The sequence below is a fragment of the Vanessa cardui genome, chromosome 16, assembly GCF_905220365.1.
Source record: "Vanessa cardui chromosome 16, ilVanCard2.1, whole genome shotgun sequence".
Classification (NCBI taxonomy): Eukaryota; Metazoa; Arthropoda; class Insecta; order Lepidoptera; family Nymphalidae; genus Vanessa; species Vanessa cardui.
This window is the reverse complement of record NC_061138.1, coordinates 5518371-5662549: the sequence shown is the minus strand read 5'-3', so window position 1 is coordinate 5662549 and position 144179 is coordinate 5518371. Positions and strand designations below refer to the sequence as shown.

Sequence of the window (144179 nt, the reverse complement as noted above, 5' to 3'; positions counted from 1 at the left end):
GAAAGTTCCGCATAAATAAGCCCGCGGCATAGCTCGCCTTTTAAGCGGTGGTCGTCAGGTGTTTGTTAAAAACGGTAGGATAGGTCCATCCTTGGGGTTCAACCTTGTTTCATACCAAATTTTTATATAAAAATAATATAGAAAGAAGAAAAGTCGCTCAACCTATGACAAATATATCTATCGCATTCTCTGCTTTAAATACATATGTGTTAAAAGTTTATCAATGAAATACAGAGTCTGCAGTGCATTTTAGAGTTCTATTTTTGATTTAATTATAAAGATTTATGTAGTTCAATTATTTTATTACGACGTATATTATAAATCAGTCTTTATTTTCATACATTTAAGATCAATTTAAATCCCGAACTGTACGTCGAATTTTATTTCGACCGTTAGCCATCACAGGTCCGTAAATATATACGCTTTTATTGAAAGTCGATTTAAATCAATGTAAATGAAGAAGCTACACGGCCAAATTAGAATGCAGGATAAACGTGATACAGAAACATGGCTACATAATGTGTCCTTGAACGACAAAGATTCATATTAATGTTATGTTAGTTACACGCGGACGTCATACTCGAAACAACCGCTTAGTACGATATTACGGAAAATTTTCCTATAGTCTATATGTTTGTAAACTTGAAACGATATCTTGGTTTCTTTTAGAGGTTATTTTTTCTAGTATCTTATTAAGTATTCTATTGCAGAGGTTAAAAAAACATTTTCAAATGTAGAATGTTTTATTTCGAAACTATAAATTGATTATTTTAAAACAACAAACCCTTTTTTTATCAGACGTACATAGTTGTGAGCTCATTTAAGATATTTTAGAGCTTAAATGAATGCCTAGTTTATGAAAAAATAATTCAAAATTCATTCGGTATTTTTTTTAAATCTATTGTAATGCTATGAAATCTTTTAACGAGTATCGTTTTAAAAGTATGTAGATTTGGTTGCAAAGCAAATATACGATTGGTACTACGGAACGCTTTTCAATGTTTTTAGAGGGTCCCGTTGGACGACATTGAGGCGAAGAGCCTTGACCCAATGTTTGCAACTATTCATTGATTTTTTAGCATTTTCTCCTGTTCGTGGCCCCATCCAAACCGCGTACCTGTCCGTATTTCCATTTTATAAATATTTTAAAAACAACATTGCACTCTTTAAAACAAAATATCTTATTGGAAGAATACTAGGATTTACTTAATATGTATATAATAAATTTGAATACAGATATTCAATATATTAGTTCTGTAGTGTAAAATAATATCATAAAGAATTAAAAAAAAATCTCAATATTTTCCCCCTAAAACGTAACGAGGAAACCATTATGTATATGTATAAGTATATATCGTCATTTCACTAGAGTGCCTTCACCCTCTGCATATAATTGCATGTTTTTGTCTAAAAATATTTCGCCTCAAGCTCTGATTTACGCATCCAAGGTGTGCAATAATAAAGCCGCCTTAGAAAATATTATCAGCATTTCCTGTGATACACAAATGTATGTCTTAACACCTTGAGATTAGATTCATGTTTGATCGGAAGTGTGAAGGGACACATCATATTTACAGAAAACCGTTGAGCAAAGAAACTGTTTGGGGAGTTTCACCACTCCAGACCCTCGTTTTTTTCGACAATTTTTCCTGCACCTCTTTAATTATATAGAAATGGTTTGCTTCACGATACCTTTGATCGCACCGGTGATCTAAGTGAAATTTAAAATGCAGCTAAAAGGAATTTACCGTCCTTTGTTGAGTTAAATTCTAATTAGGAAATGCAGACAGTTTTCTACTTTGAATAATTAATACGGCGTCTTATTAGATTTCGTTTCGTTCTCGACATTATATTTTATTACAATTTCCAATATGGTTCAGCGTGGTATTGGTATCACTAATTTAATATTTTTATAATATATATAGTTAAATAACTTAACTAATTTTAGGCTGAACCAATTTGTACATTTGCTCACTTGTTACTATCATTAAAAAGTTTAACAATATTTAATATTCGAACAAAACCTTGTCCATTTTTTTAAAGGCAACAATAATTCGAAGAATATTATTTTCAAAGAAAAAGCCCGAGGTTTGAAATAAATATCCATTTTCTACAATAATAATAAGATTTAGGCGCCTCATTCTTGCGGTGACTTTGTTTAGCACAATCGTTATTAAAACATACCATCTCCCCTCTAAGAAAGTTGACTCATAATAAAGGCCGGTATAATTTTTTCCTTTTAAAACTTTTTGATTAGATGAAACGGGGAGGTTGGGGGTGGATCGAAGGGCGCTCGCAGCGTTGTTCCAATATCGGCTATTCTAATTGTTGTATTCTTTTACAATTCAAAGAAGCGTCTTGTTTGTATTTTGCTTAAAAAAATCGTGCCTTTCGAAATGTGAAATCCTATCTAATTAATCCCGTTTGATGTACGAAAATCGATAACGACAACCCTCTTGCTAAAAAGCCCTTCTATCGATTAAAATTGAAAACATCGACAGTTGAATTTGACACGCTTTTATGTCCGACTTGTCGCTTGCAAAACCTATTTGTATCGATTGGGTTTAATTTATTTTATTTGCACAGCGGGGCTTACTTACACCTCACTTAAGTGACAGATTCTCTTTGATCACTACGAACAAATAGTATAAAAAATAGAATAAATACAAATCAAAACATATGTTACTTTATGAACAGTTATTTTTTTTTTAATCCAAAGATTCTAGTTAGAATGTTAATTATATATATACAAACTTATTCCTATTATTTTATACAAAAACTATAGGGAGCATAAGTTGGTCTAACTTTATATATTTACGTATGAAACAAAAAAACAACTACAAAACAACAAAGCGGTTCATGTAAACTTCGCAAATATATTTTATCAAAAATATAATAACTCCCCAAAATATAAAATGTCACGGACGTAACGTCATTTAGGGTTGTCCCCTGTTTTTTTTTTCAATTTAAACCATTTGACAAGGCAAGCGTCGATCGCAGTGGCCTTTCCGATGGCATACAATACAAGTTTTCAATAAGATTGGTTACACTACACTAAGCAGCACAATCAATCAAAATTGCGTCGGTCGATCGGCTCCGGCGCACAGCCCTACCCATAACCCACGCGTTTACATGCGCGGGAAAATTTTAACATTATTATATTTTATACAATAATAGATTATTAAAAACTTCAAAATCGTATAGCGTGCTGTGTTAGTCTCGAAGTTAGAAAGTATTATTCCATTATGCTATTAAAATAATTAAAATACATAACATGTTTGTTAGTAATTAAGAAGCTATGTCGGGTTAAACGGCGCATGTAATGTTAACAAAAAGCCGCAGACGTTTACACGGTAAATGCTATAATAGGCGTTTTTTAATAACTGTCTTCACATAATTAGTTCACCAATTAGAAGTTTCTTTACAATGCGCTGTCAGTATTCATTATTATAGCTGTCTTTCATTGTTTCTATAAAGGATTATTATTATAAAAGTATAATTATTTTTATCTTAAAATTTTAATGTAAATGTTATCACATTTTATTTTATTTACACATTAAATATGATTAGTTTTAATATAAAATCAATTGAAATGATTTGCTACAGCGTAATAAAGAATCATTCAAGCATGGCCTTCATAATAATTGTGTTGAAACGCGATCATAACAATTTATACTTATCAAGTATTTAAAATTTTCACAATACTATTTATATTAATTAAATACCAACTTTATCTGAAAACGGATATTACAAATAAAAAAACGAAATATTTTTTCTTGAAGAATTTATACGAAAATAACAAATTGTCAAATGGGGCTACCATGTAAACTACAATTACCTACGTGGAACTTTGTAAAAATTAAAAAGAACAATAACTAAAGCAAAGGGCCGCTTAAAAGACAAATGAATAAACGTTCCGGAACACGCGGGGGGCGTGTCTCGTGCATTAATAATTTACTAATTTGTTGGATCTACGGCACCAAATTATACCTTACAATTATATTAATATTAATAACGCTTCTGTATCGAGTTGAAATTTATCAAGTTTTATTTAACAATATCGTTCTGTATTTTTAATCATTAATAAACTTTCATATACAGATATTTTATTTATATTTTACAACCTTTTCAAATGTGTCGTGGCATATAAATATTATCAATGCGTGCCTTATTAAAATAAATAATATTTATTAACAAGTATTAGAAAACAAAAAATATTCATACAAGTATTGTCTGCGATATCGATATACAAGATACCTACTATTACTATAGTTATTTTAGCTTTTGAAGCGAAATTCATAGTAAACAGTACAAGATTATACGAACAGTGCTTGCTTAGTGATTTCATTCATTGTTTTTCTTCACAAATCTCTTTCTATTCAATCGGAATTCTTTGCTTGTATGTCTGTATTATTGATCAGAGTCACAACTCACAAATAATATTTAAAATTTTTAATGGTTATTGTCGAATCTATTGGTTATTTTTATCCTCGCAAAACACAAGAATCTATTAAAGAATCTACGATAATCTATACCTATCTAATTAAAGAAAATACGGCTGTAATATCAGTAAGTATTCTGATATATGGCGGCTTTCTTAGTCTTTTCAACTATCAACCATTTTTCATTTGTAAAAAATTAATCAAATATTTTGAGAGAAACATTAAATTAGTTTAAACATAAAAGATTTGTTTTAATCCTTCAACGACTAATTAAATTAAACGACTTCATTTTAACGTTAAAGTTCATAAAAACCCTATAAAAATGATTCATATAAAAATTCTATTTCCTTCCACTAAATTTTCACTTTCAAAGTCCTGAAGGCTTTTCAGTGGGGTATGAAAAGCCCCCATTTAACGCCACGGAAACAATCCCAGCAATAACCGCTAAGCGCTTTAATGCCTTAATTACCAACACTGACCTACCTCCACTTTCCCACGAGTTTTCCTCCCTCCTAATTGCGCAGCCCTAACGAAGGCTCGGTTAACCCTACGAACATGCAAATTAACCCTTTCACTGCCGCCTGTTTACAAAGCCTTATTGAATTAAAGCGAACCGCAACTTCGACTTAATAATACAAGGGTTGAGGGATGATATCTTGTTTGTAAGAAGATTCCGAGGTTTTAATTAATGACTTAACCCTTCCGGCGCTCTGTTATTAGCTGACGTTTAAAGCATAATTATGGATGGCATTGGGGTAGCGGGTCAGTGTTAATGCGTCGATTGCTGTTTATCAATTTTAATGAGGATTCTTTGTGAGCTTCGAGCGAATTCGAAGACAAAATAAAAAATACAAATTAACATTGTGCTTGTAGTCCTTAATTCATTCTAATTTACAAACATTAAATAATTTATATGAACCATTCTTTGTACGAAAAATGCAAATTAAATACAATAAAAAAGTACTTCGTTTAAAATCATAAAGTCTCAATAACAAAACTCGACTGAAAGTAGAAATTAAGTCAAAAGAAAAACAAGCGGAGCGTCCCCGCAGGCGTCAGACGGAAAACCTCTAAAATTCAAAGGAAAATCAGAGCTAAGCCAAATGAGCGAGTGTCCGCCCCAACTCAGTTAATTGCTTAATCGCCTCGTAGGCGGGCCGCTTAATTGGCCACTGACCGACCGCTTAAATCCGACAATTCTCGACAACTTCCGACGAGTTCCGACAAGTTTAAGCGTCGGTAATTACAAGGCGAGATGTTTAATTACGCTCCGTCGGGCACTTGGACGACCAAGAATTAATTAGAAGTTTAAAGTCGGGGGAAAAGCGAGGGTTGAATGAGACAGTGGAAAACAGCTTTTAAGGAAAGGAACTGATTTTATTTTCATTGCATTGAGGTACTTTGGTTTGTGTTTATGAACAAAATGTACAGTGGTTTACAAATATAAATATTACATATAATTTTCGACTAATTGCAGGGTACCGAACAGGTTTTACATGTTGCATAATACCAGTATGTCCAATTGCTTTTATGGAATACTTAAATTAAACCGTCAAGTTATTTAATTGTTTATAAATTCACTGTAAATATGTCCGTAGTTTATTTAATACATTACAAACCGATTGTACCTTCACATTAAACTGATGGCATGCTTGTAAAATGACGATTCAAAAGTGCTTTCAATTACGCCCTTTCGAAAGAGCGTTCTCGAATAAAGTGAATTTTAAATTTAACGTTATCCAAAGTATTTTGAAGCTTGTCTTTTTTCTTTCACGTATAAAAGTTATTAATGTTAGTAATTACTTTTGTTGAAATTATAAATATTGCTAACATAATTGGTGAAATATACACCATTTGGGCCGCGTTTAGAAATAAAATTAAAAAAAGCAAAACGAAGACTAACAAGTCTCGATTACAAATTACCCAGGCCAGTGTCAGTTCGGCGACCGAACACATTTAAGGAGATGAGAAAAATCTAATTACACCAAGACCTTCCGTAGCTGCTCTTTAATTGAGAACTTTTCGCACCACCCTCCACTCCGGTTTGCACCCCGCCCGAGTTCCGGCGTCGATTACATTTTTTTAACATTTTTTAATTCCCTTCGAGGTTTTTAATTTTCTTTGCGCTCGCCTTTCTTTTATGTGGCACGTTTTTTCTTTCCGTTCGCCAAGAGATATTTCTCACCGCCATTATACGGGCAGTAATGAGATTTTCTTTCATTATGTTTAATCTCCCGATTAATTCAAATGTTTAATCTCTTTTCACCTCGCTTCTTTACGGCCGGTACGCAACCGTAACGAAATGGCGGAATGGGCGTCGCGACGGGCCGCGGAGTTTCGTTACGTTTAAAAATAATTAAGAAACGTGACTTTAAGCAGATAGACTAAATACCTCATCGAGCTCACCGGGGAAGCGAGAAAATCGGCCGATTAGGTTTTCTATAATTTAATTCACAACGAATTCAAAACGCAGGACGGCTCAAGATAGGCAGTGGGACGTGTTCTGAACGCCAATGGCTGGTCTAGAGTCGGCAAATTGAAAACACCTCCGGCGAGGCTGTAAACACGTCACGTGATTTAGGTTTTAATCAAGTAGGGACGCGCCGCCCGCCGTAATTGTGACAAATCCTCTGTTTGTCCGAGAGGAGAAAACTTTTAACTCGACGGCGGAACGGCCGTAACGGCTCCTCGCACGTGCCCCGCCGAGGGAGGCGGTTTTTTGTCGACACATGTGCTCCCTTCCGCTCGAGCCCCGACTCGAGCCTTGATTAATTTTTAATATTTTTTCTTCCCGTTCACGTACGCCATTTTCACTTTTCCGCTCAGATAGCCCTTTCTTAAATCGAACAGAGATCGCGTCACGTTCTCGAGTATTGACTTATGATTTGAACTCTTGCCGTTTGCTATGTAAAGTTTTTATTTCATTATGACTAATGTACGGCAATTGTTAGCTAAACGTTTATGTCGCCCGCGCTACACCTACATAACTCATTAGTGAATTAGCAAGACTGGCAATTGTGTCAGTAATAAACTCAAAGAACGCTAAACTTGGTAGAAGCGACATGTTACATACATTCTAACATTTTCTTCCACTTGTCACGAATTTTAGAGTAGTTCTTATTGTAGAGTATTCGAATTTAATTATGATTTAAATGTTACATATTTTTCAAGGGATTATATTAAGATTAGGTATAAGATCGCTAGGAGTGTCGTATCTGTGCGAATTAATGTTGTTTGCAGCGTAACAGTAATCTGTCGCAATTATCGCGTGGCGCATATCCCGATTAGACGGCGCGACGGCAATTAGGTCGGCGGACATACGCGTTAACCTGCAATGAGGATACGCCTAAACACTACTTCATTGCTTCAAAACGACCGCTCTTCTATTACTCTTGCATTAATAATTTCAAGGATCTAACCAAAATCTGACCATAGACGGTGAACTACGCTCCCCTGCTTATAAATCACAAACTCACTCTTTGTAAATTTACCTCCGCAACCCACCCTCGGAGTTCAAAGAGTGCGCCGGCCGGGGCAATGTCCAAATTATAAATTCGCATTAGAACGGACGCGCACGGTTCGTTTACCATTTCATTTTGGTTCAATATCGCCACTCTACTTTGTTCCACACACACCCCTCGCCACCCTCCCGCGCCCGCGTCTTAAGACGCCGGGAAATATCTGCGTTTTAAGCTATATTTCTTTCATCCCTCATTTTTGCAGTTCGTAGCAATCTGAAATCCAACACGTCCCCCGTAGGGGTCCCCCTCCTCCGGGTGGCACCCCCGACGTATTCTTGTACCCGGATAAAAAAGCGATATCTATTTATAAAATGTACGCAAGCGTGTACGTAACGCGTATGGACGTGGATTAGCGTATGTGTGAACGCGGCTGTGTGCGTGTCCCGCTCATTTGCAAACCGTCTCCTGAGATAACGTCCTCTAGCCGGTTATCCCGCTCATATTGCCCCCTTCCACACATGATTACTATGTATATCTATGGATATTTCGCTGATGAAGGTTGCTGTACAAAATATAAAGTTCGGTTTAACTTTATGAAATAGATATATTAGAAGAGTTTTATCATTCAAAGCATGCAAGAAATGTAAATGTAATTTTGAAGTGAAGTTTTAAATGTTGCAATGAAATAGTTAATAACAATTTCGAGTGGAGCGAGAAGTGAGTCGGGTAGCCGCGAGCGAGCGGGGGAGGCTGCGACGGCGGTGTCGGCGCGGCGGCGCTGCCCGCGCTCACGTATGAACGTAATTATAAAAATTGAAGGCAACTTGAGCTCCTCGTCTCCCCCTCGCTCCCGCGGAGTCGTGCATTTTTTCGTACATATTAAACTCCCGCTCCCCGCGCCGCTCGCCCCGCGACTCCTCTTTTTAATCGATTTTCCCAACACAAGGGGTGAGCGCTCTGGGGTGAATGTAATTTTTTATGCGTTTTTTTCCATCGAAGGAAACCGTCGCCGGAGGTGCCATTACGCCACGGCTTGTTGAGAATGTTTTAATTATAAGGCATTAGCGCGTTTTATGATAGCACTCCCGCCCGAGTTTATAAATGATCGAGAGCTAAAGTAATTAAATATTTGAATGCGGTGAGATTTCCGCGGGGAGTCGGAAGGAAGCGAGATAATGGACGTTTCAAGCCACTCGCGCGTTGCCGTGATGGATATAAAATTCGATCAAATTATTGCTTAATGGTCGTTCAAATTACTATGGGGAGTGGACGAAGGAATGACTTGTATAATATTTGTATGTTTCTTTTTTTTAATCAACGAAATATTTTTATTTTCATCTTCGCCATTTTATTTACACGCACAAGACGGATTCAAGCTGAAACTATTACGTTATAAAGACTAAAATCATTGTTTTTAACAATGTAGTAAAATAATCTAAGTATTTAACTATTGATGACTGAATATGAGATATCTATAAAGGCAGATTAACAACTGCGTTGTTTATATAAACACAAATAAATATTGATACAACTGCGTTCATTTCTAACAATTTGGAATACTTTTAAATCACAATACAATAATTAAAATACAGAAAAAATATTTAGACATAACAGATACATGAGCCGTTCTCAATTAGACATTCAAGTTCCACAAATACAGTCGCGTTACTAGCGTGAACGTAGTTAATTCTATTAGAATAAACCGGATGAAGTACTTACACGGATAGTTCCGCAAATTACTGACGCCTATGGTTTCACAATATTCACCCTTGCTTGAACAGAGACTTGGAATATTACACTAATAATACTTTTATGCATAATTTAAATACACGAGACAATACGACCTTTTATTACATAGTTTTCTATAACATGTACAAGGATTTCGTAGTAAACAAAACAGATCGCGCTTAAGTTGAATTAGAATTGTCGAATACGGTTTTTGTATGTTTATTCTCAAGTATGTCATCAGCAGATATGTAGAGATAGGGGCGCACGGGCGTTTGGACTTGCCGATTTTAAGTCCTTGCAAAATAAAACTTAGACGCCAGTGAAAATTTAAAAATAATTACCATTGTTGTTCTATTTTTTAGTTATTTATCTTCTCAATATGATATGGTTCAATTAAGTTAAGAATTATGAAAACTACCCAACTATAAAAATGATCGTAAATGTAAAAAAATCACGCCTAAATTTATTTGAGATATTAATTCGAATAAGTTATAAATACGCAGCAACCATTGCTATTTTACATTAAAATCAGATAACTTTTGAATTTTTGCAACGATATTCTGACGATTAGGTACAACGATAATTCGACTAAAATTTTTTACGTTTTTTTTTAAGTTATAAATTTCACATTCCCGTACCTCAAAGTACGTAACGCTGGTACCACAGAAGCACTGTCTCCGGTCGTGTCTGATAGCTGTCCAACAGCATCATAAAAGAGTCTCACATCGTACTTACGATAGCGTACTCTAATTTTATCTCCGTTGAGAAATACCTCCGTAGTTGAAATCGATCAAAATGCAAAAACCTTTACTTTAGCCTTGTCAATTATTCTTATACAACAAACAAAATAAGGTCTTAAAGAGATTCCTTTAAGCTCTGATAAAGCGATCTGTTCTCGACCGTATAAAATACATAGATTATAAGAAATTATAAGTTGTTTCAAAAAATTATATCTCTAATTATATTAACAAATAGTGTAAATTATATATAGGTTTAATGTCTCGCCCGAGCCGCTGGGAATGTAATGGCATTACAGGTTAATATGAGTAGCACTAACATACTATCCTCAAACAATAATTACAGCATATCCTTCTGGTACACGCAATACAATTTACTATTTAACAGTTCATAATTTAAACTTATTTTAAAATTACATTTTATTATACAGAAATTGTTTAGATAATTTCAGATTATGAAAGCAAAAAAAACATTTAATATTAGTAAAATTATTGTGAAGACACATATAATATGTTAATTAATGTAATTTTCAACGTATTTTTTACGTTCTCTATTTAATTTTTTTTTTCGAAAAAAAAATCGCTTTTTCTATTTTTATTTTAGAGTTCCAACGTCGTAACTGTAAACTGTTCTCTTAATTCCTGTCGCTCATCCTAGTACAAGTGATGATAAACTTCAAGTTATAACCTCTAACAAATATCTGTTCGTATAGTTTCTAACAAAACAACAAAAATAAACAATTGAAGTTAGTCCCTATGCCGCTAAAAAATGCAAGCCAAAAATATAACAATATTCATTTCAAATTTATTTTATTGCTATATTACTTACTTACTTGGTGGTAGGGCTTTGTGCAAGCCCGCCTGGGTAGGTACCACCCATTCATCAGATATTCTACCGCTAAACAACAGTACGTAGTATTGTTGTGTTCCGGTTTGAAGGGTGAGTGAGCCAATGTAACTACAGGCATACGGGACATAGCATTTTAGTTCCCAAGGTTGGTGGCGCATTGACGATGTAAGGAATAGTTAATATTTCTTACAGTGTCATTGTCTATGGTGATATCGTCCGCCAAACTATTTATCAAATAAAAAATCTAATATTTTTAAATAAACGAGATGGTTTCATTTGCATGAATGAATAAAGAAAAAGTAATTTTAAAATGTAAGACTTTCAATACATTTTACCTCAATAATTTATATTCTCAAACCACTAAAGGCATAAACTAAAACCGAATAAATACTTTTCTTATTCCCTTACTCTAATTGCTTGGACTTGTGCGACACTGATGAGACAGTGAGTTCCTCTGTCCTTAGGAATTGTTGAGTGTATCTAAATTACAATGAAAATACGACCTTATCCTTTAAAATTTAAGAACTGTTTTCATAAGTATCGTTGAGTTAAGACTGTGCTATTGATAATGTTTACTTAGATTGATTTGACGATGGAAAAAGCTAGTATTCTTAATAGTGTATTTATATGAACATTTAAAACATTTATTTCACGTCGTAAATTTTATAGCTTCAATTCCTCGTTTTGTAAAAGTGGAAATAATATTTGGAGAGACAATTTTACCTACATTAAAGAAACATTTTTTATCGTTCAGAAATACATATTTTTTAAAAACGTCACAGTAGTTGATAGATTTAGTATATTACTAGCAATGCCACAACATTTATCGTAGTTATATCGAAACGTTAAGTTTTCCCTAACGATAAGGGGAAAAGAACACACAAAGTTGGTGACACTCGCGACCCTGACAGTAAGTTAGAGAGGTCAGCGCGGTCTCAGCACTTGTTTGGCGATCCACTTTAATTACCATCCATCAGGCAGACGGAGCTATCGCTACATCGCGAATGCGTAGACCGTACCGAATACGGACACGGGACGCGAAGTAATTGATGTCGCTAATATAAGCGTCTTTTACGACAGGAGACGTATCCTGCTAACTCATTTGCGTACAGTATACGTAAAATATACGATACGATAACACGGGCATTTTAGTTAAGAACATTTTTATACGAGTGAGTAATATCGACGGCACATTCGAAATTTAAAATATTAACTTAATATAATAGAAACAGTTGACTAGAATATGATTAAAATGCTGACTTATAGCGAAAGAAATCGTTTAAACATAAAACAAGCAAGTAAAAGTTGATTGCCATTAAGCCGCCGGAGTAGGGCATTGTGATCTATTCTAAGAAAATTGTATGAATGCTGAAAGCTTTAAACGAAACTTCGCATAATGCGTGGCGTCCTCTAGTCCAATAATAGCATCCTTAATGAGATGTAAATGAGCGAAGAAGTAGCCGACTCCGTTCGCGTTATAATAACGCGTAACGACCTACAAGTCCGGATTAAGAAGCCCTTTGACTTAAACCTAGGCACCGAGTGAAATCGCCCACCTAATGTTCCCACCTGTTTAACATATTCAACTTTATAGCTATGTATATAAAGTTCATTTTATACTACCGCTAGTTGATTATTAAGTGCTATGTGGCGGCTAGCAGCACAATAGTGTGGATATTTTGAAACTAATTGGCAGAGAGGGTTGCGAATTAACGTCACGGCCACGGCGTGTCGTGGTAACCGGCTTTGTGCTTCCCGAGCCTGATAAATAGTTGAGTTTACTTTCAATTATAAATTAAATTTACTTTGCTGAATATCACGTGTATTTGTAAATAGATTATTTTAGGACTTGTTCAACTAACACTTCCAATCTGTTCGTTTTCCCACCGAGCCTTCCTCATGCAAATCAATTCAACAGACGTCAAGCCCTGCCCCGTTAGCGTTCATTTAGTATCCTTTTGGATACGTCGGATTCATTATCGTGAACATTGTTAAGCGCAATGTATGAACAATCTCAATAGGTAAGGTCTCATTACAGCAAACACGATCGTTCAATCAGGCAAGCAATTGTTAGCAGAGATCGAAAGCTACGCTCCGATTCGCACAACATTATTCAAACAGATTCCTGTGCTGTGCGCTATTAAATTGACTCAAATCGTGGAAAAGAAACTAAAACACGGAAACATAAACTACGTGATGTTTTCAGAAACAAAGTAAAACGAAACTACTTAAATTATGTAGGTACATATTTGTATGTCAAAATACAACTGCTCCAATTAACTCACTAAAGATTAATAGTATTACTTTTATATAAAAGCATTCACAAAATATCAAAAGTAAAATTAGAGTTAGTACTTAATACAATCTTCTGTTAGTTGACCAGTGCAGACTCCAATCTATTGGTTATACGAGATATATATTATGCATTCGTGAATATAAGACGCATAAACCAGAGTCCGAATCAATTATAGAGGCGGGCAGGGCTCGTTAGAAACGCATCACGCATCTGCGATCGGCCGCAGTAAGGTAAACAGAATATATCTGGTGTTAAGGCACGGAAAACAATGGAACAGCCAAATTAGGACTTTGTAGTTGGAAGGAACCTGATTGATGTTTCTTTGTATTATCTTTTCGGCTCCGTGATACATGCCAATGTGTTTGTGATGATAATTTAAGTGTTTTATGAAGTAGTTTCTGACTTACAAGTACATGTTATAAACGTAATGATGCTCGCTCCAAACAAAAAATATGGTTTTAATTGAGAAAAACTCGACATTCAAGTGCTAAACTTTTATTGGTACGTTTGGGTCCGAATGTATAGAGTATGCAAGTTAAACGCAATTTACCTAATTTGCATTTCATGACAATGTGGATAATGATTTTCAGTTGTATGGAATGACCTCGCTACTATGATAGTACAAACAAGCTGTATAACGTCTTCCTTAGTTATCCTTAAATTAGATACATGATACCAATATTTTTAATATTTTAGTGTTTTAAATAAATGATCATCATGTTTAATTCATTTTCGTTCAAAGTTTAACACGACTTTTTTCCTTTTTTTGCAGGCGGAAACCCACAACCACAGCCTCAGCCTCAAGGGTTGATCGTGGAAACAGGGAATGGCGCAAGCGTTCTTCAACTACCAGCGACAACCCTGGAGCAGATACGACATATCGCGGCTGATCCCGGCGCTTCTACCTTACGCCTGCCGCCGCCCGCCACGGAGCTTCCGGTTGGTGCTCGCGAGTCAGACTTCGACTTGTGCTACGTTTGCAAACACTGCAAAGTCGCCTTCCCATCGGCCGCACCTCTACAAACTCACCAAGCGCGCTCGTGTTACGCCGGTCGAGAGGCTTTGCGAGGTGTCATTCGAGTAGTTCAACCAGCGCTCGAGTGCAGAGTATGTCCCGGTGAACGGTTCCGCACCGCAGCAGACTTCCGCCGCCACGCTGACACCGACTCTCACCTTCGCCGCACCGCACCGTCGTCGCAGCCGGCCGTGCCGGAGCCGCTCAGCCACGAAATGGAGGATGTCGTCAACCAGATAACGCTACTGGCAGCTCGCGCCGCGCAAGATGCCTCTCCGAAAGATCCCAACGTCACCTTCTGCGCGCCGGGATCGCGTTTCACGCAGCCAGGCGAACTCCCTCTCGCCAGCGCTGGCCACTAATCCTAACTAAGAAATGTATAGTTACTACTACTAGTAGAGCTCCTCGCTCTCACCGTTGTTCAACAACGCAACAGTTCACTATTAGCTCTTAACGCTTCTTTTCGTTGATAAATGTTGTCGCAGAAGCGGCACTTTCTTAGTTATACGTTTAAAGCTTGTAGTTATGTAAGTATAGGTTAATAGGGAGCCGGCCGACGTTGCGAGTTTTTGTACGCAATGCAACGCAGAGGGGCGCGCACGCACGAGGCGTGCGGCGCGCGGCCGGCTCCCGCGTCGCCGCCGCGTACTGGGAGGCGGCGGCGACGGCCCGCTCGGCCGCGGTTCGGCGCCGCACTTCATATCATACGTTAGACAGGTTTTATTATATACGTTTATCGTTGCGGCCGCACGCAGACTGCGGCCGGGCCGGGTGACTCGATTCTTTACCATCTTCTCCCAGGTAAACAAGTTCCTATCTTTATGGCATATAATATTATCGATATTGATAATTACGATTTAATTATTGTTTAAAGCTATGTAATACATACATATAATCGTTCTAATTTTAGGCATAGATACGTTCTCGTAAGAAGTTCCTGATGCATCGTAAATGTATGAAGATATATATACGTATATGATTTTTTTAAACGTGAGGCGATATTAGGTACGTACGTATGTTAGGCAGTAGTGCGGTCGTCCTCTCGCGCGGGTTTCACGCTCGAAGAAAATGTGTCCCCACGAAATTGAATCAATCGCGACCCTCCGTATATCGCGGCGTAACTTCTGACGGAAGTGGCGACTCGGCCGGTGCGGATCGGGTGCGGATCGGGCGCGGGTGCGAGCGCGCACACTCGAGAGCCGCCCGTGGAGACGCGACGACACCGCGTAGGCTTATTGGTAATGGTTAATTATAATAATTATTATCGTAGCAAACTTTTCCAAAACGAACGAACTCGAAACTCGGGCTGCGCGCCAGCGCTCAGCCTACCTCGCAAACAAGTGAGTTTATTTTGGAACTAAGTGTGATTCTTGAATTTTTATTGATATTGTAATGATTATTAGTAGTGGCATAAGTGAGTCGAAAGCAATGGAGGTACATGCGGCGGCAGCGCGGCGTGCGCCCGACGCCCTGCGTTCGCCTCACTCGCATGTATATTCATCTCTTTTCTGTGTGCGTGAAGTCCCTTATATTTTCGATGGCACAGATCACGTTATTAAAAATATTTTACATATTTACATTTTATCTAGTGGAGTGTAATACAATATTTTATCTACGAGCGAAACCTACTACAACATTGAGTTAGTTCTTTTGTAAAGTCCAATGTTTTATTCCACCGGTAGCCGGCGGTCCTTGTTATTTGTATGTGCAATGGAAGGCTGCTTGCGCGCGTTGCGTCTATTTATGACCGTTGACAAAACTCGTCTATTAACTTATGAAAAATACTAATATGTGCATATTATTTCCAGACCGAGCAATATATATTGAAACGTAATACAAAAAGTGTCAATAAATGTTTATTAAAATAAAATATGAAGTACGTATACGAAGTTAAAAGTAAAAGTCATAACACCGCTGAGCGACGCACAGCTCGCAGCGCGCGCAAGCATTGTTTCCGACGCGACGGCGCGCGTTTTACTACATTATTTTGTTTACTGCGTTAATAAAATTATAATGTAATATTTATTAAGAAAATTCCCTATTGTTTGTTGAGGCGTTCGCAAAACTCCACCGCGTAACTTCGTCTGCCGGACGGCAGCGTTAAAGGATATATTTATTTTGTCGGTTTGTAATCGGGAGTATACTGTACGGTAAGTTTGAGTTAGCGTAGGTGGACAAGTCGGTAGTGCGATGTTGTGTCTCCGCGGACGACAGCCCGCGGAATGAATCATGGTTCCTATGTATATTTCAATATTATCGCATCTAGAGTTTCACTATACTTTCCGAATACAAATTTTAATATTTAAGATTAATTCGGATTAGTCTGTTGTATCTGCTGCTAGAGGTGCCGCCACGGCATTGTTGTTTGTTTGGTTATCCAGGATGTTTTCATTTGTTTCTATATTTTTGTAAGGAATATTCTGCACTTTTATATTATCTATTGAAAATTTTGTTATATTAAAAATATTTATGTATCGCAACCTTCATCATCCTCTAGATGTAAATCGTTAAAAATATAAGTTTACGATTGTAAAAGGTAGCACTCGCGTCTATCATAGTTCCTATACTGTATTGTAATACTAAATTATTTTGAAAATTCTTTCATAGTGAAATATACCGTTCCTATAATGTAATCTGTAACAAAATTTTATGTAACTGAAATAGACCATGTGATGTTTAATACAATTAACGTGTTTATTCGATGCCTGTTTATTTGTGGTATGTGAGGTCAATTTACTGGTTATATTTGTTTATCGAGTAGTTACGTCCGTGCAGCAGCGCGCGTAGTCACCTACGCGCGGGCTACGCGCCTACGACGCATGCCACCCGTAGCCGACAACAGATTACGAATACATTGTCAAGTGTAAATGGTAAAAATAAACTCAAAGTTAGTTTATCAGAAACTGGAGTTTTATTTTTGTTACACCATGTATACAAGTTTATACCGATGTGCTCATATCAGCGATTATTTATTAAATATCTATTTATGAAACAATAATAAATGAAATATTAATTTATAACTTTTAATACTTATCTATTGAACAGATACAAAATATTACCTTCTTTTTAAATGCAGTAAACCTACTCATTTACAATTTTATTAATAATATGATTTATGCCTGCCTTCCGATCATATCCTATCATCCTATAATGACCTCTCTTTTGGACATACATAGGTACTCACTCGTACGTGTTGAAGGAGATCTTCTACTACATTCTGCTGCTGGTGTTCAACTACTCTTGAAGGATCGATATATTTTAGAATATATCCTGAGATAGTATTTCAACAAACAAATGACTTTATTTCAACTTTCAACGCCGAGCACGAGAAACATCTACATACAAGCTTAACAATCAGGTCTTTTAAATTAAAAACACATAGTCATAATAATATATATTTTTTTTACTTATAAATAAAATTATTATATAATAAAACAACTAATTACTTTATTAATAAGTATAACAAACCTATATGAAACGCATTTTATAGAATTTTTAAATAACTTATCGAATGCATTAATTTACTTTTTAATTTTAATAATATAGCAAATAATAGGGCAAAGGTCTTACATTATTCAGACAAGTTTGTGGCTGATTATTATGATACCTACATTCAAGAAAATTTCTTACACCAATAGCAAATATCAACGTACTCTAACCTGGAAAAATAAGATATTATTAAATATTCGACTGAAGCTGAAAACATAAAGTAGTTTAACTTTTTTTGCGGATAATAAGTATTTGGAAGTTTGTCACTCGAAGAGAGAAGATTTGATCAAATAGCTTGTATATATCACCGATAATAATCATCATTATGAATATTAGAAATAGTCCATAACTATATAAAATAGTGAAATGTAGCTTTTTTAAATGAGATTATTAACAATACACACAATGATTCTAAAAAAATATATTTTATTGAAAAATATTCGAGATAAAAAACCAATCTAATTCAATGTATTATAAAATAGTTAATAAAGTATATGTTGTGACGTAATTTATTAATTATATCATCTCATATATTATATACAAAATCAAAATATTCCTTATCAATGTGGACTCACGAGTGAATTGGGTTGTGATTTTGCAATATTTAAGTGCATTATGGAAAGCTGTGTACTGTACGGAATGGAGATTCTATCAAGCAGAAACACAGTCTTTAAACTTTTATACACATATTTATTTAATGATCTGTACGAATATCATAAATGTGAGAGTATTTCTATCTGTCTGTCTGTCGATCTTCCAAGATCAAACCCCTTAATCGAATTTGATGAAATTTGTTATTAATTAAACTTAAACTCCCAGAAAGGACGTAGGCTACTTTTTTGCTTAACACACGACAACTAACACCCAAAAACGCAAACGATGCCTCAGGCATCTATTAGAATTGATTATTCAATTCCAGTAGATGCCTGAGTCAATCAGTAATGCCTACATAGAATTGAAACGAATGCGAATTATACATACATTAATTAGTCAAACTGTGTCGTATTCATACTAACACTATTTTAGATCTGTGAATTGTTGAATCTGTGGCAGTTACCAGTCTGATAAAGTATTGATTTGATATATTGATTATTGATGAGAAAAAGTAGACATTTTTGTCCCAAAACATTTCTAGTCATCGCATTAATTAAACAGAAGTAAGATAGAAATAATATGTCTGTAAGTTGCGTATGATACTCACGAAGGGACTCAGTCTAAAATTAATCAATTTTAACAAAATAAACTCAAAAATCTAATTCGTATTTTTTTACTATCTTTACTCTTAGTAAGTCACGCACACAAATGTATTAGTCTCGTAAGCACGAGCGTCACTCAATCATACTAATGCACGCTGTTAATAATTTAACGTGGTGAAGCGTGCCTTCGTGAGTGAATAGATGTATAGCAGTAATCTGTCAGATTTCGGGCACTCAGCATAACTAAAAAACTAACCGATGGAGGTGCAATTATGAACAGATGCTTTTGCAAAAAACTCTGCTTCTGTAGCTGTAGTTTACATTCACGCGCTCTTTATAAATAATAATCCAACACAACCGAGATGATTCAGAAACATCAGCTTAAATTACGTACATTCAAAGATACGGAAAATTTACTTTTACAATTTAATTTATAAATAAGTACATAATTTCTTTTCCGTGTATTTAATCAATAATTTGAATTATTCATAAAAATCTTCAATACAATATAAAGATATATAATTATGCAAGAACACAATTTACCTTTATTGATAGCTTGTCCAAGAAATTTTAATAATTCAATAATCAGTGACTACAACACCAACACTAACAAATTAATTCTAAGAACAAAGAAGTAATTCTTTAAATGCGAAATATAAAGTGACGGTGGAGTGACGACTTACGCAAGACGGCTGGCAGGAGCTGGATGCGAGTAGCCCAAGAACGATCTCAGTGGCGAGCAATTGGAGAGGCCTATGTCCAGCAGTGGGCGAAAATGAGCTGATGGATTGATTGATTGATTGAAATATAAAGAAACTTTCATAAACAGGAAAATATCTTTTAAGTTCGGTATTTCGGTGACGCTAAATACTAGAAATATTTTTTATAAAATTGACTATTATTACATACTTTTAATCTACTCCATTTGCATTTTGGCAATCATTACTTAATGACTGTTGAGCATGTCACATAATATAAACTCGAAGTAGAAGTCAATCGTGAAACAGAAAATGCGCGATATAAAGTAAAATATACCGCATAAACATTTAAAGGATACGCGAATCAAAATAACGTATCACAAGTCTGTTTTGGACATTTCAAGATGGGGCCGAGCAACGAATACTACGTTTTTGTCTTCAAGAAAATTGTTTAACATTACTGATTAATGTCGCATAAAACAGTATGGAAGAAGTAATTGATTTAAATAACGATAAAATATAAGTAATATATTAATTGAAATAGTAGTATTTTTTATATTATTTAATTTCATTCGATCCTAAAAACTGCCTTATAAATACGAATTACCTACATATATAACGTGCTTGTGACCATAACATCTTTGTCGAAATATGTAAACCATATAATTATCAAAATGTTAACATAGCAAAACATCTAACTGTTTACTAAAATTCTTATACGTTTAGTTAAACATAGGTATCTAAGTTAATTACAAAATGCAGACATTTTTACGGATTGTACGGTTTTCACGTGTTAACTGGTGAACTGATCGTGAAATTTTACATACATATTGTCAGAGATACAGAAGAGAACATAGGGTACCTAAAACCATCCCCGAACCCGTCCCACTCGGCAGAAGCCACAGACGGAAAAATATAAATTATTTCCGTGGCATCTGATTAAATTCCTCTGCCATATGAAAATACACATTGATAATTATCACATCGCACTTACAGACGTGATAGTCTCACGTGGAATCATTTGGAAGCTTCATAATACATACACAACTACAAATATTTCTCGCAAACATCTTAATCGCATGTGTACCTGTAGCTTTATAGACAATCCCACGTCATATTCACTTCTACTTCGCTTGGTCGCGCAGTTGCTTGGTCCCTCCTTTATATAAAACAATGTCCCAAGTGCATTTCTATATTTAAGCAGATCTCAAAACGAATCGATTACATTTCTGTTCTCTGACTTACTAAGTCGTTTTTGAGAAGATTTTTTGTTTCATTTTACAATATATGTACATATACGTTCACATTTTTGTATGACCAATTTTAATACATTATCAAATAAAATAAAATTCCTTTGTTCAATATAAAAGTATTAAACTTGTTAAATTAAACACAACCACCGGTTCGGAAAAGAAAATATCCTGATTTGAGAAGAGCCGGAATAACAGCTCAGCGGGTTTCTGTTGTCAAATTATGAATATTTACATGTAAACAATAAAAAAAAAATTAGCCATGAAGAGGTCGTTGCATTTCCAAAGTGTGATGTTATACGTACTTTTTCTGATGCTATTGTATTTCATACATGTTACAGGTATATGAACTAACAAATGCTTTATTAAGATTCAATAAAATTACTTAAAAAATTCTATGTACGAAAATTTAAAATTTCCTCATCGCCAAAACTAACATTTACATAACATTACTTTTGACTAAAAACTGCACATCAAAGGGAACGCTATTACGAGTAAGTGTAAAATTACCGATTCGTGAAACGTCAACATCAAAACCTTCCAGAATGCTCTAATCAGGCTCTGTTTGAATAAAAAAGTACAAGTCTTAAACTTTCCGCACACATAAGACACAATCAATGCTAATATTGAGATTTAACGGCTTAAACGAGTTCAAACTTCCAAATGGAAAGAAAAATTTACTTCACAGATATTTTATATTATTATTAACATCCTAACTGAAAGTCGCCAGTTGAATAGTTGTAGTTTATAATACACAAGCGTGTGGATAGATACAGAAGTCCTCGTTCTTCCCGACCCCCTGATACCTTACAATCATTGATGGGTCTTGTCTGATCTGAAGAAAGTCCAGGTGCAAGATTAAGCTTAGCACTACAAACTTCTTACTACTGAAATTATCTTGACAGTTAAGTTTATTCACCTGAGTCGAAATCGAAACCCGCTTCTAGATCTACAGCCTTAAAAGCTAGTCATTAAACCACTTGTCATTTTAGATTACTAATCAATCGATTACGAAAAAGGACACATTTTACAAAATGTATGAGGAACATATTTTATAATTTTTTTACATCGTATAGCAAATTTCATTCGTATTTTATTTTACAAAATAGCGTAAGAACAAAAATCCGATAAAAAGTAAGGTATTTGTACAATTTATTTCAAGACAAATTTGTCTGACGTCTGTACGTGCAATCACCCGTTCGATTGGAGGAACTGTCACACGGACGGATGCAAAGGGGATCTCACTAAGTTATTGATTATATCGGAATAAGTCGCGGGGGTCGCCCCACACCCCTTCCGGGAGTTCAGATCGGCCGCATTATTTTACATACATGAGACATACTTGCAGAAAAGATTTACCGAAGTGTGGACGTGGTATTGTGTTTCGAATGCAGTTTGAAAGATATTGAAGAGAAATAAAATATTTATACGTGCATAAGTTTCAGCGGGCTACTGTTATTGCTTTACTTAATTTTCTTTGTATATTATATTATACTCTTATATGTCTATTGATAAAGTATTATACTTTAAGTATATAGAAGATATATCGAATCTTCGACGAATGAAAATATAAAATTCGGCAGTAGTAGACTATTATCAATTTTCCAGGTTGAAGGAGTGCAACGCTCCCATATATAACCTGGCTGATTAAAAAAGTGCACAGAGTCGCACAATCTTACATTTTTATGTAGATACGTTTGTTTATAACGCACACACAAATGCAAATGTCTTCTTAATATTGGAATACATATTTAATATTTGTGTGATTATTCGTGTCTACCTCTTTGTTATCTATCTAAATTGCCTTTTTCATATTGGGTGTGCCGGCAGAAATATCTTCAAGGTAAAACATGACTTTCACATAATACTTGGGTCTTTATTAACATTTTTTGTACCTATTTTGGTACGCATAATAAATTTTTAAATAAACATATAAATACTTTGAACTTTGAAGTCGAGTTAACTGTAGTAACAAAGAACAATCAAATACGTAAATTGGGAATCGTAGGCTATTGAACACATATGAGAGGGCGGGACGGGTGAGGGACAACCCTTCACGCATTCACGCCGAATCCTTAACGCGCGATTTAAAAAAGAAAACTGACGGGTACAGGCAGAATCCGAGCTGCATAAGGGCACAAACAGACGAGGAGTTCCACGCGTGCAACCTTAAGCGTCATCGAAAACCATGCTGTATAATTGTATTGCTGTATAATTTGCAATATATTTTGGAGTTGGTCTTATTTTCTGTTTAGTGTATATTAAAATTGAATGTGTGTGTGTATATTAAAAAACAAAACAAAATCACAACTATTATATAAATAAATGCAAAAACATACAAATGAAAATTAACAAACGTAAAATAACTAGTATAACTAACATTGTATCGACAATTCACTTATAAAAATTATAATTTGGAATGGACAAATAAATTCCATATTTAAAATTTGGAATAGAACATTAAATTATATCATTAATAGTTCATCAAACCATAACTGATGCAAGCAAAACGCTAGAACCTCTTACCTGACAGCTGGCTGTGGTATGGCCATCGTGTTCTAAGCGGGCAGTTGAAACGCCCCATGCGGTTTCATCCTAATGCAGAATAACCCGAACCGCGGCACCGAACCGATAACTCCCGTTATAACGATGGGGAGGGAATTTTAATGTGCCACCATTTTGGCGCAATGCTCAAATTTTACGACCGCCGAGTCATTATGAAGGAAATTATTGGCGCTCTGATTGCTTTAGCTGTGATAAAAATTCTCAAGTCGGCAATAAGGTGGAACTAATTCCGCGTTAGATTGAAATGACCCTTACCTAATGGCACTACTTTGATAGCGTAATGTATATCAATGAGAAATATTAAAAATTAATCTCGATTATCTTTCACTTGGTATACGCGATGAAGTCCATTGTAGTTACGTCTGGCATTATGATGAGGTGCTTTATTGCTGAACATTGAAATCACTAGCGTCTACTTTTTAATGTTATCATTTTTTGATTTTACGAAGGAAACATTTGAGAGTCTTTGTCTTTTGCAATATGACACTAATTTTTGACGACATCATTAACCGTAAACAGTTTCCTTTTTTTATATGACTAGTATGTCACAATTTTTAACACTACTTAATATATGTTTGTTGATCTTGCAACATCAATGTTAACGGCAATCTAGATCGCTCTATTTTGAATAAAAAATAACTATGGTGATTCAAAAGTAATTTTTCATAATTCATTATCAACCAATAGTGTGTGTTTTACACTAGAAATAAAAAAACTATTAAATACAATTTTAACCTTTACCATCCATAAAATATTCAAGAAATCCAAGAACGTAGATATTATAAGAACTAAGTACTTTACAACTCTCACGATAACAATACCGCTTGCTAAGATATATTACTATTCAACTAACTTAAAACTCAAAGTCCATCAAAAGTTCTGAACAAAGCTTAAAAGTTAAAAGAAAATATCCAAGTCAGGTGGAGTCTGGTGAATAGACAAAGTTTCCCGTGATTAATGAGGGCTGCTGTTTATTCTGAGCATTCGCAATGAGGATGAGAGGATTTACCAGGTCGGAGGTAGCTTAAGCAGTTCTAAGGCATGATTCTTTTAAATCTATATGAATATTAAACTTGTCAATTATAATATATACTAGCTGTGACCACGACATTGTACGCTGTTAGAATTTAACGAAAAAGATATATTATTGCAGCCTAAGTTACTCTCAATTATATCAGTTATCTGCCAGTGTAAGTCCCGTCAAAATCGGTCAAGCCGTTCCAGAGACAGACCAACCAACAGACAGACCAACGAAAATTGAAAAAATGTTATTTTGGGATATGTACCGTGTATAAATTTATATGCATTGAGTAAAAAAGGGCATTTTAATATTACAAACAGACACTCCAATTTTATTATATGTATAGATTATACTTAATATTTCCTAGCATCCTGATAACAATTTCGTTTAGGATCGAGCTGAGATGGACCAGTAGTTAGAAAACGTGCATCTTAACCGATGATTTCGGGATCAAACCAAGGCAAGCACCCCTATATATATGTATATGTGCTTAATTTGTGTTTATAATTCATCTCGTGTTCGTCGGTGAAGGAAAACATCGTGAGGAAACCTGCATGTGTCTAATTTCATTGAAATTCTGCCACATGTACATTCCACAAACTCGCATTGGAACAGCGTGTTGAAATATGTTCCAAGCCCTCTCCTTAATGGAAGAGGAGGCCATTAGGTAGCTCAGCAGTGGGAAATTTACAGGCTGTTACTTTACTTTTTTTTAGGATCGATCTCAATCAAAATATTGTGTAGCCAGGCTTTCATACTTCCGGTGTTCCGGTTTAACAAACGAGCTAGTAATTATAACTCAATTGCATATTCGTTCTCATAACCGGTTGTACATTAATAGTAGGTACAAGTTATTATGGTACGCCTTATAGCGACGATATTTCTCGAATAAAAAATATTTATATATCAGATTCCTTATGACTTCAATATTGATCTAGATTTTTTTTACTTTGAATTAAATTAAAACTAGAATATTTATTTAGTAATCATTATTGTTTTATTAAAAATCAATGTACTAATACTTTTAGAATTGCTGTGTCTTTTCAAACAGTCGCTTTTTAATGTACTACTAACAATAACATATAAATACAGATAAAAGCTAAAAATCCGTAAAGTAATTAAATTAAATTAAAAACAATGAAGCGATTCTAAATATTGAAAATTCTGGATATTGTAAAGGTATATCAAGATAAATATCGATGGAAACACTTATCGAAGGTATAGTGATCGAAGTATCTTAAAATATTTTAACGTCAAGAGATAAAAAGCTTTTAATCAAGTACAAACGACAAGGCTTGATTAGATAGATTAAAGAAATGGCCGGTACAGTGCCAGACAGTCTTCGGTATAATATGTAAATAATGCAATAAAATATTTCAAAATACTTTTTTTAATAAACTAAATAAGTATCTATGGGTGTTTTCTAAGGGATTTTTGTGTACTTACATATATTTATTAACGACATTCGTAAGCGAAAATTCTTGAAAATGCAATCTGTGTAGAAAATCAAATAAATTTTGATGATTGAATAACAAATTGTATGTAACAAGACGCAAGCAGACATAAGTGGCGTACTAAAACGTTTTAAAGAGATAATTAAATTTTGATTATTTGAATTTTTATTCAAATGGTAATTAATTCCGGTTTGAAGGGTGAGTGAGCCAGTGTAGCTACAGGCACAAGGGACATAGCATCTTAGTTCCCGAGGTTGGTGGAGCATTGACGATGTACGGAATAGTAAATATTTCTGACAGCGTCATTGTCTATGGGTGATGGGGACCACTTACCATCAGGTGGCCCATATGCTCGTCCTAAAAAAAACACTTTTTTTTAGTATGTTTATTTAATATATATACATATATTTAACTAACACCACAATACTAATTATAATTAGTATTGTGGTGTTAGTTAAATATATGTATGCAATATATCCCGCCTTGAAATCTTTTTTATCGTCTGTATAATCTTGTATTGAATAATATACCATTTATTGTTATGTAAAACATATTAACCATTTTTCATTTAGCCAGTGCGTCGCAGACCTTGACAACTAAGATATTATATCCTTTGTGTGTATCCACTGGCTCACTCACCATTAAAACGTAACAATACAAAACATTGGTATTCAGAATAAGTGATGATAGGATTATAACTATTTCCTACTCGGACGGACTGGCATAAAGCCCAAATATTATTAACTATGGATTATAAAGACACTAAATAAATAAAAAACGAAAAAAATAAACAAAACACGCAGAAGTGACTTAGATAAGTATATTAAAATAACAAGTAAGTTTTACTCGTGTAAGTTGAAGCCATACGGTATAAACATATTATCCCCTATTAACATATAGTAACTAAATATAATCGTAAGTATCGTATTTGCTTTCGTTTGTGTTCTTTCTGTAATATCTAACATTCTAAGTTCAAAAAGCACCCTCTGCGTAGAAAGGGGTTGTGCATTTATGTAGTTGTACAAATTGAGCGGTGTTTATCTCGACCCGGCCCCTGTACCAGTTGTATTATCTCCAACCCTTGATGCGATTGACTTTCAAGATTATTTCCTTTCTAATTCTTGTAGTTTGATATCGTCAAACTAAACAATTATAATATCGATTCAATCAACGTCTTTTTTTTCTTCTCGCAATCTTCCTACCTTTCCACGGCGACATAAATGTGAAGTGTAATTAATTATATGTTTTATTTTTCCTCGACTTTACCTAACCGTACCCAACATGGTATATTATAGCCTGTTGGTAACCAATATGCTATACCATAGCGGGTTGGCAACCAATCTGCTATTCCATAGCGGATTGGTAACCAACGTGCTATTCCAGTGCAGGTTGGTTTCAAAATAGTAAAATCTCATTCAATTCAGACAGAAAGCTTTGCATTAGTAGTAAAAATATTGCATAAAAAGTCTTACATAGCATAATATTCCACTTATAGACTAATATCGCTTGTGTAACATAATATAATTATGGCTTACATCAAAATATATACTATATATAGAAATTCGGTTAGACGTACAAAAATACAAAACAAAAAAAAAATCGAAAATCGAATATTAGAATTTTCAAAATTGCGTGTAAGAATAACATTAAATATCTCATGATCTCATTGTTGAACCGTGAAAGCGGTTTATCGTAAAAAATACACGATAATTATTTTAAAAGCAACCATTTATATTATTATGTTAACACAGGGACCATTGATAGTCCTGATAATTTTATATTTCAGCGGTAACAGAACCTAATAGCGAACAGAAACAATAAGAGAGCGAACAGTGTTGATCGCTTTGTATATCGCATTAATAACAAAATGAGACACGCTGTCAGATAACAATACACAAATGAAACACTATCTATCGTGGCCGGTCGCAGACTGTAAACGGGCTTGTACGGATTTATAGCTATAATTCCGCAAAAGAAAACGGCTAGGTGTTATCGAGTTTGTATTGACACTTTAATGCTATTGTTTGATTTAGAGGTCTCATTACGAGCGCGGGAAGAATGGCGATCGTGAGGTGCGAACCCGACCTAACAGAGTCGCTCTTGATAATTCTATTCATAATTTCTTGTAACAATCCTTTCAACATCACCCAGTCGGATGTGTCGTTAGATTGTAGTAATAATTTACCGTGTTTGCAATTACTACATTAAATGTTACGACCAGAATGTGAATAATTCATATAAATACCTGTTATTTATCTGAAATAACACAAGCGGTTAATAGTTTAGGAACAATATATACGAACTACGAATGAGCATTTTTGTTGTTAATAATTTTGTTATTAATCTCGACATTTGTTTGGGTATATTTCTATGTATGTATGTATATCGTTTGAATGATCAGAAGACATAAACTCAGCGAAGTCTTCCCCGTAATAATAACAGAAAATTTTACGCTTCGGGACAATGCGATATAAAATTATCTGTTAGATCCAATAATCGCATGGAAGAGTCGAGACTTAATGCCGGCCAATCATTAACTACAAGGAATAACGGAGCCGACGGCCACTATGGCCCATTAACGTTGCGGGAGTACCGGCGATGCCCCGTGACCAAACGTCAATGCAACCTCAGTGTGTTTGCAGCATTCTCGGATGGCACCCCGAGGCGGGAAGTGATGCTGCACCAGACAAAAGAATGACTTCATTGTGAGCTCGGACCGAGACACTTTATTGCGGTTCGACGAATGCACGTCTCATGTTTAACTTAAGAAATGGTAAAATATAAATCAAGTTTTATTTCGCTAATTGAAATGCTCGTGTGAAATATTATAATGATTTGACGCGCACTCAATTCAACGAGTGAGCTATTTCTAACAGCAAATACTTATAAATTCTCGTAATTATTTTATCGGCGTCGAGTAAAGAGGACGCGGCGAGCACTATCATTAGCACGGGGAAGCGATCAGTTATTTGCGGGCGAACTGAGCCGTGTTGGTTTACAGCACAACCCCCGAAGGAGATGCATTCCAACGGCTCACGAACTCACGACTGCACAACAATAATTACCCGTGGGTGTACGCCATTATACTTCGCGAGCGATTATTATCAATCGTTGCGCGGCTAGCGAACGGTCACCGCTTAGAACCTGATGCAATGGGGATAAATTATCGTAATGCTATAACTAGGGATGCAAAGCAGGTTGGACAATTAGGTATAAATCAAAACGAGACGGGCCCGGCTATTTGGGTGCTCTGTTACGTACGAGCCCGCGGTCCAATGTCCCTGGACGCGTTGCACTAATATGTAGGTGTGTACCGGTATTGTGCGCGATGCCCCGAGGCCCCCATTCCTCACCCCAACTTTACTAGGATGGTGCTAATTTTCTATCATTGCGGTCACGTCGAACTTTATAGACCTTAAGATTTTGAAATTGAGGTGTCAGAGCATCGTATTTATTACCATTGCATCGTAAGCACTAGACCACTTCGGAACAAAACAACGACGTTCATAAAATCACTAATCATAGCTGGAGGCTACGCTTAACATTATCTTCTTTCATAATAATTTTCTTTATATATTGTCTAAAGGGATTTATGTTTTAAGGTGCATTAAACCCTTACTACAAACCGTTTGGCACAGACAAACATACAATACATATTTACCGTATTAACCTACATAAGCTGATATCGTACTAATGTTGTTCCTAATAAAGAAAAGCTAAACCAGAATGAAATTCAAATATAAAACGTATCAACCATTATACGAAATGTAACACATAACATTTGACATCGTGATAGATCGTAAGATACTCCATTCGCAGATCTGTACTAGTCAGGAGTAGCGGGATTTCAAACGGAACAATCAAAAGGCTTGCATATCCGTCACAATGGCAGCGTGTTGTTTAGTTATTATCTTAGAGCTAGGGCCAACAAAATCGGTGCTCCGTACCTCCAAATGCCTTTAGGAGTTTGTAAATTGTTCCGAGTTCACGCTCCGCTCATTACCGCCGCTGGTAATGTGTTCCGTCATCGAGATTAACTCTCCTCTAATGGAGGCAACTCTTATTTATTTCTACGGCGTCACTATTACAATTGTACCTAATTGAGGTTTGTCCGCTTTTAGTAAAATGGCCAATTTCGTTCTAATGCTGTTTGCTTGGTTAGCTGTTCAATGGGATTGTCTTGTTGTGACTTTTGTTTACTTTTAAATACATTTTTGCATTCGCATTGTTTAATGTAACTGATGTAAAATAGCTCATCTAAATGTCACATAAATAAATCATTATTACTATCGTATAGCTTATTATGGCATATTTTAAACTTATTATTGCAAAATAAACTTTGAGGTTGTCGTCTTTTGAGCATCTTTTACCCGAATGGTTGAATGTTAGTTGACGTTTTTCTTTGGGATATTTTGTTCTTTTTCTCTGTATATATAAATTTGAAAAAATAAAGGTTAGAATGGACGAAGTGACTGTCATAGAAACAAGAACAACAACAAGCGACCCGAACCGGCTTTGCGCGGGTGCAATGCTGATATTCAAAACGTGTGCAAGCCCATCACCACTTACCACTTCAAGTGGTACTTAAGCTCGGCCGCCAACCTATACCATACAAAAAATATTATAAACAAACAAGGAAATGTCTTTAAATTTATCTTAAAAAATTAATTGAATTTGTTTTCTTGACCGTACCAATCAATTTCCTTCGTGCCTTCTATCCAACGTGACATTGCCGAAATAATCTGTGCCCAGTTGGTACAACTAAAAGCCTGAAATTATTATTATGAGAATTACCCTGGACGGTTCCGCACAATTTGAAATCTTGTGATTGAAAATCCATTTCATCTTACAATATTTTTTTGTTTCCATTTTTAAATATATACCTATTAATATAATATTGGATAGAAATACGTTTTAACACTTTTCAAAGGTCATATAGTTCAATAAATATCATAAATATCAAAAGTAAAAGAAACTAAATATCATACAAATATTTTACACAAAATATTGTACTTCCGTAATTGTTAAAACCTTTAACATTGTTTAATGATTAATGAATAGATCGCACACTAATTGTTAGGTACTGATCGATCAAAGGCCGCAGTGAGCGCAGCGTCTGAAGCGCCTTTGGCGACCCACTGTTCCACCTGAGATCTCCAGGGTTGTGACCATTGATAAATCAATAACACTCTATTTATTTCACAACAATTAAATCAATAATAAAATTATTTTTTATGACTTATTGCAATGATTCAAATGTATTTTGAACATACAATTTTGATGTGATATTATATCGTTCCCTTAAGTTTGATTTTATTTTTCACAAATTCTGACCTGGATTTCGTTGAATTGATATTGCAAAATTATTAAACATCCTACAGCCCTGAAACTCGGCAAAAATTTCTAAGATAATGAACCATAATACAAAACGCGATATAAACTTTATACGCGCCCGAGGCTGTATTAACTTGTTAGTTAGAACCTACAATATAAGACTTTGTTGGAGAAATTACCTTCTCTTAAATTTCCAAAGATACAAAACATAACCCAATTCTTTGTTAATAATATTGGTTTGTGTATGACTGTTTTACAAAAATCCATCGTATCAGTACCACTGCTTGTTTTTAAACTTATTTATTTATATATATGATTTTTTCCCCTACTTTATCTCCTTTTATAAATAGAGCATAGAAGTAATCCTTACTCTTCTGGGCGACTACTATATAGATGTCATATGTAACGTGGATATATCTATAGGTATGTCATTTTCGAATTTTCATATTTAAATGAAAATATTATCAGGAAGAAGATAGAAATAATAAACTGATCAATCAGAGCCTTAAGTAATTTGAAAATTTTATTTTTGTATGTTAATGAATTATAACTAATTCCAAAGAATAATAAAGGAACAATGATATTTTATGATATCATGCGTGCCACGTCGAAGCTTTTTATTTTGTTTAATTCTCTACTTGTCCGCTTCAAAAAAGCCGTTTTTTAACTACAGAAGTACTAGCAGAAGTAGAAGTACTAATCTCTCTTCTCTTCAAGAAAAAATGTCACCTCAAATGACATGATATTTATATTATAATAAACCCGTTATATTCGAACAATATTCACGTATTCCAACTACTAAGCCAACACAAATCTCTCTAAATTAAAGCAACGGTTTAATCGCTATCTCTTTACAATTACATTTGGTCAATTGTAATACGCAATCAATAAACTAAGCAAGGATTAAATCAAATGACTTCCAGTGGATTTATATATCAGTACAAACTCCAGCCAATTGGTTTTAATTGACCGAAATAGTATTCAAATTGTCTATCAATTATGAATCTTACTAATAATGATGGATTCAATTGACAATCAGGCCAAATCTATTTTGACAACCACTTAATTGAACCGATTGTATAATTGCTGAAGATACTGCGCAGTTCTTCAATTCAGCACCGTCTCTGACGTCGTCTGATACAAATATGTTGGCTAAATCCCTGACTAAATATCTCATATAATCTCGCTGATATAATCTACACGTGTAATCAAATAGTAAGGCGCCACTTCTATACGCAAAATGTATCGTAATCAGATAATTTATCGAAATCATATTATCAACGTCGACTGTTAGCCTATTTTTATTTCAGGAAGTACTAGAATTATTTCATAAGAAATTAAAGGACGTTTTCGAACTCTAAAACCGTTCCAAAACAATAAAGACCCAAATACTATACAATAAGGTTTTCCCTTACGTCATATCTATCTTTACTAAAATTGTAAATGGAAAAGTAAGCTTATCTGTATGTATCGCTATAACGTCTTAACTGTTGAACCAATCCTCATAAAATAGTTGGTGATTTTACGGATACTGAAAAATGACTTAAAAAGGACAAATCTACATTTACGTGTTACCTAACGACCGCGTAAGATGCGGGTAGAAACTAGTTGTATTATAGGAAAAACTTTGCAAATACCCCTGCTTGGTATAAGTTTTCTGAGGCTGTAAAGGAGAATATTATAAACTTATTCAACCATATTGCTTAAGTGTGGGTCAGAGTTACTGGTGATAAGGCTTTGTGCTAGTCCGTCTGGATAATAACTATTAGTCGTAACTATTTTGATACTAAACAACAACATTATATTATTTTATTATTGATGTATTTGAGTTTGAAGGGTGAGTGAGCTTGTATTAGAACAGTGCCACAACATTTTGTAAGTAAGGATGTAGTAATGGATACTTATTAGTTACAGCCAATGTCTGTAGGCGGTGGTGACCACTTACCGTCAGGTATTTAAATAAATAAAAACCACAGAGTTGTATCAGATTTCCCACAATTGTTCCACCGAGTCTGAGTAATGCACAAATTTAGTATTTAAAAAACTCAGTTTTGCTATCTTAAGATACACGTATTCTTTACAAAAAGTCTATCCTCTGGTCAAATTTTAGAATCCAATATAGGAAATTGTATAATCTAGACAAGCTCCAAGAATGTAACAAAAAGGACAAAACCTCCGATTGGGGATCAAATTACGGAGCAAACTGCTTTAGACCTCTCAAGGAATTCATAAATATCTCTTAACGTGTTTAACCCCAAATCACTGTAAATTATTATTGGAAGTTTACATTATTAAAATAATGAAAATGATCGCTCGCGGCCGCCATGCGTGCTTGGTTGCGAACATAAAAACCACTTGGGGCGATTAAAAATAAACAATAATTGGGGCGGCCATTCACGCATGTAGACTCATTAAAACAATTAAATCTTGATTGAACAGAAATTATAGCTGTCGATTCTTAAACATAATGCGATGGTACGCTCCTTCGATTCTGCCCCGAAAAGATTAACGTTGCTTTTAATAAGAAACAATTATTTACGTATGTGTGTCTTCATCCCACGCTCAAGTAGTCCGCTTAATTTTGGGCTACGTGTAATTATCAAAAATTATAGATGACGGTTTTTTCCGGTTATCATTTCGAGTTTTTATAACGTAAGCTAATCATAAATAATTATCGGCTGGCTCCTTGCTTTTTATCTTGCATGTTTATGAATGGAAAGAATTTTGAATAAAAAATATTTAAAAAAAAATTTTAGGTTTCACTACTATGGTATTCATATTTTTAATCGTGAACAGCCCATGTTTGTCCACGGCTGGACAAAGACATCTCCAAATGCACGCCACTACAGTCTTTCTCCGGCTACTCGCATCCAGCTCCTGCCTGCCTTTCATATTTTTTGTAATGCTGTATCGTGACTGTACCCTCACCCTCTCTATGAGATATATTACACGTTGTCGCTCTTACAAGTATAACAATATACATATTGAATAGAGACAAAGGGTCAACGCATCTAATTGGGATACCAACCCACGCCTAGGATTCAATCCCAGCCTTCAAAATAATATTACGGCCTTGAGGTATATGAAATATATGTTATTTTTATATTATGATTTAACAAGTCTCGCGAATAAAGAAAATATCTACGCGATCAATTTTATTCAACATATAAAGATTTAATTCTTTGATGTTGTTTGTTTTTAACAACTATTATATGTTAATAAGTTTTATCAAATTCAGTTCTGTCTCATCATATGAGAGTAACAAATAGATACTTTTGTATTTATAATATTAGTAGAGATTTAACTTCAAATATATTAATCCTTGCCGAACAATTGAAATAATGCCCTTCTTCCGGCGAATTACTGCAGCAAACTCAAGAAGTCCTTTGCACAGAAGATCACATTACATGATCAACAGGAACAGGTGCAATTGTCAAAAGCAAAGTAATATGAACAGAGCCAACTTACCTTCACCCAGGAATTGAACCCTGTACCAACAGGTATGCAATTTTTAAAGGTAGGTTCATATCCGACAGGGGTAAGACTTATAAATACTAAGTAAGATTTATAAGACAGGTACATTTGTTTTGTAAACATATTATAGCAATAGTATAGTATATTAATGCTTGATATACTAATAATAATATTATATTATTATAATAAAGTATTTCCTTCACGTTCCTTTTTATAAATTCCAGGATCAACTACGCCGTCGAGTTCAGTATGTCTTTCTTGTCGTATTTTCACATTGATTCTGTTTGACATAATAGTGACTCGACAACTCGGCGAGGTCAAGTTCACGAAACTTGGAAGATATAAATATAATATATTAAATATACACACACATAAATAAATACAATTTATAAATTTGTATGTATACAACATGTCAATTTTTTATATGTACAATGAATTCAAGACCAACAATGTATGTTATGTCAATATTATAAATGAAAAAAAAATGCGAACATTTGTTAATAAACTAAACTTGTAAACTATGATACTCATCTACTTAATTTTAAATCGTTTGAGTTAAAGCTCTTATTTTTTAAGTTTTCTCCAAGAATGAGTATCTAAAAATTGCATACTTATATGCAAATAAAATGAATGTAACGGAGAGACACGAAAAAGGCACAGACGCAAAATTTAGGAAGATTAAATTGAATGTATTTTTATATGACATATGAGAAAAAGATTTATTATAAAACTGACTGTATTTACAAAGTACATATATAGGAAAAGTAATTAAGTATAAAAAATCTAACAATCCGATTACAATTTTACTTAATTATATATTTGTCGTTAGATAATTACAGATTCGGATGCTGCGAGATGGTACAAAATCACCTATATATTATTATGGAAATCAGGTAATTATTTTAATTATAGCTGGACTCTTAAATTGGATCATCAAGAACGATCGACAAGATTATAAGGAAAGATTATACATAATTGTTGTTTAATTTTTAGCAATCGAGTTTCGGAAATCTTTTAACCTTTTGGTATGAGTTAATACAATACATTCATACATTCATTGTAATATTAATATAATTTACGATGGTTAAAAATTAAAATATAAAAATAAATAATCTAATTAACTTTGATTTTGTTTAACTGATTTACGGTATTCAATAGAAAATTAAAATTAAAAACATTGTATCAGATTTGTATAACAGTAATTATATGCAATGCAATGCTTTAATTTATGCCAAAGTTACAAGATCAATAAAATCAAACGCAAATTTTGAAAGAGACTATCATCACTGAAATAAATCAGATCCCAGATCAATGCACTAAATTAAAACAATCCTTAAAAGTTTGAAATCTAAAAAATACGGTTCTAATTGCAACATATTTCTTTTATTACCACTTTACAAATTGTAAGCGGTCGAGGAAATGGAATAGCATTTTATACGAAACGATCCAACCACGAAGCCACTGCAAAAGCAACATCATTACGATCTCCATACATATTTACATCTTATGATATTTTTAATTCAATTTTCCCCGCGAAAGTTCGGAACCTACTCCGTTGAGTGTCGAAAGCTATCCAATTTGCGTAATACTGCCAAAATATCTCATTTCTACGCTCACTGCAAATGTACGATACTAAAAGACCTATCGAATATAATCTTTTCTCTAAAAAAACATCTTTTAGGATAGCGATAAAGTCGCAATTTGGATGGATCGGTTAATACGTAAGCCGTATGAAAATAAATCTCAAATGGAGTTTTGGCAATTCCATAATGCGAAAGTGGTCTGTTCAAGCTTTTGACTCTATGAAAAAAACGCGATACTCGGTAAACGATAGAAAAAAGGGGGAGTATTTATATTTTTCATAGAGTTTTTATTTACGGTTCGATAAATATGCGTAAAGCGATATTTAGAGCATCGGCACTTTGCCGATTAGTACAGTAATGGGAACACGGCTTTGCAGGAATTACGGCGCTTTGTAGATCTGCGGCAACCCTTTCGGCTTTGAGGCTTAAAATTATTTCAGAAGCTCAATATAAGTGAATTAATATCATTGCGATTACTCTTAGAATAGCTACATTACATTCGAAATCGTTTCTTTAATATAATATTACGAAATATATTATTTATTTCTTTATTTACTAGATGAAAAACAAAGAGCGTTTAATAATATAATTCAAGCTGTTAAAATACTTTACATATTCATAGAATGTATTGAACTGATTTAATTAAAAAAGTGGTTTCCGAACCGAACGTTGCGAGTTTCAAACCCGGGTAAGCCCCACTGAATTTTCATGTGATTAATTTGTGTTAAGTTATAATTAATACCGTGATTGACGGTATATGAAAACACCGTACAAAGCGCTCTAAGCCCAGAAGGACATTTATGCTTATAACGTTTTTATACTCAAATACATTTTGGCAGTAAGCGCACGTGACTCGCTGGAAACTTATATGTAAACAACTCAAATATTTCTTAGCAAACAGAGTAGTGTTCCGAAACGTCAGTTAATACGTGTTTATTACAACAAGGTTACGTAAAGGGTTACAAATCAGTTAAGAAAGTTTCTCCCTTACACCAACAATGGCCCTTAGCATGCGTCTCACGCACCTCACTAATAAAGCGATGAATGAATTGCGGCTATAATAAACAACTACACCGTGTTAGGGTACGCAACTGCAATATTAATTACCTATACCTTCATTATTGCTCTATGAAATGAAGTCAATACATTAATATTACACTCGTATCGAGATCATTTTTAGAAACATTGAAAATGCTATTGTTCATTGATGCAAAAGAAAGACATTCGATAATTATCCATCTCGTTTGACACATGCCTAAATTATAAAACAATTTAATGTATACTTTCCATGGTGGAATCAACTTCAAATACACTGATGTAATATGTAATAGCCCAAATACCCCTTTTATCGGTATATTGCCTATATATGTAAATATTAACATTGTTTTATAAGTTTAACCGAAATTCTATATTTAATAAGTGCGAAAGTAACTTTGTCTATCTGTCTGTCGCTCGATCAAACGGCTGAATCGAATTGGATGAAATTTAAACTACACGAAAGGATTTAGGATACTTTTTTGCTTAACACATGACAACCAATACTCTAAAACGCGAGCGAAACCGTGGGCAACTACAAGTACTCTATAAATTATGAAATTGATTAATAAAGGAATTTTGAATTATTAAACTTCTAGAAGAGAGCGATCAGTACTTGTGTTATTTTTGTCATTATAAATAAAAACACCATATGTCCAGGGTTAATTCCGCCCCACACTCGCAATGAACGATGACCCCTTTATTACTTATTAAGCAGCTTCTGCCAGACTTGCCCTCGCACCGCGTTATTTATGTCGTCTAATAATAATTTGTATTAAATCACGGACGTTTCCCGCTGGACAAACGGGATTTGTTAGCTTTTGTTGTCGAACCTTACCAACTTGCGGAAAAACATCCTCAAACTAAAAAAGTATACGGATACAAAAGACAAGACTACCCTCGTGTTATGTCTTCGGTTTGTTACAATTTTATTGCACTATACCTCGTATTACCTTCGAATAATATCGTTTGTCTCATAAATTCAACGGTGAATAAATGTTCGAAATTTACTTTTTTTACTTGTCGAATAGTTGTTGAAAGTTTTGATATTTGCTAAATTTAAAAAATCGAATATTTAAAATTTCAATTTCAAACAAATTTATAATACGAATTATTTTCTTAATTTGAATAGTGATTTTCTTGTTTTTTTTTTTCATTTATAGTCTGTAAAATAAAGGAATCCATTCTCTAGATTGTACGGTGAACTTTTTAAAAAAATCACATGACACTTTTAAAATTTAACTGTCATAATGGAACGACGTTTGCAGAAATAATAGCGCCCAAATGACGAATTTCCCATTATTAAGTCACGGTAACGTGCCAACATTATAGCTGTATTCGTCTTCAATCAAAAACATTGTAAAAATTGCCATCAAATTAAGGTTTAAAGCTTAATTTACTTTTAAATTGCATTTTGCTCTTCTGCACGTTACCATAAAATGTCACCATGTCGAAATAAAAACAATTCTAGTAAATTTTTTCTTCTTTTATATGAAAATTAATTTCGACAGAGCGTTTAAGACAAATGCAAAAAATATGTCTCTGAGAGTTTTTTTTAAATATTGAACTGCATCACATGCATTACTCTGATCCCATGTAAGTAGCTAAAGCACTTCTGTTATGTTATGTGTGACGTTACCACAAACACCCAGACTTAAGACAACATAGAAAACCAATTAACTTTTTCTATATCGACTCGGCTGAGAATCAAACCCGGGATCTCGGCCGAGCCCATGAATCCGATGTAGTAAAAATGTAGAGAGTAATTAAAAGGAATTGGATGAGTGTTAAATTATTTAATGTTGTCCCGATAAACAAGTTCGAAACACCCTAAAAATAATCCACAACGTTCGGTCAACGAACGGTACAAGACATGACACGGCGAAGTGTAAATCTCATGCCCTTATCTGTTCCCAATTCGCATACATTACGCGTTGAAGACTCTGCGGGCGACAACATTTGCATTTTAAGCACCGGCCGGTAATTATTAGTGCCTTTAATTATTTGCCCGGTCAGAGCGATGATGCGTGAGGAATGAGCCGCAATTTGTTTTTGTAATCTAAATTGCAAGGAAAGAAATTATGCGTTCAGATTGCACTTATGCGGGCTTATTGATGGACTAAAATTGGTTACAATTAGTTCTTTATTTCAATCAGTATGCACATATTTGATAATATTTCTAAAAAAATCTATTTTTTAAAACTTTAAATAATATATAGTTGCATACCTACATATTTATGAGTACGGGAAAATTCTTAGTCATAAATATTCATTGAGTACATAAAAATGTTTGCAAAAACATAATTCAAGCATTGCTTGTACAACTTTCAGCACCTCGCCGCGCAGGCGTCAATTTAATTTTTAATTATGGAACTGCCTAACGAACACCTCCGGGTACTAAGGATAGAAAAGACATATGAAAACAATATTATTTTTAATTTGAGCCCTGTGTGCAAGAGAATAATAACTACTTTTCTTTGATAGAAATGAAGTACAGGCTCTTAAAAAGAGCTCGAATTAGCATCTTGAACTACCAAGCCTGTCGGCGGTCATCGAGCTTCAACTTTTGTAATGAGGTATGACTTCTATCCATAGCGTTTAACGTTCCTTTATTTATAGTTCGTTTATGCTCACGTTTTTAACATTTTGAGATTAGTAAAGTATTTTATGACGTACTTGCATTATTAAATGCATGTAATTTTAAATTAAATATTTATTTTATTTTAGGCACTTCTTATATCCAACAACCATATCTATACGTATAATAAGTAAGATTAAAAGGATAAATCGAAATAGTTTGTAATAAATAAATGCTACGTTGACTTATTTAATTCGGGTAATTTTATATAAATATAATGACGATACTTAGTCAAAGATTGTATCACGAGTTGTAATCCACCGTTCAACGCAAGCTCCGCATCATTACAAATACGAACATCATCGAACTCAGTACGTAAATGAAAACTCGCCTCATCACGTTCAAAATTGAAATCCTTCGTTCCCTCACTAATGTCGGCCGCACTCGTACTATGCTTTTGTCTTATTGTATTATTGCCCGAGCTACGATTATACGAATTATATTTAATTTCGATCCATCTCTATAGTAATGCTTACCGTTTATGCTGCCCTAGTAAATTATATGAAAAACCAATTAGTCTTAAAATCGAATCTTTGTTATCAAACCGAAATAATGAGCTATTGTGATCTTCTTACTAAAATGAGTTCAATCTTAAACTGAATCCAACAATGTGTACAACACCGTCCATGATAATTACAGATAATGACACTGTTAAGTGCTCGCAGTGAAACATTTTGTGCAAACGATAAGCACGAAAATATATTTTGACGATAACAGATCGAGTTATGGGTATAGTACCAACTCGGCCCTAAATTAAGGCAAGTAAAGGCGACCATTAACGGCAATAAATGTGGTTACGCAATACGACAGATGTCTGGCTGAGGGATTTTTATTAGAAACGTGATGACTGTATTCGTGCCGAAATCAGAGAAGGTCCAGAACATTGCGGCGAACGTACGTGATCGCCACGACACCTTCCGGCCGGTGTGAAAAATTATTATTTTTTGATCACTTTATAACCCAATCTGTAACGTGTAATTGCCCGTTTAGCGGTTTTAACTCCGACTAAAAGATAATTTCTCGGTTTCTTCCCACCCTTTGTGACGGTTAAACCGATTTCCTGCCGTGCTACGTGAAAATTTAACCGGCTTAATCCCCTATCGAGCTTTTAATGACATTTTCTCGGAATGTACACCACAATAAAACAACAAACATGACCGACGATGGTTAGCTGCAAATCATAGAAAGATTTGCTGCATTGATAAAAATAAACGACGGACAAGATTACGAAATCAATATGAAATTGCATTTCCTAATGTCAATTGTTAGTTACAGAGTGCAATAAAGTTCCAATAATCATGATATGAAATAATTCCTGGGCGATGTGGCCGTGCTGTGTGCGGCTCTTTCTTCTCGAAGAAGGTAGGTATCTCCCTCTCTGTCGTAGCCCGAGGATCGCACGGGGTATGATGAACTCGGTAATGATCCAATCAGAAGTGAAGTGCATCAAGTCTCGCCGCTGTGAGAATGCGGTTGAGGGTGCAAAAACTACGAGCACGGATTTAAATTAAACTGACCACTTGCTTTTGTTTTAAAACACCTTATCGTGAACTTTAACAATAGCTGTAATTATAAATGTGTGTGAAGTGTATTTAAAAATATCCGCCTTCGTGTCTGCACTTCGGTTTACCCTAAATTTTGTTATTTATAAGAAAAATGAGCGTAAATCGCCGAAGGTAATATTTTAATGATAACGTAAATTATTAACAACATTGCCGTGAAAGTTATTCCATAAAAATAAAAAATAAATGTCCCTCTGTTCGTATAGCACTCAATCACTAAGTGTGCGCTTTTAAAATAATTTTTGGAATTAAAAAATAAGTAATGGTCTCAAAACACTGGCTGTTACGTTTCTCCGATGGCTTGTAATTATTTTAAATGTCCCGCGTGCGCCGGCGCAGGCGCGCTTCAGGCAATCCGCGCGTGATCGAGAACCCATATTGAACTTGCACAAAATTAGCCATTGTTTTGATTTTTATTTTAATTGCATTCAGATTAAAAATATCTCAACAACTTACTTTACGAATTGTTTGTTTTTGTTTTGACAGGCAATGTTTATTACTCCACCAATAATTACAAATATAAAAATGCAGAACATTTTATTTCTGTTTCGTTCTTGAAGCTAGAAAGAAGAGAAAGCACTTTGAGTACACTTTCAGTACATGAGCATGACCATAATATCTCCTGCGTAGTCGACTAGTATTTGAGCTCGATAACGGTCAGGAAGATATCTTGTTATGCATGTAATAAGACAAAAACACCGGCTTATACACTTTTCTTACTGTAGCTTAGCAAAAACATGCAATCATAAGGTATTTTAATAACCAGCGATACTTAACCTCCTTGATTACATCAAAGGTGTTATGGATAAAAAAGCATGCGTCCGTAACTGGGCAAAGGTTAGTTTAAAGTAGTGGACACACATGTAAGAGTTATTTAAGAAAAAATGTCTGTGTGTCTGTAATTAGAGAACGTTTCTGTAGCTTTAAAATAGATTGAGTACAAATGATGATTCGAATAACGGACTTTCAACTAATTTTATCCAATGTTTTGCACACTATAACATTTCAACTAAACAATGAAATATTTTTTCATTAAATTCGATTATAATCTTGAATGTCTGTACTAGTTCTTTTTTAGACGTCTCAATTGATTATATTTTATGATTTACCACCAAAGATCAATAGGTAATTTTCTGTTCTGTGTTTCGATCTTAAGAGAAGCTATTGGTACCACATAATAATATATATATAAATAAATTCTATCATTTTAATTATAATATAAAAATTCTTATGGATTTCAGGGTATTAATAGTACCTACTTGATATTACTTTCAGTGTTAATATATTTAGGTGGAGGTGACTATTTATATTTTCTTTCTTTCTCTTGTTTATGGTATACGTTAGAGTATGGGCCACCTGATGATATATGATCACCACTGCCCATAAGCAATGGCACTATAAGAAATATTAACCATTACTTACATCGCTAATGCGCCACCATCCTATAGAACTAAGATGTTATGTCCCTTGTGCCTGTTACACTGGCTCACTCATCCTTCAAAACGGAACACAGCAGTAGTAAGTACTGTTGTTTGGCGGTAGAATATGTGATACCTATCCAGACGGGCTCACACAAAGCTCTATAACCAAGTATAAAAGTACAACGCAGTACATTAGTTTTATATTTTATGTAATAGAGAAAGATAATATATCATTACAATGCACTTTACACATTACAGAATTACATACAAGTTTTAAGAGTATTGCTGTAAACTATGAAAATAAACTTAAACAAATTAAGATTTTTGTATGCATTATATGTTTTTTTCTAAGCCATTATTAAAACATATATACAAAACATAATGGCAAATTAGCATATTCGCATATAACTGATCTAAACCTTATGATGGAACCTCTTGGAACAGAGCGCCGTAATATCTTCATATCATATCGTATTATATTCATTTGCATTATAAAATACGTCTTTACAATAATAAAAGTTAAAAGAATAAATACTGTCTGTCGAATACAGAAAATGCTTATGAGCCTGGTTGAAACATAAAGATCTATAGGTAGATATATACGTATATGTTGAATAATATTTGGAAAATTAACTTTCGTTTAATTATATTCATTGTGAGACGTAGTGACTAAAAAAATAGTTTTTCTTAAATATTAAATATTTCATATTTATTAATATTTAATTGTAACTTACTTCTGTTGCTATTGATATCTATATAATGTACCTATAATATATTGATATCTAAAGAATATAAATCATAACATTTTAATTTTCGCTAAAATTTCGGTTAAAGTATGTGCAATCTAATACATATAAGAAAAAAAATGATTTTTTTTTTAAAACACAAGTTTAAAATAGCTTAATGCCTTTTTAGGCTTAACATAACGTAGTTGCTTAAACTAGGTATTATAACAATATTAAAAATGTATATGTAAATATATCGTAGTTTTGTACTTTATAACAAACACATCGTGTATCATACATACATTACAATGGTTTTATTTATTTAGTAAAGTTCTCTAAGATGTGACGTCACATTCTCAATTGTATTATACATGGCCTAAAATAGGCTCGTATCAACAATTGAATTATCAAAAAAATGCCTACTTATCATAACAATAAGTAACACAATCCCTACTAATTTCTTATCTTTCTGTACTTAGTTTTATCGAGCTAAATCTTTATCACTATTAACATTATCACGCAACTCTTCTCTATCGAACCGGTCTGAAGTATCATTCACGCGGCTCACTTCAAGTCAGTGTAAAATTTATAAAAACATAACCTATATTCAGTTATTTTGTTTTCATAGTGATAGCTACTTTACAATGGCTTATAGTTTTCATCAATTAAGAATACCAGAAGTACAAGAAGATGTGAGTAATAAATTTGAATTATTAAAAAATATATATATATTTACTAATTAATATTAGTCCTATTGTTTTAAACATATAAGTTACAGAATCATTAATTTTATTCCTTAAAAACGGTAGTATATTTAAAAATATAAATTTATATAGAATTTAACCAATCTATATTATAGATTTATAAAGTAAAGGATAAAACTTTTTTTGTATGGTATAACTGAAAAAAAAAATACTAAACCAACAAATATAAAACTTACCGAACAACTTCTGCAGACGATTTTGCTGTGATAAAACCACAATTAAAAAACAATTTTGTTAAGTGTTATGTAATTTATTCAAATAAATTGTTAATTACGATCATCTAGTAATCAGCAGTCCCTATGTGAACGCCGAGAAAACTTATCACATTAAATTAGCTGTTGCCGGGTACAGAATAAACTAGTACCTATACATGTGTAAATAAATTTTAAAAAGGCACAAATTTAGGTCAATACTTTTTTAATTATACTAAATTTAACACAAAAAAATCACATAAAGACGCTGGGAACAAAATTTTCGTTATCACCTTAATGTAATTATTTTTTAAATTTGAAATCAGCATTAAAAACAATATTAAGAAAACTATGAAACATAGAAAACTATGTTACATATTATTTAATCGAATTTAATTTCTGCGATTAAAGTTGTCTGCGATAACGTTACTTATTTTTAAATATTAACTTTAGATGTGATATAATTTATTTATAGTTAAACAAATTTGGTAAATAGGTAACTGCATAGATTTCTTTATATACAACAGTAAAACCATTGCAATTGTAATGAATCAAAATTTTATCAGAGATGGAAATAAAATAGTCTCTGTAGTATGTATTGAATAGTCTGTTTTGAATTATGTCCACATATTCATAACTCTTATTGTCCAGGAGCTTTCCAAGCACAAGCCGAAGAGGAATAAGTATGTAACCTTTGTACACTTCCAAAATATTAAAAAATTCGCCGAAAACTTAATTTATATCTTAGTATTAAATACAATTTTTGAAGTAAGCCTTAAATCTCCCGTTCCAAGTTCAGATAAAAATTTAGTACAGAGAACAACCTGAAAATACTTGGATTACATTCGTTAATTAATAAAAAAATAGGTATCCTTCAAATGTCTTGTCACTAAGAAGTAAGTGTAAGAGTTAAAAAGAAAAAGTATAAAAATAGTAAACAATCCATTGGTTTCGCGTTCGAATGCTCTTCGTTTTTGTCGACGTCTTCAAGAAGTGGTCAAGCACACCGGTAAGATAGTGAACGGTCGGTCACGGCCAAGGCCGAACCAGGTTTTAGATTTCATCGATCTTTAATCGAAAAATACAAAATAGTCTATCTCTTACCGAACAATGTACCAGGAAGTTATAACAAATTAAATAGTTGCTGGTGCCTTTATTTCGTTCAATGTATCTACTGAGTACACAGATAGATACACGGTTTTACAAATAATAACTACTTACGGTCGTCGTACAACGCGGAGAAGTTTGTGAAAGCAAAATGATGAATACCGTTTTACGTGAAATTGTTGCGAGGGCATCGGTTGAATCCAAACAACGAACGGTTTGTACCCTACTTACTTGTTACATTTATTAGATACGAATAGCTTTGTATATTATGCTTTATTTGATTTTTACAAAAAAAAAAATCTCCATAGGATGTCTTATAATAAGCGAATATTAAATTAATATGCAATTGAAAACTCATATCTGATATATCTTAGATAATAAAAGAGTATTATTTAAATAACAAATTTACCTATTTATTTTAAGTATTAGTATTATAGAAGATAATGATATAAAACATTTTACACAGACAGCAAAACTTTCTATCAAACCAGTCTTGTTATTCTTACTGTTTGAAATGTAATATCTTTCTATAAATGTGAATGAATTTTAAGTATTTGTTAATATCAAGATTTAAAGAATGAAATAAATTGAATATGAAGAATTACATTCTTAACATTCCTCATAAACTATACGACTTTCAAAACAAAATAAACTTGACATTGACACTGTCGACAAACTGACAGTTCATAATAAATTACTTTTCTTGTAAGTTTATCGTTATTTTTGTTTAAACTGATGTATTTTTACCTTAAACCGTATACAAATCTTTAATATTATAGAAAATACAATGAATCAAAGCGGTAAATAATATAGATTCATCAGAGAGATATAGATTGAGGTTATAGTAAAAAGGTACTTACTTACACAATAATCAAAAGACAACAGTAAATGTTGTTTATTTTTTGGTTTACTGTACATTTTTCATTAGTGTATCGCGCTTACTTGCTTCAAAATTGTTACACTTGCTCAAAACTTGATATTTACTCTTATTGTACAAAGGAGTATCAACAAATCTGCTTAAGAAATGAATGTAACGATATAAACGAAATCCCAAGAATAACTCGAATAAAAGAACTAGATAATGAAGAAATGGCAAATCATTGGGCTTTAAATGGTTTATATCGACCGAGAAGTGCATTAGCTCGGGCTCTATACGAGAAACAGAGAAATGACCGTCACCTGCAGGAGTTTGATCAACATGAGGTAAGAAGACTTAATAAGATATTGAATGCAGATATTTTTTCTATACCTGAAATTATAATCAATTTACAATATCGATATGTTAAATAATTAGCTTGATTGACGAATGATTTTTCAAGTTATAAAACCATAATCTGTTTTTGGCTGCAAATTAAATTGGGCACATATTTTAATTATTTGTAAAAGAAGCCTCACATTTATACTATTTATGAATTTTATATTTTGAATAATATATATAACAATTGACTGCTTGAGAAATAGCTTGCTTTAGAATTAAATTTACAATAAGTCATTGAACTATACTGAAAAATGTAAAATTTTCCTTAACTATGTAAGGAATGCTCCTGTATTTTGTTAAATCAATCTTTATATGAAATTTAGATATTTAACAAACAGTCCATAAATAACTTATTCATGATGTTACTCTAATCAGGTTAATGACCAATATAGACACCTTATTAAATATCTTCCACAATTGTTAATAAACTTAACTTTTGCTTTGCTTGTTTTGTCAATCTAATTGAAAATAAAATGAAGAAACAATTTTAATTCCCTTTAAAATATTAAAAAATAAAATTTTCAATTTGGGAGCTTAAAATAGAAATACTTGCTACCGGGAAGGCAGATACCTATAGGACATTGCAGTCATTCATCATCACGTGAAACTCAAGGGCATTTGTACCTAAATACATTGAAAATAAATTTCGATACTGACTTATATATTTTAACTTTTATCTAGCTGACCCAAGCCAACAGTCTATTCTACAATATTTTGAAACTGTTGTTGCATCTCTAAATACATACAAGTTAATCAAGCTTAAAAAACTGTACCTACATTTTTATAAGAAAAAAATAACAGCAGTACTATTGAATTAGTTCATAAAGATTTTGTACAATAGATTTTGTAAGATTTGTTGAATTTAGAAAAATAGTTCCGTTTTATATGCCACAACTGCAAAACTCCAATGACCAAACTCGGATTGATTTCTATTCGAGTTTGTTTACAAATCGGGTAATGTGTCTCTTTTCTGGATAATATTCCTATGATCTTATCTTAATTTGTAAGTTTTACCTGAATAATAACTCCTTTACCAATTTCAGTTATATTTCAATAGTTAGGCAATATTTCAATATTTTAATTTTAAGCCAATTAGTTCTAAACATTTTAGAACTAAAGTTCAAATAAAATTGAACCTCACCCTGATTACTAAATCTTATAACATACAAGTATATTTTATTGCAGACTATACAATAAATATTTTTGTAAAGTTATCAGTTAAAAGTGGCTCATTTATATCGGAATGATTAACATAACATTAATACTTATTTTGACAAAACTCAAAATGTTCGAGATACTTATTTTAGTTTTTATGAGATAATTTGTTTTAGATATATTTATGATTTTTAGTTGAGTTGTCTTTCTTTTACTTTTTTTACTGCTTGTTGTTAGAAAGAATTGTGAGTATAATGAATACCAATTGAACAGTTGTAAATAACCTGCTTTAAATTGATATGTCTGATATGGCTTATTCCAGGCCTGCAGGGCACACATTAATATGGGGTCTTATTAACTAATTACAGTGTAAAAATCGTCAACCACATCTTTTATTTTTTTTAAATTGTTTTTTTTTTCTCTCTCTCTTGCTGTCAAGACCCTCTCGTCTTACCCCCTGAGTATGGGGGCCCTGCGCCCGGGCTTCTTGGGCACTTAAGACGAACACAGTACTGACGTGAACTAGTTACAGAAGAAGTTTTTATTTTATTTTATATAAAAACGTCCCATCCCTTGAGTATATTTGCGTCTTAACATAATCATCATTATTGAATGTCAACTTAGTATCCAAAAAAATGTGGGCAGTTTTTTTAGTAAAGTAACATTATCATGCAGTTAGCTTATCTCTAGATTTTTTTTGTTTTTAGTAACTATTTGCATAAATTGAATTACTCATTACTTACGAACTAAATAAAATTACAAGACGAAATCAGTGAAACAGTAAACAAATATCAAACTATCCCCAAAAAGTTTGTATATGCATACAATCTTCATATAACTTAACTACAACTTGCATAAAAACTTTTTGATTCTCCTTCGCATATTAAAATATTCCATATTTCATATATATATTTAATTGCATCAAAAAGAACAACAAGACCATCAACATTCCGAGCTCTCGTGTCTAACATCAGCTAAATTATAACAGTCATCCATTTATGTTACTATATTAGAGTGTAGAATATGAAAGTAACTCTCTCTGTGTATGAAGTATTCGCCTTTTATCCCTTATGTGATAGTAAAAAAAAATGGTTCCTAAGAGTAGAAAGTAGGGCTTACTAGAAGAAACATCTAGTAAGCAGTAATACACTCAAATTTATAATAATAATAATTTATAATAATAATTTCGTTTTATCAACTTGATTTTTTTATAATATTAGTAATAAAAGGTATGTATTTACTTTTTAAATGAATTACTTTAAGTCCAAAGATCGTAACTATTGTTATGTCAATGGCGGGTTCTTCGTATTTCAAACTTTCAAACACGACAATATATCGTCGTTGTTCCCGCAAAAGTATGTTTTTCAACCGACTTCCAAAAGGAGGAGGTTATCAATTCGTCTGTATTTTTTTTTTTTTTTTTTATGTTTGTTACCTCATAACTTTTCACTGGGTGGACCGATTTTGATAATTTTTTTTTTGTTTGAAAGGTAGTGCTTCCCGTGGGGTCCCATTTTTTTATTTTTTTTTCCGATGATGGTATCCAAGTGAAAACGACATAAGTCTTAAATTTGCATTATGTATATGCGCGACAAATAGGTGAATAACTGAAAATCACGTTAACCAATTTTGATAATTCTTTTTTTATTATAAAATATATACTTCAAGGGTAATTTGGTGAAAGTTTGGTAAGGTTCTGAGCACAGGATCCATGACAAAGTAACGGAACGGAAGGGAACGGAACAATTCTGAAGAGCACGTCAGCGATACTCGGTCGAATCTTTTATTTATAGGTTATTTGGATATTTGAGTCACCTTCCGTAATGTGGTTATGTTTATGTAATTATCATAGTCGAATATTATAATCACCTAGCTACCCAACCCGGCTTCGCACGGGTGCAATACTGATACTAAATATACTACAGAATTTGTTTATATACGACATCACATCGCAAACTTCTAAAATTATCAGTGTTTCTTTACTATATTGTTCATGTATTATATACACAAACCTTCCCCTTGAATCACACTATCTTTTAAAAAAAACCGCATCAATATCCGTTGCGTAGATTTAAAGATATAGGGACAGAGAAAGCGACTTTGTTTTATACTATGTAGTGATGGAACTCCTATACGGCTCGCAGTTAGGGTGCGATATGGGGCAGAATTTCTTACTATCTTTAATCAAATTTTGTGTATGTGATGTGATGTCATATGATGTATGAAATATAGTTGGTCTTTTTCAAAGTTTTTTTGCTGAGTTCGATTACAGCTCTTTCGAGGGATCCTTGTAGTTTACGCCGCGTGACGTATTAAATCCGCATTTTCGAAAGTCTATTTTTGCTTTATTCGCAAGTTTCCTTTGAAATTGTCCTCGAAGTAGTTTCTGACTCATATAAACGGAACGCTTAATCTATCCATATTAAAAAAAAAATAGTTAGTCTACATCAGCTTCACTTAAAATCAAAAAATAAATAAAATTTTAACAAAAAGAAAAACCGACTTCAAACAAAACACTGTTTTTAAAACAAATGAATATGCACGAAAAAGTAATAAAAATAATTGCGTATTCAAAATATTTTCTAGAGTCTTCCTAAGTTAAATGAAATGAAAAATATTAGACTACTTAAAAGTCGATTAACGATTATATCATGTAGTTATAATTATTGTTATATTTGGAGTCGGTGTCAGCCAATAAAACCCTACAGTATATCTATCAAAAAACAATACGAGAATACTTTAACAAATATGTTTTTTACAAATTACCTTTTACACAATAATATACTGGATCAATCAAGGGGCTCGTATCGCTTCTTTCTTTTGATTGTTGGGGCAAGAGCACCGTGGCTGACACCGGCTCCAAATATACCAATAACTATAACTACATGATATAATCGTTAATCGACTTTTAAGTAGTCTAATATTTTTCATTTCATTTAACTTAGGAAGACTCTAGAAAATATTTTGAATACGCAATTATTTTTATTACTTTTTCGTGCATATTCATTTGTTTTAAAAACAGTGTTTTGTTTGAAGTCGGTTTTTCTTTTTGTTAAAATTTTATTTATTTTTTATATTTTTCGCTTGTTACATCGTTTTATTCGTTATTTCAATACGCTCGAACTGTAAAAACAGTTTTGTCATTACTTTTATAGTTTAAAAGTTTACAAATTTAGCTGTGCGATTTTCATACATCGAAATTTCCATAAATTGAAATAACTATTAAAACGGAATAGCAATTGGAAAATATGAAAAAAAATCCACATAGCGTCTTTTGCAGGAACAATGACGATATGTAATTATATAGTAGTATATAGTATTAGAACCCATTATTTGTCTTTACTATTATGCCGCAAATTATTTTTAATATATAATATTTATAATCGTATTGATTACATTTACTTTTTTTACAATAGATTTAGGTAATAAAATAGTGGAGGAAGTCTCTGAAATAGCTTGATGACTCATGAAGAAATTGTAAGAAAACGATTAAAATGGACATATATTTTAAAAATCTTCAATACCTTCAAGACCTCTAATTTTAGTAAAAATAATTAGGTCTTATGTAGTAGTCAAAAAAAAATTGTGGTGATCTCACCCAAAAGTAAACTTTTCTGCCAACATGTTATGGTTTCATAAGTAATGAATAAAATAGCATAAAGTTTGTAAGACTTGATTTACATTTTACAAATTTCATTAAAAAAATGTACCTCTAAAGTAACACGTATTTTGATAAAAAAAAAATACGTCCTTATTTACGGTTTTCATAATTTAGGTGTCTCTTATGAAAACATATTCGAAATGTATTCTATTGATGAAAACACTTTCACTTACAACCACCATGAGGCGAACTTATATCTGTAGCGTAGATACATGCAATCGGGACTCACGTGTGCTTCGGTAACGAGGATATATTTGCGTATGAAAAACACGAAATACCTCTGAATTGTGGAGGGAATAAGACATTCAACCCGCTCTCCTTCCCCCCTCCACGAGCCCCCCGCGACCCTTTTAACTTTCATCTCTGTCGAGTGCTCGGTCCACATACTTTTGTTCTATTTGATCAATGTTATTAAAATGTCGCGGGCTTGCGGGATTACAAACATCTGACTATCGTATAAGCTGCTTCATAATAATGGGTGGCCGATATTATGACTAGTTCGCGACATTGTATTAACTCGAACATATTATAAATGTTCTTTGAGATCGATAATGCTGATAGTCTATAAGGTAGGGATCACTAAAGGATATTTATTATAATGATAAATTATGCTTTCTTTTTATAACGTTTAAATGATCTTTTGCATTTTAAAGACATTGTATTTAAAGTTTTGATTACTAGAAGTTTGACTGCTACACCAATCGCATATAGTAATCATCCTTTTTATGTTTTCTTTTCTTATGTAAAGTTTATTACATACGTGAGAATGTCATAAATCCATTTTTTTTTAAATAATACTGTATTAAAAATTATAAATTCAAATTTTTCCTCAAGTGCATAATGCGTACGCACAAACTCAGCCGCATCAGGCAATCTTCGCCATCAGCCGTAATCACTGCTATCCATTCTGTTAAAACTACCCGGGGATAAATTAGTTAAGTAGACGTTTCCGTTAATCGTCGGTCGGTCGGTGCCGGGCGACCGTTCTAAATGGTTTAATTTATACTTATGAACGAGGACGTTTTCGGTGTCATGCGAGGATGGGGTGATTGTGTTGTGATTGCTTGCGCTTCCTATGAAGGCATCCTTTACGAAACGATTCGGCCTCGCTAGAAGCCTATTAGACTCACTACACGCTCGCTAGTTCAGCTTTCACAGTTTGTAATGCTATCGATGTAATTCCTCACAATAAACATGTATTAATAACTGTCTACTTGCGACAGTCGTTTATTAATTATTCCATTCATAAGCGTAAATTAAAAATCTATATTTTCATAACAAATGATGCTCACTCCATTTTACTACGCAGCTGCGAGATCTATACCGTAATATGTCTTGCTTGCTAGGTTTCCATTATCTAAGAAAAAAATAAGGTACATAATTGAATACATTTATGTGTATGTATTTGTTACTTGCAGTACTTCCATAATTCATAATTGAATAAATTAAAAGGATTTACTTCTTCACAATCACGATTGTTCTCAGTGGAAACAATGTTAGGAAACTTATTTTTTAAGTCTATTAATGAAGGTTCTCCTTAGAGCCTTCATTCATTAAATACGATTTGATTTAAAAAAAAAATATTATTACTTAGATAGCTAAACCTACTGAAAACTTAGTTATTTATTTAACAAATAAACAAACAATTTTATTATCTAAAAACATTAAAATCTGTAGTACGGTAAGTAGGTGGCTTATTTTCTTTTGTAAAGAGTAATGCTAGACCGAATCTTTGAATTATATTAAATTTCCAACTCCTCACTATCGGTATATAATGATATAACGAAGGTACAAAAATATATAGGTACGTCAGTATTACATATCGCCTGTACAAGAGGCGCGATGTCCGCACACAACTAAGACACCTGAGTCGCACTGGGCGCATCGCTCACTGCAATCTGTACATTATTTCTCCATTGTTCGCGTAACGAGCCCCCTCCCCCCTCGGAACCTCCCGGCCTCTCCCCCTCCCTCTTATTCCCACACCCTGCCCCGAGGCGGTGGGACCTCTCGCGCCTTTCTTTTATCATTCCTCTCTTTATTTCCGAATGCAAATAATCCTCCACACGTGTGAGAACCGAAACCATTGTTCTCGCTTCCACCCCCACGGGGGACCTTGGTGACGCAATCTTTTTCTTCAGCATTTACATAAATGTACACTATCTAAGAACTTATTACGTTACACATATAACGTGTTCGTGTTGGAAGTAATATTAATTTCTATGTTAGATGTTTGTCTCTGTTTGTATACTCCTATCGTTTACGCCTACTTACCACCTATCTGACATTCTCATTTACTTTTTTTACTTAAAATTTCCTTATACTCCTGTTACTGAAACAGTTTTCGAAATATCAGAATCAAAGTTTCTCGTTGCAGTACTAAAGTGAAACTCGTTAAGATAACGTGGGACTTATCAAACTTTTATTATAGTCGTAGGTAGTAGGTACAGAGTTTAAGTAGCACCGATTCTTATTAAGTATTAAAATAGCTTGTATCAATTGGAATGTATAATAATATAATTCATAGTTTCCTTATATATTTTTTTTAATTAATAATTTACCACCTTTGCTTTTGATAAAGCAAAGTTCTTGTACAAAGCCTTGATTTAAAAAAAACAATCGCCGGATCTATTGTAATATTTGAAATTTTAAGTGAGTAATACTTTTCAAATAACAATTAGTTACAACAACCAGTTTGATAAAGAAGCAATTTACTAATAAGTAGGTAGTAAAGTAAGTAAATTTATTGTGTGCCAAATTTATATGATCGGGCTTTGTTAAATCATCGCATTCGTATAAGCCAGGGTTATGACGAAGTTCATCGTAAGTGGAGGACAAACTGCTCGTTAAGCATCAGACGGAAGGGTGGAGCGCCTTGATTCACAAGAAAAACGCTAAGTGGGAAATCAATACGTATTAGGCGCGATATCGGACCGGCCACCCGTCACACTATGATGGATGAACGCAACCAAACTTTCCGCACTGAGTCTAATAATGACAATATACAAATTGACGTCCGCCGTTGCTTCCGAAACGCGATAGCGCACTGTCGCCACTCACATTATGTAAACAAACAGAAAAAAAACTGATCGCTATCAATTTTCATAATAGAAATCTCAATTACGTTTATGTTTTTTGCGTCGCTCATCTATCATACTGCGTCCTAAACTATTGGTTCGATCCAATCGTCGTCGCCTCGAATAGCAGTGCCGCCTTCGTGACGTCCCCGGATACTATATTGGAAGAGATCGACAGGCGGGAGTCAGTCGCACCTCTACATATTGAAAGCTATTCGGAATTTGCAAATAAATACATGCATTCGTCGCCGAACCTGCCTCGCCTAGCGCATCACTACTAGTTTTAAAATTGAATTCGCATTTGGTGTCTATCTCTTGAAAGCTATGGTTTTCGTTTACCAATATTGGGAACTAGATACAATTTAAATTCTGTATAAGTAAAATATGCAATAATTTTTTGTTAAATATTTTTCTAACTGAGAATGTTTATGAAAGACTAAAAGTCAGTCGACTGTAGTGTAATTGACCTTCGATGAATTTTCTTGACTTTATAAAGTATCATCAAGACTTTTTTTAATCTTGAAACTTTTCACGGTTACCAGAAGCTTGCCAAAATACTATTCAGTTCTTAACAAAATTAACGTACACTTGCCAAAACATCTCTTACCTTATAGTCTTACATGAGATTAAGTCGGAGTAGTTGAAAGCGTGGAGTGTGGGGGGTGTATTTATGTCACCTCGGGGACGCAAGCTCTCGCCCCTCCCAATTATACCGCAGTAAAAGTCATAAAAAGACACCCGAAGTTTTTACACGAAGCTAGAAGAGGCTCACGAAATTAAGAGGGGCGGCGAAATGTGAGATGAGCATGAATTTTTTATAAGACCAGATGATGGTAGCCCGTTTATGATGTCTTACGGCGGATAATGCGCGCGGTGCACGCGCTCGCCTCGCTGAATCATTGATGGACCCTTTATTGCTACCACAAACAATGTCAAATAATTAATTACCTGCCTTCGAAACGTTAATAACAACACGCTCTCGTGCCTCTGGACTCAATCAAATGCCAAGGTTTTTTTCATTTGACTGCGGCTGTATAATTATATTTTAATTACTCTTTACCATATAAGGTTTTGAAATCATTAATAAATACCTATCATTATTTTCAATGACAGCCAGTTATTAAGACTGTATAATAATTGCCAATATTTTGAGTTATTAGCATAATGATGTAAAAACTAACGCTCTTTCTTGCTATGTTTTAACGATATTTTTAATTAAGGCTAAACGGAATTCGATCGCTTTAAAAAAATGTTATAATGACAATAGACCCATAAAACTTTTCTATAGAATAATCTCGAATCACGCCGCAGTGAACGAACTTCAAAGTTATCAGATATGCGACATCGCCCATAACAATAATTATAACATTAAGATCATCAAAACAGCGAGTTACCAATGATAGTTTTTCAATATTTTGTGAGTTAAAAACAAAGTAAATTTTTACAGAACATCAATTCTATATTTGCAAGCATTTTATCCTAAACCCGTCCTTGATTAATTTCTCAAAAATATGGTACTGCTATAAACATGTATACAAATATCGCTCGTTCAATATCGAAGTATTTAAAAATAAAGTATGAGCTGAATGTCGTTAATACAGTTTTTATTAAAGGCACTTTTGTTTGTTTGAGAGTTAGTCGAAAACGACCTGCGACCTGGTTAACGCGGCGAGGTCTTTTTGCACGCCTCTACGAAACAATACATTCTCACGTTTAATTTCTTAAGGGCCTCAATTGATATTTTTACGAGTGTGTTTATTACGTTCCCAATATGCGAAATGTCGACTGTGCTTTTAAAAATCTGAGATTTATCACTTAGAATTTATATGTAGTAAGTAGGTAACGAGCAATAGACTTTTAATTCGTAATTATTTCATTTTTGAGAGCTGTTATTTACATAAAATCCGCAATTATTAAGTAAATAATGTTTATTTCGTATCAAAAACCATTAGTTGCGTTCTTTAATTATACGATATTGGCATTTTTACACAAGCAATTTATTATAATATGTCCGCATAAAAAGAATACAATTAATTTACATCAGTGCATTATAATCTAGTTTGAATATTAATTTAAAATGTACCTACTTCAAAATATGCATGCGATGCTTATTATCATTTGATAACTGTATTTATTTGTTTTTACATTACTTATTACTTTGACATAGTTAACTCTTTCAAATTTTGTTTTTATAATTGTAATAATTTAAGTAGTCCATTGTAAAGTATTTGAATAGGCTCAAGAATGTAAAATGCCAAAGAGTACCGGCGGCCAATGTTAGCCGTAACCGCGGCTGTCGTGTAGTCACATCGTAAAGTTTCAATAGAAGTGAGGTGTCACGCTCGGTGCCGTATTGCCCCCGTTGCGATGTAGAGCCAGTATAGCCCAGTGGTGCGTGCGTGCGTGCCTAGTCGACCTCCGGTCGCAGCTAATATGATTATGACAGTGCTACGTGCCAACCCGGCTCCGGAAATCCTCTCACAAATATTCATTAATCTTTCACGGTCCGACGTCCGCCGCGATGGAGATTTAATCAGATTAAGGATCATCTTTTTGCGGGAAAAGTCATGCCCCTTTGTTGCTACTCGGCCGTCGCTCGCACTTTTGTGAATTTATGACAGACGATGTTTGTTCTGAATGTAAATAACGTTAAAGGAAAGAGCGGTGTTTTTATTTCGTCTACTGATTATAAGCTTCTACTGAGCATGCACCTATAGGGAACGGAATGTACCGTCGCACGCAGGGTACGCATCTGTGCTCGTAGACGGCGCCAAGACGACTGCTGGTGCCCGTGAACCGCGCGACCTCGCCACGCCGTCTGCCACATGCGGAATTTCCCATCGGAGCATGTATTCAAAATGTCTAATGGATTAATACTACGCTTTTTTTAATTTTCATACCCCCCTATAATTGAACCCTATATGAAACGAAACCTTTTAAATATATTTATATAAAGCGGCTCGAAAATTTTAGATTCATAATAATTTCCAAATTGGAAAAAAAAATTAACACTTAAAGACCTCAGTCCGGTCGGTCCAGTCTTGTTGATTCATAGATAGCATGCGAAAAGCCAAATAAAAAGTAGAATTAAGCGCGGCGAAACGCGCGTAAAATTATTTTACCATTGTATGCAAATCGACGCCGCTGTGATTATTTTATTTCCTAAGAGTCCCAGAATATAAATCTTGTTTAAAAAACGAAACCAGTCTGCAGTTTAGTTGATATGTATGTGTTTAAAAAATGAGTTTCTACCCATGCGGCATAAGAAAAAAAACATGATTGTATTATGTGATTGATTAATTTAAACTCAAGTGTGAGAGGTCGGTAAACGTAATCTATTATTTCATTTTTGATTTCAGGAAAAATGTACAAATTACTAAATAGTATTCGTCATATATACCTACGTACTTGGTATGTTTAGCAAATAATATAAAAATCTTTTACGTACCATTGTTATAGATGTAATTATATTTTATAATTCAGTCTTAAGCTAGTTGACATCTTAACTTTTAGCCTGAAGATAGAAAAAAAGCGTTTTTTGATAAAAGGCATAACTCATTTATTATAAGGAAACGCCTCATTCCCCGCGGCGCGGTGTCTAATGAAACTTGGCGAGCAAAAACGTAGCTTCGACGGGAATGTGTCGCCACCGCGTTCTGGGACGTGTACAGGCTATAAAAATACCGCCGGACGAGGCCGCCTCTACCGTCTCCATTTCTTTTTAAATCAATTCAATCAACCACCATTCGATTGGCTCTTGACGCCCAAATATTGTGATGCTCGAAATTCGAACCGTGGAAATCGTAAATATAGATTTGAAAGATGGAATCACACAATTTACGATCATGACAACGGCAATTATTGAAGAATTGCACGAGTCGTTTAATTTTGGAATTGTGTTTAAGTTAGAAAGTTTTAACTTGAAACTTGACTATGAAATTAGATACACTTAAATTTTCTAACATTATGTTTTAAGACACCAAACTTATTGTATATAAAAAAATATATAAGATTGCGATAAAGAACATTAGTTGTTAATTGCTTGTGTTAGATAGACGAAAATAAAAAGTAAAAGCTGTCCTTAATCACGTGTTAGGGTGGTTGCAAAAAGACCAGCCGACAGCTCGATGTCTTGCAAAGTTAAAACAATTTTATTGTTATTTTAATTCGTGGCGGAGTCTACGGAGATTCAAAGGCCGCCGCTTTTTGTCACTGCTGTTAATTTTAGCGGACAATGGGCCGAGCGGTCGCCCGCGTCCGCACAATCAGCTTGGCGTGAGCTGGCTTAATTGCTCTCTTTACCGCTCAATAATTTTCATTTCAACATCTCCATAAGTGCTTTAGTTAATTTAACTGTATGCAAATAGCTTTATATACTTACTTCGACCATTGTTTGACTTTGATCAATGTTCAATACTGATTAAAAAAAACTTCCATCGACTTGTATAAATTTTAAAGTTCTATTTTTCTTATGATTAAATTTTAATCAGTTTCTTTATTTTAATGATTAAGCATATACAATTAGTATATTTGTGTTAAATTATAAAGTTAGTACTAGATGTTATATATTGATCGTAGCAGCAATAAACCCATACTTAATAAACGTTTTGAAATAAAGCTATGGAGATAAAATCACGCAAAAAGTGAAATCAATTCGGCCACAAACCTGACCTATAGTTAACCTGGAGTTAATTTAACATTCGGCCTGGGTGGTAAGCAGCCACGATATTGTCTCGAGACATAACGGCTGATTTTACGATCAAATCGGCTCAGTTGGAGCTTAATGTAAAACCAGTTTAAATACACTCGTAAATCTTTCGTGCGCGTGCCCACGCGCAAATCACATTGCATCTCATAGGTGCTCATGCACCCCGAACACCTCCACGTGTCAACTTTTACAACGTCAATATCCAATTACAACTAAACCAAGTTCGATGTTTGGAAACAATGTTTAAACTATCGATATTATTTTCTACCAAATCCACGATTTCAAAATGCTGATTAAATTTAACAACAGAGTGCCGTAACGGCCACTCAGAGTTACATAAACAAAAACAATGGATTCAATTATTCTAAATGTTAATTCTATTGGGCAAGAACGAGTGATCTTTGATTAAAATTGCTATTGTCGGGATGCATTCCCATGGTCTGGCGTGCGGAAATAATAGTGAAAATGAATCTGAATGCCTTCGTGTCTCGAGGTCACGTGAGCCCATAAATCCCGTCCCCCGATAGAACAATTAAAAGACGAGTTCAAAACAATTACGCAACGGTGGCCCTCGGGCCGCTCGTGATACCATAGAATACAGATACGCAAATAGCTCGTCTTGACATCTACGTTTAAAAATTTTTAAATTACATCCCAACGTAATTGCGTCTAATTGTTCATTAAAGTATTTATGCGTCTGAGTTTAATTATCGCCTATTGCAAATACATTTTATAAAGATTGTATAAATTTAAAAAACAAAGAACAGTTTAATGTTTCTTAAAAGTATGAACGAGACGTCTTTCCTAATTATACATCGCTAAACTAAGCCTCTTCTATAAGTAAAATGATGATAGCACGCTTGCCTTTTATTCTTTGACACTATGCAGATGTATGTATAAGTACATAAATTGATTATAATCTGTAGAGTACAGATAGTACAGTACAGTTTATCTTCTAGTAGCTTTGTCTAGTGTTAATCGAAATCAATTGTTTTAAAGCTATAAGTCATTTTAATCTTTAATTGAGACTCACAGACGTTCATATTTCCTCAAGGCTATTACAATACTTTATTTATGCACTAGTAATACCACCGCTGTAGATCTCTAGTCTCGATTTAAAGTGCAAAATGTGAGGTGGGAATAAATTTACATGATGTAATTAAGGAGGTGAGTTGGGCCAATGGTTATGAAACGTGGATCTTAACTAAAGATTGCGGATTCTTATTTGTGCGAATACTTAATTAGCTAATTATTTTGTTATCGACAGTATAGATGTAAGGTTAAGATGACATAATTCGCCTACCTATAATTTATCGGCATGGTTTATATATTTAAAAAAAAAAACAGTTCTCATACCTCATAAGTTTTTATCTACTTAAACTAACAAGTAAACATATTTTCTTTAACTTTCGTTAACGTAATCTAAAGAATATCTCGTTATAACAAAGAAACACACTTATTTCACTAGTAATTATTATTTTATTTATGGGTAAAAAAAATTTAATGTGACTGTTGTCGTTTACATTTGAACATTGTAACTGAGCAATATTCAATTCACTACTTATAAATCTCTAGACTTTTTGGTACTCAAAATTACTAACCAACAATTTGTTTCATTATTTTAGAACATAGGTATTCCATTTCTCTCCCACATCTTTATGCATACCTTAATGTTAAATCAGATTTACAAAAACTTATACCTAAATTTCCTCAGCTCGTACTGAACGTCCAGGCAATCTGCATCACGGCTGATCCCATTTTAATGGAGCGCCCGGCAAACAAGCTCCCGAGCCGCTTACGGCAAATCCACCGAGATCCTATGCGCCACTTAGCTCCGACTATCTTTTATAGCATCTACTACCTAAATAAATGGTTATAAGTATTTTAACTTAAATTATTGTACGAGTAACATTACCTTTACCCGAAATTATTGGCATCGGTGTTACGTTTCAAATTTCACTATGGCTTCGGTGATGTTCGTATAATGCTGTATATGTGTATATATTCAATCAATCGACTGAAAAAGAAAATAAAGTGAAATAAAGAAAAGCGGTAACTAAAATTGTAATATATTGCGCCAGGAACAAAGAACGAATAGTACTTGACAGAGTCATTAGTTGCTAATATGCGACACATTAAATACGCCGCAGCATTGACGGCCATTCATCGGACTTTAGCTTGGAAGCCGCCACTCCCGCCTGTGAATTGCCGCTCGTCACCATTTATTTCACACACTTAAATGGGAATTAATCTGGCATTGTGCAGGTTGAACGCATTCAACGTTAATATTTCGCTTCGTATTGACAATATGCTCACAGGTCTTTGATTCATTAGCCGAGAGGCGAACGACCGCTGGATAAAAGATCTGCATCCCTCCATTCGTTCCATCGATGCACCTCCGCTGACCTGAGCGCTAACGAGTCAACGAAGGATAATGATCGCTTTCAATGCGTATGACAGCTTAACTTGATTTGTAGTAAATATACAAAGACACAATTAAAACGTTATTTTTACTGACTGACCCGTTGACCAGAATGAGAAAATAGTAACCCACATAAACTCCTTAAAATAAACAAAAGTCTTTCGGCCTCGATAGCTCGAATTGAATAAATCATTCTCGATTTGTCTTCCTTAACAGGTAGATTTTTAAAATACATATATTTTTATTCATGCAAACCTAGCTTTACACGAGCAGAAATTGAATCCTAAACATGGGTCTCATAAATAATCGAGCCAGGCGCCTGTAAGACTACATATTGCTCAAAAACAACAACGCGGAAGTCATTTTAAGTTACAGTTATCTCGCTAGCTATATCTACACTTTTCAGCACGTGTTTGATCTTAAAACTTAAAGGAGGTTTCAGTGTTTGTGATTTGAAATTATTAAATGTTCGCCGTCAAACTATCAATTTTAATGAAAGTAATAAAAATCTTAGTAATATTAAATAGCTGAATATCAGATCTAAAATCGATTCGTTTATAAATGATGCATGTTATTTAACTTCTTTAAGATGAATATCACATTGTCAGAATAATATTGACACTTTTTGTCATTGTAAATCTAAACATCAGACGGACGCATATAGCTGAGGTCACGTAGGCCTGTTTTAATATGACTATCAATTTACATCCTCTAGTTACATAAAAAATCAAAAACAGAAAATTAGATCACCGTTCAACGAATAATCTGAAAACAGAATATTATTATCAATGACTGCGGCATTCAAAATTTTCCACGATTTGTATTCTGTCTGGAGAATTCGCCTCGTCGGATCCCGTAGTTCCGATGCAGGTTATTTTAAATGTAAAGACGGCGCATTGCATAATCACCAACGTGATTCGCCATCAGTATTCCTTAATAAATATTTATTTGTCTCGACTTTTTCATAAGGTACTTTGTATTTTAGACGTAATTCTTTTGTCCAATTATACATTGGTTATCACTAGACAGACCCTAATGGCTTAAGAAGTATCTCGCCAAAATACTAGGTATGTATTTATCACGATGCATACCTAGTACTTAAGTAAGAACAAGAAGGCAGTCGTAAACAAAACACGGTCTCGTATAAAACGAACATTTGTTCAGGTACCCATCATCAATGTGTGTTATCAATTTTTTCCACTGCGCTGCCGACTTCGATTTTAATATAAAGACAGATCGGGCATTAATTAAGTTGAGCTGATGAGTTCGCGGCGTCCCGCTCGCTCACCGCCCGCCGTCATTACGGGTACATGTAGAGGCGAGAAGTTTTTTTAATTCGTTATTATTCTGTGGCGTAAAGAAATGTTAATTCGAGGCAGCGTGAAATTAACAGCCGCCGCATTGCCCTTTGTAGGGCCGCGGCGGCTGACTTAAACACACAACGGGTGACGAGCTACACGGTTCTTTCATACTACACTCTCTTATTTGCACTCCATTACTCTTTTTATATACTTTCATTAAAATCTGAGCCGGTGAGTTGTTAAACATCAATTTACGATTACGCTCCCGAGATCCGCGCGTTACATTAATAACGTCTTTACTAATTTACCGAGGTAATCAAGACCCATCTTTACAGTATTAGATAATTTTTTGCTCATTCTTGTATCTACATAAAAACCTTTGTTGGTAACCAACAATGAATCTATCGTGTAATTAAAGATAGTTCGACTTCTTATACGCCAATTATATAATTGAAATTTCCTATTCAAACATGAAATGAAAACAATTAAAATTTTATAATTAAACAATTTACCAAGTCATTTTGTTTCAGTGGTACCGCGTTGATAAAAGTCGATTATCAGAAGATTTGCAGAAGAAATTCGTCCAGTTGCAGCCTGATGAAGAAACAAAAGAATTTCTCACTAATTCCATTGATAAGTCTACCTGGGTATGGACTCAGATCTGGTACTTGCTGGCAAAGGCTGTCCTGAAACACTTCTGGACTATCACTGACATCAATGGGTGAGTGCTTAATTAATCAAAGTTATTTGTTATTTAAAAAAAAAGTTAAGCGCGATAAGATACGACCTTTCCCGAAAATGTTTGCCCAAATAAAAACATTAACCTTGGTAGTTAATGAATCACTTCTTACACAAACGATGAATTGCCATTTGAATCACGACAATGAAACATTATTAAGTGCGTCCAGATTCGTCCAATTACGCCAATTACAATCTCCTGGTAGGCATAAGTACATGTGAGTATATTATTTCCTCATCCATTGTGTCGTATCTGCACAAATTAACTAATTCGAGTCGCCACTAGTTACGAGCTTGTCGCTAGAACGTATATTTATCGATAAAACTATCACCATAAAATAAAGTGTTTTCGTGCTATTCGACCGTATCGCTTGTTTGTGTCTGATTAATCTTCTATCGTTGCAAACAAAGTAAATGAAACGTTTATAACCATCCAGGGCATTTATATCATGATTTCATTCGGTTTATTTTTACATCGTTATATTAAGAAACGATAAGGTAGATGATATATTAACCTTTAACAAAATGTATCAGAGATGATTGTGCTGTTTTATAAGGAAAACTCTGTTATAAAAAATGTCTATTACTACTCATCAAATAACATATTACGCCTATATTATAATGATTTATAATTATAGTTAAATTGGACGACAATATATCGGGATTTGCAATCTTTTATCGATATCGATATCGACAACACACAATAGCACGATGCACTGGCCGCGTCCGGAGCGCGCTCTGTGAACGTGCACTGAAAACGATCGCGGCTCCGGGTGTCTATAGCCGGGCACTAATAAATAATTTAAATAAATTGACGGACGAGATTTACTCATTGGCTGTTTCCGTCTCTCAATTACGCTTTATTTATCACTTACTACTTGTCGACCAAAGCCCCGCCGCTACCGCGCAATCGCTCTGCATATTGCTTAGGTGCCACTAATTTCATTGGTACCGCATACGCTTCAATGTACCCAATTCATTGCTAATATACAATAACAACTACTACACATACAACTCGAAACTCGCAACAAATTCGTAATTGGAACAGCAAAAATTTTTTTAATAATCCATAATATCCAAGGTTTTAAAAAAAAAACTTTTTTAAAATATCATATATTTCGACGTTCGGTCCTCCAAAGTCTCATTAAAAATGTAAAAGTACGTTCCCGATATACTGCGTCTAATAACATTTTTAACCGAGTATGTTATCATAACTGAAGCTTTTATAACTCACACAACTATAATTTCTGATTTTATATCTATTTGTAAGTGTATATCTATTTGAGATTGTTGTAATATTCTATGAATACAATCAATACGCAGTCTGTATGTGTTCTTTAATTAAGGGATATATGTTTCCAAATTTTCCCATCATACTACCCGTCCGAATGCTTTGTCAGGAAGCGATTGTGACGTCAGTGTAGCTCCCCTTAAGCAAAATATCCGGGATATTAATCATTGCGCCATAGTTAGGATAAATTACTCAATGAACGCTCGCTTCGAACACTATTGCCTTTTCCGGTGTAAATGTCTAAATTAATTTATTATCAATTATTTAAAATGAAACTTTGATTTCCATCCAATCAATTATGATTGAACACCAAACCGTTATGTAATAGACAAAGGGCAACTTGATTGAACAGCTTGCAAAAAATAAATGCAAATCTATAATATAAGGGTAGCCAGATAATTTAAACTTTGCCGATTCATAGATTCAAATCGTTTGTAAAAAATACATTACTTTATAAAATATATTATCCAATACAAGATCATATAGGTAATAGATAAAAAGCGTAAAACTAATACTTGCTGACGGGCAGGAATTATTTTTTATATACATATATATTATAAATGTTTGAAAAGAGTAACAACTGAGTATATTGTCGGTTCTTCAAGGTATGATAATCTACATTCCGAATCGGTGGTTGCTTCACTTAATATAGTTTGTAAAATGACGATTCGATAGTGCTTTTAAAAGCCTACTTGAATGAAAGATTTTTTGATTTTGATCAGGAAAAATAAGTCATAATTTACAATAAGTTGATTCATGCGCTTTACTCTAACTCGTTTAAAAACAACGCATTTCAATCAACGCGTCAGACGAGACGGTCTTATTGACATGGCCAATAAACTGCCAAAATCAATTGGTTTCACTCCGACAGGCGCGTTGTTGTCGCACGGAGCGACAGCCGTCGATACAACTCGAAACGTTTGGGCTCACAACGCGCCAGATATCACTCATGTTAACAAAAGGATTTTTCAAAATATTGACCGAGCACGAACACGTTCGCTCGTGCCTTAAAATACATTACATAATCCATCTTCGAATCGAACTTGAGCAACGATTTTGTAAATGAATAAAATTAAGTGGGAGAAGGTTCAGATTTAAGCCCATTTTTGCAATTGATAGCAATATTAATTGGGATTATGGATTATGGTCTAAGATAAATCCAGTTTTACCTTTGAATATAGATTAATAAAAATATAGAGAAAATAATCATGTAGAGTACTCTAGTAGAAATTATTAATCTATGTATTCAATTAGGATTATTGTTTAAATAAATAGCAATCATTTTGTTCTACTTAACTATTCATAAGCTAGTACAATGAAACCGTTCGAAATCGATGTGTCCGCAGAGGTGAAAGCATCAAACGATTATTATCAGGAAATTTTAAATCCCAAACAGAAGATGAGAACAGATAACCTTTAAAACGTTACGTTAACATATTAAATCTGTTCAATAGATCCAACAAATACAAATAATACGTGATAAGAACATTTCCAATATATAGTTAGAGTCTTGTAAAGAAAGAAGTTACATTAACACTTTCAACGTGACTATATGACTCGGCAATCACAATACCTAATAATATCGGCGAGTTCGATGACAGTGATCGGGTGCCAATTCGCTGCCTCATTCGCGTTTTATGAGCACTCAATCAACTACAGAAATTACCTGTGTTAAGGCGGCGACTTCAACTTCATCAACAAAGGATAGTGAGGCTGAGTGACTAATTGGAACTCGAATACAACGGCTGATTATAATTTCTTAGAATTCTCTAAGAAGAGAAAATATAATGGCGTCGCTGATTTATGTCGATGTTTTATTAATTTTGATTGCAAATTATTCAAGAAGATTAATTGTGATTATTAAGTGATTCGTTCGTTTTTTAAATTACACTCGTAAATAATGAATGCAACCGTATTCAGGTATGTATACAGCCGGCATAATGTGTTGCTAATTTTATTTTTACTACAATTTACAAACCTTGCTTGTTATCATATCAACTAGACTACATCTTATTTTATCCAATATAATATATATATATTAGTACTATTCTATAGTATTAGTCTATAGATGCAGATAAGGAGATGTTATAGTATATAAATATCTATACAAACACATGTACACTCTTGTAAACCCACGGAAGAGAGGGCGCAATACCAACCACTTTTCGTGTATTCGAGGCGCGGGTGGATAACCCACTATCAAACTATATATATAAATTAGGAAATTGTCAAAGGTGGAGGCCTTATAAGAAAAAAAACTTTGAGTAATAAGACGTATTACTCATAATGGATAATCTGGACGATAAAAAAGGAGTCAGTACTCATTGATTTCCGCGCGAGATTAATAATAAACCAATTATTGTATTTAATTATCTATGTAACAGATTGTGTGAATAGTTACTACTGACTTCTTACTGGTTCTTAACTCATACATTACGAACCGGTGGTGCTTTAAATTTAATTTAATCACGTAAAATTTCAAAAGGGCTGCACGGGCCGGACCTACTTGAATATACATATGTATGCTTTGATTTGGTCGATTTTTAATTGGATTATATCATCTGATATAGCTTACAAACAGCATGGAGCAGCAGCAGCTTACATATGGTACATGATATAAAGAGGATTTGGATTATAATTTAAAGAAGACAAATTATTAACAGAAAAATTTATCTCCTTCTTTCATAATACACTTAATTTCCTTTCTTTTCTTTATAAATGTAATTACTATTTCAAAACACTGACGTCAATGATTTTATTTTGACTCCGATTATCAGTAGTAGCAATAGAAACATGTAAGGAATACAGTACAAAATGTACCAAAAAATTCAAACTAATATCTACATTAGATATTTATTATAGGAAAAGATAATCCAATGATCTTTTTGCAGGATTTCTTCGTAGAAATATTCATGTTTTTTATCATTATTTATCAAACGAATTGATTTAATTTAAAAGTTAACGTTTACATGAAGTATTTATATTTTTCATGATTTAATACAAACAACCTTCATTGAAGCTTAAGTAAGCTTTAATATACAATAAAATCACAGGCTAACAAATTATAGACCCCAACGTATTTAAAAGACAAAAAAGATCTTATTATGCATATCACTTAACATTTTTTTTAAAGATATGAGTCACGTCTCTTCCGTGTCAAGATCATTACATTAAGATTGCGGTAAGGGTATGTATAATTAATAAGCAAAAATATTAAAGGTCTCGCATTAATAAAATGCTGTTTGGACATTTTAATTACTTTGACCTTTTGATATTGCGCTAAACTGCCCATAAAGGTATTTAAGAACGTTTTATTCGGCGTCGAAATTGCGATTTCGAAAATCCCTAATTACGGTACCAAATGATTATTGCACTTTTAATTTTTTAATTTACGTGTTCGACGTTCATGAGAGTCGGAATATCGTCTTTTACACGAGTAGTAATTTTTAAATATTTGCGTAATCGATGGACTAGTTTAAGGTGTTTAATAAATCGTCGCATTGTATTTATTTATTGTGGGTAGTAAACTGGCGTGTGGTCGCAGTTCGAGGCGGTCTCCACTTTTCAAGCGGGCGAGCGATCATTCGATAGTGTACCATTAGCGCGAAGACTCGCGCCGGCGTCCAATTGTGAGCTTAGATATCGCATACAAATGTCGATCGCCTCCGAGCCCGCGCCCTCTGCTCATCTGCATTGAATCCCATTGTTACCTCTATTATTCTATATGTGCGTAATCGTTAATTTATAAATCGCATTCCACCAGATCTCATCTTACTCTTTGTGTCCAAATGACAATATCGAAAGCTTCATCTCGTCCAAAACACTCCTTACGTAACATTGAAGCGAATATCATCAGAGTCATGATCCAATACAAGTCACCACTACCTACATCACATAACAAATGACTGAAACAGAGTTAGATAAAAAAGTAGGTTTATATAAATTATACGCTGGATTTGAAATACCTTGAAACATTTCTCGTTATTTATTTTGTTCTAGAAATGGAACACATCTATCGCAAATCGAATTATTGTAATATGTGGCCTCGGATATGAATATATTTATTTAAATGACATGCGAACTTTTAACTTATTGTTCTGTATAATAGGAGCACTTATAAAACCACGTAGAGCGTAATTATCGACAAGCAGGCGACGCGAGTAATAAGGGCTGAAAGAGCGTGCCGGGCGCGGGAGCGGGCGCGGGCCGTCGCCGTAAAAAGCGCAAAGAATACACCTCGATATGATCGCACAAAGGCCGCTCCTGAATCCCAGCTCAATGCTAATTTCCACTATCGCGCTCGCCCTCATTCATTTTCAATCGAAGCCAGCCTCCGCTTACTTCTATTTTTTTAAAATCACATTAAAGAATCGAATATGGTGGTTGTTTTTTTTTGCGCGACCGGTGCGTGCGACGCGATTTATTTATTTGCGAGGTTTTTTAAAGCGACATTCCGACTCGCTGTATACTTGTGTCTACCCGCAATTGGCATTTCGGGCTAAGCGCGAGCTATACAAAGTCGCCGGTTTTAACGGTTGTTTTTAACGCTCGGACCCTCTCGCGCAAGAAACGGAGGATACAAATAAATTATTAATCGTTTGTCCTGTCTCTTATAAATTAAAATCTGTCCTTTTTTTGGCCGAGCGGTCCCTGCATAAGAATTTTTTGGTCGTGTTAAGCTAAGCCGACTATCTCTGAATTTATTAAAAGCTTAAGCGTGAAGACGGTAATTAAACCTGCAGGTTTAAAATTAATACGCGATCCTGATTTGTCCATATGTAAATTTACAACCTTGTCGGTTAGTTTTTTTTTGAGTAGCTTTAATTACTCTAAAATATGACGGCCTCCACGCCGATTCCGGTGACGATAATTGTTCTCAACAGAGATTACCCTACCGCACAGATAATATTATTGTGAAATTCAAGTGCTTTCTCTTACTCTCATAATCCGATGAGACGACAGTCTAACTTATTAGGGTGAGCTTTCCGACGAACAGGAGTACAAAAACTCCCTCCTTACTAGTTAATTGACAGAATATTTATAAATTTTTATTATCCAACTTGAGTTTTTCTCAATACCCTTTAAAGAAGAAGAGTATGTGCGGCTTTATAAGCTGTATAAAATTAAATACACAAATCTAAATAGAATAAAATAAAAGCATGTATGTACATTTAAGCTCTCAGATGCATTACCACGAACCTAATGTTACAATACAATTAACGAACGAACCTAAAGTTACAATACCTACAAATCCGCAATAAAAATGAAACATGCATACTATATACAAAACTTCGACACTTAAAGAAATATGTAAATTTTTATATACCGAAAGCACGAAGAGATCAAAAAAATTCGCGAAAATTATCTAATTACGTGTGTGCGAAGAAAAATCGCAGGTTGCTTTCGTAACCGTCTGGAAAATTACCGGCATAAATCACCCGAGCGGGGATGGGCTGATTTTCCATGCGCCATCTTTACGCTGGTATTATTTTGATTTATTTCTGTACGTAATGAAAGCTAACGGCCTGTTTTCAAATAACGAAATCCAGTGATGTTTTCATTACAGCTCCATTATATTAACTTGTTATTAGGCTGTTTCAAGCAGCGAAAATGATGAACTTAAATTATTTATACTGTTCCTGCTTGTTAATACTAGATCTTTAATAAGCAAATGAAATCTATTTTTGTACTGTACTAAGTACGCGGCTATGCTCGCATTTTAGAGCGTTAGTTGTCATGTATTAGGCAAAAAAAGTAGACAATGCCCTTTTCAGTTCAAGTTTGCGTCGTACCAAATTTTGTCAAATTCGATTCGGCGGTTTGGTCGTAAAAGAGCAACAGACAGACAGAATAACTTTCACATTTATAATATTAATAATAATTAATATAGATTATATACTATACTCAAAAACTTCGCTAAAATATTAGAAAGATTATTATGTATTAACTTACAGAGACGTAGACCACAAATTAGGTGTTGTGGAAAAAACGAGTGTGAAAAATATAATGGTTGTTGCGGCTGACTCGAACTATACTTGAACTAGGGTCCTAATGGTCTCAATACAATCTCGTTAACACCACACACCGCAATTGTCTGCGGTATAATTATGTCCAAGTGGATCCCCGTATCTGTTACAAGATACCTTAAAACCTCTTTACAATACCTCTTTGAACTCGCTCGCCTGTAATCATCGCCTGTATTTTGTTGTATATTAAAGAAACATTTTTATTAGAAATCAATCTTTGATATATTATATCGTGTTAGTTGATGCCTTATAAGGGAGGTAATACATAATATATGTATGAAACAAATTCGTTTTCTATTCAATTATGTCAAGAATATTTATTTTAGTAATTCCATACAATATTTATACTATTTTTATTTTTGGCACTTATAATAAACCTTTAATACCGAAAAAGCCTATTAGAACATTATCAATATGCAGGTAGTTATGATAGATTATATATATGTATTATTATTAAATCATTCTTTTCAAAAAAAGGATAGGTGCTTTTATATGCATAAATTTTAGTTGCTATATTAGTAAAAGAGAAAATTTTAGGCTGTCAAAATAAAGAACTAAGAACCATACATACATATGCAATACATATGTATGTATGGTTATAATAAATAAATATAAATAAATATGAGACAACATCACATACATTACTCTGATCCCAATGTAAGTAGCTGACACACTTGTGTTATGGAAATCAGAAGTAACGACGGTACCACAAACACCCAGACCCAAGACAACATAGAAAACTAATGGTAATCTACATCGACTCAGCCGGGAATCGAACCCGGGACCTCAGAGTGGCGTACCCATGAAAACCGGTGTAGATACCACTCGACCATGGAGGTCGTCTATTATACCTAACGTAAACTTAGAAAATAACTTAAAAATATAATATGGCTTCTTCTTAGTATCTTTTCATTTAATTTATGTTTCCAATACATAACAATTGCCAAAATATAAATAAACCAGCATACACAGGATCATCGTTAAATCTTATATTAACTTTTTTGTTCAATCATAAGTAATTAACCATGGCCTGAGAAGAACGAACGAGAAAAACTCAACGAACGTTTATTATGTAATCTTACATTTAGAAAAAAAAAAAAACATTCTCATCATAAACTTGTAATAAGCACACAAAACATCTTGTCAATACTTGCTATCTTTAAATTTTATGGAAGGTTAATCAATTATGTTTCGATGTTGCAAATGACATATTTCAATGATCCTCTATTTTATCATTCACATTTGCATTTGTCACTTGGCGTAATAAATAATAGCTCTATTTAATTTGTATATTCGGTCACAAGTGTATGGTTTCGACATCTATTTCACGACTCGTTCCGCTTTAACAGAAGAGCGAAACGAACGAATGATTTTAATATAATTGTATTTCTTATTTCAAATTGATATATTCATAAATAAAAACGTTCTAAGTAATTTTATGAAGAAAACAGTTACAGAAATATACTATATGGGTCTATACTTGTATAGAAATACTTGGATTTAGTGCTTCATGCAAGCCTATCTAGGTAGGTACTACCCACTCATCAAATATTCTATCGGCAAACAGCAGTATACAGCATTGTTGTATTCCAATTTGAAGGGTAAGTAAGCCAGTCGAGCTACAGTTACAAGAGGCATAAATTAATAAAAAATTGAAATTTCTTTCGGCCCTAATGTATATAGGCGGTTATGACCATTTACGTTTAAATAGCCAAATTACTAGTCCTACCTAATTCATAAACATAATACGTCGAAACCTATCATGCCGTTAGTCTTGGTATGTTTTGCTCGAAAGTAAAAGAAACTTTTGCCTTTATTTGGGTTATTTCATTACTATGCAAATACATAATTAAAAATAGCCTTCAATCCTTAATTAAATTTGTATGAATTATAAATTACTATAATTATTAACCTTGATTATACCAACCTAACATTATAATTACAGTCGATTAAACATGAACATTTATTCAAAGTTACGGTGTATGAAACGAAAAGATCGTGATGCTAACTCAAAAGAATTAACTAATGAAATATTTGAACGCGATAAAATTTGAGTCCGGACATTCACAACATAAGAACGCTAAAACTTTTAACGGCGGTCCGAACATTTCTTAATTAGAGTGTTTTTATTGAACAGCAAATTCGGTTAACTTTAACAAAGGGCTCCCTCAAATAAAAATAAAGCTGTGATTCGTGACGAATCGAGAAGGTGTTTCGCCTGATCCCTCGTAACCCTTTTTTTGACCGTTCCGACTAATCTAGTGATGGCCTCTCCAGTTTTTAATTAAAGATAATGTAACATAGCACACGATATAGCTACTGCTTCGTCCAGGGTTGTCATTCACCAAACAACATTGTTTGATCATTTATTGTTAATTTTTTTAGTCAAGTAAATTTATAGCATATAGTTTTCACAGCTGGACTAAGGTCGCATTTCTTTTTGAATCGTAGACACAAAGGTTTAATAGCGATGCTTTCCTTGCGAAGCATGAGATAAATTTTTGTTGACAAGGACATGAAAATTCGGTGGTTCTTACCGGGTTTGATTCTACAATCGGCATAGTATTTAAGTGTTCGAACCACTGTCATCATATTATGGCCGTCTTGTCATCATATTATGTTAAAGCTAATTTAATGACATCATACTTCCGTTGCTTCAACATAAACATCGAAAGCAAATGTATCATTATTTGTTTATTGAATATATTAATATATATCATAACGTACCAATAGAAATCTTGTTTCGTGAATGAAACATCAAAACCGGAAACGTATTGAATATTAAATAGTATTTAAAAAATAATTGAGGCAACCCTGTGCGTCTTTTAACATCAGTGGTAATTAGTAAGAAGCTCATTCGAACTCTGAATAGAAGCAACAAAGTCGGTAGCACCACGCCACCTCGAATATTAAATAATCAGTTGAGATTACAATACACTATCCTCGTGAGCTGAATTCAATTTTACGAACATAATATTTTTTATCGTTAATATTTCGACTTGAAACGTTTTATAGAAATAGGAAAGTAATTGCCACCTAAATCAAAATGTATCTTTATGAGAGCAATTAAGATAAATATAATCCAATTAAACGTAATAAATTTGAAATTAGCTTTAAGATTTTTAGTGATATCTCAATCTGACATCTCTAACACACTAAGAGCGGGACACGTGTAGGCGCCGATACGCCGAGATTCGATCTTTGATTGTCGTTCGTTCGTTGCCCAAAAAAAGTTACATTAAGATCTTCGTAATAGTCGACTTGATTACCATCTATGTTGAGTGGATGACGATTATTTCCGAGTCGGCTTCTTGATCTGAGAGAAATAAAATGCGTACGCGCACGCGTCGCCACCGGGTTACGCTGTCGTTAAGAAATTACCGAGCGCGCTGTCGACGTCGCCGATTTTATCGATGGAATTTATCGTCGATACTTAAGCCACTCGCGCACGGCCCTATGCTCTTCACGCAACGTGATTAGAAAAAAACGAATCGATGCATTGATTATATTATATAAAGTGCTATCGATAAGTAGATTACATTGCTAGATGTTTTATACACATGATAAATCAAATATAAGCCCTGGATTATTATGTAAAGCAAAAAGGTTTATCATAAGAAGGTTTGTACTCGACTATAAAAAAACTTATATTATTTAACGTTAACTTCGAATTAATAATTATCCTTAAATAATATGGAACGTTAACATAATTAATCAATAACAATATTGTTTACATTAAACAAAACCAAACATAATTTACGAAGCCATTAACAATATATTAAAATTTCACGATTCACATCCCAAACAAATCCTTATTACTTCCAGCTCGTTTGACATGGAATCGCAAGCACAACAATGACATATCAGAATGTCTCTCTGAATAGAATGCTTAGTTGCAAAATGGTGCGAGTGATTTCACCAGTTTCATTTGTCTAGAATGGTCAGTGGTGTGCGGGGCGCGGGGCGGGGAGTGCGGGGCCAGGCAGCACGGTAGTAACGAGTGTATAATTATTATCAGCGCGGCGCCGGTAGCCGAAAGGCCGACTCATCGTAATTTGATGGCGTCGACCGCCCCGCCCGCCCCACAAAAAACTAATTAACAAAGATGGACTCGATCGCCGACTGCTCTCACTGCAGCGCTGCGCGATGCTCACTCCGGCGCGACGCAGCCGAGATAAATTAAAAACAAACATTATATTTTATGCAGATTGTTGTTTTGTTTGCCTCAAGCGCTAGAGTGTAATTAGTTTGTAAGGTCACGAATTATGTCGCAAATAAAATCACCTACATAATCTACTTCCAAGAATGTATTCCAGTACATGAGTACATCTAATTTTAATTCTTTCGCGAACATATAGTAATGTCAGTCAAGTTGCAATCTATAAAACAAGCGTTCGTCCGTCTGTCGAGTCGTCGGCACAAGTCAGTGACGGATAGACCGTTTGATGGATCACAGCCAAGCACGGTGAATGTACCCAAGTAAACAGTGCGAAGGCAATGGTTTTACAAGATGTATGTTGCATCGAAGTTTGCAAAGAAACAACCTGTATGAATCTTATAAAATGCAACAGAGTTGCTGTATTTGTTTCTATTAAAATAATTAATGTCCCACTCCTTATTAACTACATTTTGTCTCAAGTGCAAACAAACCATCTCAAAAAAAGCAATTTTTTTTATACATAATAAATAATAGTGAAAAGATTGAAATTTGTGCAATTCCTCGTTGCATTATTAATTTGCTTATTGTAACATTTTTCGTCCTCTAATTGATTCGTAGTTGTACCCATTTATGAACTAATCAAATATTTACGGAGTCGTTTAAAACAATGTAAAAACCTGTGAATAATGACTTTTCGCCGGTCAGGACACGGTTACCGAACGAGAACAGTTCGCGAAACCCGATGACTGCCTGCGATGCGTCAACAAGCCGGAGTTAATCCTTTTCATACGTATTTAAAGCTCGCGCCTCCTGCCTTAATATCGCTATTGTTCACAAAACTTGAATGTTTTTTTTATTTGTTTCTTAACCTTTAACTTGAAAGGCCGTCAATACTATTATTTTTTTTAGATCGTTAATTAAAACCTTTTTTACAGCGGTTTATTCTTTTGAATACAAAAATATTTTGATGGCGAATTTTACCCGGAATGGGGGAACAAAACAAATGAGACTGAAATTAATTAGCTATTTTGATATTTGAAATATAACGGCGTCGGATCGGATGCTTCATTAACGCAGAGACACGGCGACACAAAGAAATGTCGCGTCAAAACCATTTTCTGAGAAGCGTAGCGCTACCGGAGCCAAAAGGGCATTAATAAATACAAAAGGGTTATAAAAACTGTGACAGAATTAAGAACGGACGCGTTAAAAAGGGAGGTGTGCGAGGCACGGCGACGCGAACAAGTGAAACATAATGCGCGAAACAAAGCAGTCGGAGCGAATGCTTTAAATCATTTTTAATTATGTTATGGCGCGGCCGCTGCGGTGCTGCGCGGCTAGGGTTACACGCGGGCGAGCTGCTCTCGCCGCGCCGGCCTGTGACTCACGAGACATGCGCGCCGTCAGCCCGTCACTCGACCACCAACATGTCCTCCCACCGGCAACGTCGCATCCACTCTACGCTATTTACATGCTCATCCATTGTGATACCTACCGTTATAGGGGACGAGATTTCCATCTCTTTAATACATTTTCCATCATGGTGCCTGTGAAAAATAGTTCATACGCGACATTAAACTTGTTGATTTGATTATGGAATACAAAACGTGATCGATTTCAGTAAGATTTAGCGATAAGCCTTCAAAAGTAACTACTTTTTGATTTCTCATTTGGAGAAAATTAAAGTTACAAATCAACAGTTAGTTCACGAATACGAACTTAATTTTTTTTTTATATATTTCCCATTTACTTTTAAATGATCCGTTTTATACGACATTTTTCTTGAAGAAAGAGAGTAAATTCCAGTACGTAACGAAAATGCCAAAGTTTACAAACAAAAACAACTACCGCGATAGAAGTTACTGTTGATATAATTGAATGTTTCTAAAGCCGAATGATGCTGTGTAGCATAAAGCAGGTATTATTTAAGAGTACGTAATGCTGTCGGGTAGCGGATAGTCATTGTTGTAGTGTTATTTCACGCCGGCTTAGCGGACGCTCATCCAAGTACTTTGACGAGTTATAGTATAAGTTTCTTGTTTGCCAGTAATCACTTGGAATGGTCTGACGGTTATCGCATTTAACTGTTAGACTGTTGTTACGTGTTGGGTTTATAATTATTTCTTTATTTAGTTGCCAAATAACATTACTGTTAAAAATAACCGTTATTTGAGGACCTGTGTCAATTTTAAATAACAGCCCTGTATTTATTCGTTAATTATTCCTCTTTAATAAAGCTTGGATCTATAGCTATCTTGCCTCTGGTGTAGAGGTGGTGCTGATGTTAATGTAAACGAAAGGAATTATAAACCTAACTTAACCACGCAAAACTCAGTGGTGCTTGTCCGTGTTGGAACTCGCGAACTTCGTTTGTGGTTAGGATCGACTGTTACTTGCACCGTTCTCTTTGAGCTTTTTCTTACAATATGCTTTCGAACTTTGTGTTTTGGTATGGTACCTATATTTGCTTATTATGATGTACTAAGTATTTAAAACTCGAAATTATTGGTAGTCTAGTAATCTTTCAGCTATCTTGTATTTTTCTACATGTTAGATGACTAATGAAAGTAACTATTTATCCAGGAAACTCAAATTTTATTTTAAACAATGCCTTACTTATCGTAACAAAACGAAGACAACTATAGCGCGATTTAAAATCCTACTAATGCCATCTACATATAGGTATGAATGTAACTAAACTCTATAACTAAAACTGTTCCGTTTGAATAAAAAATGCTCAAAATAGCTTCAAATCAGAAGCCGTTATAATAAATCGTAATCGGTTTTATAGTCGGTCCTGCATACGACTGATGGCACGACGTGTCGCAATAAACGCATTGCGCTCGCGCCGGGCCTCCAACGATCCATGAAGTTTACGACGACGCTGCCTTCGCGCTACCAATCGTTAATTATTTCTGCTTTTAATTGCTCATAACCGAATCGATATCGATTGATTTCTTTGTTTCAATATTTGTACGAATAAAATCTATTAATTTATTTACTATTTCTATTAATAAAAGTTGTAGGTACCTAAATTAAAGATTTTGTAGATGATTTGTAATTTCTTGACTGTGCCTTCGAATATACTTACTTGAATACTTAATAGTTTTTACATTAAAATCGCGACTACTCAAAAATTGTAAGTATTTAAAAATCGCTATTTATTTTTATGTACAGTCAGGGTAAGAAAAGGTTCCTCACCTTAAGATCTATTTTCGTGACCTCAGTATGAACTGATAATCTGCTTTACCGATCGAGAATATGTGACACTTAAGACAAATTTGACAATTCAGTAGAAGATATCATATCTAATTTAAATTTATAATGACTAATTACGCTTTAAAAAAGGTTTCATGTTGATATAAAACTAGATGTCGTCCAAAAATGTTACACTATTTTGAACCAAGTTATCATACTATGTAAGTTTAATTTTATATAAAGTTGTCAGTTTAGTGATATAGTTTCCAAAGGTACTTAAGAGTTTACGACTTGATAAAGGAATGAATTTGAAAACTGACGAAGGTTTTCTTACTCTGAATGTACCTAATGAATTAGGTAATATTATGTTAACGAAAACAATGAACATGACTCAATGATTGTTTTCAAAATAAAATATCAACAATAACCCTATTGAATTGCAGTGGATTCTTTTTCGCGAACACTAAATTATCCCGACGCTTTCAATCGAGTATTTGAAACGGCACATCGATTTAGAACTCTAAAACAGTCAGGTTTTGTGAATAATGCGTTAATTTTATTTCTGAAAGTACCTACTAAACGTAGGATAACGCTTACAGTTACTAAACCTAAATATTTTTAACATTATATATTGCTATATATACTATATTGTAATTAGTAAAAAGACTCGTAATATTAATAAATTATAAGGTGTAGCTTGTTTATGGAATGTCAGTGGGCAAATAGTATGAGCTCGTTAGCTAATTTGCCACAGACGATATCAGACGACGCCAGATTGCAGTCGGGCAGCGGCTTGCACTCGGAATGCATGACCGATCGTTGCGGAGGCGCAGGAAAAAGCGCTCGGTCGGCGGTGAATGAAGCGATTAGCGCTGAATGGTAGACCGGCACGCGGAACCAAGCGCGCGTCACGACGCGCGACGCTCTGCCACGGCGAGCTTTGTCTCAGCGCGCTTGACCCGTGCCCCGGGCAAAAACCTCACTAAAAACTAATAACGAATCGTAAAAACCCACCGAACCACTTTTAATTGGATAAAAAATGGGATCGAACACGTTTTTATCGATAAAAATAACGTTGACAAATTCTTTTTAAAGAATTTCTTTTGCTGTTCGCTAGCTGATTTTATGATGGAAGTCTCGGCACTGGTGCCATTTTTAAACTATGTAATTATAAATTGTATTTTGGCTTTTTGTAGTTAATTATTTTGCTAGTAAATATTGAAAATAAATTTGCACTCAATTTGCACGCTTTTTTACAAAGCTTTATACAACGTTTGCAATTTGCCAAGTCCAAAGCCCAAATAATATTAAGATGTTAATTGATTTTATAAATATAAAGTCGATACCGCATACCTATATAAGAGATGTAACTATACCTATGTAACTATTCCAATTGAAATAATATTAAATTTTACTAAGATTATATTTTTTCCTGACTAATATTTCAAATATTATTATAACTTTGACTAATCAAAAAGCTATATTGAAAATACATTACATTTTTGTGTTGCTAATTATACTAAAAACCTGCGCACACGCAGCACCTCGTTTACCTTATTAAGGGAAGCCGCACGCCCGGCGCGTCACTCAACGTCAGTCCGCTCTGCGCGGGCGCATAAACACCTCCTTAGCTCCCCGTTTTAGGGTCTCGCGGAATTGTTTCCATAAACGTGTTTGGTTTATTCATGCACGAAACGACGAGCAAGGCTTTCTGCTCCTATACCGTTATACGATGCATAATCAATCAAATATTTATTGTTTCGCTGACTTCATAATGACAAAATTTTATAAAAAGGGCCAAACTAAGGTTGACGTCTGATTGTTTTATGCGCTCTTCGTGGTCATAATGTAAAATTTTAGATATACGACGTAGAAATGTAATGTTGAATTTTTCAATAAGATACAATAACACCACATTAATAATGAATATACTTATCTAATCATTTATTTCAAATGTCTGCTAAGCGAGCCTTGGATATGTTATTTAACTGACATTCCTAAATGAAAAACGATCTCTACTTTAATAAAAGTATAAATAAAATGATTATGTCTCCAAGTCAATTATTATTTTGATCAATATTGAAATTGACGTTTTCTTTTATATGGTGATTTAGGGGAAGGTTGCGATCATTGGACCGGCTCTTTCATTGGACCACCTAATTTTTTCAAAAACTATGTGTGTTATGACCAGTTCAATACGATGCTAGGCAACAGTACCGCACCCGTTGTCCATCCGCCAAAACTCAGTGCGCTTGCGAAACGTGGCACCTAGTAATGCGTACACCCATGTCAGTGGCGACCGTGATATAAAAACCGAGCCATCAACAAACTGATGTAAATAGCACTGTATTTATTAATGTTTGATGATTGTAATACATCAGGATAGCAAATTTATCTGCTTTTATAGAGATGATGAAGTTTTTTACCTTATTTTACATATTTTTAAATACACGCTTTCGTTCTGTTGATATACCTAGTTGCCATCAATGGACCACTACGGTGACGCCATTATTGGACCGGTCCAATCAAAGAAACTTAGCGAATTAATTATTTTCACTTAGTAGAATTATAAGAAATGTTTTTGTCTGTTTAAATTTTCCGTATGAAAATTTGTGTGAAATTAAATATAAATGATTTTTTTTTCTTTATGAAAGTCTCTACTCGAAATTATTGTAATTGATCGTTGATCTCGTGAATGGTTCATAAACAGTTAGTTATAATATTAGTTTACATGAAAAAAAAACGCTATTATAAAAACTTATGAATATAAAAGTAATTCTTATTGTGTGTTTCATTTGAGTCACCTTCACTGGACCGTTAATACAAATGTTTCTAAGTCCAATGATGGCAACTTAGTGGTCCATTCAAGGTGACACTGGTCCAAAGAAAGCAACTCCTCATTGAAAAGTTATTTGAGTATATTTTTAAAATCTTTCAGCTTACATTGCCAATAATTTATATATGATTAGTTAACATAAATAACATTACATTACAACATTTGGATTCCGTTTGTCGATAATATTTTATGAAATATGATGTCATAAAGTTAAGTGGTCCAATCATAGCAACCTTCCCGATATGTAGGCAAAGGTAGGTATGTGTGAATTACGTACTATATCTAGATTTCAGTACTCCTTCTCTTTCCGAACATATGGCAGCAAGGTATGATTAGTAAGACATTTTTTTTGTATACCATTTGTTGTATACCAATTGTATATTATTTTTTTAATCTTTATATTTTTCTAATAATGTTTAATAAAGTAAATAAATGAATAATCAAAAAAATAAACAACAATTTACAAATTTTAAAAGCAAAAATATTGTTTTAGATGTGTGTGTATACTATATACGCAAACTCATACATTAAGACCAGAAAAACCTTCAAATGAGGTATATGATAAAAGAATTTCTGTTTCTCTAATGTTCAAATACCTGACATTATTGTTTGCAGCGTCGTTGGTCGTGTGTTGGCAAACAATAAAAACTTTACAGTCTGTCTGAGTGTATATGAAACCATAACGAAGACAATAGATATTGTTCCTATGTAAAATAGGCAAGGGAAGTCGACCAATAGGCGACGCTGAAACATTCACGTAGAGGAGTAATTAAAAATTCAAATTAGAGAGTCGTCCCCTCGACGCGCGGTTGGTGATTACATGGCGTTAATTACGCGCGACCAATTAAAATGCGGGGCGACAGAGCGGCACGAGAACCAGCCAATGGGAGTCGTCGACTGAAGCGAGGCGTGGTAATTAAGACGAAAGGGTTGATTTTCCGGGCGTTCTAACAGTGAGGGCGTTGATTAATCGCTCTCTTTTAGGTGCTTGTTTCTACACACCGTTCGCGTCTATGTAATTTACATCGCTTAGTTTTAACTTAATGAAAAGAATTTCCTAGCAAACTAAATTAATTTAAATTATACGTGTGTTTTCAGTCGCACCTGTAATGCCATGTACATAGGTAATACCCTCACATAATTATGATTTATCACAAATAGCTACACAAACAAATACGTAACTTCTGCTAACACATTTTACGCGATGAAAAATCGCCTATCCAAAACCGTTTTCAGACCCTTCAAAGAAACAATAAGGCAGGTTTATTTGCATGCAGCTATTCATTGGAACGTAAAACAGATGTAGGTAGAGGGAATTGAGTTTGAAATAGGGCAGCCACACATCCTACACGTGATACCGAAACCTAGTAAAGACCGACCAAACGAAGTATTTCCAAGACCTAACTAGGTAAGCTGTCCTGAAAGAAAAATTGTTTTTTTTTTTTTAATTTAGTGAACAAAATGCATCAAACAGCTACAAAGATGAATCCTTTAATATCCCGCTTTAAGCAAATACACTTATGCCAACCCTAGTTGAAGCGAGAATTTCGCGCCGCTCCGCGTTGTAAATAGCCTCCACGCACCTCACTACGCCTCTAAATGCGCCACTATTTGACTAAACGAGAGTTTTTATTCACCTTCCAGACACTCACGATTCAATTCGTGTTCTCCGAAACATTAAACGAATAGGTAAATAACTTATTAGATGTTAAACGAAATTGAAATGTTACAATAACGTATTGTATTGCTATTTGGAATTTGTGTAATTGTGGAATTAACGTCGAAATATCTATAGCTAATCTGCGATGTTTCTTGACTATATTGTATTAAAGGACTTATTTTTATTATACACAATGATTAGTCTGATCTCGGAGTAGTACTGCAACTGCTTGGACATAAAAGGCTAGTGCGGAATAGTCTCGTTGCTAACAAAAGTTGATGCACTTCGATTTCATTGCAAAAGAAACAACATCAGCCGAGTCTAACGTGTTATTAAGAGACCCGATGAAGTGTAAATGATCCGCGAGCCGAAGTCGACCCAGCCTCCCCCCGGCCCCCACCCCCATACTCGCCCGTCACCGCCAGAAGAAAAATGCTAACACGCCCCCGCGAAAACTATTAGTTATTTTGGCACCCCTGCATCCCGCGCCGACGATTATACCAGACCGTTTGTTTTTACCCTGTTACGTAAGAAATCGCTATGAACTTTACCTCAGACGTAATCATTACTTTTGACGTCATTGCTAAAATTTGTAGAATGCTACTGGCCGCTAAGGATATTACCATATCGTATTAAATTAAAGCGTTAAGCGTTCAATGTCTTTCAGATACTTTCTTAAATTAATATGATTATTATGCTTATTATTCATAATTTTAAGAAATCTAAATTACTTTATAGAAACAATAAAAGTACCGATTGTAACAAAAAAGGAACTTTACTGTTTAAGGAAATAATAAGAGAGTTATTCAGAATGTGTTGCTATCTATGACTATTCGAAAAAAAACTTTTACAGGCTTATAGAAGAACTTTTGAATCTTCATTTACAAACTATAATAAGTGAAGTTACCACCGGCTTGGAATGTAGATTCCACCGAGAAAAACCGGCAAGATACTCAGCAGTTACACTTTTTCAACAGTTAACGTGCGTTGAATATAAATTTATAACATGGTAAAAAATGAGTACGATTTGTAGTCGATTATAAAGAGCAAGTATACGAATGCTTAACCAAACATATATAAAACAATATTGTTTATAAGAAATCAACTAAAAATTTAACCTAACAATAAAATCTGACTTCAGAATAACGTTGATGAAATTCAAGGCATGATAAAGAATACGGCCCATAAAACTTTCATTGCTATTAACTTATTTATGAAGTTCGCTACATATTTAATACTTGCCTCAATCATAAACATGAGATACATACAAAGGAAATATTTGACGACAACATTTGTATTAAGAGACAATTACTTTTCACAAGTCCTCGTTGACTGACGTTGCACGAGCACAATGGAGATGTTTAAACCAATAATGTTGAATTATATTAAAACAACTCGTGTATTTTAACGTCTTCAAGACCTCAATGTGTAAAGTATGAATACCTGCAACCAGATTTAACCGTAACAGAGGGCCCCGGTAAAACGAATTGAAGTTTTTCTTAGATTAAAAGCCTCGCCAGAATACTTTGAAACTTTGCTTTATTTTACAACATTACCCCCGTGAATGAGAGGGAAATTGTCAAAGTTTCGTCTCCAAAAATATTTTACGAAAATATGGACCACCCAACTCAGCTGAGGTTATAACGCATTATATATTTGTCACTGTATACGTGTCGCTCGATCATCCACAGAGGACACGCGGTACAAACAGGCCCTCCCATCTGTCATCGGTGCTTCCGACACTGCTTTGTTAATTGACCTTTGTTCTCCCCACACAAAATTACATACTAAATAACATACTCGATATGAGCATTTTGAATCCGTCAAAAATGTTCATAGATAATTTACCATAAACTTCAATGTCTTATCTTTAATTAATATTTTATATTTTAGCAATAAATGTCTGTCAATGGTGATGTGTATCATGTTATAGTATTTATGTATGTTTTGTAAGTTGTGAGTATTTTTTGAGTAGGTAAAATTCGGATTGGACTTAGTACCGGTATCTGATCTTTTAGCACTGCACCGAATGTAATGTGATGGGGAATGGAACTAAAACACAAAGCAGTACAATACATAACGGTTACACAAAAGACCAACACGAGCACACGATGCTCGGACACAGTTTGTACGTACACGAGTAGACAAAGCACACAAACACGTGAGGTCATCTCCCCTCATTAGGTGGTTAGTTTTCCGGGCGTGTCCGCGGAGTCTGCGGACGTGCGGGGGTGTGGGGGTGCGAGGGGGGCAGGGTGAACTGCCGGGAAGTTACTTAATTAATCCCCGCGCGGCCGCCATTGGCCGGCGCTGGGCGGCAGATCTTCGCCCACGCGTTAATTGGGCGGCCTGCCGCGTGGATTAGGCCAGCGCCTTCGATTAATGAGCGCTCTTTAGCCTTCTATCTGTACATAGTTGCATAGAATAGCTTGCTAATATTCTACCTATTCTTTTAACGTGCCTACACAGTACGCTCAATTTTCGCAATATTTTAGAAGTCATCCTATCAATCATTTCAGTATTATAGTCCAGAATCCAGATTTGTAAATGTTTAAATAAGCTGCAATAGTAGTTACGCCTGTACCTACCATACATCCCGTTATATATATTTTAATATTAGTGCAAGTACTCAGGTAACCTTTTAGAGTATTAATAAATATTGTAGTAGGAGAAGAGTTGGCTGGAAACTAATATCGCTCTCTTCGCGTCAAGTGAACGTATAAAGCTCAGATTTAGCGAGAGCCGAGGGCTGAGCAGGCGTGAAACGCCCAGGTAAAGTGCCTACTTACAAGGCGATATACGAGGAAACGTAAATTATAATATTGTGTGTGTCGGAGCTAACCCTCTCGCGCCCGCGTCGCCTTACCGCCGGCCGTGTGTGCGCGCCGCGCGCCCACTGAAAGAAAAGCAATTTCCTCGGGCGGCACGGGGAGGCCGGGGGATCGAGGTCTCGCGCGAATATCATTTTGTTCATTTTTTCATTCGGGCGAGTTAATTCGGCTTCGCGGCGTAGTCGGCTATTGATTAGGGCGCGTCTTACGTTTTTAATTTGTTTGCGCGCGCAGCCACGATGCACCCGACGAGATGAGTTCCCGTCTCCCCGCGTCGCCCGCCGCCCTCCACCCCCGTCTAATGAAGCCTCCGCTAACTACGCGCACTGTAATAATCACGATCCTTTTCACAATCACGCTTTGACGTCAAATGTTTTCGCCTAGCCGGCTAACTAACAAAGCGCGCCTCCTTGAGGAAAAACATTACGTTTTCCATTTTGTAAACAAAATCAGGCAGCGAGTAAATATACGCCGTAATTGCAGGCGACATCTTATAAATAAGAAAAAGAAATATACGTAATAAACAATTATAGGATTGAAGCACTGTATAAATATACAGGGACCTACCTACGCTATGTTTTATAATGTTCAGTTAATACTTAACATGAATGGCATCGACCATAATTGGTCATGTATCCACATCTCAGGCCCCAGTACACCGCCACCCTCCTCCCAGCCCGTGAAACAGCACCGCCTGTATGTGACACATTAGTAAATGAGACGACATTCGTTACGCGAGCGAGCCCGACTGTTCTCTCATTGAAAGCCTTCTGAAGCAAATTGATCGTGAAACAGTCTGTCTAACTGCAAAATGTATATGACAATTAATATTATAATATTATGTCTAATTTTGTTTTCTCATAACATTTTAATTAATTATAGCATAAAGTCTAAACTAAATATTAATTATTTTAATTGCTAGGAGCAATATGTATTGAACATTCGTATGCTACATATTCAAAATTTTCTAGATTTATTGTTTTATTTATTAAGTCAAAATAATTCTTGTAATAATAATGACTGCGTTATATTCCGTCAATGGCTCGTAGCGCTGTCAGTGGCGCGGCGGTGTGAAAGCGACTCAATAAATCGAAACAGCGTCGCCTCCGCTCGGCCATTAAGTCTCGATAGCGGGTACTCTTCGGTCCTTACTTTGTTTTATTACTTTCATTTTATTATTTTAATTTGTGTGTGAGTGCGCTATTTGCGTGTGCGCAGTTTGTCGCGTGCCCCGCCCACCGCACGGCGGCCAATGGCGCTCGGCCCGCTAACGAGCTCGCCCGCGCCCGCGCGCGCACCCGCGCACGCTCCGCGTCTGCGCCTGCGCCTGCGCCTGCCCCAGCGCGCCCGCCGCGGACATCGCGACAATGCTCATTGTTTAAAACGATTCTCATTTTGTTTTAGTCAACTCCATCTCATCGGCGGGTACCGGGCACACCTCCCACCGAGCGATAATTTCAATGTCGCCACGTATATTGTGATATTGACTGAGATTTAACTTTGAAATGTTTTAGCCTCTCAGGCGCGTTTCGTCAGAGCTACTCAATAAGCAATAAACTATACGCCTCCGAGAAGTTATTTTAAAGTCTGACTGGGATGCGACTTTACGCCTTTTAAAGGTTATTGTGTTTCCGAAACGCAAAACTTATTGCTTGCTGTCATTTTCGAGAGAGCTTTCTCGCACTTGTTGTCATATAATGTAAAGAAAAACTGCAAAGAAATACAATATTATGAAGTAAATAACAAATATAGAAGAGGTACTGATCTTTATTTAAGAATTGTGTTTCTGCTAACGAAAAACATCCTCAGCACTTAGATCTGTAGGTACGTCTTCCAATGAAATTAAAAATCTAAGTAAAAAGAATACCTACTCAAGAAGTAAGTAGGAACCTGCAATTGTAAAATAGGTCGCTACACAAAGCACTAGTCGCCGGGTTTCTCGAGTAACTATCATAATTCATGATTCCCTTGTTACAAGGAGCGCTGGATACTTTATTCTGCAGGTTTCCATTTATTTTGTTCCTATTAAACTCGTTACTGGTAGCAACTGTTGGAAAAAATCTACAATTGAGGAAATTCAGATTTTTATATTATTATCTTAAGCAATATTTAATAATCTTATAAAAAATATGAATGATCATTATCAAACCCAAGAAACATATGAATGTAAAAATTGTAGAATACCTAATAGCCTGATACTATTTTAAGGTAATTATAGAGATACTTAATAAGCGTATGCAATACCGTGATACTTGAAACTGGCTTTTCAATAATTGAAGGAAGGTAGAATCCATTGAAGGAAAATGTAAACAAATCTAGGAATGAATTGTCTCAATAAAATATAAACGTCTCTTATAGTGTTTTTGTTTTAACGATACAAACTATAGCTACCTACGCTTAGTAGACACGACGAACACATTCTAAAAAATGTTTCGTATATATAAACTGTATAAATATTTGCAATGAAAAATAAACAACCCACGCTTATTTTTCCTATAATTTATTTAAAAGAAAAACCGTAACAGCGTGCGACAAATGACATCAACGTTTGCATCTCCCTTTAATCTTCGATCGTTGAAATGATATTAAAGAGGAAACTAAGCAATTGATAGTAGAAATGGGCGGTGAAATAGAAAAATATCGTCGGACGCATTCGTGGCGTGGTAAAATATTCAATCGGGGCAATTCGGGTCTGCGTATAAATTCGGCCCCACCATTATTTGTAGCGCGTCCTCGCGACCGAAAATCGGTTCGTACATTGATAGTCGTCATTTTTCTCGTCGCTATCGTTAATATTTTACGGGTGCGTGTCAACGGTTTATGGGCCCACTCTTAACACTAAAACGTTTTAGCCCTGCTCTCATTGTTTATAACATTTTACTATCCACTTTTTTATAGTTTATTGCGACTCGAGTGCCGTTCGGGGTTACGACACGTAACTGTTTGAGTGACAGTTCGATAATATGCCATCGAGTTTGATTTTTATTGCAGCCTTACAGTGTCTCAGATACTAATAACTACTCGAACTGACTTCGTCGTGCCGTGCATGAGAGTAGACAATCACTCTTATTACGTAGGTAGGTATATTATATATTCATCCTTTTAAATCATATGTATGTAAGTCCGTAACGTGACATTCTAGTTCGAGAAAAAAAATATAAAAATAATTTTTATTAAAAAAAAAATGTATTTTAAATTTTGATTAAAGCGAGCTTATTACTCCAAGGTACCTAAACATGTTTATAATACGTACCTGATAAGTAAGATAAACATGGAATGGGTTGGTACCTATCTGTAATTATCCATCCAAGTTGGCGAGCTGTGGAAAAGAATTGCTCTCCTTTGTATGTGAGGGGGTTGGGTGAGGGTGGCGGAGGGTAGGCTCACATGGGACGCGCTCTAATGAGGTGCCTGAAAGCGACAATGTCTTTGAGCAAAGCAAACGTGTAGGTATCTACATACGAGGGGCGGAGTTCCACCCATCTCAACTTACGTCGCCTCTTAGATACGACGGCTGTGTATATATTATGATGGCACACAGAACTCTGTGCCATCGTTAATTATATTACTTTTATAATTACACTATATCTAAATATTCTTGATTACATTAACTTATTGTAAAATATTTTCAAATAAAATGGTGAGACCATTTTTATGCCCGCACACGCTATTAAAAATTAATAATTAAATCTAATTAAATTATATAAATATAAAGATTAAGATTTAAGATATGAGTGTAAGAATCACCCAATAGGTTATTCTTTAATTTTATTTAGAAAATCTACCTATAATAAAAACATATAGAACATTGATATGATTGTATAATTTTAAAATATTTTTTATTTTTATTGCTGTACTTTTCATATTTTCTCTTTTGAGATAAATACTTGTATAAATATATGATAAATGTAATGACATAGCATACCCAAATATACAAATGTTTATAAAAATAGCACGCTGTCGCTATTAGTTTGAAATGCTACTAATTTACGTCGTCTTTCAGGAGATCAAATATTTTACCGCAGTAGAGATAACGAAGCGGGTACAAGAGTATAATGTTCGGGACAGGTGCACATTTTTCTTCAATTAATTTAAACGATATCTTAAAATGATTATGTAAAATATAATGGAGTGAATATAAGTAATGTCTGCAATAAGGAGATCTGAGAGCTAATGCTCGCATGCACTACGCTGTGGCGGGGAGGCGCCGGGCAGCGCGATGGGCCGCGGCCGGTGCAGCGCCGGGCGAGGGCCGAGCGCCTTCCGGCTTCGGGGCCGTTTTAATTTCCCGCGCGAGGCGGAGGCGGGCGGCGCGTTAAGTTTAAACACCCGGAGATGAGTCGCGCACGTACTAATATCATGCACGGCCCGGGCCGTCGCCATAGCGACGCACACTCAAATGACGTGTGTGGCGCGCGCCGGGTGTGAGGACGGGGGTAATATGATTTGAACGGCCCCGGGCGCGACACCCCGCCCGCTTGTTTGCTCTCCGATGCAATCGCGATACGAGCCCGCCGCCCCCTCACACCGCACACACATCTCTCACCTCCGTCTTCGATAACCGCATCGGATTCCTTGTTGCAAGCCACCGCATTCTATTGAAATAGATACTCGATACCGCCTAGCCGCCTAGCCACCTACTGCTCTACTCGCTTTACCTACGCGTCACCCTTTCTCACAATTTTCGACTTTACTCAGAGGATCATCATTTTGCACTTTCTATAACCTACTACAATTTTATTTATTAATCTGCTGTTGGAAAATTTTCCTAAATTTAATAAAAATCATTTTAAATCGTTAAGTTAGAGCCCAGACTATCCAGACATCATAGAACCTGGTCACCGACCCCGACAGTCAGCCCCTAATCATGCGAAGAATCCTTTTTTTATAACAGAACACTTTTCCAGCCGTCGTCTAAGTATAGTAAATTTCGATAATGGACAGCTAAATATTGCTCCTTGATTCAGACCCAACTTGATATGTAACGGTGCGATAGGTACTTCCTGCATCACGTATCACACTTCATCGGCAAGTCAATTCAGATTTTTGAAGTAGGTACTCGGAGGACTCATTATCATTTTATTATTGAATAGACACATACTTTTCAGAATATGGTGTATATTATCATATTCCATTATTCATATTAGAATATGTTTCTAGGTTAGGAAATAAAAGATTTTACAAACATTTGTAAAAAGTTAAAGTTGAAAAGTCGAAGTAATGGTCAGCAGGACTTAGTTTTGTTCCGATCGCGCCGGAGTAATTGCTGCGCCGCCGCCAGGGGCCGCGGGTAATGCCGCGCGTGATATATGGTACAGCGTCTAATAACAGAGCTCGGACCTCGTGCCGATTATCCCTTTTCTCGACGAAGACGATTGGTATCGATCGTTGCGACGCTCGCTCTCAGCTAATGAGTGCAGGATTTACTAGTTATTATCCACTTTCGCCGCTGGCCCGAGGCGCGATGAAGACGTCGCGGGAGAGGCGCGGGGGGCGAGGGCCGCGGGCGAACAATTTGCCGCGCTCGATCGCTGGACGCCAAACACCGTTGCCCGTAGCGCGCCTTGTGTTTTATCCTCGGTAATTGCAAGCCCAACGCGAATCGCCGTCGAACGACCACCACACGACCACGGTGGAGGGTAATTGCGCTATTGTTCTAAACATCCTCGGCACCCGGACAACTAAATCGTTTTTCATCGGAATTACAAGTAGCATCCGTTTACTTGTTATTTCTATAATAATTAGCGTATAAAAAATAGAGTTTATAACAACTTATGTAAGAATGAAATTTAATAATAGGTAATTTAATTCTACTCTATTAAAGTTATCACAATCCATCGTCAATGTGTATTCAATTCGTGGAAGAGTTAATTGAATGTAATCGTTATATTGATATTATATTGTTGAAGATGGTTGGGTCGTGGTTCGATGTTCGTGCTCTCCGCGGCGCAAGCCCGGTCACTGCTGGGAGCAGCCAAACGCGGTCTGGACAGCACGGGCGCGCTCGTCGACGTCGGGGCCGGGGACGGCGAAGTGAGCCGTCGGTTTGCCCACCTCTACACCAACAAATACGCTACTGAGATATCGAGCTGCATGCGGAAAGCACTCAGCAGCAAGGGATACACGTAAGGCACTTATGATTGAAACAGGTTATATTTTTTATAGTATTTAAGTTACACCATATGAATTCGCCAATGCCAATGTTTATTCAGCTATTTATAAAATTCCTTTTTGTCATAGATTGCATTACCACACTATAACATATATGTAATGTAATTTTAACTAGTTACAAGCTAAATATTTTTCAAATTGTTTACATAGTAATATATTCTTACATAAATTAGTAGGGCAACACTTTGGAAACAGCAAATAAGAAGTAATGTTACTTTGATCCAATGGCAATAGAAGTAAAGCTTAACAAAACTTAGATATCAATTATTATTCCATTGGATTTACTAATAGCTCGAAAGTATAATATCTGGAAAGTCCGATAACAACATTGCAGGCACTCAAAACGCCAGTTTTTATTGATTCATAATACCAAATTTCGCCTTATAGTAAATGATTTCCAATACAAGATCAAAGGTGTTTATTTATTTTTATTTCAGCCATTGGACGATTACAAAATAGTATAAGTATCTACATATAGCGAAATATTTAATGAATAAAATACAAATGTTACTAAAAGAAATAAAATCAAAATTGTTCCCTTAAGGCTGCTAGATACGGAGGAGTGGTGGCGCGAACAGCGCTTTGACTGCGTTTGCATGTTGAACTTGTTGGACCGCTGCAGCAAGCCCAGGAGCATGCTGCGTCAGGCCAAGGCCGCCATCGGACCCGACGGCGTCCTCCTGCTCGCTCTCGTGCTGCCGTACAAGCCCTACGTCGAAGGTAGTTAAATAAATAAATATGAGACAACATCACATACATTACTCTGATCCCAATGTAAGTAGCTGAAGCACTTGTGTTATGGAAATCAGAAGTAAAGACAGTACCACAAACACCCAGACCCAAGACAACATAGAAAACTAATGGTAATTTACATCGACTCGGCCGGGAATCGAACCCGGGACCTCAGAGTGGCGTACCCATGAAAACCGGTGTACACACCACTCGACCGCGAAGTTAAAGCAAACTGCAAGTGTAGACACCGATGATGGAAATATCAACGTTATTATTTCGACATTAAATTAGTTTGGTGAATCTTTTATGAAAATCCATAAGAGATTTTTATCGAAATATATTTGTACTTATCGCAAATTGAAAACAATTACTTTAGTCTAACCTTTTTTATATGGTGAAGCTAGTCGCCTACCCGAAGGACTATCGGAAGGCCATCGGATAACACTGTAGCGAAATTCTTTTACTTTTACACTGAGGACTAAACACCGCTTTCAATGTTTCTAAAATAAAAATTATCGTTCTTCAATTAAACCTTATATCCTTAATGTTCCTCCTTAAGCGATGACTTTTAAAAAGCACTTTAATGATTGACTTATATTCATAAGCCTAGGAACAGATTTCCATTTTTTAAATATTGAAAAACGTCTATCCCTAATTTCAACCTCTTGGGTAATTATTTTCAAAAACACATGATATATATTAACTCTATGATCTCTCTTAAATTCATTAATCTAATGTTAAATATCAATTTCCATATTTCTAACATTAGATATTACGAATCTTTATCCCCCCTTTGAATCCTTTAGAAGACTAATTTTCTCTTACTTAATGTTCAGTTACGCCTCGTAAATATTTTCTGTACAAAATTCTATCCTCTTACACCCACTGCCTTAAGCTGTGCTATTGTAGGTCAGTCAGTTTACAATTATGAAAAATAAATGTCAACAATGTTTTTATTTTTTGTTTTTATTAATTTTGTTCAATTACAGTAACATCCGACCACAAGCCGGAGGAACGTTTGCCAATACAAGGAGTGAGCTTTGAAGAGCAAGCGGCTTCCTTCATGCAGTTCATGAGGGACGAGATCGGCTTCGAGGCGGTGGCGTGGTCCCGGGCTCCATACCTATGCGAAGGAGACTTCGCACAAGCCTACTACTGGCTCGACGATTCCATATATGTGTTCAGCCCTATTCGGGAATGAACGGAAAACTAAATCTTCGGATTCGTTTTACGTCTGAATTTCCACGTTCAAATAATATTCAAATAAAATACGTAAACTATTATTATTAATAACCATAAGTCGCAATTTTAAGTCAAACATTTCAAACATTCATTATACAAATATAAAGATCAAGTGAAATATTTTAATCTACACAGTGTATGAAATGTCATGAACCAATATAATCGAAGCTATAAGCGAAATATACTTAATTTGTACTTAGTAGCATCAAAATCAAAATAATCTATAAATCTATTTGTTATTTATTATTTTATGATCAATTAAATTACTTTTGTTCAGGATTCTTTTAACATAAAGGCGATTTTAAAACCCGCCATCGTTTTATAATTATCTTTTAACCTTGTAAAAGTAATCGAAAACTCTATGGACGATAAATACATTCCATTTGTTAGGAATCTTACATTATACACATTTATATCTATATAATGATAAGTACGTTGATAAATTAATTAATAATTGTTAATATAAGCGCAAGATTTCCTACCTCATTAATAGGACCGACGGCTGACGGGAACGAGGATATGAAATTTTATAATTTATACAATACGGTGATATTTAACGAATTTTCCAACGATGACGTCATGACGGCATGTTCGCCGAAGCATCGAATGAATCGTGTCCGTTCACTTCACTTTATAACGAAGGGAAACATTGGCTGTATTTTTTTTAAATTTACATGAAGTAGCTTTTGTAAATTATTAATCTACATGATTACATATAAAGTCTAGATTATTGTCTATTGCTCCTATCGATAGTGGAAAGCAGTAATTACTTTAAACGCTTCTTAGGGTCGTAACCATTCCTCTTTCTTGATATTGGTATATTAAATAAATCTTTTTGAAATTCTAGAACTTTCCTCTTGAAACTATTTATTATCTGTTTTAAAATATTTTTATCTAGCGTAGAGTTATATTTGTTTAAGTCTTAAAATTTAAACACTTACCATCTAAAACTGGGAGTGGTTTATTGTATTTCGATGTTTTTGTAGTTTAAGATAATATTTTGAATTAGTAATTTCATTTTTCTTGATATATTTAAAAGTGTTTGTCAATTTGTCATTTTATCGATGTTATATTTAATAAACTTTTACGTGTATTTGTAATAAAATTCTTGAATATATATTTGGTTTAATTATAATTACCCCAAATCACAATAAATAATCGCACAACTACAATTTGCTGACGAGATATTAGAACATAATTACAAAAAATATATTTTGTAATACGAAATTTCTTTAAGATTTTCTCACATGGTAGATATTTTATAGCGATACTAGTATCATGAGAGCGCTTTGAATTTGTTTAAAATAACGATGGCACTAGTAATACTATATCATGTTTGCATCTGACAATGATTAACAGAATCTTTTTGAAAACGACTCAGACCACTAAAGACATTTTAAAATGTTTTATCTTGTTTTTACGATTATAAAGTGCTGTAACTCAAAAAGCTTTAGCGTCTTCTACTGGACTAAATCGATTCCTATCGATTCCTATTGATTCCTATTGATTTTAACTTCCATAGATATGAAACATGACACCTAATGCTCGCCAGTTCTCTAGGCACTTGTTTACTCGAGGAACTATTCTCAGATTCAATTTCTACCTTGATAAAATTAAAAAGCAAGTTATTATTTGATGATTTAGGGGAAATACAATTTTACATCTTCCATTCACTTAACTGTAACAGCCACCGGTGCCGTGCGCTTGGTCAATAGTGGAACAAATAAGCGAATAAAAAATACCAAATTTTTGCATCAATTTATTTAGTCTAATGCTTTTCGATCAATTCATTATAATATTTTTACAGATAAACAATATCGGCAAATAGTTCATTACATGGCAAGGCCAATCTTACACCATCTAAAACGGTTACAATACAAATAAGTTTGTTTAAATACCAAGAAAAATATACATTTAATTACGAAATAAACTACAAAGCCACGAAAAGTTTATATTATCACAGGGTCCAGTTGCCAGATTACAAAATGCAAAATCACTTTTCCCTAAACAAAATACAAGAAACGGTATAAAACTTAAAAAAACAACAAAGGTCAATAATAGTCCATTTCAATAGAACGTACAAATAATACAAAAAAGTTTCTGAAATCGGGTATTACAGTAAGTAGAAGATTAACGAAAATATATAGAAAAATTAATGAAAAATGAAACAAAAAATGGGACACTAATGCTACATAAAACAAAAAATATATAAATAAATGGTTCCAAAATGTATCCTTTTTTGCATAATTTTCTTTCCGTTATTTATACATTGTGCATGTTCTATTCGAATGGATTATATAATAATGATATTATTAATTGTTGAAGCAAACGTATATTATAAAAAAATAATAATAAACTTTACCAGGAGGTACACGGCTCAGTCGCACACTTAATATACGTATTATGTAATAGAAGACAGATTAATGCACTATTATTTATTCGAGATTATTTCATTACGGACTTATTTTAATTACGTCGTACAAATGTCACTACAGAAACGCAAACACTAGATATTAATTGATTATATTGAACATTGTTTATGCTTCAATGGAAATGCAGCTTTCGTACAAGTGGGTCGATTGTGATGAAAAGAAAAATGAAATGATTCCGGTGTGATGCTGAATTGAGATCAAAACGTTGAAATTCCTCCTCAAACAGTGGCTCCTTTGACGCATGATATGTTTACTGTTCAAAATTTATTTATAATAAATTACTAATCGAGATTGTTTAATTTTGCCAATAAGACCAAAATTTTAAGAATATGATATCAATTTTTGACTAGAAAACTTAATTCTAATACAGAGAGAGATTCATCCGGTCGTTATAATACTTCGAGGAAATGAACTTAATACTAGACGTATTGTACAAGTTTCAGAAGAAAATGTTTAGCCTCGTTTCATATTTGGATGAGGCAGCCACGAATCAATACCTAAGCGTTATTATAACTGCCTTAGTATTAAATTATTTAATATACATAAACTTGTAATATTTATACAGAGCTGTTCTTATTGTAAATAGATTTAATGTGATGATTTCGAGAGTTCAGATAAAGAGGTTATATACACATGACTATAACCGGTAGCCCTTACACGAGTACAACCTCATACGTCTATACAATAAATGTCAACGGCTATCGAAGATTCGTGCCTAAGTTTATATTATTGATATTTTTTTTTAATATTGTATTTTTGGTTTCGAGTATTTTAAGCGTGAGCTTTAATTAATATTTAAATTTGGATTTTTCACAAGATTTCTTTTTATTCGATGGTATGGTAATTTGTCATATAAAATCGATTCAAGGTCAAATCAATCGTATATAATTAGGATAAATTACATAAAAATCTATTTTTTTTTTTCGATATCTGGCCGAAAGCAAATACATAAAATATTTGTTTTCGGCCAGATATCCAATCTAATAATAAGTATTTTAACGTTAATATTTTTGTCAATAATATAAACTTCGGTTACGAACCTTCGAATGTCGCAAGTGTGTGTACGCTTTATAATTTAGAACTAAAGTACTAAGATATAAAATTTAATGTAGGCTTTGCCTAATTATTGCACTAACGAACTTTAAGTGATGCCTATGAAAAAAAAAATATGTATAAACATGTTTTTAAGTATATGAAATCAAATATAAAAAAGTAAACATTTAAAGCTATACAATAAACATAGTCCATGAATATATTTAGAGTAACCATTTTGTCATTTCTTTTTAAACAAAAAATATATATAATAAAAAAAAAAACATTTCGAAGAATACATGAAAAAAAAAAACAGAAATACCGAGTCGAGTAACCAAGTACAAACAATATTGTAAAAATACGTCTATTTTTTATAAACTAATGAAAACTTCAACTCTGGACACCCACCGGTGCCGCACAAAGTCCTCGATACGACCTCGCCTACATATCATACAGACTATACCTACACTCAGTAGCTATCTATAGCTTAATGTGAAAAACTTGCAGTCTTCGAAACGATACTATCCTCTCTATCACTTTACATGACAAGACATGGCTGTTTATACCAAAAACATTTCATTATATTTGCTTAATCCTAAATCAAATGGTCAAAGCCAATAACACCTTCGTAAAAAACTGGGCAAGTTTTATCATACAAATGAAGTCATATTAATTTAGATATTAGCCAACAACCCACATCAGCGCACACACGCAACACGTACACAAGATCAACGCACACACACACACACTATGTGTGTGCAAATATTTTGCTATCGACTCACACGTGTACATGTGCGAAACGTCAATGTGGATCACTGATCGAAGCCCACGATTCAATTTCTTAATTTACATAATACTTTAGATCCATGTCAAGATTTCCATCAACCTACAACCTATTACACCTCTATCACAGTGTAAATAATGCACTTACAGCAGTAAACCGAGACTACAAGAGCGAACAGCGAGAAACGCCAGATCGATACACAATTATTTAAAAAAAAAAAAACATACAATAATCATAACATCAAAAGCGCTATAAGTAGCATACGAAAATACGTAACGTGAAATAATAAAAGTCAGACAAAAGAAAAGTTTCCTTAAGAAACACCAACAAGAATAAAGCAATCAATAAACTAGTACTTAATTCTAACAAACATACATTGTTTTTCTTAAATTAAAAATACAAATTTGTGCTTAAAATGCATTAAACTATAAAAATTATATTTGACGCTAGCAACACTTCCTGCGTGTGGATAAGATATCACGTCAAACGTAAAAAAGAAAACTTTTTGTTTAAAATATATAATATTGAAACGATGCATACTTTTGGATAAAATACTTTCATTGTTTATAACATACATAAAAGCAACAACGGTCATTGTAATTTAAAAAAAATATATTTTTAAACGGCTTATTGCACGAGACATGTAATCGAAGTCATTTTTAAAGACTCAAATACCAACCTGCAGAATCATTTATCGTCAATAAAAAAAGGAAAAATTTACTGACACCACTGTCGATTCAATTACAGAAATAAATGTGAAGAAAAATAAAACTTCGAAGGCTAGTTGCCGCTCACTATTTTACGATTTTCAAGTTCCTCCATGTTGTTTGAACTGAAAACCAATAAATACTTCATTAATACATAATCAAGTACTCAATAATAATAGAAAATATATAATAGTAGGACTACATAAGGTAAAAGGAATAAACGCGATATATCTACTTGATAGGGCTGGCCACCTCTATCATGTAGAATATTATTGAATTTCCTCAACTTGTTTCAATTTAAAGCCAAAAAAAATATACAAGTTTCCTTAATATATTTTATTTTTCCGCCCAGCTGGATGTGAATTGTGGGCTTAATTGTACCAATCATATGTCATACCGTAGTTTATCATCATTTTTCCATGACGTCACTTGAATGTGTGGAGGCGGCAGATAGCTTCGTAGGGACTGAACCAACTGAATCGTGTCCAGCAAAACTGAAATAAAATTAAAGCCCATAAAATTACACATACAAATTCGACACCACATCTACCACGGTGACTTATGTATTAGTAAAAGAAATAGAGATCAGTAATTTGACCGGGACGCCTGCAATGAGAGAGCTGAGATGGCCCAGTGGTTAGAACGCGTGCATCTTAACCGATGATTGCAGGTTCAAATCCAGGCAAGCACCACTATATATATGTGCTTAATTTGTGTTTATAATTCGTCTCGTGCTCGGCGGTGAAGGAAAACATCGTGAGGAAACCTGCATGTGTCTAATTTCATCGAAATTCTGCCATTCTGCCACATGTGCATTCCACCAACACGCATTGGAACAGCGTGGTGGAAAATGTTCCAAACCCTCTCCTTAATGGAAGAGGAGGCCATATTTCAGCAGTGGGAAATGTACAGGCTGTTACTTTACTTTACTGCAATGAGAAGACGGGAGAGGTACTCGGAACTAACTCTTCTGCAGCTGCTCGCTCTGCTTGCCGTAGGGCTTGCACATGGCGGGGCGCACGCAGGGCCGCATGCGCTGCAGGTTGCGCGCCAGCTCGGCGAACGCGCGCACGACGCGCTCCTGGCCGCCCGCGCCGCCCGCGCCCGCCGCCCCGCGCTCGCCGCCCGCCGCACCCCCCGCCGCCCCCCCGCCCGACAGCGACTCCAGACTCTCGAGGTTGGCCCTGATGAATACCAGTATAATGTTGTCTTAAATTTTCGCGATTATTACACATTTAAATAAAACTAGTTATAACGTATTGTAATCGCGTATATTAATTATTATGGACATCCCGACGTTTCGAGCACTTTACAGCGTTCGTGGTCAGTCCACCCGTTTCCGTTCGTATTACAATCCGTTATAACTGGTTTTATTTAAATATACCAGTATACTTAACATTCATCCATCAAAAAAAGAAAAGACTATGGCATTTTAGTAGTAGGATTTTTTTTATATGTATGGTAAGCGATAAGTATTGCAATGTACAAAAATTAATAATAAACCTCAAGAAATCGGTAAGCTTGTGTTCATCAGAGTAGTGATGTTTGGACTTATTTTCGAGGCTGGAGTGTGAGGCGCCGGACCGTTGCTGATGGGAGTACTTATCGATGGAGGACTGGTGGCCTAGAGATCTATTCTGCTGCAATAACATCTGCTGAGACATTTTTTCTGCACGTCTTTCTGACTTCTCACCAGCTAAATTTGCTGAAAATATAAATAAAATGTTATTAAGATTACATAAAAGGTAAAATTGGTAACATACCAACATATTAAATTACAGCTTAGCTAGGTTAGCTTAATTAGCCTCATAATAAATTTATTGATATATAATAGAATGAAGAATATTAGTGATTTTTACACAGTAACTCACAAAGTGCAGCAATGTGTGGTGCAATAGGCAGTTGATAATCTTGAGGTAATGCAGCTCCACGAAGTAGCCGCTCCACTGCTGCACTATCAGGCAGAGCTGTACTACCCGCCTCTGGGGATGTGAAAGACTCATATTAATGAGTACACATATATGTATATCTTATAAAGGAATGTGTTTATTTTTCACTGATTCCCATAAAAAATATAAATTCAAATAAGACTGGTGAAGGGGAATTAAGAGGTAAAACAGGAAAAATATTATGTGTCAGCAACACTTTTGTCAATCTTAGGTACTTTACTGGGAACAACTTGTATACTTTTAATGGATCTTATAACACTGATTAAAAAATGAAAACGCATTTAGCCAGTAACTGTTATTTATAAAAGAATATGTTTATATATCAAATTGCTCTTATAAAGTGTTTTTTTGTATAATAATAGGGAAGCAAACCAATGAAGGCACACTTGATGAATGGCAACTTTATTAAATATTTACAGAGACATTGCTATAACACATAATTTATTATGACTTTTTTATAATACCAACAAATGTGACTTACCTGGAATATATGTTGGTTGCTGTGACAAATGTTGCTGAATAGATTTTTGGGTCATCTCTAATTGATTTTTGTAGTAGCGACAAGCTGGATTTGGGCAATTTTGAACAACTTCCACTATGAACTCTTTCTCCATGCCAAATTGATCACGTCCAATAGTATATGACTCTACAACCTGTCAGAGAAAAACATTGATGATAAATTGCTAATACCTTCCACTACAAACTATAAGATGAAGTCTTCCTACTTCAAAACTCTTGATATTTCAATTAGTCAAAATTACTTGATTGTGCAATTTTAAAACCTTAAATGTATACTTTTTGTGACAGTAAAATTGCTTTAATTATGGATGAATTAAAGGTTAATGTTTATATTACTTGTGGTCAGTTTAAAAAATATTAATGTATTATTTATAACATTATATATATACTTACGGCTCGGACAGTTGCTTCTAACCCAAGATGCAGTCCATGAGGACCATTCATGTGTTTTAACATTACTGCATTGGCAAAATGTTCATATGGAAGAATGATTTTTCCATTTTCACGGTAAATAAGTCTACCTTGAGCATCTAAGCCCACTCTTGAAGCCATCATTCTAAAAGTAAATACAGATATTTTTATTCCGTAAATAATATTACAGATATGTCAATAGACATAAACCTAATGCTGTTATTTTGAGGAATTCAGATATCTAAATCTACTTCATTCTCTTGACTTTAGTGTTGATTTTAATGAGCAGAAATAACAATAGACCAAGGGGTCAAGATAAAACCAGGGATTTTCACAAGGAAAAGAACTTGCATACTATTATGACATAGAGCTTTTGAATATAATTTTTGTAAGTATTTTTTTATTCATTTCTTAATTAGAGGATTATTTTAATTTAAAACGAAAATTACTAAGACATACTTACTGTAAATAGGCAGCACTAGGAAGCATAGATGATTCTTTTAAATCACTAAAGCACTGCAAAAGTTCAATGCTGGGACTCCAGCCTTTATTTTGCAAGTATAATTGCAGCAGCATGTAAAGTTTCTCTGTCACATATCCTTCAGCACTATGCGGTGCAGCTGCGCTTGAGCTGCTTGATGCACCGCTGGCATTTCCCGTACTTTTCGCCAGAACACTTTTCATTGTCTCCGCCAAATCCATCTTGTAGATGTCTAAATAAGTCCTCTTTTGGGAATCCTGTGCGAACACGAAAGTAAACTAAATAGCATGTTAATAATCGATAGTAGCAGACATTTGTAGAACTTCAAGCACACAGTTGCAAAAGTAAACTTACACTCACCAGAATGAATGTATGTCTTTATCTACAAATGCGAAATACGATTAATATAAACTGTATTGAAAAAACTACATTCATAAGACGTTTTAAGATACAAATAAGAGTAAATTATTGAAATAATGGAAGCTTCTTTCTTTTTGACACTGTCAACATCGTTGTGTTTATAGATTATCTGTGTTTTAGCACAGTACTCTATAAAATGTACATAATCTGTATAGATAATAAATCAATCTTAAGTACATTTTAAATTTTAATAAAAAAAAAGTATCTCGAGAGAACGAACTTCTCCTTGGTTTTAATAAATATTCATCAAGTCTACATTTTTATGATTTTATAAAATATCATTAATATAGTTAAAAAGTATATGACTAAAATGTTTTTAGGTTACCTGACAAATTAATAGAATATATAAATAAATAAATTGTCATTGTCAAAGAAACGTCAATTTTCATGAATGACATACACACAGCACAATGACAGATGTCGAATGTAACCATAAGTTGGTCTAAGAGGTTATTATTTAAATGCTTAAAAAGAAAATAAGTCTTTCTTTTGTATTAAAATGGACGAAATAATTGTAGGGACCTATGAAGGCTTTTTACTGGGATATTCACTGCGACCTCAAGAAGATGTAAGTAACTACATTTTCTTTAAGATTAATAATGAAATGTAAGCATGCTCCTTATCATTGTAATACTAAATGTTTACTTATTAATTTCAGGGGCGGAAATTAAAACAAACATTTGCAACGCATTCTCATACAGCATCAGTGCGGTGCATATCAATTGCTGGGAAATTTTTAGCTTCAGGTGGAACAGACGACAAAGTCGTAGTAATAGATTTAAAAACACGTAAAGAGCATACAGTCCTCATGAATCATGACGGCACAGTCAATACAGTTGCTTTTACTCATGGGGGCACGCATTTGCTCACAGGCAGTGATGATGGATGTATAATTGTTACTAGAACAGGCAATTGGCAAACTGAAAAAATCTGGAAAAAAGCTCACGGTGGTAAGTTTAGTTTATATTACTCTTATATAGGGTTGGCATTAGAAATTCGTATCCCGAATTAGATAGTAGGGGTTGTTTTTTAAAGGTGTTGCTCCCTCTGGCCAAATTTACCCCTCACCCCCTGCAGAAACCCTTTTTTTTTAATGTGCCTTTAAAGTTATGTGTAATGGATTGATATTTTACATTATAAGTAATCTTAAATCATTATTTTTTTATGTTTATTAACTTTTTTTACTAATATGATTAAAGAGAACATGTGGTACCATAATAAAAAAAAAGATCTATTTATGGAATTGCTACATGTAGCAAAATATTTATATAGATAAAATATCTTGGTCTTCTTTACCTTTTATGAACAGAACCTTATTTTTATCTGTTTATATTCTTTTTTCAAAATTAAATAATTGTACTATTAAGAAGTAATCTAAAAATATATACCTTAGTAATAATTTTTTTTTTAATTTTGCAGGTCAACCTGTTACTGCAATTTCTGTTCACCCATCAGATAAGTTAGCACTAAGTATTGGAGGGGATAAAACTCTACGAACTTGGAATCTTGTAAAGGGTCGCCCAGCATTTACAATCAATCTTGGAAGCAAAGGAGTAACTCTGCCAACAGAAATTAAATTTTCACCTACTGGTGATAGGTTCTCACTAATTTCTTTACAGAATATTGATGTGTGGACTATTAGCAAAGCAGGATTAGAAAAACGCTTAACATGCAATTCAAAACCAAGCACAGCTCAATGGACAGATGATGATAAGTTATTTGTTGGTCTTGAAAATGGGAACTTAATTAAGTTTACAGTATCAGAAACACGCGCCCAAACATTTCAGGCACACAAACAAAGAGTAAAGTGCATGCATTATGAAAATGAAACATTATATACAGCTTCAAGTACAGGTGAGCTAAAATCATGGTCTATTAATGACAATATATTAGAGGAAATATGCTCTGCAAATGCTGCTTGTCGAGTAACTTGTGTAGCATTAAATAGGCAGAATCACCTAATAAAGAAAGAAAAATCTGATGAGGAGATTGAAGAACAAAATGATTCAGATAACAGTGAAAATATTTCCGATACTGATACAAATAATGTACAAAAAGCCTCATTGAAAAGGAAACCTGGGGCATTTGTAACAATTAGTTATGACGATAAAGAAGCTGAAGAAAATAAACCATCTCCAGCAAAGAAAATAAAGAGGAAGAAAAGAAATAAGAAGAAAAATAAAAATGTTGAATAATAAAATATTCTATCTTTAAATCCTTCTTTTTCATTACAACATCAATGACTATTGAAAAAAAAGACTTATTTATATTAATAAGATAATATAATTAATATTATATTAATGAGATAATATAATATTAATTATATTAATGAGATAACTTGATTAATTGCAAAATTAATTCTAACTACATTTTTTTTATTATTATTAAAACAAAATAGTATTAAACTATAGGAAATCTAAGTCAAATCTCGACTCAACAAAAATTGTACATAAAGCTATTCCATAAGTCTTAATATGTCTGGAGTGGTGACAGACAGTAATTGAACTTTAAAGGCCTCTAAAACTATAAAGCTTTAAATTTCTTATTTTTCTATAGTATAACTTCAAGTACATATATAAAACTGTAGTGAATAGTCAATACATATGAGAGTGGCAAAATTTTAGTCATAATCAATTATTTTTTATACTTCATTAAAAGTCGAAATAACATAGCCTGAATAAGCAACGGCAATATTAGTTATCTAACAGTAAGACGATTTTTGATGAATTAAAATAGTAATAAACTGACATTCCCAATTACAAATGCATAGGAGGTAAAAAAACGTAGCATCCCAGAGCCTTCTCAGTTAAAGTGTATTTTGAGTAATTACCCGTTTGTATTTTCTTATCGAATTATGCAAAATTAGTAACCAGCGATAGAATTAAGTGTTTGACATACAAATTACTTACAAATTAGATACACTGACAATATTTCTTTCTGTACAATTCGATTTATCTTTAAGATATTTTGTTTTCCTTTTTAGTGTTCTTCTGTTTAATTTCGTAAGGGATATAATAAAAAACAGTGTGATATAGACTTTGGTTTCTTTATTTATTTATAAATAAAATTCTTTCTTCTGAACACACCCAAAATACATAAACAATAAATTGTAAGGTTATAATAAATTAATTTGGTCCCAAAATAAATATTAAAATAATTTAAATGAAAGTAAATTAAAAAAATCAACAAATATAAAAAAAGTACTCATCAATTTTGGCAATAGTTAATGGAGTTCTACTTATATTAATTGTTAAATCTTAATCGAAATAAATAATCTAAATGTATGATGTATATTCAGTCATACAAACACAACAAACATGCATTAGTCTCCAGTCAGTCCGCTTCGAGACCATATATACACGGTAAATGTAGCTACAGAACCAAACTCGCCTAAGGATACACAGACAGATTAACACTTAGAAAATCCTATTAATGTCGCCTAAGAAAACTATAAAGCTTGTCTAAAATCATTTAACACACAATGAAGTAACTATATTGAGAGAAAGTTATTGGAATGTAATATAAATCATTTAGATTGTTTTAACAGGAACTGGGATGTAGGCAGCTCGTCTAATAAATACTGTAATTATTATTGCTGTAAAAGATGTGGATATCCTCTTACATCATGAGATCACACAATAGTGAATGCTCGATACTAATATTTGAATACAAATACATGGGATATATACGAATAATTATTCACCTAAGTACATTTTGTGCAGTATAATTTATAAATAAATGCCGTTACCAAAATCAACTTGTAAATTTCTGAATATTGACTTAAGACGACTATCGCAATGTTATCATTTTATTAATACATAGATCCTAAATTATTACACTTCGAAGTTACAATTTATCCTAAAAATTGAAAAATTCCGGAGAAAAAAGTTTTAGTAGTAGTTCATAAGTCCGAATAGCTTACAAATTGATCTTATGACTAGATTGAGCCAGTATTTTCAGACAATCCATCAACACACACTAAACTCAGAATTATAGACATTTAATATAAAATGTAGGAACAACGAAGAATTGTAGCATTGAAAATATATTACTTGTATTTATTTCACTTTGGTAGTATTTATTATATCGTCAATTGGATCGATCTATTTCATATTTGTTAATCATATTTAATCTATATTCGACCAACACGATTCGATTCTTCGTTCGAAGCTATCGTCTAAGATCGTCTCTACCGACTAACAGCTACGTCAGATGGCACTCTATGCTATCAGGCAGCTTTACCCACAAACGTACTGAGTATAATTCAGTATTATAATGAACAAAGTAAAGTAGTCCAGTATCGCACTTAAACATTATTATAATTTATAGTCCAACATCTGGCAAATTCGTTAATCGCAACATCAGTATCGTCCAAAATGGATATCTGATCGACTTTTTGAATATATCATACGATACAACATACATCTAAATTTATATCGTATAACACTTCATTCATTTCACTTCAATACAAAACACAAAAGAAACCCTATTTTCTTTAAGTTCACATAATATTTTAAGTATGGCCCTACATACCTAATTTACGATCAGTGGTAAACAGTAATACATTCGATGGGGAGACGGCTCACATAGAACGGACACGAATGAAAGGAAGAAAACGTAGCTGTCATAAGAACGAGTCAATCACATAAATAAAAGAGGCAAGAGATGCAGAAGTAGCGAAAGACAAAATTTAAAAACCTAAAGACTAGACGAGGGACGTGTCCTTTACGTGAACCGCGGCTCTCTTTGGCGGGCGGGCGCGCTTCGCGGGGGGGGGGTGTAGGGAGGGGGGTGGCGCTCTACTTCTTGCGGGCCTTCTTCTCGGCCTTCTTGACCGCTTTGAGGTGCTTCTCGTGCTTGGCGCGCAGGTCCTTGAGGCGGCGCTTCATGCGGCGGCGCTCGTCGCCCGGCAGGCCCAGCAGCTTGAGGTCGGCCGAGCTGAGCGACAGCAGCAGCGCGCCGTCGACGCCGCGCGTCGCGAACGCGCCCGCGTACCGCTCCAGCCCCTCGCCCAGGCCCGACACCCACTGCCACACCTGACGGGCGACAGCACACGTTTGAGTTAACTTACGCTGGGACATTCCATTCCAACTGGGTTGTAATAGGCAATTTGACAATGAGAAAAAAAAATTGTGAATTATTGTAATCAGTGTAGATTATGAGTTTAGAAATGGTTATTTACTAATGAAAGTTGAAAATAATACCTAATTTATTCAAAAATCAATAAATAAAAATACATTTTATCAAACGTTTGTCACGTGACACAAAACGCTCGTGATTGGCCGGGCTTATGGTGAAGTCACTTTCTTGTAAACCTTTCGTTTCTACTATATGTACCACAGATTAAAATACAACAAAGTGACGTCATCGACCCCATTGCAGCGCCATATTGTCCAAGTAGCGTTTTCGCGCGTTATTTAAATATGGAATTTTTAATATGATATTTTTCGGCAAATATGTACTAGAAATAAAAAAAATAACTTTTAATGGGTTCCTTAACCTCTACTAAATAATATAAAATTGATTTTAAAAACCAGTCAAATAGCCTATTTGAAAGATCTCATTGACACTCAGATTCTAGAAACTCATCGAGTAAGTGGACTTGGCGACCGAGCAGAGGAATACATTTCCAGTGATCGGGCGGTTTCCTCGATGGAAGCGAAGGGTCACCTGCTGCTTGGTCCAGAGGTTGACGGGGTGCGGCGGCGCGGCGAGCGCGGGCGCGGCGTGCGGCGCGTGCGCGGGCGACAGGCTGGCCTCGGACGCGCACGCCGACAGCGGCTGCCACGGCACCTCGCCGCCGACTACACAAGCCGGAGCTTTCTTCACTACAACCACAGCACCGCATCACCGCGCGCCCGCACGCCGACACACGTAGTGTGGCGCCGTGCGGGCCACGCCAACCGAACTTAGTCACGGAAAGTCGGAACGTGCGACACCTTGTCTTACCATGGACCGACCCATTATCAAGGATATAACATTTAAATCAAGGTTTTATGCGTTTCAAAATATTTTGTAAAAAAAAAAATGTGACTCTGTGTCACGTAGTTTTCTAAATTACGAATTGAAAGCTAACACAGAAGCAGAACAAGGTAATGTTAATGAATAAGCAAGATAGAAGTTATTATGCCACCAACACCAAATACGAAATTTGTAGTGATTAATATAAACAAACAATAAATTTAGGAAATAGAACCAGTTACAGAAAGAGCAAACATATACATTACTAGTTAATTCAGGAGACGAATATAATAATATTTATCCGGTAGATAAACAAATAAATATTATAAAGAAATTATTTTATGTTGATCGTTTTACTACAGAGAAATTTCATTGCTTATACATTAAAATAAATAATAAAATCGAGCAAAATTTTGTGTTTATTGGACTTGGAAACGGCTACGATCTTTTTTATATAATATGCAATGATTAAATTGTTAAAATTTACTAAACTTCAAAACATTTGTTGATTTGAAATTTATTAAAATAAGTAATTTATCAAAGGCAAACATAAGACTTTAGTCTATTTCATAATTATTTGATTTTTCACCTGTCAGATGTCACTTTATACCGACTAACTTATGTCATTTTATCGAACACATAGGTTAGTTACCTACCCAGAAAGTGTTTATAATTGGACCTGCGGCGTAAACGTCCTTTATCATTCTCACTCAGATATATCGGCCAGGGGCGACACGAGACACGAATATACCATCATTTAGCTAACGTTTAATAATCTAAACATGTCGGATTCGCGTGTGAATCTCAATCAACCGAAAATTGATTGCATCGAATGAATGTTCAGAGTACGCGAGCGCGATCGTCCGTTTGTCGGCGGCGGCTCACCTCTGGCGTTGGCCTCGCTGACGGCCTGGCGGATCTCGTCCACGAGGTCGTTGGAAAATTGATTGCATCGAATGAACAAACGTTCCGAGTACGCGAGCGCTATCGTCCGTTCGTCGGCGGCGGCTCACCTCTTGCGTTGGCCTCGCTGACGGCCTGGCGGATCTCGTCCACGAGGTCGTTGGAAAATTGATTGCATCGAATGAACAAACGTTCCGAGTACGCGAGCGCTATCGTCCGTTCGTCGGCGGCGGCTCACCTCTTGCGTTGGCCTCGCTGACGGCCTGGCGGATCTCGTCGACGAGGTCGTTTGTGAGCTGCACGGCGTCGGGCTGCGGCGAGCTGCCGGCCGCCAGGCGCCGCTCGCGTTCAGCCAGCACCTGCTTCAGTTGCTCCGCCAGCGACGCGGGCGGACCTGCCACGCACTCACGGTCACTCCCGGGCGACGCACACTTTGCACCACTTATTACGAAATATAGCTATCCTTGTTATATTTTTGTAATGATATTAAAGTACAAATTTATAAATATGCTCAATTTTATCTAATTTGTTAGGATATGTTATTATTTATTATTTTAATGTTTATGTTGATGATTTTCTTTCCTAATTTTGTTTCTTTCAATTTGTAATTTTACCTGCATGTTGTGTCTATTTTGCTTTGAAATGTGTGTAACACCTATAATTAAGATAACATTTAGATTTTAATATTAGTTGTTTTCTTATGTTCTACTCGCTTTTGTTAATGTATATCTTGTTGGTGTTAATAAATAAATAAAAATAAAAAAAATAAAAATAAAATAAAATGACGTATCTCCTTAGCGATACCGTATCATATCTTTTAAACTTTGATTAAAACGGTATTGGTGAATTCTAAGTCACGTTGCAATTAATCTTATATTATTCGTACATTTACATACGTTTTGTGTAGGTACACGCAAGTTTACATCTTTTACTATTTAAAAAAAAAAAGACACTCTTTTAATATGTTTCGTATGATATATATTAATCATAAAAACTTAATCTACCCATTTAACACAGTGACAGTTATAAGCCGATACTATATATATACTTGTCAATTAATCACGAGCATAACATTAAACATACAGCGTCAGACAAACACTTGTAATGCGTGGCGCGAGAGTGACCAGTGATGGAAGCGTCAAACACAAAGCTAGCGGCGTGCGGGTGCGTACCTGACAGCGGGTGCAGGCGCGGGTCGCGCGCGTACACCGCGTCGTCGGTCGCGCTGCCGATCGAGCTGCCGCAACTCTGACGCTCGCGCTGAGAATTACGCACATAACTAAACCATGTTCTACATTTAAAAAACGTATAGTACGACACAACTTAGATGTCGCATCGGCAAAATTCGTAAAACCGATCACATCCGAATTGAGTACACTATCCCAAATTATCAAAATTTATTTCTCAGGCGAATATGATCTTTACACAAACCTAATAACTTGTAATATCACTTGACCTAATATATTCGTCAATTTGATGTGTCGATTTACATGCACTTCCTTTCTCTGACGCGTGAATCTATAGCGACGAATAGCGTCGAACGGCGCGATAGGGAGCTCTTTCTATTGGTTGTGTAAATCGGCAGTAATCGGTTTTATTTTCATTCCATTGCATTTTCCGATGCTACAACTAATTTGTGTCGTACTATACATATAATAATTCATTGAATTTAATAAATAATTCATTGAAGAAGTGTTAGTAAAACCATAAAACCACAGGCATGGAAATACAAAAAATATCATTCTATTTGCATTATACAATAACACTTTTCTATGTGAATTGTTATTTACATCATAACATTATGAGTTCCGACCGAGCTGTTAAATTAAAACAGAAATCGATTTTTTTTTGTTATACAACATTTATCCGTTACAAAAACAATTAAGTCGTCAAATCACATTAGGGTTAACTGTGTTAGGTATGAAATGAGTATTTTAATATTTCCATTGTAATATAGCTCCACGACTTCGAGAAATGAAACTTGAAATTTAATTATTTATTAAAAATAACATTAATCTATTTAATATGAATTGTGAATTCCCCATCTTGTACATATCAAGCATTTTAAGACCATTTAAAAATGTCTAACACGGTAATGATCACAAAATATTATTTTTTTTGTAAAGCTGGAGGTGGATACAAGTCAGGTCATAATAAATAATTTCATATATTATGCAATGCCCATAATTCTCTTTTCTCCCCCCAATGGATAACAAACTCTAGTATATATGAAGAATACTATGTTGTTACTAACAGTGTGGTGGGAGGTGTGTGTGGGGGCCCCCGACGTGGATTCACTCAGCGATTCGTCAGCAGAGTCGTTGTATGAGTCATCTAAGCCGTCGTACTGAAAATGTTACAGTTTATTATTAGTGTTGATAGGTATTTATTGCAAACATGTTTCATTAATACCTAAATAAAGTGAAAGTTGAAAGTGTTTCCATTTAATACAACCTTCGGCTTAATTTATAATAAGGGTATAACGCGTATTTTAAATTAAACGTATAGAAAAACTTAAAAAAATACTTTAGAAAATATTTCTACGTTATTCGTACTTAAAATTTTTCACACAATATCAAATAATTTAATTCTAATATATATATTTTTTACGTTCAAATATATTGTATTGAAGTTAAGTTGAAAATGGTGATCAACATTAATATAGTATAGAAAAAAAAATGTCCTAAGTAATAAAACATATTATTTATTATTGTGAAACGTGTAGTCATAAAATTGAGCGTAATGCCTAATGATGGTGAAATAGCAATGTTCTGTGTTTTCAATGCATCAGAATTAACTTTTAAGTGCTACATTTTGTAAACATGCACCGTAAACAGCTCAATAAAAATGGAATCAAATTTGATGTCGTAATTAAAAAAAAGCTGCGTAGAAAGAATCTAATGATAATAAATTGATATACTCTCGATGGTACTAATTAAATACAATATTAATGTTTTATTTTTTTAGTGAGCGATGCTGTGTACAAAGCTACGGCTTATAATGTGACGATTAACTGAATACTGAATTATAAGCTCTAATATTTAAAAAACTAAATAATAATATTCTATTGTTTACGTGATGAGTTACGTCTGCCTTTAAATCACCATGGCGCCCAGGGTTTCGGCGTTTCGAAGCAAAGAAAATAAAGTGATTAGTTAACACGTTCTTCAAGAGTTTCTCTTTTCTGTTTATAAAAAATATTCATTACGTAATTTTGAATTACATTGGCTTAGTGTCAACTGGTGTACTGATTATGTGTATGAATACGATACATGTGGAATTAAATTGTAATTCATAAATTAATAGTGGTTAATATACATAAGAGAAAATCAATCGGGTATTTAGTTGAAATATATTTAGAATCTTGAATTAAAATTTGTAATCGAAAAACTATTGATACAACTGTTTTATAGTTTGCCGAAGATGAATGAATGAAGTTGATGAAGATCAACTTTTCGGGTAAGTCCGATTTTCTAGACTTTTCTAGTATTTTTTACGTATGATGAATAACTAGATTAGTCAAACAAATAAAATAAAAAGCAAAAAACGAGCATTAATAAATAAAATTTCCACTGATGCCAAAATAAGGTTAATTCAAAATCCAATTGTTCAACAAAGCGGTCAACCGAGTATCAGTGTTGCGACACGCATACGAGTGTGTACATACGGAGCTGGCGTTGCTGAGCGAGTGCGGCGAGTGCGTGGAGTGCGACAGCGGCGCGTGGTGGCGGTGGCGCGCCAGGTCCGTGCGCGCGCGGTGCGCCGACGTGTCCAGCAGCGCGCCGCGCGGGACGGCCGCGTCCAGCTCGCGGGACGCCACCGTCCCGCCGCCCGTCCCGCCGCCCGTCCCGCCGCCCGCACCCGTCGCGTTGGCTCCGCTCCTGTCGGTGATCTCATATTACATTCCGGTAATGTCGGCCAGCATATGGATTCCATGTGAGATGCAAGCAGATGAATTTTGCAATAAAAATCGAAAGTGGCAATCGACCTTAAAGTATTAATTTTTACGATCCGTGGGTTTAAAAAAACTTCAATGATTTTAAAATAATATTTAATTTAAAGATCAACATTCATTTTGACAAACATTTTAGTACTCACAGAGTATCCGTTACAATGGCTGGAGCGGGCGCAGCCGTTGTAGCGGTAATATGGCTTATAGAATTCGACGGTGGGGCGACGGCCGCCGACGACGGGACGTTACTCGTAGTCACGTTGACGTAGGACGAAGCGGGCACGTTAGCGTATGAAGTCGTCGAGACAACGTTAGCATACGAGGTCACGGAGCTCGTGGTGACGACGGCTTGTGGTTTGACGTCGCTTGCCGTGATCGCCGTGACGTCTCCGATGTCGGGCGCCTCGCGTTGCTTTTTATCTGACTTGTCGACTTTCGCGTACTCGTCTTCTACTGGAGATAGATCGGACAGGTCGCTATCGGAACTCCAAGGATCTGGAAGCGAAAATTGTTTCGTAGATGATGATGTCAGACATGATATTTACATGTCATACAGTATGATTTTATTGCACCGTAGTACTATCTAGCGAATAATTACCATTAATTAGTAGTGGATCAGGATCTGGCCGGCGTGGGAGCGGCGGCGTTTCCCGCCGAGCCGACGGTTCGTGAGGCAGCATAACTGGCAGGCCAGCTTTCTTTTGAGTCTCCTGCAATATTGTAATAAGAGTTGTTCTTTTTTAAATTTTATAATTATCTTTTATGATTTGTTTTAGTTATTTCTTAATTCTTAAATTTATTATATAATTTAGTTTAAAATAAGATTTTATATTTTACATAGGTTAGTTTGGTTACTAATTTTGAACGTCAATGTTGTTTACACCTATAAAGATGTATCACCTCGAATGTTACCCATATTAAATATATATATATATATATATATATATATATATATATATATATATTTTTTAGGTGTTTAGTGATAAGTCGATGGTGTAACTTTTTACAATAAATAAATAAATAAATAAATAAATAAAATAAGAGCGATGATAGAATAACTGAGTTGACCTGCCACCCAGTGTGGCGCCGGGCGGGGATAGCGACTCACCAGCAGCAGCACCTCGAGGCGCGCGACGCGGTCGTGCAGCGCGGACAGCGCGGCGGCGTACTCGCGGTGCGCGTCCCGCAGCGCGCTACTCCACCACTCCTCGCGCGCGCGCACCATGGCGCGCGTGCGCCGCCACTCGCGGAGGGCGCGTCTCGCCTGCGTATGCAATGTGCACGTCACTCTCATACGTTCACATTATTATCGTTAATGGATTTGCTATAATTAGTACAATTTAAGTTTCATACAATTTAAATTTGTACAATCTATTTTATTATATTTAATAACTGATTGAGCAGTGGATATGTCTGGTCTTGATAAAGTTCCACGAAGTTGGATGACAATTTTGTACAATAATTATATATTTAATGTTGTCTTAAATTTTCACGACTATTACACATTGGAATAAAACTAGTTTTAACGGATTTGAATCGCGTATATTAATTATTTTTAACATCCCGTCGTTTCGAGCATTTCACAACGTTCGTGGTCACGGGAAGTACTCGTAAATATACGCGATTCAAATCCGTTAAAACTTTATTTATCTCAATTATATATTTTTTTTGCTTTTTTTACACTTTCATTTAGCCATCATAATTATAAAAAGTTATTAAACTCTAATGTCAATTGAAGATCAATGTTGTTTGTACTATTTCTTCGCATATGAAGTGACAGACAAAACAAGCAGGATGAGCCCAGGCCCGGCCTCGCACCTTTTCGTACTTGCGGTGCGCCCGCTGCGCGGTGTCGGCGGCGGAGGCGATGGCGCGGCGCAGGCTGTCTTGCGGCGCGCGCGTCGCGCACCAGTCGCGCACGCGCGCGCTGATCTCAGCACTGCTGCCGCCGCCCGCTTCCATACCCACTACCTAAACATTTTATATAGAGATATTAATAAAGTTTTACTTGGTGGTAGGGCTTTGTGCGAGCCCGTCTGGGTAGGTACCACCCACTCATCAGTTATTCTACCGCCAAATAACAGTAGTCAGTATTGTTGTGTTCCGGTTTGAAGGGTGAGTGAGCCAGTGTAACTACAGGCACAAGGGACAAAACATCTTAGTTCCCAAGGTTAGTGGCGCAGTGACGATGTAAGGAATAGTTAATATTTCTCACAGCGTCATTGTCTATGGGTGATGGTGACCACTTACCATCAGGTGGCCCATATGCTCGACCGCCAACCTATACCATAAAAAAAAAGTTTAATCTTATGTTTATTATGCTGGTATAGATTAACTAGTAAAACTGTTCACTTGATCTAAATTATTTTTGTAATAAGACATTTATCGTGTCAATACTAGCCTCGTTGAGCAGAGCGCGCAGTTCCGTGATATCGGGGTGTCGCGCGTCGACGGCGGGCGGGCTACTCTCCTCTTCCGTCTGCTGTCGTCGCTGCCGCTCGCGAGCAGATCTGGTCGACGCCAAGTTTAAATAATTTATAACTATCCTAATATTACTAGAGGTGTAACAGTACCAGTGTAACTACAGGCACAAGGGACATAACATCTTAGTTCCCATGGTTGGTGGCACATTGACGATGTTAGGTAATATATCTTACAGTGTCATTGTCTATGGGTGATGGTGACCACTTTCCATCAGGTGGCCCATATGCTCGTCTGCCAACATATAACATAAAAAAAAATAAAAAAAAAACGGTAAGGAGAGATTAGTGTTCATTTTTGTCCACCGAAATAAAACTTATAAATCATGATAGATTAGGAAAAATTAATACAATTAGGTATATATGCTTCGAAGGGGCGCTTTCCAAACGACGGTTGCACCCGAACATCAAAATAATGTATAGCGGAGGATGACATGTATATTTGATTCGCCCTCCTCAGGGAATTATAATTTTCTACTGTTAAAATATCGAAATCCTGTAAGTTTGCGACCGAAGTGACAATCACCTTTCTTCCCTCTCTTTGTCCGCAGCAAGAGACTGTCGTATGAGATGAGCCACTTCGCTGTTCTCGGGATCCTTCTCTCGTCCGATGAGGAACTTAACGGGACCCGAAGTGTTTCGAAGGACAGACGCCGCGTAAGCTTGTGTTACACCCACCTAAAAATAAAGTATATAAACAAAATTAGTAACTTCTTTAAAGATAGTTCATCACGCTAACAGGATATTAAACATAATTTTGACATTAATACTGACTGTAAATTTATTTTAAATCACTGAAAAGGCGACGACGAGGATTTAAAGCGGATTTAATGCGATGTAATTGGTAGAGATGCTAAATGATCTATGATATTGAGTATGGATTCGATAATAGTCATTCAATGAATATTATCGATTGGTAGATAGTACACCAATATCTGCACAGGACACAAACACATAATTTATCATTATCTGGTGTGAGAGCGTGATTGTTAAGCGGAAACCGCACTTTAGCGGCGCGGAGCGGAGAGGCGCGGCGCGGCGCGGCCTCGCCTAACCGCACTAGACTGCAGCGGAGCGGCGCGTTGCGGCCTTTTCACTAGTCAGTGCGTAGCTAAACGACATTGAAGATGGACGAAACTTTTGAAAAAGTGATCGCGGTGTCTTTACTATGTGAAGAGGCAGAAAAATTAGAGAAAAGGAAATGTATGAAATCTACATGGATACATGACATCCCACGTTCTCGCTACAAAGAGGGAGAATACCACAAACTTTTTCCACGACTCTTAAAAGACACCGTTCGTTTTCATACTAACTTAAGAATTTCAAAAGAAAAATTCATTATCGATATCAATTTCTCCTCGTCCATCGAGCGTCGTCTTGTTTGGCTGCTAGCTGAACTCGAACTAAGTATATTACATTCGGCCGCGCCGAATATACCGCCGAGCTATACCGCACTAGCGGCAGCGGCGCGGCGCGGAGCGGCGCTGCGCGGCAAAATATTCTTTGGTGCCCAAACAAGCCGTGCTGCGTCGCTTCACGCCGCGCCGCGCCGCTGTGGTGCGGTTTGAATCATATTATTATTAGGATATAATATTAATCGACGCCGCTCCGCGCCGCGCCTCTCCGCTCCGCGCCGCTAAAGTGCGGTTTCAGCTTTAAACGCGCATGGTACTCACGAGGCTCTTGCCGTCCACCTCTATGATCTGGTCGTTGACCTGTATGCGGCCGTCGCGCGCGGCCGCCCCGCTCTCAGTGATCGTCTTCACGAAAATGCCCAATTTTTCGAGTCCAGCGTCTGCTCCCACTCCCATGCCTGAGATCAATATACAAGACAATTGTTACTAAAACGAAAACATGTACGGAAAGTCACCATTGAGCTTTGACTTTAATTTGTAAGAATATATCGTGAGAGGTGTATACTAAAATTGTATTTATGTGACTGAAATAAAATATGGTTTTTTGAATCATATTTCTGTTATATAATAAAATGTATATATAAAACATAAGATTATACAATTTCAATAATAAGAGGGCCAATTGGAACTACATACTTATATAATATAAACTACAAAAAGTAAATAAACAAGTTTGACCTTGACATATATGATAAGACACATAATAATTATATATATTTTCTTATAATATTAATCAGAAACACTGAACTTATTGGAATGGATTATAATCATATTAGGCATTGCAGTATTATTCTTCTTTATCTTCTTACAACAACAGCCTGTAAATTCCCACTGCTGGGTTAAAGGCCTCCTCTCCCTTTGAGGAGAAGGTTTGGAACATATTCCACCACGCTGTTCCAATGCGGGTTGGTGGAATACACATGTGGCAGAATTTTTATGAAATTTGTCACATGCAGGTTTCCTCACGATGTTTTCCTTCACCGCTGAGCACGAGATGAATTATAAAGACAAATTAAGCACATGAATCAGCGGTGCTTGCCTGGGTTTGAACCGGCAATCATCGGTTAAGGTGCATGCGTTCTAACCACTGGGCCATCTCGACTCTCACTGGGCCATCTCGATGACGATTATCGTCTTACTTGCTTGTAATTCTTCCTTTTAATACTGAGTTGTTGACTTGTTGCGAAATGTCGGGCCAAGGGATTTTTAGAAGTCTCACCTCTAATAGATAGAATTCGGCGGCGTTCTTGTGTAATACTTACTCGGAAAAAAAATGAAATAGAATCAAGAGGTCACTCGACGAGCGGGCTTACCGATAATGGAGAGGCCGAGTCCGTCGGCGCCCTTGACGAGGTCGACCGGGAACACGTGCATCTTCTCGACGCGCTTCTCCAACTCGTACTCGGCGGAGGCGGCCACGGGGTCAACGTCCTCGTTGCGCCGGTCGTACTCGCGCACCGAGTGCGTCGAGAACACGCGCATGGGGTCCGTGCTGCACCACACCACGAGAGACTCATTCAAACTCAAACTCAAACTCAAATAACTTTATTCAATATAGAAGCATTACACTTTCTTATTGATGGTCAATTGAAACACTACCATTTATTGTTATTATTCATTTTAGTATACCTTATAATTACACCTACTGAGTATATGAACTCCAAATTGCATAGTAGATGTGTTAAATCTGTTGACTTCTAGGCAGAATATATTAATATAAATTATTGTTATTTTTTTTTATGGTATAGGTTGACGGACGAGCATATGGGCCACCTGATAAGTAGTCACCATTACCCATATACAATGACGCTGTTTTGTGCCTGTAGTTACACTGGCTCACTCACCCTTCAAACCGGAACACAAAAATACCGAGTACTGTTGTTTGGCGGTAGAATAACTGATGAGTGGGTGGTACCTACCCAGACGGGCTTGCACAAAGCCCTACCACCAAATATGTATTAACTGACATGGCTGTATTTTTTTAAATGTTGAAAAAGAGTAACTACTGAGTTTCTTGCCGGTTCTTCTCGGTAGAATCTACTTTCCGAACCGGTGGTAGCTTCACTTAATTGTTAAATTACGATTCAAAAGTGCTTGTAAAAGCCCACTTGAATAAAGTTTATTTTGATTTTTGATTTTTTTTTATAAAAATAATAATATCCAATATATGTATCGTTTATTCCACAAAGATTAGATGTAGTTCCAAATAATCGAAAGTACCTGAATTTAACTCTAGTATTTCTTTTGACGAATACCGGTGGGTAGTAGTCGTCATCATCGTCTTCTTCGATTGGTGGAAGTCCGGCGACCTACGTAAAAATGAACAAAATAGGTACTTTTAGTGTTTATATTTGTTGTTGCATTATTTTTTATATTAAATGTCAAATGATATGATAAATATTTCCTGGTGGTTTATATGATGATTTTCATTTAATTTATGAGCCCGATCATTTATAGCACATAGTAAGACACAAATTAGATGTAACATCGGAAAATGCAATGGAATGAAAATAAAACCGATTACGGCCGATTTACACAACCAATAGAAATAGCTTCCTATCGCGCCATTCGACGCTATTCGTCGCTATAGATACACGCGTCAGAGAAAGCAAGTGCATGTAAATCGACGCGTCAAATTGACGAATATATTAGGTCAAGTGATATTACAAGTTATTACGTTTGTGCAAAGATCATATTCGAGTGAGAAATAAATATTGATAATTTGGGATAGTGTACTCAATTCGGATGTGATCGGTTTTACGAATTTTGCCGATGCGACATCTAAGTTGTGTCGTACTATACCTCTGTATAAAAGTGTCCGTCTTCGAAGTAATGGATGCCGTTCTCCTCAGCGAGTTCGCGCAGGGCGCGCGGCGGGTAGTGCTCGAAGACGGTGGCGGGCTCGGGCTCCGGCTGCGGCTCGGGCTCCGGCTCCGGCTCGGGCTCGCGTTCGGGCTCGGGCTCCAGCGGCCGCGCGTCTCCGCCCGCACCCGTGTCCGCCTCCAGAGAAACAAACTCGTAGCTCTCGTCCACTGACTGCATACTATAATAATAAATAAATATGAGACAACATCACATACATTACTCTGATCCCAATGTAAGTAGCTGATGCACTTGTGTTATGGAACATCAGAAGTAACGACGGTACCACAAACACCCAGACCCAAGACAACATAGAAAACTAATGGTAATCTACATCGACTCGGCCGGGAATCGAACCCGGGACCTCAGAGTGGCGTACCCATGAAAACCGGTGTACACACCACTCGACCATGGAGGTCGTCATATACTATAAGAAAATACAATTGTATCATTATTATTTTTTAAATACTATACCGTAAAAGTGACCGCTCTCAACCGAATTATCAGCCAACCTAAGATTATTTAACAGTTTTTACTACGGATATATTTAACGGGATGCTATCTCTTATAATTTAATATATAATAATTTTCTTGGTGGTAGGGCTTTGTGCAAGCCCGTCTGGGTAGGTACCACCCACTCATCAGTTATTCTACCGCCAAATAACAGTACTCAGTATTGTTGTGTTCTGGTCTGAAGTGTGAGTGAGCCACTGTAACTGCAGGCACAAGGGACATAACATCTTAGTTCCCAAGGTTGATGGCACATTGACGATGTAAGGAACAGTTAATATTTCTTACAGCGTCATTGTCTATGGGTGATGGTGACCACTTACCATCAGGTGGCCCATCTGCTCGTCCACCAACCTATACCATAAAAAAAAAAACGAAACGAGGGTTACCTCTCGTAGGAGAGCACAGACTGGTAGCTGTCGTTGAGCGAGACGCCGTTGTCGTGCGGCAACGCGTGCGGGGAGAGCATGGCCACTATCTCCTGCGCTTGCTCGTCCGACAGCAGAGCTTCTTGCCTGATCGGGATAAAAAAAGTAAAAAGTAAAGTAAAGTAACAGCCTGTAAATTTCCCACTGCTGAGATAAGGCCTCCTCTTCCATTAAGGAGAGGGTTTTTGGAACATATTCCACCACGCTGTTCCAGTGCGGGTTGGCGGAATACACATGTGGCAGAATTTCTATGAAATTTGTCACATGCAGGTTACCTCACGATGTTTTCCTTCACCGCTGAGCACGAGATGAATTATAAAGACAAATTAAGCACATGAATCAGCGGTGCTTGCCTGGGTTTGAACCCGCAATCATCGGTTAAGATGCACGCGTTCTAACCACTGGGCCATCTCGACTCTTAAGAGTAGAATAACCAATTAAGGTAAATACACAAGCTGTATCCTATTAATACAAATTTTATACACTACATATTCATACTTTTAAGGAATTGTTTCTAAATGAAATAATGAAAATCAAAAGTGAAATAGAAAAGGAAGGGAAACGACATAGATTACATAGCAAGCTTACCTAAGTTTTTTCTCCAGAATACTGCGAATGCGGTCAAGAATGAAGCGTTGTGCGCACAGGCAGCATGCAAATGATAAAAATCAAACATTTAATATAAAGCTCCAAGTAAAATTAACTAATTCTAAAAAAGCATAGAAACAGTATACTTACACGTAGGTGGAGAATTTGAAAACAAAGAATAAGCGTGCAACAAAAAATCATAATATCATATAGAATTGTGCGAAGAAGTAATTAGATTTTACAATCACATTAAATAACTAAAGCTTATATATGTTATAAAACTTATCTTAGAACACGAGAAAATAAAATCACTGAACTTATTACAAATTCCATGTTGTCCTTGAGAATAATACTAGCATTTATTTCATTAAAGTCGATTCCTTCGTGATTTCTTTTACCGAATACGGAAATACTTATCCCTTTCCTGATAAGGGAAACATTATTGCTCAAAGTAATACAGTTAATAATTTCATTTATTGAACCAATATCCGTATCATATATAACTAAAATTATAATGCAAAATTTTAAAATACAAATTGAAAACTACCATGCAATAGGTACTTTTTACAATCATTCAATTTTGATATACTTATAACTAATCTATGATGTTACATGACAACAAATATGTGCTACGTTGCAAAACTCTACAATATAGTTCTCATACAGTTCACCGCATCTCAATAAAATATCCCAAAAGAAAATAATTCTAAACAATCAATGAGGAGGAAGAGCTGGGTTATAACTACTACTGGAGCTGGTTTCCTAACTAACACGACAAATGCAAGATGGAGTTTATTTATATGTTACGCTTTTATGACTTAATATGACAGACGATCATCATTAAATGTTTAAACGTTGACACGGGTAGAGAAAGGAATATAGTGTTCCTAAAACCTTTAAAACCTGTGTGATGTCACTAATGAAAACTAGTTCTAAATATGAGGAGAAAGGTAAAGGAGAGAACACTTCTCTAAAGGAGAGAAGTGTGGGAATGACAAATTTTCTTGGTGGTAGGGCTTTGTGCAAGCCCGTCTGGGTAGGTACCACCCACTCATCCGTTATTCTACCTCCAAATAACAGTACTTAGTATTGTTGTGTTCCGGTTTGAAGGGTGAATGAGCCAGTGCAACTACAGGCACAAGGGACATAACATCTTAGTTCCCAAGGTTGGTGGCACATTGACGATGTAAGGAATAGTTAATATTTCTTACAGCGTCATTGTCTATGGGTTATGGTGACCACTTACCATCACTTGGCCCATATGCTCGTCTGCCAACCTATACCATAAAATAAATAAAATAAAAAATAAAAATAGACAAATTATATAGTATCTCGAAGAGGTGAGTGTGGTGTACAATTTCCTACCTGGAGCTTAAAAGTATCTCAGCCTCGTCGGGCGTCATGCTGTCGGGCTGCTTGTCCTCGTCGCCGCGCGCCTCGCCGGGGCCCTCCTCCGACACGCTCCATTGACTGGTGGTCGACTTATCGAGCACCTCTATGGAGCCCTGACTAGCCTCGCTTACCACTACACCAGAGTCCTGTGAGACCAGCGTTAGATTCTTATAAAGGTATTTCAGTAGAATGCAGTTCCCCGACGCAGTGGTCAGCGTACCTGTGCTCGACAAATATTCTTATCGACTATGCTAATGTTTGTCTCAATCTGATTGTGCAAGCGTGTCTCACTTTGCCTCGAGAATTAGTCTGTTGTAGTCGGATATTATAGCAATATTTTATGAGATCTATTTAACGAAAACTTGCTTAAATTGTTTTAAAAAAATATATATCTCACAATAAAATAAAAATATACCTTTATTCTCTTTATTTTATTTAAACATTTATAAATAAATAAATATCAAAAAACACTACAAATAAAGCCAACATTGGTATGGTACTAAAATTATAAAGGGCTTATGTCAAATTCCACACGTCAAAATAAATACCTAAGCAAAGAACGATACTACTTTATAAAACTAAAAGCTGAAGAGCACGCAGTAACAAAGTGTGTATTAAACAAAAGATTTATCATAGAGAACCGTAACCGTACAGCGTAGTATAACTATGTACCTAATTAGCATATTTATTTCAAAATTGTACTCGAAACAAGTCGTATCCTAATTGAACTTTTTATAACGATTAACATATGTTAAAACTATGTTTTTTACTTTTAATTGTGTTAATTATGAATGAAATTAAACTGCAAAAAGGTGCCTTCCAAGTTTGCAACAATTATTGTTGTATTGTATTATTAATTCACCGTAAAAACGTAATGTATGCACGTTTCCTGAAGGGAAACAAGAGCATCCGCATTACTTGTAATATTTTATAAGCTAACAATTCAACACCACATTCGATTAAATGAAAATATTTTTTTTTTCATAAATATTGTTAATTGCAAACAGTAATAGATTGTAGATTATCTATTGTGTAATAACATTTTGTAAAACGTTTGTACTAAACGTACAAAGGATATAAATCAACTGTATGACTGGCGTTAAAGTTATAAGTAGTAATTTAAACGGAACATTTTAAACGACTGACAAATTAATTTATTAGTGAACGAAATTAATATGTTTTGGTTAATGCATTTTAATTTACCTATTATTTATGATTTTACCTATTATTAAGATACACTATTAAAGAAGAGCTTTTTAAATATTATCAATTCATAACACAGGTGCGAAATAAACAGCTGTTTATAAAATTGACATTATATGCACAAAATTTAATGTTTAGCCTATGATCTACGTCGTCAATACAAATCTGTGGTTCCCGATCGAATAGACTACCGCTGAAAAATGCCACAATTAGAAGACGCACAAGACTAATTCTTGGAACGTTTGTTCTATAAGAAGTATCTGTTCACCTGCTGCAGCACGGAAAGCGTATCGGGATCGGATCTAGCGCGCTCCGCATCCCGTATGTCGCTGGTGAGCGGCGGCGGCGGGTCGCGATAGTCGGCAGGCTTTAGCCGTGCCACCACTTCCGGCGAGGGTTCGTTGAATCCACCCTCGTCGGACACGCTCGAAGTACGCGAGCGAGCGCGACCCGCCACCTCCTCTGTCTCCGATGACTTGCGATCTCCGCCCACTGGGAACCACGTTAGTTAATTTATATAGATAAACTTCAATATAATTTAAAGAAATTACACACATCAGGCAGGCATCCTCACGTTTTCCTTCACCGCCGAGCGCGATATGAAATACAAATTAAGCACATAATTGTGGTGCTTTAAACCCATGCAAGTTTTGAACCCATGATTATCGGTTAAGATAAAATAATTAAAAACAACAACAACAACAAAAATCATTAGCTCTATACATACATATGCCATTCGGAAACACCTGTCAAACTTAATAAATAACTCATTTGTCAAAAGGTGTGATAAAAAACTTATCGCTTATCAATTTTGTACGTTATCGTTAAATGTAAATGAAACGTGATGACGAGTCCAAGGACCCTTATTAACCTATATAAAGCCAAAATAACGTATATGAATGGGGATATATAAATTGAATAGGATAAAGTAGGTACTCGAACATTAGCATGCCAATACATCCAGACTGAATGTGTGTAAAATTAAAATAGGTTAATATACATAGTTAATTTTATCTTCGGCTCTACCACAGGTGCCCCGCCTGTTGCGTTCCGACATCCGATTCGAATATATAAGAATCTGTTATACGAACTATTCCCATGCCTATTTTTATTTATTCAAATGAAGACAAACGAATCCGTTACTTTCACTCTGTGAGAAAATTTTAACTATAGTGAAATAAACACTCTAAAAAAAACTTGTAATTATATGTATATGCTTACTTTTTTTTAATCTTGTAAAATTACGTCATAACATTTCCAATTTACAATTAATTTTACAGTAATGATTTATTATAAATAAAATCGTTAATATATAATGGTTGCAATAATTTCAGTGTGATAATGTAAATTTCCCCGATATCTATGTACTCGTATATAAAAACGTCTTTAAATCGTGCGTAGTGGACTTGCGAAACGATAAATTAGTTTCGAAAACGATATAGTGGAGCGGAACGCGATCTAACTCATTGAGGCAACGAGTGAAGTTCCATTTCCACTTTACTAATTAATAAACGTCGACATTCAGACGCTTTGTTTGCTGTTAATTCTTCGGTACAGTTACTAAGCCATGCCAGGCATTGTTTACGGTATAATTCTAAACGTTAATTTAACTAAGACGGAGCCGAGTAGACTATTTATGAATGTTTAAATTGAGAACACACGATATGGACTTTTAAATTCCATTACAGAATGAGACGCTCGTTATTTATTAAGTCGACTTTCCTAAATTGGTATTCATCTTAGAGCTAAATGATGTAAACGGGTTAAGCGTCCCACGCAATACACGCATAAATAAACTAACATGTGTATAATTTATAATATGAGTTTCAAAGTATATTTTGATGTTTGAATTTAAAATTAAATCTTATAAAAATCACATCTAATGGACGTAATATTTCTGTGATCTTAAAATGATAACAACGGTTGCTTTAAAATGCATTTCTTGATAGTAAAAAACAAAAAGAAATCTACTGTCGCGTAGGTAGTGCGTAAATCTAATGCATTCATCTTATAAACACAATGTACTTCTGAATACAATGCAGTAACTAAACAACACATAGTATTGTAAAAAAAAACAATGTTTATTAATTACATTGGGTCTGTATAAAACGTATTAGCTGTAAAGGTTCAGTCAACTGAATGGTGTGACGACGTGCCAAGATTGATATAAGTATGGCTTAGCGCTTTGTACAAAACGAGATCCATTCATACTCGACCTATATCAGACTATAGATAAATATTGACTATCATTTGAATCATCAATAGCTTAATACAAAATATTCTGCAAGTATTCATTATTATCATAACATATTATATCACTTTGTTTATTTTATAATTATACTATTTCACAAAACAGTTATAGCAGTTATACTAAATGACCGTAACCGAAACGTGAGAACTCTTTATTCAAAATTTAAATACAGTATATAAAAAAATAAGTTTAACTTCAACATATTTTTACCGGCATAATTAAACTTTACTATAAAAACTGACAAAACGATGCCATTTAAGATACAATACATACATTATTATCTGTAGCTACAGTACAGAATCGTAGGTATATATCAAAGAACTGTCCTGTACATTATCAGGAGCCACAATGCACATATTATACATGTTTTTAGTTGTCATTTTATGTCATCGCTATACTCATACAGTAGAGTAATTATCTCACTATCGATATGATGTCAAAGATGTTTCCCTGACTAACCGATACAGCATCCGCAGAGGCGCATGTTGTGCGAGCGCGGGTGTGTGCACGTGACGACTTCATCGCCACGCCATCGCCCGCCCGAAGATACGGCAGCGCCTTGCACACTCACACTCACTTTTAACTCGAAACGACGTATTTTGCCAACTCACACTACACAATTAAACACTAATTCTAACACTCAATCATTTTAACGTCTCATGATCTTAATATCTCAACACAGAATAATGAACCAAGTCCGCATTCTGAATGTTCTCATTGCCTTATAAAAATGAAATATTGATCAAAAGATCAAAGAGTTAGATATTAATTCGAACTTAATAAGATTTGTCATTTTTCTGTATTCATGCATTCAGTATTTACTCAAAATAAACAGTATTTATGAATATCGTCAACATCTAACGTTTAGTGGCGCTTGTGCCAATTTAAAGAATCAACTCAAAATTCGAATTCTTATAAATCGGATAACATTTTGAAAATGAAAACAACTTGATGTATTGGCACACCGCGCAAAAAAGCGGCGAAGTAGTGCTCTATTATTTTTAAGTACAAAATAATGATTTGATAGGTATAACTAAAATAAGTTTGCCATTATTTTATTGTTTGTATGAAACAAAATATTTTTTCATAAAGTATCGTTATGTGAGTCAGTTGAAGGTAGTAAAATATTATCTTACAGACTGAATAAGAGTCTCTTGACAGAAAATGTTTACCTCTATGTCGAAAGAGATATTGCAATAAATTACTTGTGTATTTGACTATATGCTTACTGCGCTTGTATAGTAGGTAAGACAACGATCACTTTCACAAGCGTCAACATCAAGAAGTAATTATTCAAAACATACAACACATTATCGTGTTCACCGAACTATATAATATTCAAATCAAATAATTTACACATGACGATAATAACATAAACACGGTCACAAACGTCACATTGGCAGCGAGATTTAAGTGGACAATTGAATTGTTAAAACGATTGTTCCAATTGGTAACGTGAAGTAAAGAGGTTAGGGAAGGGCGTGCAGGACGACGTCGCTCGGGTTACTGCGTCGTCGCGGCGGAGGCGGCGGCGCCGGAGCATCTAAATCGGGATCGACTCGCAACTCTCGCAACGACTCAAATACCTTGACTTCCTCAATATTACATTGAACCCGCTGAGCACGAGACCGCCAAACGTACGTCAATCGACGCCCACTTTTACCAACTCCTTCAGTTAATTTACGTCCCACAAGTCCACAATTTTTGTTTTATATTTTGAAATTGCTTTTCAATGGACTGTTTTATTTCTTCTTATTTTCTACAGTAGTAATAATGAGAATTAACTTTATATACAGAAAAAGAGCATCGGAAACATCAATAAAACATGTGTCGTATTTAGATTTCATCCCTGCCCAAAACAAAATATTTTTAATTCAAGACAATGACATAAACCTGACCTCAAATATAGGCAATTTATCAATATTATTTCATTGCAAAACTATCTAATTAACTATTTTCGTTACGGGAATATCTAATTAACTATATTCACTACGGGAATAACTGCCTCTTTCTTAAACAAAAAAAGCTAAACGAAACACAAAGGAAAGCAGTATTGCAGAAAATCGAGAAAGTACAGGTGATTGAAAAATAACCAAAAAACATAAGAAGCACATTCATCATATCCGTCATATTGACAGATTCGGAAATGTTATGATGACATCTGATATCACATAATTTACTAACGTACGTCCTTGTCACCCCTAAACAAATGTTATCTTATATTACGTTTTATTGTAACGTAATTCTTTTTTTCCCTATAAACTCTCGGCATGTTATACGAATCATCAAATACCTTCCCAAATCCCTGAAATTCCGCTTCTGAACTCTTAAGAGGACCTCTTAGGAAGTATATATATACGGTAAATATGAACAAAATACAAATCAAATAATTAATTATCTATAAAGTTAGTTAGCTGTAATTTAATCGATATGTTATTTTTTTAATTATTTCCGTCTTATTTATTTAGAATTTTTTTATTTGTCGAATAACTGTGCGTAAATATGATTTATAACTTTTTAATCTAAGAATGAACCGATAACAAGTTTTAACAAAGTAATATTTGTGTCAATTTACCTTGTGATGGTGATGCAGGCGCCGGCGATGAAGAATATGGTAGGCTATGCACTGGAGAGGCTAACGGCGTCGCAAGGGGAGAACCCGGTGTGTCGTCGGCTTGAGTTGCATGAATAGGCGACTCGGGCGTTGAAGATCGACGTTTGCGTTTTTCGTTCCAATCACCACTACAAAGTTCACCGCACAGCGTTTCAAAAACTTCCTCTTCTTGACTGTTTGCAGGTGATCTCAACAAAATATCACAAACATCGGGTGTTACTATCACGGAAGTTTCAGTATCATTAAAATCATTCTTCGTTATTACTTCTTCTACAAAAGTAGGTATACACGATGGTTTCAATATATCTAGTGACTTATCAATATCATCATTTCCTACTTCTAAAATGTTTCTACTTTCAATTTCATCAGCTTTAGAATTGGCGATAGTAGTATCACTTAATACATTTTTTTCTTCGGGTATCGGTGGTGGTGGTGATTTTGGAGCACGAATCGGTGGCGATGGTGGTATTTTAGGATACTTTGGACTTGTATCTACATTAAAGTCCGGTGTAGTTGAAGACGACGTTACTACTTTAGGGGATTCTGTAGCTTTAGAATTTTGTAAATTAATTTCAGTCCTTGAAACAAATTCATCTATTGTCTCTATTTTTCTTTTTTCAAATTCCAGTGAAATAGAAGATCTTTCTACACATTTCCTTTCCATCAAATCTATCTTTTGGGGTGTTTGAGGTGAACTAGAAGTATCTTTTTTTGTTGTTGGTGAACATATTATGTCCGATCTCATTGTGGGTGAAATATTATTATTAGATCTAGGCGAAGGTAATACAGGAGCGACATTTTTTACAGGACTAGGGGACTTCGCAACATGTATACCTCGATTAACTACACAAGGAAGAGTACTAGGACGCTCTATATGAGAATCTCCAGCACCAGGGGAAAGCGGTGGTGAGTAAACTCGTGACGGAACATGTCTATCTGCAACTTCTGGTGATTTTCTGTCTTGATAGCCAACACTTGATTTATAATCCAATCTTTGTTCTGGTTCATATCTTGTCGGTCGTGATTTATTAAAGTGGGCCGTCCAGTTCCTCTGTTTTTCAATAAGTTCTTTATTAAACCTTCTATCTGGCTTCTCAGGTTTAGGAAGAACGCTTGGTTTAACTGGTTTCTGTAAAGGCTGTTGGGTAGCACCATTAGACAAACGATCGCCGTTAACAGCTGGTGCAAGCGTTGATGTTGGAGTGGCATTGTTCCGAGTAGGACTCACAGAGCCCGCTGAACTTGAACGAGAGCGCGAAGGTACGACCGGTAAACCTCTTGTTCCCGCAAAACTAGCAGCCGCAGAAGGCGACTTTTCAATTCGAAAATTACGATTTTCTTCACCTAATTTTTCAAATAAAGCTCTAGCATTATTAAACCTCGCCAAATGGCTTTCAGTTCGAACCACTGTCACATCACTTCCGCGCATGTCGTCGTCGTCCCTTGACGGCATTCCTTGAAAAATATTTGCAATTTTAGAAACTTTAGTGCCTTGTGCTCGTTTCTTGCACTCCTCCATACTAGCCCGGTACGGCCGCTTCAATCCAGTCTGGAAAAGGAATTATCCAATATGAATAAACGAGAAATATCTTCATGTCACTTAGTACAAATATGAAAAATAGGCCGCGTTTTCAAATGTTAAACTGATAATATAAGATAAGCGCTAGCGACGCAGGTAGTCGGCGCTTCGTACTAGTGCGACCGACGCGTCTTAGCTCCCTCGTTTGCAGCGAAATATAACAGAGATAACGATAGCGCTGATAATAATGCCTTACTCATAAAACTACTAAATAACATAAGTACGTATATGTCATTTTAATCACATACTTACGGCGTTGTGTATAATCTATTTTTAATAAAACAAAATTATCTTAAATATTTAAAGTACAAAATATGCTACAGCCAATGATGTTACCAAAACATAATGTAAATGGTTATGTTTCTACTGGAATGGAAAATATACTTAGTATATACCAATTATTATTGTCTTTGATATTGTATTTTACAATTATCAAGAATTAAATGTACGATAAGATTTAGACGATAACATTTAACGATAAGCATACAATAACTAATCAATTTTAAAATCAGTACTTTTGTTTCTTCGCATTGCCATGCATGCATTTAATTGCTTCAGTATGACAATATATCATATAACTTTATTCTTAATATTAATGAGTGTGGTTTATCAAACGGTAGCTTCTCAATGTGAGGTGGCCCAAGTTTGTGTGACTGACCTAACACAAACAGAATGCGGGGCTGGTTTAGTGCTCACTCAAAATTTAAATATTTTTGGTTGTTGTCCAGGATGCAAAATTGCAGGTGACGGTGGAAATAATGACAACGACAATGGTAAGTTTTTAAAAATAATTGACATATAAGAATTAATTAATTTAAAAATGATCAATAAACGATTGTTACGCAATATTAAATGAGCTATAATTTGAAACAACAGCGCCATTTATGAGATCTCAATCTTCGTAGCAAGCAAAAATCCTAATTGAATAAGAAGTAGTACATCTGCCAAGTAAAGGCCAGGGAGATGTATGTAGATTACATTAGCCCTCTCTATAATTGCTTGCAAAAAAAATCGGAAAAAAGCAAAGCTCCCGACTTGAACAACAACGTCACTTTTACCCCTTGAGTATTTTTCAAATAAATATACATATTTCAAATAAGTCAAATATATCGCCATTTTACCCAGAATGTAATCGACATTAGCATTCGTTTATCAATTGAATCATTAGATCAAGTCGATTACATTTCGATTTATTATCAAAAAAAAAAACTTTTTGACATGTTTATATTTCTATATTCGAATATCGATTCAGCGAATTTTATTTAAACGCCAAGTAATTTCTATTTCACAAAAACTACAATCTTTTCCTCATTAATTATTATCAACATCAACAGTCATCAATTAGTTGTATTAACGTTGCCTCTAATCTGATTTATGATTTGATGTATGAATGAAAAATCTTAAATATATTCATATAGTCACACAACCAGTCGTTTTAAAATGTTGTAAATAATAACGACAATCGAACTTTTTTTTATTTTAGAGACAGACAATTCGATAAATGTGTAAAATAAATCGATTTAAGAAAATTTAATAAATATGTATAACTCGAAATTCGAACCGTACTTCTCTGAGGCTTAAAAAATACCACAATACAATTATTATTTTTAATGCGATATTTAATCCGAGGTTCAAGTGAGAGAGATATCCTAGAATATTATATTAGTTCAATTTATTGAAATTATATACCAAATACCAATGTCAGTTTCTTGCACATTTATTTATTTTTAGTACTAGGCAATTTATGAACATGTCCTTTTCAATTGTATATTGCTTATACCTTATATAGTAGATAGTAGCTTAACTTTTTTTTAATCAAGATGGTCAATGTTCAAACCGGGCAAGTCCCACTCAACGTTTAAGAAACCATTGGATACAAGTATCGTGCAACTGCACGTATCGTATGAAAGTCCACTAATCCACATTGAATCAACACAATGAAATAATTTCCAAACGAAAACAAGTCAGAAGGTCTTAGCCCAGCACCCCGTTACTCTACTTATACTTTACCATTTTGTACTAATATATTTATTTAACCAAAGTAACATCGTAATAATGTTACACAGGTGAAACTCCTGCAGAAGCATGTCGACCCCCGTCCAATTGTTTACCTGATGGGCGTTATGCACCCGTCCAATGTAAAGGAGACGTTTTTGTTGGAAGGTTACTGCTAATTTAAAAACAATATACTTTACCTATATTCATTAATCAATATTCAATTTTTTTATGTCTGAATTCGACAAATAAATTCATGAAATTCACTTTTAGATATGTATACACGATACATTTATGTATTTATTATAATTTCTACTTAACTACGCTTCACTGCACCAACTATTTACACAATACACAGGTGTTTCTGCTCCGATGATGAAGGAAACAGAATATTTGGACAAATGTGGAGAAGGGATGCCGGCGAGATGACTTGCGGTAAGTTTTTGTAATGTAAAATTATTCAAGTAATAATTACCGGTGGATTAAACATGATAGTAAGTTTATTATTGATTTTTATAATGACCCATGTATATTTTTATGTATAGAACTCCACTAATGTAGTATCCATTTTTAATACCGTTCTAGTACCATAAAAACATAAATATGTACACTCCTACAATTTTAATTAATCAAATAGAACCAATACATGCGATTTATTTTAGAATTTTAATAATTTTGACTTAAACATCGATTACAACTAAAACGTCACAATAACTTCATAATAATAAACAATTCAACTAATAAAATACCCAAACGAAGGTTTTATTTGGGAAAATAAAATGACAGCTGAATATTTGGTTCCAGCTTGTAGTCGCAGAAGACATGAATTAGAAAAATCTCGAAACAAAATGTCGACATTGCATTGTACTAGCACTGGAGATTACGAACCACTGCAGTGTGATGAAGGCATGTGCTGGTGCGCAAACCCGAAATCTGGCCAACCGACGGTTGCTCCAGTACCAGAAGCAGATATGTCTATGCTGCCATGTTGTAATTATCCTTTTTTATAGTTTATATTCACCAAATTTATACAGTTCGCAAGAGCGATCTAATTTTAGGAAAGAAATAACATTATTTTATTTATAAGATCTTCTTAAATATTGTCGCATAATGACGTTGGGTGAACAAAACGTACGCTCAAAATAGAACGCTCTCACGTTCACTGAAGCGTCAGTGACATGGGGTGAGACACTGAAAAGTCTTCTATGTTAGCTTTATTATTACCACATATAAATATAACTAATGCACACCAGTAACTTTTATCATTAGATAGTGCGACAGTTGTCGGTGAGAATTATCTACGAAGATGTGAAAGTATCGTTTATTCGCTGGCCACCATAAAGAGAGAACAAGAGGAACATGGAACCTTTTTCTTGGGTAACCCCATAACATTCTGCGACTACGATGGCAGCTACGGGCCGTATCAGATTCAAAACGGAATGTAAGATTGATTTGTCTATAGCATTCATTTGGGGGCGTGCGCGGAGAATTAATATAATTGTACTTTCAGCGCCTATTGTACCGGTCGAGACGGCAAAATCTTAGGCTCGTGGCAGGTCGTCGTTAGTGAAATGAGAGGAATGAATTGCAGTAAGTACAAACGCCTCGTTAACGAAAGTTACAATTGGTAAAATATTTTTTTACTGAATTATTTGAACTTAACGTAACTTTATTAATTCTTGAAAATAATTGAATGAATACCAATAACATATAATTTAAAATTTTACTTTTGTTAATGTTAAAATTAGCCTTTAATATGAAATTGATATGAATTGATATATTAAATATGCTAATAAGGTTAAACACGCGGAAATGTATGGCTGTACCGTTAGCGCACATGCATTGCGGAGCGAACTCTCGGCGACCGGTTTGCGACCGTGACCCTATTCCCGACATGTTGTACTCCATTCAATCGGTTGACGCTCTGATGGAATGCGGGAGCTGCAATACTGGATCTCTCACCAAAATATAACTGTTCAACGAGTTCGAAGGAAAACATAGTTTACTTGTTTACATACGTAACGTAGTCACATATATTCATCGATAAGGAAAGCGCGATATGAAATATGTAAGATAAGCTCGAATTATGATAAGAGAGAAAATATTATTTTCAAGAAGTGATGACGGTACGGTAGAACAATAACATGCTAATGAATTCAACTTCGATCAATATTTCAATCCAATTATGTTTCATGCGTACAGTATTTTTGTAGTTTCTTACTTGAAACCTACGATTTCTTGTATTTAAACGTATTGAATTGCATCTACTTACTTAATTTTGATTGAGAATGTTACTTCAAATTAGCGCATTAATTTATAAATCGGGGTAGAATAAAATGAACACTTTTGAAGGTTCTTGGTGTGAAAGGAATGTTGAATTACTAAAGTTTTAAATATATTTTGATAATCGTCGATTTAAAGCGTAAAATATAGTAACCAAGTTTACTGGGAAACATTAAATCTTCGAAAAATGTTACACGATTTGCCAAAATTTCGACTATAACAACTGCTGAAACGCCATGTCTGTACAGGTAAAAGCGAAATTCTTCTCACTGATTAATGACAAAATATCAGAAACGATAATACCTACAAACCTGAAATTTGGCCGTTAGGTTCTTTAAAGGGCGTTAGAGGCCGCTAAGAACAATTTCCTTCATCTCAAAGGGTGTAAACGGATGTTGGAAGTTGCGTTTTATAAATAACACGCGGGTAAAGAAGCAAGTTCAGATAGTCTACATTTAAAATGATGTGCAATTTGATCTAAAACTCATGAAACGATTAGGGTGCTACAGACGGAAATAACTATAAGAGTTCTTTATTGTACGAAACCTTAAAAAGTAGTTCAGCCGAATTGGGCATCGCAAAAATCGTGAAACGTAATTCTTATACCATGTTTTAATTATATTATATTTATGTTTTATTTTTAATTTCCCTTCAGATTTCTAACTATGTTTTATTGTTTTCTGCAGATTGCGCGCGTGACACTAACATATACTTCCCAGAAAGGGGCATGACTGTCTCTGAGGTTTGTCAACCAAATGGAAACTACCGTCCCAGTCAGATGGCAGGAGATGTACCTTATTGCGTCGATTCGGATGGCTACCACATTGAGAGGGAGGATTGGCCCGATGAATGTATCAGAAATGCCGCGAATAATTAAACCAAAAACCACATATCATAACTAAGACAAGTTTTAAAAATGTTTTTATAAGTACGTGTTACTGACTTTAAATAAAATTATTTAAACGATATGTAGTATTGATACCTACGTTACAAGTGGGAACCCGGTGTATGGCGCAAGCGTCGTGCAACGCGTGTCACCCGACGCCGCGCGGCCGCTCGCTCGCCGCGCGCGCTCGCCCATCTGGAACACGAGGCTCGGATTACCAATGCTGCAACCGCACTTCACCTCCGACTCGACCAAGGTCGACTGACCTTTGTTGTGATACTTTCAAAAATAACATAAAGTCATACATACATTTACAAAAGGAAACAATCGATTGCTTGCGTAGAAAATAATTCATTGATATCACATTGATATTTATTCGGAAACGAGTCTTCGTTTCATGAAGACACAATTATAAATAACAATAATAACATATTAAAGCTTTATAACGTAATAATTACCTACAATGAATAACGAAATAAAACCATATACCATTAGGACGAAAACAATATAATAATTTATAATATCAATAACTTATAGCTAAATGACAATAAATAGTGAAAAGTAACTAAAACTAATACTCCTAAGTTTTACACAAGCTTAAAGTAACCCTGTTGGAAAAAACGGGCCATAAGGACAAGTTAGCTGTTATATTTCATAAAGAGGGTGCTCAATGGAGGGTGGACCGGAGTGTAAGTCAGCTTCTTGGCACTTGGGCACGTTACACCCTCTTTTGATAAACATAGTCTTTTATTACGAGACAACATTTTTTATAATGTAAGCACGCAACATAAAATGACTTTAAATTGTAATTAGAAGACATTGAAATGCATATATACATAATTTGTTCTTATCGCCCATTCCGATTTCGATACGGTGAAACATTTGCAAATCGCAAATTCGTATAGTATTTTACTTTTATTTTAAGAAAATTGCCGGTATTTCCTTTTGCATTTTGGCCATAGATGATGGCTATATTCAGTTACAAACATGTCTTATACTCGTATTTAAATTTAAAGTTATATTCAAAAGAAAAATAATTCAAAATAGTAACAAATTTATCTGACATGGTTCTGACAAATGTGAGTAGTCATTGAGTTCTCTTACGCCCTTTTTAATGATTTTCAATGTTTTTACACATTAGACTTAAACAACATAAGACAAAATGTGTTCCAGTGACTGGTTGTTAATAGAAAATGTAAGTTTAATTGGGTTATGATTGAAATAGTTCGTCAATTTGCAACCTTAATATATCATAATTATTGTGATTGAGTTAAAAACAACTGATAAAATTAAAATTATTGGTTTTCTTTAGTAAATATACTGAAATCTAGTTTCAACTTTCACAGCAACAACCTTTATGACTATCAAACAGATTTTATTTAATAAACAATATTAAAAGAAATTCCCAGTAATTGGTTTTAGGATAAAAAAAAATCTGATTAATTTTTTTTATTTATTAGTAAGTTAATCATTAAAATGGTCAAATATGAATATTATAAAGAATAATACAAATAAAACTGCTTATTCTTGCCATTTATATACTATTTATTTGTTTTATATAAATAAAGATTGCTACCGCACAAAAAATACACTTCCATAATCCAACGAGCATCTTAATCCTAATATCCATATGTGTGTATGTATATCTTACACATGTCATTTTATAAGTGTGTATGATAATAGAATTGATTGATTTATAGAATGAAGTATTTATTTCCATACATATAAAACAATAATGGCCTAAACTGTTAGGCTTGACTTATACTTAGTAGAGCTTGTTTATGATCTGGCATTGTTAAAATTGCAAATTCAATCTTTAGGAATCTAATTAACACAATATGTCAATTTGTTAATTGAAAAAAATTAACTACTACATGTTTTCTAGTAACCTGATTAAGATAATCTCAAGGGATCGACAGCAATTAATTCGTAATTATGAATAATTAATTGCTGCTTCATTCAAAAGTTTAGCTATCGGTCATCTGGTGTTAGACATACAAAGTAGTCTATGTTTCCGCTTGGTGTTCAACCTGTCTTCATACCAAAATTCGTCAAGTGGTTTTGCCATGAAAGAGCAACAGACAGAGAAAATTACTTTCAAATTTATAACATTAGTATAGAACTATAGATATGTGTTATATGAATTAATAAATTAACAATACCAATAATTGTTATTATTAGACAGACAGCATAATAATATATAATCAAAATTGGTATACAACTTTTCTATTTAATAAATAGAAATTTGATAATTTCCAAAGCTATAAATGATATAAGAGAATGTAAGGTATAATATTAATGGTTACCAGAAAAAAAGAATAAAAACAGTGGTTGGATTGTTTGAGATAATATGACATGTGTAAGATATACTCAAATCCTATGACATGGGTTCTCCTTGAGATATTAGTATTAAAATATTTGTGAGAGAATATTAGTCTTAGCATGATTACTAGCGACTAAACAATCAGATAAGGAAATGTGAATGATAAGATATAAGTTAGAGAATCAAGCCTCAAACTACCCAAATAAGCTTAACTTAAAATTACCTTCAGTTCTAATTAATTAGCCTCACAGTTTTATATATTTTTTATCGTATTTCATGAAAATTTTAAATGGCTTTTAAGTCAGCAGAGTTAAAGATGCAATTATTATACAATATTGATAACTACAGTAAGAAACAGATGTTTCATAATTATTAAGAACATTCAGTGTATAATAAACTTTTGTTTAATAGAAAAAAAATTGCTACTTTATTGAAAAAGCAAAATAGAGCATAGAATAGTTTTATTTCCATAACACATCAAGCAAGATAAGGAAAGTACAGTTGTATTAATGAGTTCAACTGGTACTCATTGATATAACTACAGCTTGTGATACAATTGGGATTTTTTAATCAGACACCTATTCATATATAAGAAATGAAGCCTATTTAAGAAATGCTCTCAAATACAATCTTATAAATAATAGATATCACTACTCTCATTATTCAAATTTTATTTATTAAAAACAGTTAAGTACACATTTTTACAATTAAAATAAACTTAATAAATTGATTTAATAATAACTGTGGAAGGATATAACTTGTATTTACTATTATTGTATATTTTGCGACACATTCGTAATTCTTTACTGTTACTGCTAAGATTTATTCATAACAGCAATAATGTAATTTTATTTAGCTAAACATTTTTTTCAAAACGCAAAAAATATTATAAGCTGCTATGATCTGATGTATATCTTCATTACTATTGGAATTTAATAGAAAAGATACTACGATACTGACCTTAAAACAGAGTCACGTTTTCACCAACTTGGTGCAATCCGGTTTGCCACATCAGTGCTAATTTGAACCACATTTTAAGTATAAATTATTATACACAATTTGGCACTTATCACAATTATTAATTAAGTATTTCAATTATGATTTTTAATAAATATTCGTAACACCGCACACCCAACAGACCGACACAAACAGCATTCAGAAGCCTATTCCCGACTCACAAAACGTCAATAATCCAGGCCAGCAAAGCCCGTATATAAAAATTAAGATTAATTTTTTTTCACATAAAATATTATGAAAGATCTTATAAATAAGGTCAAGAAAACCGACTTTTTTAATTAATGCCAATAAATTACGTGCCACTCATTCACTACCAAAAATTTAGTCTTTCTCTTTGCTGTATAAATGCTAATTTTGCATTTGCAGCTCTTTCCATAGAGATGTTCTTCATCTGATAAATTCGACGCGACGACGGAATCATCGATTTTAAATCGATATACAAAACATTGTTTCTTTATTAATACAGTTTTTAAAATAAATAAATATAAGATATTTATTATATCTATTATTTTCTTGATATGATTATTATATTTAAAGTATAGACAAACAAACTAAATTCTAGACAGCTACAGAAACTTACAGTTGATTACTATATTTTTATTTATATATAAGAAATTGTTTATATCTGCTTATTAAAACAAATAACTTATTTTATCTCAAACTACACACACTAATTTAATTGATATTCATCCGTCATACCATAAATATATATTATAATGTGTAATTATTATTATTTATTTTTAATTACATCCAAATAAGCTAATAATCGATACTTTTATGTATAATATGCGTTAAACTCGAATATAAGTCATATTCGACTTTATTAAATTCTTTTTGTGTAAAATGTGTACAAATGTACATAAATTTACATTAGTAATATAATAATTTTACTAAATATCAGTCAGTCGATAACTGACGCTACTGTTGATTATAAAAAGGAATAATATCGATATATTTGAGTCAAACCTATTATGGTCAGAGTTGCGAACCATCGATAACTTGAATATCGATAGTTGACCTCGAAAACTATTCAGGATATCGATACTATCGATATACGACACTATTTTAGGCATATCAAGTTATTTCAAAATAATATTTAATAGTATTCGATTGTATACTAAAGCCGGTAAATATTAGTCAATCTATTTCAAATACAATAATTTTTTTTTTATAACTAATTTATATAGTCATTATATTGAATTTTTATTTGTTTGATATTTAAAAAATGGTTATGATGAAACATTTGTATATATTTTATGTATTTACTGCTTTTAAAAGCAAACCAGTTCGTTTGCTTTTAAATTAATTGATTTTATTTAATTTCTTAATGTAAGTCGCAGGTTGTTACTTTGCTGAGTAAATTAATTCAGGAGCTTTGCTTTTTTGTACGTTTTTATTAATATAATTGACTCTAGTGTTAAGTTGCAAATTATTAAAATAGATAATTATTAATAGATTTAGACAGTATAACATCCATGTTTCAGGTTATTTATCTTAACATAGGCTATTAATGACCATACAAAATATGGTCACGTACTTTCCAGTAACTACCCTATTGTGAAATACTATTAATACATTTTATAAATAGTATATCGAAATTTTGCTTTATTTTGTTAAATTTAAATCGTCAGCAAATTATCTAACTTTACTGTTCTTAAATATTGACACAATGTCATTTATATAGAAAATTTAAAAACGTTGTTCCTCGAATATATCCCTGAGTGATCCCTATAGATGTATGTAGGTACATACTACCTCAACAATAGATAGCATTCAGTCAATAACTGCTCAGGTTTCTAAATGTGTTATTTTGCACGACTCAAATAAGATTCTACCAGATCTCAAGCAAACAGAACGCAATAACTTTCTTTTTTGAGTAACTTGTATTAATTGGCTAATACATTTAGATAATAATGAAAAAAAAAAAAAATTATGAGCGTGTGATTGAACTTGAAAGGTTAAGAGACTTTTAATTTTGTACAATATTTTTAAAATAAGGCGATAGTTTTTAAATTGGTCTTTCTTTTTTTTCAATTATTCCTGATTTGACTTTACAGAGAGTCAGAGACCCACGATTGTGGGCTGAACGCGCATTGAACACCGTTAGATATAGTCTAAATTGTAATAATAAATATTTTAGTTATTTTTTAATTTAGCCATCAGTTAAAATAAAATAGGAAGTCTAACACAAACTATTATTTTTTCGTCCACACCGCCCTACAATAAATGCGTATTCTTCCATCCATTTAATTTCTAAATAAACCTTTCCATCAATACGACTTCAAGGCTTCTATTATACTTTTAACTAACATATTCACGAGAAAAAAAATCATCGTTCTAGTTTCATACTTTATCTTTTCTTGTTATGTATTTATTTAAAAAATATTAATTAATAAATGACAGCCAAGAAATGTAATATATATTTAGGTTAATTGCCTATTTTTTTTTAAATAATTGTACAACATTTCTTTTGTCTTTTCCATCGTGATTCCATTGACCGTTGTTTATATATTTTCTGTAGTCGTTTCTTATGATTCTTATTGGTTCTATTGTTACTCAAACGAGAATCCTTGGATTGTATCCTTGCGCACTCACAGGGCGAACCCAAACGACTGACTGTGTCCATTGCACTGGGGCATTTATTTTTGCTTTTAGTTTTAATGCATTTTTTGTAGCACTTTTCAGGTTCTGGACAAGGTGCAGGTCTGGGTCGATGTCTGTGAATACTGCATGTCGGTTCTGATATGCAAGGTTTAAGACTTTTTGATGAATGGACGGCTGAAAAGAATAAGTAATCTGTTATAATTGTTAGTACTAATGCTTATTAGCAACGTTAAAATACACAGAACTAAATGTATATGACATTTTTATATGCGAAAAACCTAACTGTTAATATAGCTCTACGCAGACTCGTCATCGAGTGGGTTAGACACCGCCGTTTCGACAGTACCTACTTCTACTGGGTAGAAGCATTTATTTTAGTAACAAGGGACAAAATACCTTATTTATCCTATAGCGTAAATAAAGTATGATTGTGTAAAGGTACTTTTATTTTCCGTCTAGAAAAAAAGAATGATTTCTATAATAAATAACGTAAACCTTTATAATTAAAGGAGCAATAACGTTTATTTATAGTATATTAACATAAAAATATTTCTATTTTACATTTGGAAATTAAGCGTCAAAGATACGAACTTCTAAAAGATATAATTGAGATATTGACTTAAAGTATTTCACAGCATTTTCTTTCTCTTTTTAGCCGTCCTCTATGTCCTTTACCAGGGCAACACTCGCCCTTCGCTCTTGGTGAGCCTTGTCTTTTAGAGTAATTTGTATAACTATGACTTCCCGTTAATCTATCTTGCTTTTTCATTTTTTCCTCTTTTGATTTCCGTTTTAAAAACTTATCTACTGCTTTTACATTTCTTGGGTCAGATGAGGTAGGATTGACCTTGCCGCAACTGCCACAATGTGTCTTCGACTTTGTTGCCATAATAGAAACTGCGCTTCGACATGGCTTTAAGCCTTTTGAGGTCGTCCTTTTTAAACATTTTTCCGGATTTTGACATGGTGGCGGAGTTGGATGACATCTTATCGGGATACATGATGCTGTCGGTGTACAAGGAGGATGTGGCGCCATTGGTACGGTTATACCTCTGCGGAAATATAAAAGAAAATTAATAGTGTTTGTCTTAAAATAAACAACTTGCCAGCATTAACATTATTAATCTGCCACTCATAGAATTCTATTAATATAAAAATGTATTACTTACCAAGTTATTAGTTCTTGACATTTTACATTTTAATCGCACATAATATTAGTTTAAATACAGGTCTATTAGGGATATTTCACTTGGTAATCTTATATATTCGTTTTAATAATGTATTTTGTTATGAATAGTAAGTAAACGATTGTAACATATACAGAGAAATTCCATTGCTAACTTGGTATTGACATTGCAATCGACATTTAACTTAAGATACCCATGCGCAGGGAGAGAATATTGACTATGACGCGACTTAATTTATAGTCGGCTTCCTATTTATTTAACAACAATATTAAGACGAAACAATTCACGTTTTACTCATTTTGATAACAAACAAGATATTCCGATATCACAATTTAAACTTTTAAACAAACAATCGAAAACATTGATCCATTTCTCCCGATAGTCTGCTGGTCATATAAATTATTACAACTTTGTACAAAAGTTCAACGCCTGTTTGATCAAATTAATATTTGACTATTTAATTATATTATTTATAATAAAACTGCAATTGAACTTTTGTATATTTGAGT

At 34.6% G+C, this 144179-nt stretch overlaps 6 protein-coding genes across 12 annotated transcripts; 4 read left to right on the top strand and 2 right to left on the bottom strand.

Annotated features, from left to right (window-relative positions):
* The first annotated feature begins 14093 nt into the window (after positions 1–14093).
* Positions 14094–17392, top strand: LOC124536373. Its single transcript, XM_047112904.1, has 2 exons — positions 14094–14106; positions 14287–17392. Exons 1-2 carry the CDS (start codon positions 14094–14096, stop codon positions 14889–14891), a joined length of 618 nt encoding a protein of 205 aa, XP_046968860.1. The 3' UTR covers positions 14892–17392.
* Positions 17393–44504: 27112 nt separating this feature from the next.
* Positions 44505–95615, top strand: LOC124536043 (protein-L-histidine N-pros-methyltransferase). Of its 4 annotated transcripts, none has more exons than XM_047112449.1 (6): positions 46699–46888; positions 47036–47239; positions 64149–64339; positions 92267–92482; positions 93073–93248; positions 94250–95615. In XM_047112449.1, the coding sequence occupies exons 2-6, from the start codon at positions 47126–47128 to the stop codon at positions 94459–94461; spliced, it is 909 nt and encodes a 302-aa protein (XP_046968405.1). In that variant the 5' UTR covers positions 46699–46888; positions 47036–47125; the 3' UTR covers positions 94462–95615. The 4 variants fall into 4 exon arrangements, with proteins under 4 accessions (XP_046968407.1, XP_046968405.1, XP_046968406.1 ...); XM_047112450.1 differs by having other exon boundaries at positions 46723–46741; XM_047112451.1 differs by lacking the exons at positions 46699–46888; positions 47036–47239 and adding an exon at positions 44505–44666.
* Positions 95616–99137: 3522 nt separating this feature from the next.
* Positions 99138–103330, bottom strand: LOC124536042. Of its 3 annotated transcripts, none has more exons than XM_047112447.1 (9): positions 103172–103330; positions 102800–103074; positions 102319–102481; positions 101888–102059; positions 101329–101439; positions 100961–101162; positions 100424–100641; positions 99855–99951; positions 99138–99582 (listed from the first exon to the last, which is right to left on the bottom strand). In XM_047112447.1, the coding sequence occupies exons 2-9, from the start codon at positions 103036–103038 to the stop codon at positions 99531–99533; spliced, it is 1254 nt and encodes a 417-aa protein (XP_046968403.1). In that variant the 5' UTR covers positions 103039–103074; positions 103172–103330; the 3' UTR covers positions 99138–99530. The 3 variants fall into 3 exon arrangements, with proteins under 3 accessions (XP_046968403.1, XP_046968402.1, XP_046968401.1); XM_047112446.1 differs by having other exon boundaries at positions 102800–103095; positions 103178–103330; XM_047112445.1 differs by having other exon boundaries at positions 103178–103330.
* A 297-nt stretch (positions 103331–103627) lies between these two features.
* Positions 103628–105452, top strand: LOC124536425 (p21-activated protein kinase-interacting protein 1-like). The gene is made up of 3 exons (XM_047112966.1): positions 103628–103805; positions 103896–104187; positions 104657–105452. The coding sequence occupies exons 1-3, from the start codon at positions 103737–103739 to the stop codon at positions 105430–105432; spliced, it is 1137 nt and encodes a 378-aa protein (XP_046968922.1). The 5' UTR covers positions 103628–103736; the 3' UTR covers positions 105433–105452.
* An 815-nt stretch (positions 105453–106267) lies between these two features.
* On the bottom strand, positions 106268–140259 carry LOC124536299. Of its 2 annotated transcripts, XM_047112816.1 has the most exons (23): positions 139823–140259; positions 136640–136734; positions 129758–131345; positions 125200–125423; positions 123702–123874; positions 122337–122357; positions 121710–121835; positions 120751–120991; positions 120169–120257; positions 119262–119440; positions 118210–118346; positions 117060–117211; positions 116455–116563; positions 115872–116024; positions 115162–115317; positions 114652–114763; positions 114200–114548; positions 113769–113982; positions 112356–112448; positions 111274–111361; positions 110340–110495; positions 108908–109065; positions 106268–108273 (listed from the first exon to the last, which is right to left on the bottom strand). In XM_047112816.1, the coding sequence occupies exons 3-23, from the start codon at positions 131313–131315 to the stop codon at positions 108037–108039; spliced, it is 4725 nt and encodes a 1574-aa protein (XP_046968772.1). In that variant the 5' UTR covers positions 131316–131345; positions 136640–136734; positions 139823–140259; the 3' UTR covers positions 106268–108036. The 2 variants fall into 2 exon arrangements, with proteins under 2 accessions (XP_046968772.1, XP_046968773.1); XM_047112817.1 differs by lacking the exons at positions 136640–136734; positions 139823–140259 and having other exon boundaries at positions 129758–131533.
* Positions 131882–136598, top strand: LOC124536300. Its single transcript, XM_047112818.1, has 7 exons — positions 131882–132148; positions 133442–133538; positions 133729–133805; positions 134175–134360; positions 134640–134811; positions 134881–134960; positions 136340–136598. The coding sequence occupies exons 1-7, from the start codon at positions 131911–131913 to the stop codon at positions 136528–136530; spliced, it is 1041 nt and encodes a 346-aa protein (XP_046968774.1). The 5' UTR covers positions 131882–131910; the 3' UTR covers positions 136531–136598.
* Positions 140260–144179: the final 3920 nt, after the last annotated feature.

Coding starts and splice junctions, on each gene's coding strand:
- LOC124536299 (XM_047112816.1), bottom strand. CDS start 131,315: ATGGAGGAGTGCAAGAAACGAGCACAAGGCACTAAAGTTTCTAAAATT. Junction 115,318..115,871: donor CGCACCGCAAGTACGAAAAG/GTGCGAGGCCGG, acceptor TTGCATACGCAG/GCGAGACGCGCCCTCCGCGA. Junction 114,764..115,161: donor GCCTCGAGGTGCTGCTGCTG/GTGAGTCGCTAT, acceptor ACAATATTGCAG/GAGACTCAAAAGAAAGCTGG.
- LOC124536042 (XM_047112447.1), bottom strand. CDS start 103,038: ATGGATTTGGCGGAGACAATGAAAAGTGTTCTGGCGAAAAGTACGGGA. Junction 102,482..102,799: donor CCTAGTGCTGCCTATTTACA/GTAAGTATGTCT, acceptor ATTTACTTTTAG/AATGATGGCTTCAAGAGTGG. Junction 101,440..101,887: donor GCAACCAACATATATTCCAG/GTAAGTCACATT, acceptor TCACATCCCCAG/AGGCGGGTAGTACAGCTCTG.
- LOC124536300 (XM_047112818.1), top strand. CDS start 131,911: ATGCATGCATTTAATTGCTTCAGTATGACAATATATCATATAACTTTA. Junction 132,149..133,441: donor AAATAATGACAACGACAATG/GTAAGTTTTTAA, acceptor AATGTTACACAG/GTGAAACTCCTGCAGAAGCA. Junction 134,361..134,639: donor TATGTCTATGCTGCCATGTT/GTAATTATCCTT, acceptor TTTTATCATTAG/ATAGTGCGACAGTTGTCGGT.
- LOC124536425 (XM_047112966.1), top strand. CDS start 103,737: ATGGACGAAATAATTGTAGGGACCTATGAAGGCTTTTTACTGGGATAT. Junction 103,806..103,895: donor CACTGCGACCTCAAGAAGAT/GTAAGTAACTAC, acceptor TATTAATTTCAG/GGGCGGAAATTAAAACAAAC. Junction 104,188..104,656: donor CTGGAAAAAAGCTCACGGTG/GTAAGTTTAGTT, acceptor TTAATTTTGCAG/GTCAACCTGTTACTGCAATT.
- LOC124536043 (XM_047112448.1), top strand. CDS start 46,925: ATGTTGTTTATTTTTTGGTTTACTGTACATTTTTCATTAGTGTATCGC. Junction 64,340..92,266: donor ACTATCACTGACATCAATGG/GTGAGTGCTTAA, acceptor ATATTGTTGAAG/ATGGTTGGGTCGTGGTTCGA. Junction 93,249..94,249: donor GTACAAGCCCTACGTCGAAG/GTAGTTAAATAA, acceptor GTTCAATTACAG/TAACATCCGACCACAAGCCG.